At 35.6% G+C, this 144,179-nt stretch overlaps 1 protein-coding gene across 1 annotated transcript; it reads right to left on the bottom strand.

Annotated features, from left to right (window-relative positions):
- Nucleotides 1-67,257: 67,257 nt before the first annotated feature.
- On the bottom strand, nt 67,258-135,153 carry LOC121495133 (leukocyte-specific transcript 1 protein-like). The gene is made up of 2 exons (XM_041762416.1): nt 135,048-135,153; nt 67,258-67,543 (listed from the first exon to the last, which is right to left on the bottom strand). Exons 1-2 carry the CDS (start codon nt 135,151-135,153, stop codon nt 67,272-67,274), a joined length of 378 nt encoding a protein of 125 aa, XP_041618350.1. The 3' UTR covers nt 67,258-67,271.
- Between the last annotated feature and the right edge of the window lie 9,026 nt (nt 135,154-144,179).

The raw sequence follows: 144,179 nt of genomic DNA, 5'->3' as shown, positions 1-144,179 counted from the left end.
CACATGCTTAGTCTAAAGGGTACATCACTTAATTAGAACCAGTTAATTACCATGAGAAAATATGGATCTAGTGTTGATAGGCAATATTTTCAGGAAAATCTAGGAACATCACCACCATTACGCTAATTTGCCTTCTGTCTTGATATTGAGTAGCCAGGATGCATTTAAATACTATTTAATACTACTTGACATAATAATCAAGTTACTCCACCTGTTAAACCTCCTTGCCCAAACTGATCCTAAGTTCTTTGAGATCACAGCCATTGTGTGTGTGTGTGTGTGTGTGTTTGTGTGTGTTTAATCTCCTTCAATGTATGGCATGGTGCTAGGCCTATAAAAATAAAAATGACACTGCTCTCTATCAGCTGTTTATTATCTTTGATCCAAAATATCATGTTGAATGAAATCATAATCTTTCTACATCTGTTTCATATCAATTGTAAGACGAATACATATGAATGGCACATTACACATGCTTAATAAACGTTATTGAATAAATGAATGATATTCACCACATAAAACAGATTTATGAGTTATTATGAGACAAAAGTGTTACAGAATTTTTTTAAACTTCAAAAAGTAGTGTCATAATGTTAATAGGATTCTAAAGTCACTGCCTAGTTAATTTTGGGGGCTAGCCAAATGATTAGAATCTGGTAATTAGAATCAGAACTATATCATATCGGCTATAACTAAAATGATCTGTCACATGTATAGATCTCAAGTAATTATAACTACAGCAAAAATATGTAGATTTCAAGTGAAAGATAAAACCAGGAGAAACTGAGCCCAAAGCATTTAAGATGCTGAAAAGAGAAGGCATGTATAATATGCCTATATATAGCCTCTATTTTATATACTTTCTGTAGTACTCATAGGTATCCTTCTTAAAACTATTCTAAATAACCAGAAAATTAATAATATAAAAGGGAGCCTCAGAAAATCTTTTGATCTTTTTAAGGTTTTCCTTGCCAAGTCTATAAAAAATTAACCTTGTAGTATCTGGAATAAATCCTTAATTATGACAGGCTTAGGTAACACTGGGAAAAAAAAGTATGTACCTTAATTATTGTCATTTTATACTTTAGAATATATTGACAATTATAAAAATGGGTTGCTATCTACTAAATAGCAAAAACAGTACAATTCTAACTGGGCTCAACTTGACCCTTAACATTGCCAAAAATTTATCTATCATGAAAATACCTAATTACATTAGGTAGTGTTCCGTAGGTTAATGGATGCTGGCTATTTCATTATGCCCATCCCTTCCTGGGACTCTTTGTATGTGTTAATGTTTGATGTATTTCAAAATGATGACTAGTTTTATTTCCATTACCTACAAGAAAATTTTCTGAGATGCCTGATTTCCCACAAGACTTATGTTCAACTAAAATTAAATATATTCCACACACTCTAAGCGAAGCTTTCTTATTGTTGAAGCATTTTTTTAATGTCAGAAACTCAAATATGGGCTATGAATATCACAGATGTAGATTTATTATTTTAAATGCATATTGGACATAACTATTTATACCACTACAAGTGGCAAATTTTACTTCCTTGATATTTCTAGAAATCCTGTCTCTTTTCATTATTAATAACCCTGTTTCAATCCAGTACTCACTTATCAAAACATAATAATAAACCCCTAAATATGGTTCCCTACTTCAATCATGTCTGTATTCCTTCTACTATGCCTGAATTCACTACAATTGGCCAATCTGTCATCCATCCATCCATCCATCCATCCACATACCTATCTATTTACCTATCATCTATCTCTCTCTCTACCCAAATATAGCAAACATTTGGCCTCAGTCTTTCTTTATTATTTCTATTATTCTCTGACTTCCATTTCTAATTTCTAATTTCTAAACTCATTGTAGTCACCCCACAAGCACCATGTTATTTCACATATCCATGATTTGTTTATCCCTGTTTCTCTGCCTTAAATTCCATTCCATGTCTTCTTCACCCAGCTATTTCTTAACATTCAAAATTTATTATTGGTCAAAATCTACCCCAGGTAGTCTGCCTTGTCCTTCACCTTATACTCCACCTTCAGACTAAAGATTTATCTTTATGACTCTATAATACCATGAGCTTATCCTTCTCACTCTATGTACACCACTCTATGGCATAAACTCTATGAGGGCAGCAACTATATCTGCATCATTCAAGGTTATAATTCTGTTTGTGGGGCTATACTTGCCATCTACTAGGAATTCACAAATGTTTATTGAGTGAGAGAATGGCAGGCATCATGATATATCTATCACTTATGTGAATGAGATGAATAAGACCTATAAGATATTGATTTTGTCACATGCCCTGTGTATAATACCTCATTCTGCTCCTTTTTTGGTATCAATCTCCAGTCCCTAACATAGAAACTGGTATACAGTATGCTTACTAAATGCATATTGAACTTATTTGTCCTTTTATTTCTCTCCTTTTATGTCTTCATGTTGAGTTCGGATCTCTTCAACTGTTTACCACCCCCATGTCTTTATTTCTCTCCATGAAATAAAGTGAGAGAAGCCTAATTAATTTAGAACTTGACACCCCTAACCTCCCCAAAAAGAGAAGTGGGTATAGAGGGCAGGAAGCCAAGCCCATTTACCTGAGAATACAACACAAGGAAAAGTGACCTGGGCATTCCTCCAGAACAAATGGGCAGGATGAAACAATCTGTTTGGTACCAGCTATGTAGAAATTCTAGAGAGTTTACTTGAAAACTTGTTTGCCTCATTACTACATCATGGTGCTAGGTCAAGAATTCCAACATCAGAAAATATTTTCTTGGGACCAATTATTTCTCTAGGCTACCATCTCTCTCTCAGGAAGGAGGACAATGGAATAGCCTATGAAAGAAATATACTAAAACAAAGGGAATAAACAGAGTCACAGAAACCCCCACTAATATGACATTTTGTTTCATCTTACAAACTTCTGGCTCTTTAGCTAGTTCTGGTAATCATGGAAATCCATAAAATGAAAGAATTATGGATTCCTAGTGGTGTTGTGAGGCCAAAATGATATAATTGCTGCCTGTAACATAGCAAAACCTAACTGTGAACATATCATTATTGTTGTTCAGGTAATGAGAAAAGATCTAATACTCAAGTCAAGAATCATCCAACTCCTCAGGTAGCTTCCACTTGAACATTTTCAGGATCTAAGTGTAGGCCCTGTACTAGCATTTCTCAAAAGCAGAACTATCAATATTGGGTTTTCCTGTGCATGGGAGGATGTTTAGCAGCATCCCGGGCCTCTACGCACCAGATATTTGTAACCACATCTCCCACAGAGTAGTGGCAATCAAAATGTCTCCAGACACTGTCAAATGTCTGCTAGAGGCAAAATGTCTTCTAGTTGAGAACACTAGCCCCGGGTACCTTTTCTCCACTATCAGAGTCTTCTATTATTTAAAACATTCTTTTTTTTTTCTTACAACATTCTTTTCCTTACTGAATTAAAATATTCTTCCTTGTAATCATGGGCCATTGATACACAGCACATACATGTCTCCCACAAGTCAGACACGAGACTAATGCTTTACACACCATATCGATTAGTACCTTGTGAAATAGGGATGGCCTGTTGATAGCTTCTCTTCCCAAATATGCCTCTAAATGTGCAATAATCATTCACTTTCATATCCAGATCTTTCTGGAGTGCTACAATGTACTAACAGTGATAAATTAAGAAGTAATTTAAATAAACACTGGAAAGTATTATAAATATGTATTAATCATAATACTCAACTCTGTGATAATTTTAAAGTTATTTTGTACTTTAAAATGGGAGAACTTATATTAAGTTTATACAGTTGAAGATGAAGCAAATAATATTAAGCTCCAATTAGACTACATTTTCTTTGTACAGTGAACAGATAGTTTTAACCCTGATTTATTGTACGATGATATTAAAATAGTTCATGTATATCAATTAAGAAAATACTTTTTCTTTTTTTAAGGAAATACATTTTGAAATTTATTGTTGTGTCATACCTATAGGAAACTAGAGAGAAAAAGTATCTATAGAGGATTGGGTGAAGAAAAGGCTATGTATCCATTATTCTTGACTATGCTGAGACCTTACCTAAAACCAAAGAAATCAGAAGTTTGAGGGGTAGGCTTAGGCATCTCTGTGTTTTTTTTTTTTAATTTAAATTCAATTAAATTAACATATAGTGTATTACTAGTTTCAGGAGTAGAATTTAGTGATTTATCACTTGCATATAACACTCAGTGCTCATTATATCAAATGCCCTCCTTGATGCCTATCATGCAGTTATCCCTTCTCCTCACTTATCCTTCCCCCTCCAGCAACCTTAAGTTTGTTCCCTACAATTAGGAGTCTGTAATGGTTTGCCTCTTCCTCTGTTTTGTGTTATTTTATCTTTTTCTTTCCTCTCTCTACGTTCATCTGTTTTTTTTTCCTCTTAAATTCCACCTATGAGTGAAATCAAATGGTATTTTTCATTCTCTGACTTATTTTGCTTAGCATGACACTCTCTAGTTCCATCCATGTTATTGTAAGTGGCCAGATTTCATTCTTTTCCATAGCTGAATAATATTACATTATATATATATATATATATATATATATATATATATATGCCATATCTTCTTTATCCATTCATCTGTTGATGGACATATAGGCTCTTTCCATAGTTTGACTATTGTGGACATTGTTGTGATAAACATTGGGGTGCCTGTGCTCCTTTGAATCACTATTTTTGTATCATTTGGATAGATGCCTAGTAATGCAATTGTTGGGTGGTAGGGTAGTTCTAAAGAAAATAATTTTTCAAAGAAACCTTTACATCCTATCTCCCAAGGAATTTTATGGAGGAGTTGGTTTTGTTATCTGTTAAAGCAGTAATTGTATGTTACTATTGGATATTTTAGATGTGTCAGGCATTGTGCTTAGAGGTTTATTTATATTATCACACAACTTTATGAGGAGAGTACTATAAATTTCTCTACCAATCAGTATAGGTTAGGAATTACAATAATAACAATTTCAAAATTTCAATGTCCATTGTGAGTTGGAATGGAGCTCCAGGTGTATCTTTTGACATTAGGACACAGGATGACAGATTTTCTACATCTTGAACACTGTTTTTGTAAAGGAAAGAAACATCTTGAATTTCATAAGCACTTTTTAAAGTAGGCTCCATACCCAGCATGGGGCTTGAACTCACGACCCTGAGATAAAGACCTGAGTTTAGAATAAGAGTTAGACGCCTAACCAACTGAGCCACTCAGGCACTCCCACAAACATTTTTTTTTTTATTGGAGTTCAATTTGCCAACATATAGCACAACACCCAGTGCTCATCTCATCAAGTGCCCCCCTTAGTGCCCGTCACCCAGTCACCCCAACCCCCCACCCACCTCCCTTTCCACTACCCCTTGTTCGTTTCCCAGAGTTAGGAGTCTCTCATGCTCTGTCTCCCTTTCTGATGTTTCCCACTCATTTTTTCTCCATTCCCCTTTATTCTCTTTCACTATTTCTTATATTCCCCAAATGAATGAGACCATATGATGTTTGTCCTTCTCCGATTGACTTATTTCACTCAGCATAATACCCTCCAGTTTCATCCACGTCGAAGCAAATGGTGGGTATTTGTCGTTTCTAATTGCTGAGTAATATTCCATTGTATACATAAACCACATCTTCTTTATCCATTCATCTTTCGATGGACACTGAGACTCCTTCCACAGTTTGGCTATTTTTAATTTTTAATTTTTAAAGACTTCCACCCACATTTCTTTTTCTTAAGATTTTATTTATTTATTTGACAGAGAATGAATGAGAGACAGAGAGAGAGAGAGAGAGAAAAAAAACAAGCAGGCAGAGTGGCAGGCAGAGGGAGAAGGAGAAGCAGGCTCCCCGCTGAGCAGAGAGCCCAATGGGGGCTCAATACTAAGACCCTGGGATCATGACCTGAGCCCAAGACAGATGCTTAACCGACTGGGCCACCCAGGTGCCCCTTCCACCCACATTTCACTGGGCAAAGCACTCACACACCATACCTAACTTCAAGGGGCTGGAGAAATGGTGGAATTCTGCTAGATGTTTAGAGGAAGAGGACTATAAATATCCGGAAACAGCATTAATCAGTACCATATTATAACCATTTACAGATGAGAAATCTGTCACTGGAAGACTAATTAAACCTGCTCATAGTCACACAGGTAGTAAGTTTTGGAATTGGGATTTGAACCCAGATGTATCCGTTTTGCTAAGTAACAACTATTTCCCCTCCACCTCCCTCCTCCATACAAAACTTAACGGTTTAAAATAATGACCATTTATTTGGTTCATGGTTTTATCAGTTGGTCATTTGGGTTACACTCATATGAATGATTCTTTCAGGTCTGGCTAATTTTGGCCAGGCCCAATCATGGGCCTATGGTCAGCTGCCATATCTAATGGGGGCTCTCTGGTCTAAGATGGTTCAGTTAGGATGCCTCATCTCTATTGCACATGGTCTCCCATCCTTCAGCAGGCTAGCCCAGCCTTATTCTCATGGCTCAGTGGCAGAGTACTGAAAGAAGGGGAGGATGAATGCAAGACCAGAGTGCCACATCTTTGCTTCCACCACATTCTGTTGGCCAAAGCCAATCACAAAGGCCAGCCAGTTTCAATGGATGAAGAAACAGACTCCCACCTGTGACGGAAGAAGCTGTGAAAAATTACCTTGCAAAAAGCACTGATAGAGAGGCAGTCTGGTTTAAGAGTTTATATTCTTAACAATATGCTAGACTATAATGATTATTTCCTCTAATTCAGGGATGGAGTTCAATGGCACTCCCATGATTTTTTATTTGTAAAAACTTATGATCTCTTCTGTGTTTTTTTTAATGGTGCATTTTCATTTAATTCTTTTATAAGACCTATGGAGCAAGATCAAAGACAAATAAAACAAGCAAGTGGTACACTGCATCTAATTATTTCTCTTCAAAACAGTTGCAAAAATAGCACATCTAGTAATTATCCATATGGTGATGTTATTTCAACATTTCAAAACTCTCAATTGGAGCTCAAATATGATAAAAAGTAAGTCAATATCATGTCAAGCAGTGATATTAAGTGGGAACTGTTAACAAGATATTGAATTGGTACTTTTAAATTTCCTGGTGGTTCTTAGAAGGAAATGTTGCTAGCCAGAGTTCCTCTTCATTTTGAAAAATCAATTCTTCATAAAATCCCACTTCCTATGTCTCTTGGAAGGAGAGAGAGCACAAGGCACAAAGCCTTGTACACAGTAATTGCTCGATAAACATTTAGTCTGATTGGAGTAGTCTTCTTTCAAATAAGAATGGTAATCAGGACACATTTAGAAATTTAAGGTAAAAGAGAAAAAGGGATGTTTAAACCATAAAACTACATTCCAGTCCCAAAGCAGCTTTGAAAAGAAATGATTTTTAACAGTCATGAAACTATTTTAGATTAACCATCTTTCACATAATTTCTCCTTCCTCTCCAAGTTATGTAGATAATAAGAAATCTCCTCTATCCCTTGCCCCCATTTTGTCCACTTAACTCAATGAGAGGATTTTCCTTTTATCATTCCCTTTACTCTGGATAGAATACACCTGCTCAAAGGACCAATTATCTATTAGCTTTCAGTACCTGACCTTTTCAAGGCAGGAACATCTGAAAGATTTACTCCAAGGATGTAAGGCAACAATAGAGGACAAGGCAATTAAGAGAGGTCCATGGAAGTCAGACAGAAACATAGGGAAGCCACACCCAAAACAATTAAAATAATATCAGTGGCAGCAACAAACCTAAGAAACACAGAACCAGAGATGATATACCATATATTTCAGCCTTAGTTTCATACAGTGAATTGGCCCCACTGTACAAATGAAGGTGAGTTGCTCAACTAACTGTTGCCTACGTTGCCAGCAGCATAAAGTGGTCCTAAGTTGGGGCAATTTCCTAACTCAGGGAAGGGAAGCACAGGATGAATCAATTTTGCATTATCTCATCCCTCTTATTGTCTTATTGCCACTTTCCATTTCCTCCTTGCTGTATCTCTTAAACACACACACACACACACACACACACACACACACACACACACATAGGGTACCAATCAGCTCTCCTTTATTAGCTATATTCTTCAACAAAGATATTGCTAACCTACTGTAATCTACAAGTCTGTAATAACAATAACTAATAGATGTTAGTGCTTATTATGTGCCAGGCCTTTTTCTTTTTAATTAATAAACTGTTTTTAGAGAAATTATAGGTTCATAGCAAAATTAAGTGGAAACGCAGAGTTCCCCTATACCCCATGTCCCCACCCACTTACAACCTCCAGACTATAAACATCCCTGCCAGAGTGGTACATTTGTTACAATTGATAAACCTACACACTGATACATCGTTATCACCCAAAGTCCACAGTTTATATGTGGGTTCACTCCTGGTGTTGTGCAGTCTATGAGTGGTGACAAATGTATAACAGCACATATCTGCCATTAAGACATAAGGAATAGTTTTACTGCCCTAAAAATCCTCTGTGTTCCACCTATTCATCTCTCTCTCCCCACTCACCGATTGTGGCCACTAATCCTCTTATGGTCTCCATGGTTTTGCCTTTTCCAAAGTCTCGTCCAGTTAGAATTACACGGAATGTAGCCTTTTCAAATTGGCTTCTTTCACTCAGAGATATGCATTTGAGTTTCCTCCATGTATTTTTCATGAAATGGTAGCTCTTTTCTTCTTAGTGCTGAATAATATTCCATTGTCTGGATGTAGCTTGTTTATCTACTTCCTAAGCATTTTTATTCACGTAAATAGAGAGAGAGAGACAAATAGCCCCATATTAGGTAAGTGAATCATCTTGATGACCATGTTAACCTTATGGAACAAATGAGATAGTTAAAGAGAAATTAAGTGACATAGCCAAGATCACCTGGATTTAAAAACGGTCAGTGTAAGATCTGAACTTAGATCTTTAATGTCTCCAAAACCTGTCTTCCCAGCTATCAATACAGGACAGAACGGTTTACATGTTTCCTAAAACTACATTAACCAAAGTGTTCTTTATGTACCACTCCTGTTTTTCCTTCAGGGAGTAAGTTTTGATGGAAACAAAAAGCACTATATCAGGACTACTGTATTTTGGTTTTAAAAAGGAAGAAGAATGAAATAATAGTACAAACAAACCAACAGTTATGATTTATCTTCTGAGCACATTCATGAAATAAAGCTCTGGATATTCCAAACCACGAACTAACCCTATTTTGCACCATGTGTTGTGAAGAGATGCGTGTTTGTTAAACTGTCTTAAGACTTCAGACTAGAAATTCCTCCATCCTTTTTACTCACAGTGAAGATAAAACTCAATTCTGAGTATTTCACCAGACTTCAGATGTCTAGGTTCTCACCTAGGAGGCTTAAGTGTCTACAGACCAAATTGGAGGTAAAGAAAACAGAAAAGCAATCTGGAAGGCCTGTTTAAAATTTAACAGTAGGCTCTGACACAATGTTTCACTCTTTTCTGATGCCTGTCCTTTCAAAGCAACTGCCAACTGGTCTTTTTATATCCACTTGAAAATATATCATCTATACTTCCTGCTTCAGCTTTACTTGAACAATCATCTGCCTTTCCAGGAGAATAATCCCATAGGAGTTTTTAAATCCATGTAATATAGAATGTTATGGTAGCTCAGACCATGGGTTAAAGCCACAGAGATTTCCTTTTAAAACTTCTTATTCTCATATAACTATGATTTTTACAATAAAATCTAATTTGCTTTTCAGAGGGTTGAGAAACAAACAAACAAACAAAATTAAATGGAAAATAAATATCCAATTAGATTTTCCTTTAGACCGTCAGGAATAAAGAAATGTATAAATGACAGCAAAGAGCTCAGCCATGATTCAATTCAGCAAGCATGTTCTTTCTAATTTTTGAAACACAAAGTCCTTAGTTGATAAAAGCAAAATTTGTTTTGGATTAGAAAATCAGTTACATGGTGAGGATTCTGAAAAGTGAGGAAAGGAAAGAAGATAAATCTTACGTTGATACTGTTGTATACATGGCTGTGAATAAGCAGAGAAAGCAGGTGGATAAGGAACAGGAAAAGTGGAAAGGAAAAAGGCACTGCATTTCTTTCTTTATAGCTCCCTAGAAAAGATTATTTAATTGGATCCTTAATTTTAGGATGTAGAGAGTAACTAGAATTTGGAGTAATGGAGATGCCTGGTATGGATCTCTCAGTATTTATGGGCTTTTTTCCCCATAACATACCCGTCATGGGCTCCATTTTCTTCTAGATTATACAACAGGTTCCCAAGGGACTTTAGCAAGATGACAAGGCTCTAGAAGATCTGCCCGGCCTCATCTTACCCATTTACCTCACTTACTGTACTGTACTAGCCAGGGACGGAGGTGAGGAATGTCTTACTTTTACCTCCTTTCTATGCATATAAAGTTTCCTAAGAAAAATCGCAAGGTACTGATTCAAAAGATATTTTAAAAAAAGAAAGAAGGATGGAAGGATTGTTTGTTACATGTGTCAATACTTCTTGAGAGAAAGTATATTGTGCACTTTCCTTGTTCGGGTTTTCCAGTAATGCTGAGGCTATTTTCAGGTTTTTATTCCTCCTGAATTTTGAATTCTTATTTCTGCCTTCAGATTTTTCTAGGATCAGAGGTTGATGGATTTCAACGAGAATTTGTTGTTGTTTATTTGGATAAGACCTCAACCTGTTTAAGACTACATTTTGAATTAGTGTCTGCTATGGCCATTCTAAGCCTAGATATCATCTTCTTTCACCTGGATCCATGTAACTGACTCCTAGGAGCCATTCATCTACCACTCAATCTTACTCTAATCCAATCTCAACAGATTCTTCAGATCTTTAACAATGTCAATCAGAGTATAACTGGAGTGCACATGGAAAAATCAATGGTTCTCTTCTGTGCTTTGGGTAAATCCAAAACTTTGATGAGGCCTTGATGGTTCTATAAGATCTGCCCACCCTCATTTTGTGCAACCCATTTTTCACTCACTTACACAATATAGCTACAAAAGACAGATGGTTGGAGAAAGTGGGGGATGTCCTGGGAAGGATGAAGCATGGGGCTATTCCAACTTCAAACAATGCCTTAATGAAAATTAAAAAGATAGTGCTAGCCTCTGAGCTGATGAATTTAAATGGAGATGCACCTTCTGAGAAGATGAATTAGAAAAAGTTCCATGTAACACAGCCTAGGTGCATATGTGCCCTTAGTAGTCTATCTTACACAAGATATCCAGTAGGGTACAGCCCTTGGGCTGGAGGCCCTGGAGTAGGGCACTCCTACATAACCATCTCGGCTGTCCCTTCCCCTGTGTTAATGTCCTCCATCATCTCTATCAACTTCCTCGCTCATTCTCATTTTTCAACAGGTATACAGTAAGATTTCCTGAAACTTAAGTGTTTCCCAGTTTTTCTTATTTCTTAGTACTTACAATAATATGAAGTCATTAAGTATTACTATGTTTGCTTTTTTGGTGTTTAATAACTTTGGTCTCATTAGACTGTAAGTTCCCTTAGGCCAAGAGTTCTTTCTTTTTCACGACAGCATCCCTCTTAGGCACAAATCTGGCACATAATAAATTATAATAAATATTTAACAAATAAAGTCATTTGTTTAGGAGTGGCGATTGTCAGCACTGGCTGCACAATGGAATCACCTAGTAAGCTTTTTGAAAAATCTGATGCCCAGAACCCACCTCAGAAAATTTGATTTAAATGGTCAAAAACAAAGCACAGACATAAGTTATTAAAAATTTCCCAGGTGACTATAATTTATAGCTGGTCCTGAGACTCATTGCTGTTCCAGTGTAGTGCTTTTTAAACTTTAAAGTGCATAACAATAACCTGGAGGTCTTATTAAACTAGGGATTTTTAATTTAGTCCCTTTGGGGCACAATCCAAGCTACTATATTTCCATAAGCTCTGCAGGTCTGTGGACCACACTTTGAGTAGGGCAACAAGACTGCTATACACTACTCTTCTCACTTCCTCTCAACCAAGTCACACAAAAAGCAAATATCTATGGGACCCTAGGCTGTACTAATACCAACATAATTGGATTAGTCAGGAAAAAAGAGACTGAAAATGTCAACAGTTGTGCCCTGGTTTACCAAATAATATTACTGAACATTTCATACACATAGAGAGATGTTCTAGAATTTTGCTATTATAAAGACTGTGATCATGATCACAGCTTATTATGTGAACTGGGGAAGCTGTGGTTGTCAGTAACGTGATTAAGGTCTGGTGGAATCAATTATAGTCTTTCCATAAACTAAGCAGTGATATGTTGGTTGGCTGATTCTATTTGACATTTAGCTTCTCGGAATACTTTCATGAGCCTCTGGCTTTGAAATCTCTTTTCCAGACTCTCCCTATCTCCAGCACTGGGGTGAGGGGAGGGGAAGAGAAAAAGAAAAGCATGCTTTCAGCTTCATACAATGCGATTAACCTCCATCTGGGTTTGAATCTTCTGAGCTTCTGTAACTAACTAGAAAGTATAGTAGAGCATGAATTCCATGAAAGAATGGACACACTCTATCCTAGCAGTAACAGATTCTGAGGGGGACACAAATGGAACACCAAGGTGACTCTATAAAAGATTAACCTGATGCAAAGTTGTCTTTCATGGTCTTCAAGCTTATGCAAAAGTTGGGATTTTTTTTAATGTAACAGACTATTCACCAAGGTTTAAAATGTGACTGCAACACAGTAAGCTATTTTATTATATGGAATTTATTTGGAATTCCATTATATGGAATTTATTATATGGAATATGTACTGCACATAACAACTAATCTAAGATTTATTTTTCCCTGGGACTTGTTAAATTTTTTATTAAAAACACAGAAATCTAGTGATGCTTATATATAAATGAAATCTTCATTTATTTCACTTTCTAGAAGATTAGCCTCAGTATCATATCTAATGTGTTAAAAACTTACAAAGAAGCACATATAAGAACTAATAAAATATTGAAAAGAAAGCAAAGGGAAAAACAGCTAAATTTGAGACAAACGTGGTGCAATCGTAATTGCTATTGTTCACTTCAAAATGAGATACGAAGTATACTATATAATCCTATGTCTCATTTCATTAGAGAAAATGTAGACTAAAAGATTATTTTGACAGAATAGATCTGTAAGTTATTTAATCATCCATTGATTGAACAAGTATTTGAGCTCTCTAGAATAGAAAGTTTTATTTATAAATTAGTAGGTCTGATGGATAGTGTTGGTAATACATAACTATTCAACAATTAAATCCCATTTCCATTCTTAGAACAAGTTTACACATTTATTCACTTTTTAACTTCTACCTTGTTCCTAAGAAAATATCAATCCTTTTTTTTAAGATTTATTTATTTATTCATGAAAGAGAGAGAGGCAGAGATATAGGTAGAGGGAGAAGCAGGCTCCTTGCAGGGAGCCAGATGTGGGCTTCAATCCTGGATCCCAGGATCACGCCCTGATCCGAAGGCAGGTGCTCAACCACTGAGCCACCCAGGCATCCCAAAAATATCAATCTTTTAAATAAATATTAACTATTTATTATCTCTTGGTGACTTAGAAAAATTCCAACACAATGCATTTGGAATACTCTCTGAGGATGTAAAAAGTTGGAAGGGTCTCTAATAATTTCCACAAATTCATTTAAATTATTTTTAATAAACTTCATATTAAAAGTTAAATTTCATTGCATGTATGGAAATGTTTACTAAGAGTCTAGACATCAAATTCAAGGAAAAAGGGTTAAAAAAAGTGGCAAGATATTTGCAAATAACTTCGCTAGTAAAATAGCCATTGGTCTACACTGTCTTTTTTCTATCTAAAATGTTTATATGATGATCTGTAATCTATCCTCAAACATCAGACATATTTTAATATTCCTACTATCTTTGAAACATGTCTGGGAAGACATTAAAGGTGAAGTAATTAAAAGGTCATTAGGAGAGAGGATTTTTACTCTGTTGTGGCTATTCATGGCTCCAAACTTCTTTGCTTAGATTGTCTTATTTCTCTGCCTTTTTTCCCCCTCTTAAATTGTTGAATTCTATCATCCCTACTGTTATGACATTTTCCCCACTACTTTTCAACATTCTGACATTTCATATTTCAAGAATGTGATTCTTCCCCTGGAGGATCAATCTTCCCACTGATTGGCAGTGTTGTGTTGGCTTGCTTGGTTGTCTCAGTGCTGGTTACCACCCTCCCCAGCCTTTGCTGGAAAGATACCCTCAGTCAAAATAAGATGGAGAGTCATGATAAGTTAATGTCTAGATAGATAGTTTTTGTTGGACATTATAAAATGGATTATTTTACCTGCTAAAATTAAAAATGGTCATGTTGGAAGATAGTTTAAAACCTAAATATCACCAATTACTTAGGGAAGAGCATACTGGAAACACAGATGGGTTGAAATCTAGATTTCATTTTTGGGGGTGAGGGGCACTCTGAAAGGCACTGTATCTAATGGTTGACAATGTAGACTCTGGTGTGTGAACAGCACAGATTCCAGCGCTAACTCTCTGAGCTTCCTGGGCAAATTATTTTACCTTTGTGAGCTTAGTTTCCTAACTTGTAAAATAGACATGATAATCCTTACCTTACCATATTGTTATAAAGAGAAAAAAATAAGATAAAGAATGGGATCTTTCATAAGTACCTAAAAAATAACAGCTATTTTTTAAAAAATCATTATAGCAGTTGAATGAAGGTTGACCTTGATATTAAAAAGATTTGGGATATAAATAGAAGGAATTAGTGACAATGCTTTTGCAATACAGAGTTTATAAATATTTGGGTAGATATTCATGCCTCTGAAGTCCCATGGAACAAAGGAAAGAACTAGATTTCTAAATTCCGTGGATATATATTAAAAATTATATGCATTGATCAATAAAGTGTGAAGGGGCTGATGAAACAGACTGTATTTTTCTGGGACAGTAATTTTGTTCTATGAATTATTTATGAGAAGAATGAAGTAGAAACAAAAGAAATATGAAAGCATAAGGCTTACCTTATCAGTCATAATCTTTCAAACATCAGCGATGAAGTTATAATCATTTGCCACATGCTGGGACATCCACGAACAATGTAACATTGTGTCATGTAAAAAATGTATCATAATATGTAAAAGAAATTAATCCCTGGTGAGTTGCTAAGTGTCTGCTCTCAGTTTTGTCTAACTGTGGATTTTTCTTCTCATAGCAAGGTAAAATTTGAAAATTGGCAAAAATAGACTTTTGGGGAGGGGGATCTGTCACACAAGAATACCTTCAGCAGGGGGTCTTTTTAGCAACTATTACATCATGGGCAATAAGTGCCACCACAGAACCATAGACATCTAAACATTATTTTGCCTACAAGAGGACTGAGGCCCAGACAGCTTAAACAAGCCACACAAGGTAACAAAGCTGGCTACACAGGAATCTCAAAATGACAACCAAGGCTTTGCGATGCTCAGGTCTTCATTCTCTCCACTTCATGCCCTGCCAAATTTAAAAAGGAATTGTTTCAAGAAGTAACAACAGGAAAAACAAAGTCAGACTTCATTTTATGCTGAATTTCATATTACATTAAGCAAGTTTTAGTGTAGCTGTGAATGCATACCAATTACATGACAATTGGATAGTATCATATCATCTTCTAAATGCTTTATGTGTATTAACTTATTTCACTCCTGATGAAGGCATTGTGATCACCATTAATTATTACTCTTAGCTTACAGAGGAGGACACTGAGTCATGGCAAGGTTAAGTCAAAGACACAATCACACCACTTAATGATATCTCCCCGCCCCCCCCTTTTTAAGATTTTATTTATTTATTCATGAGAGTCACAGAAAGAGAGAGGCAGAGACACAGGCAGAGGGAGAAGCAGGCTCCCTGCAGGACCCTTTGGCTCAGGGATCACATTCTGAGCACCCAGGCATCCCAGGTTTATCCGATTCTTGAGATGAACTGAGAAAATATATATGTGCAGGGTAAACACATCGAATAGTTACCTATATATGAATGCATTACAAATTCATAGTAAAAATAGAGAAAAGATTCAGTCTCACAACAAATAACATGAATTGGATCATGCACTAAAATCTCTTTACCAGTTTTTAAGGTCTTTTGATTTGAGACTAGCTCATAACTTCTTGTTTTCTCACCCTACTTCTTCACACTGAGACCGAAGGCCTATTAACTTCCGATTATCTTGAGTTTTGGGTCTATTGATCCAGGCTTGGTGCCAGTGAAGCACTGAAGCCCCAAAATAGCAGAATTTATACTGAGTTAATAGAGCAAAGTCCACTTCCTCTTAACATCTTTTCCTTAAGGGTTCTTCCCCCTTCCCATTTAAGGTAACTTGAGAGATTTCTTCTTTCTCTGAGAGAGGCACCTTTGATTTGCGCTTAGAGCTTTTGGGGCTGGTTGTGTGCCTCTTCGTAAGAGGAAAATATCACTTTATAAGAATGTATTCTGGCAGTGGAACCCTGAATTGCTAGAGTAAGCATTTGTTAGTGGAGAGAGGGTAGATACTTTTTAAATTATTAAAGTAAAATTGGTACATCACATCTCTAACATTTCCAGGGAAGGGCTACTGAAGAATTCATCATTTGCGGATTTATTTCCTTGCAAAACTTGTCTCCTTCTTAACTTATCTTCATGAAAATTTTAGCAGTTCAGTTCCCATAAAAAGACCATTTACGTTAGTTCTGATGACAGCAAGGAAGGGTTAGAAGGTCCCACTGTGGGCAACGCCTGGGTGGCTCAGTAGTTGAGTGGCTGCCTTCGGCCTAGGGCTGATCCTGAATCCCGGGAGAGTCCTACATCGGGTTCCCTGCATAGAGCCTGCTTCTCCCTCTGCCTGTGTCTCTGCCTCTCTCTCTAGGTCTCTCATGAAAAAATAACTAAAATCTTAAAAAATAAAAAAGTCCCACCATGGTACGGTGAGTCCTATGGAAAACCCTGGGAGACACTGTGTCGAGACACTTTGTTCTCTGGGTTGTGCCCGGGCTTTAGATGCTTAGAGGGGAGGCACCACTTTTTGTCAGTACGTATTCAAAAATTGTTGGGATGATTCCACCCATAACCACACTGCACTGAATTTGCAGAAAAACATTTAAGGATTTCAAATGCTTTGGAGTTTTCTGGGCCCGGATCTCCATCAACTCTAAGGAAGCTATTTCCCTGAACACTGACCATATTCGGCTTGAATTTGATTTGAGGAGCTATTTCATTTGAGGATAAATTTTATAATTATTTTAACGCTACCAGGAGCATTAAATCTGGGAAGGGGCTGGTGAAAGATCTACAAGGATCCTTCTGTTTTCGATACAAAAATAACGATGGCTTTAATACTAGAACACCTAGCAAGAGGACTGGTAGTTCTTGTATGTGGGAATGCATGGGTGAATGACTGACAAAGGTCCAAGGTAAACACATCAGACCAGCAAATGCAGGAAATTTTATGAGCGAGAGCTGTAGGATATGTTCTTTTTTGAAAATTTTTTACATATTTTTTAAAATTGGAGTTCAATTTGCCAACATATAGCATAACACCCAGTGCTCATCCCATCAATGTAGGATATATTCTTCCCTCATTTATTATCTCACAGAAAGTTTTTAACACTGAATTCAAACTTAAAATGGAGAAAATGACAAAGGAAATGTAAGTTCTGTCTAAAGAATATAAAAAAAAAACCCCAGAAATTAACAGTTTGGTTGCTAGTGAGTCATGCAAAGCCCTCCAGGAAGGCAGGAGTAGGGACTAAAGATTACCAAAACAAAACCATTACTACCTGTGTGCCATAGAAAATGAGACCATGTCCAAGAAATTCCTTTGATCCAAGCTCTTTCCTCCAATGTCACTGAAATTCTTTTGTCATAAAGCAAAATATTCTATGTGAATTTACATTGGAAAAACATAAGTACCTCTGCAAATGCCAGGGGAAATTTCTCATAGGAATCATCATACTGTGCATAGCTATGAAACTGTCCTGACTACCCTCCCCTCTCACCCCAAACAAATTCAAAGACGTGTCAAGGTTTTGTGGGGTCGCAGCATGGGGTCCTCACTGCAAGAGCCCTTCCACTGCTCCCCACTGTTTTTAGGGTCACTTAGTTCTCAGTTTGCTTCTATGATTTTGGCTCTTGCCACTCTGAGCATATTCCTAAAATCTATTTGTTTTTGTATTGGCCTTTGGGCTTCTGCAAGTTTTCTTTGTTTCATGAACATGCCTTCCCATTTTCTCTTTTCCTAATCTTGCTCAGATTTTCACAAAGGCATCATTTCCTCTGCCTCAACTTCTCTGAGCCATGTCCACTTATACACTGCCATAGCATCCTGTCAAACCCCATCATATACTTGCTAGATTTGCCATTTTCTTATTTGTCTTTGTTATAGACAGAACTTAGTGTCCCCCCAAGATTCCTAATTTGAAATCTATTCTTCCAATGTGATGGTATTTGGAGGTAGGGTCTTTATACAGTAAGTAAGTCACGAGGGTGAAACCCTCATGAATGAATTCAGTGCCTTCATAAAAGCCATAGAGAGCTCCTTGACCCTTTATGTCAGGTGAAGACACAGCAATAAGACAGCTGGCAATGAACCAGGAAGCAGGTTCTCACCAGACTGAATCTACCATCAACTTGATTTTGGACCTCCCAGCCTCCAGAACTGGGAAAGATAAATTTTTGTTGTTTATAAACCACCCGCTCCATCGTATTTTTGCTACAGCAGCCTGAACCTTCTGGCTATGAATCCTAGGCACGTAGTGGTCTTCCTCACCATCGTATTCACAGTACCTAGCCAAGTATCTGCTTCATAGTAGTGCTCAATAAATACTTACTAAATGAAAAGATTGGTAACCTATTGCACAGAATCCTAGAAAGTGATTTTCTTCCTATTAATGTCTGAAAACCTATGGCTAAGGAGGGGAGATTTTTTTTTTTTTTTTTTTGGTCTGGTTGAACATGGTGGTAGAGGTGGAAAATGAAGAACTGTCCATGGTGTAATTAGTCCCCCGCTGTAGCTAACTGGAAGCTCTCAGCTGATAAATAATTGTGAATTATTGAATAACGTAAAGTGACCTTAATGGATTTTTCTGCCTATTTGTCTAACCCACTCCATCCTGGAGGTTTAGTTCATATGACACTTCACTAGGAGGCCTGCCTCAACTCCTCTAACAGCTTGAGTATCCACTTCTCTCTCCCGTCGTCTTACTATATTTGCTACTAGAGGTGTTTAAAATAAAGATCCACAAAGAGTAATCAGAGTGAATCTGCCAAATGTCAGTGGCTTGAGGATGGCTTTGCAGGGAAGCACTTAACGTGCTAAGTTCATATGGTTCCATCACATTATGGTCCACAGCTGTGGGTATCGTAACTTGGTCTGCTCAGGATTCTGAAATTGATCAATATTGTGAAATTGTCTTACTGATAAGGGACTGAAGTTTACGAATCAGAAAGTTTGCACATTAATTTATAATGAGAAAGACAAGCATGGAGTGGGCCTGACTTTGATGTTAGTTCCAGCAGCATTTTCTTCTGTAGACATGCAAATTGTAAAATTTGTTTGGTGAGCCCTGGCATCAGAACAAGGCAATCACACAAATATCGAATGGCATCAGGCTTTGATATTCTTTTTCTATAGTAGGGCTGTAAATATGTTGGTGATAAAAGACTGAAACATCCTTGAGATACTGAAAAGGACACTGATAAAATTAAACCCAGACAACAGGTACCAGGGTTGTCCAAGGCAAAACAGAACATATGGTCACCAGGGATATTAAATGCCAGGTAGAAGGTGGGCTCCACTCTTCCCTGAAGAATGTCTGAATGGCTATATGGCTAATACTAATTGTTTTCCTTTTTTTTTTTTATGCTTCCATGGCTCACCAACCCATTTCCCTGCTCAGGAGGTGTAGTGCTTAGAAGGCAGACTTCTAAGATAACCTAAAGATTTGGTGCACATACCCCGGGTATATACTTTCAAATGACTATGATAGGGAAGTCACTCCCTTGATTAGGTTATGTTTATGGGATAGTTACTCCTGTTATTCTATTCCTTTATATAAGACTCCTTTATAGTGAACTGGAGATAGTTGCCCCTCCTGACCTTGAAGAAGTAAGCTGCTACATTATGGATGGGGCAGGGAAGGAAGGCTTCTGGGAACTAAGGGGCTCAGTTGCTATTGGAACTCTGGGAACTGAATTCTGCTGACAACTAGCAACCTGAGGACCCCAAGCCTGAAACACTATTATGGCCCTGGCTAACACCCCAAGTGTAGCCCGTGAGACCCTGAGAAGATGATCTAGCTAAGCTGTGCCCAGACTCCAGACCCCAATGCCCTTCATTGCAATAATAAGCTTTATTTTTCCCAGTAGGGAGAGTAATATTATTCATGTACTAAACTTTTTGTGAGAAATGAAATGACATCATACATTAAAAGAAATTAGGGCAACACCTAACATTTAGAAGGAAACCATAAATGCTAGATTTTAATAATGGTACTAAGGCCTTTGCACATGCTGTTCCTTCCATCTGTAGTGCTTCTGCAATGCAAGTTTCTTGCTGTCCTCCCTCTTTGCCGAGCTAAGCAGCTGACTTGACCTTCAAGTCTCAGTTGAAATATTAATTATTTTGGAAGTCTCTCCTGACACCAGTCACTGCTGTCCTTAGATTAGGCCTCCATGTTATATAATGTCACAGTTCACTAGATTTTTCTTTCATAGCATTTGTTATAATGCCAAATAAAAAGTCATTTATATGATTAGTTGTATAATGTATGCTTCTTTGACTAGACCACAGGCTCTACAAGGGCAAAGACCCTATCTGTCTTGTATTGTTTCCTCACTCTGGTACAGGGCCTGGCACATTAGACTGTTCAAAAATATTTGTGAAATGATAAAGGAATTAATGAATAAAGGAATGATTACAGATAAATAACTCTTAGAGACAAGAAGTTAGCATCAGTGGAATGGCTCTTTAATTTTCTTGCTACAACCCTAAAGTGAACTAAAAATGAAGAGAACCAGCCAATGAATTAAAAGAAAACATATACTTTTAAATTAGGTGAAACCAATTTTGTCAAAAGCATCAAATTAAAACCTTCACAATATCACATTACAGAAGAATTGAAAGCCTTTCTAGTTGAACTATACCCATTATTTCAGATATGGCTGAAAAAAGACCCAAGCTGGCAATTTCTCTATCTATCCCTTATGTGTTATTAGGACAAAGTTAGCTTCTGCAATAAACAAACTCCCAAATTTCAGAGGTACAATGAATGTTTACTTTGTGTTGTAATAATCTAATATGGGTGTTTCAGTTAAATGTTCTATTGTAGGCAGGGACCCCAGTGTACTCTCATTTGGTGGCTTTGGCATCTTCCTCCAGAAGGGGAAAGTAGAAGGGGGACCATAAATGAGAGGTTTTTATGAAGCAAGCTAGAAATAGCGTACCTCAATCCTGCTACCATTCTATCACAGTGGCAACTTCAACATGGCTCTACCTCATTGGACAGTAGGCTGGAAATGTCTAGCAGCATGCATCCCCAGGAAGAAGAGGAAGCTGTCATGGGTGAGAGCTAGGCACTCCGCCATGCCACATAAAATTAAAAGTATTCCCTTGTTCCTATATCACACCAAAGTAAAGGAGGTCTATAACACCACAAGTGGACAGGACTTTTTGATTTTGTTTTTTAAATTCAAGACTTGTCTGTGACCTTCAAGCATGTAAAAAGAATAGCGTTATGTTATGTCAAAATGACCCCAAATGCTACAAATTAAGCATAACAGCAACCTTGAGTAAGTCAAGTATCAACCTTTCTAGTACATAAAAACATTACTAAATTAGGCTTCTCCTCTCTCTATTTTTAACAGAATATTTGGGAATTTGATTATTACAGCCCAGTTATTTCTAAAAATGAGTAACACTTCCACAGGGCCCTGCTAAAATGCACAGAGGCATTTTAATTGCCTATGAATATTCAAAACCTCATTATTGTTGCAGTTTATAATTATCAAATTCCCTTGACAAAAATGTGCAGCACACAATAAAAAAAGGCAATCCATTTAAAAGTGTTGACATCCGTGTTCAACTACTTCCCTTTAGTTCTTGGCTAGTGCGTCTGTATCATTGCAATTCACGTTGGGGAGATACTAAGATTGCGTGCATTCTTTCCCCCTCAAAGTGCAGCCTGTTGATTCTGTGCACTCCTTGCTTAGAGCACAGGCTATTTTACAGAAGACATGACATGCACAGAACTGACATAAAATTCAAACTGAAGCTTGGAATGGAGATAAAGATTTGTGTGCAACAGAAAGCAACACCAGAAGCTGAGAATATCTTTTCTGGTTTTGGAAGAGCCATTATGATAACATGGCAATGGAAACAAATGTGTAATCCCAAGCCTTGGGATATCAAGAAGAATTCCACTGAAAATTACCATTTTTCAAATAAGTAGACATATGTCTTTATTTAAATCATCAAAACAGACCTGGAAGAAAGTAAAAAAAGTTCTCCAAGTCATTCCCCAGTATGAGGTAGGTTTTATTTAGATATCTGTAAACCAATTTTTCCCTCTATAAATATTTATGGAATTCCTCCATGTGCCAGGAATCCTGCCAGTAGGAAACACATTGATTAATAAAGTAAAAGTGTCATCTTCAAGTTGCTCAGAACCCATCCATCCTTATTTTCATATCCATGTCTTAGCAATATCCATGTGCTTTCTTTCACCTTCTTACTTTCCTTTTTTTCTTCTGAAAAAGCATAATCATTAAGCAAACATCACCTGCATATTCACTATGTGCCAGGGAATGTACCAGATGATGGTATCGTCTGTTCAGGCAGATACTTATAACACAATGTGGGTAGTTTAGTCATAGAGCAGAAGTAAAGATGTTCTAGTTCATGACCTTACCCAACCTAGAGCATCAGGAAAGCCATTTCTGGGAATCTGACACCTGATTTAAAAATAATCAATTTAAGTTAGTCAGCTAAGCAGTAGTAGGTCTGGGAGACCTGGTTCATAATTCTATGCAAAGGTAAAGCAGGAAAAAGGCAAGGTGAAGAGAAAGAGCAGTCATTGGGAATGGAGCTACAAGTTTAGGTTTCCTGTTGCAACGTGAAGGCTGAAGGTGAAACACAATCCAGGCCACTCAGACAAAGCAGAGAAGAATTAGATCTTTTAATGAAAAAAAAAAAAAGGGAAGGATATTTGGAAGACAAATGGTCCGTGTCTTTGTAAGCAATTACCATGAAGTCTTAAGCTCAGCACTCCTGACAGATCAAGTAGACCAAAATAAAGAGGGTTCTAATGCCATGCTTCTCCAGAGAAGCAGGTAAAGATCTGGAAATATCAGTAAGCTTTATCTGAAGGTTTTTCCAAAATACCCAACAGTGTATCCTCACTTCTCTCTTAACACCACAGATCTGGAGATTTTGATCAATACTTGAATTGAGAATGGGAAGTAGATGGAGCTTAGCCATATTCATTTTGTTATTTTGGTTTCCTTCCTCCGCTCCATCACCATTCAAAGCCAATGTCATAGAGAATCTGAATAAATATGCATGATTGAGTTCATAAATATGCAATAGAATAAATACTTTGAAGGAGATAATAATATTTTCATATGTCCAAGGAACATTTAGAAACTCTTAACATAGTCTAAGCCACAAAGGAAATCTCAGTAATTTCCCCCAAAATATAAATCATACTAAAGTTTAAATTGTGGTGATTACAATGCAGTTGCATAAAAATTAATAACAAAGTTGTAAGCACTTGCCAACTACTTAGAAATTGGGGGAAAGTCCAATGATTTTTTAGGACTTACTTTGATTAAAAGAAAAGCTGAGGCAACTAGAAGCTATTTGGAAAGTTAAAAATAGAAGGGATGACATGACATGTTAAGAGACATGGGATACTTTCATCTGTTTTCTCAGAAGCAAATTCACTGCATTTGTAAGTATACACTATGGGAAATAGTGGTAAAGATTTTCAGAACTGCTCATGGATTTCTGCTGAATAACAGCATTGATTCCTGTCCACATTCTCAGGATAAAGTTGAAATGCCCTGACATTCAGTGGAGAAAGTTGACAGGATGTTGAATTTGGTTAATGAGTTAAAAAATGACAGGAAAATATTCATTATCTTTAATATATAATGAGTTCTTATAAGTGTATAGAAAAGGGTAAATTACAATGGAAATAAAGGCAAATGATCTTAATGGGTGATTTAAGAAATAAAAAATACACATAGCTGTAAACCTGTAAAAAAAAAAAAACCCTCAAGTTCAGGAATACCTGGGTGGTTCAGTTGGTTAAAGTGTCCACCTTTGGCTCAAGTCATGATCAAGCCCCACATCAGGCTCTCTGCTCAGCAGGGAGTATGCTTCTCCCTCTTCCTCTGTGCTTTCTTTCTCATTCTCTCTCAAATAAATAAATAAATTCTTAAAAAAACAACAACTCAAGTTGTTGAGCTCAGTCTGCTCAGCATCTGATTCTTGATTTCAGCTTGAGTTGTGATCGCAGGTCATGGGATTTAGCTCCATGTCTAGATCCACACTCAGCCAGGAGCCTGCTTGGTATTCTCTCCCTCTGTTTCCATCTCCCCTCACTTGGTCTCTCTCTCTTTTTCTCTCTCTAAAATGAATGAATGAATGAATGAATGAATGAATAAATAATTAAATAAGTAAAATCTTTACTCCCTCAAGTTTATCAGCAAACAGAAAGGATGAAAGTTATAAGATGCATTTATTGCCCATAAGAATTTGAGCTATTCCTTATTTAATCTGTGGGAAGGTATATTTCAAAAGTCTTCATATGAATTAACACAATTAATACAACAATCTTCAATATTCAATAACAATATTCGAGAGTCAATATTATCATTATCAATGTTTTATAAATGATAAAATTGGAATGTGAATATGCATTTATTGTTGGCAGTAGATTTTGAATCAGATTAACAAAATACTTAACAGAGTAGAACTCAGTGCTGGAGTTGCTAGAGCAGAATGGCATTCTTGTAGATATCTCCAGTTCAAATTGGTACAACTTTATTGGAATGCAATTTGAGTGCATAGGGGAAAAGTTTTTTTTTTTTTTTAAAGATTTATTTATTTTAGAAAGACAGAGTCTGATTTGGGCTCAATCCCACAACCATGAGATCATGACCTCAGCTGAAATCAAGAGTAAGATCCTTAATCTACTTGGCTACCCAAGTGCATGGTGGATAAAAGGAAAGTTCTAAAATCTACAAAATCTTCAAAGTGTTCTATCTCTATGTGCTCTGCTTAGAGCACATGAATTTGTCCTAAAATGTTTCACCTTAATGAATTTGTGCTGAAGGAAAAAAAAAATCAGAGATTAGTGATTCTCAAGTTTGCTTGCCAGAAAGCTATGTATCAGAGCTCAATTTCATAACCAAATATTCAGTGAAAGTGGTTTGGTTACATACAGTATGGAACAGTCAGAAAGGAAAATTCTGGAAAGCAACTTAAGATATTCCTCATGAAGAATATATAATAAGATAGAGAGTTGGCCATGATATAATGAAGTAAATAAAAATAGGATTCAAAACTTTAAATACTATAAGCCTAAGTTTTTTATTTCAGACATTTTAAAAAAGATTTTATTTATTTATTTGAGAGAGAGAGCACAAGTGAGGTGAGGGGCAGAGGAAGAAGCAAACTCCCTGCTGAGCAGGGAGCCTGATATGGGATTCCATCCAGGGACTTTGGGGGTATGTCCAAGCTGAAGGCAGATGCTTAATTGACTGAGTCACCCAGGAGCCCCAATTTTAGAAATTTTGTAACTAGATATATACATTAACACACACCCACAGACACACAATAAACGTAAAGGAAAATAAATCAAAATCTTAACAGACAATTCCTCAGCCATTAGAAAATATATTCTAATTTTCTCCTTTTCTGTATAACTTCCAATGAGAGTATTAACTTTTAAATTACAAACAGGGAGAGTGATTTTTAATGTGTGCATTTCCTGAGTCTTAGATTTTGAAGCAGGTAGAGTCAGGTAGAGTCAACAGTGGCACAAACTGACAGATGTTATCGAACATAGGGTCCCACTTCAGTTAATGAGTAAATATCCTTCATAGCAGATGTGTAAACAGGACCTTGATTAATGAATACACTAACAGTTATTCTCTGCTACACATATTAACCTCTGTTTGGTTTTTAATTGTGACATATCCTAATGAGAAAAGACTATTAAATTTATCAGTTCTGATCAAATCCTGAAGTTGCAATTTCAAAACTTTTCTAACCCTGTTTTCCTGCCATCAAGAACTGTCTGGGATAAGGATGATGTGGAGTCTCTTGTCACCATCCACATCTCTTATTTGTTTGCCATTAGCTCTCCTGGACAGCCCCCAGGCAGTTCTGCTTAGAGCACATTTCCTATCCTGGTAAGATGGGGATAAAGAAGTTCATAGGGCAGGAAACTGTTTAGCCAGGTTTTTGTTTTGTTTTGTTTTGTTTCATTTTGTTTGTTAGCCCTGACTTCATGTGTCTCTGTCCTGTTCTCTTTATAGCTGCCTGCTTAATTCTTTCACTAGATCTCTGAACTCTACCACAGTACTCTCATCCAGACTCCTAGGGCAACAGCACAAATAGCTCCCCCAACAACTGCATACTGCAGAAACTGCAAACTTTGTTTATCCTTGCTTGATACCACACTGCATTGTAATATTCAAGTCTGACTCTGAAATCAAGCTTCCTAGGATTATCACTAGTTTCATGTCTAAGTCAGTGACTCTCAACCTTGGCTGTACACTGTTATAACCCAGGGAGTGCTAAAAACTCCCAGCACCCAGCATGCACCAAACAATTAAATCAGAATCTTTGAAGGTATGTCCCAAGCATTGCATTTTGTAAAGCTCCCCAGGTAATGCCAATGTGAAGCCAAGGTTGAGAACCACTGCTCTAAGTTTGAACTTCTCAAAATGAAGACAATCTTAATACTTTCTTTTGAGACCTTTATTTCCCATTCCATTTCCTCAGGGCCAGTCTGAGCCTCCACAGCAGTATCAGGAACACACATCAAATGAAATTAAAATTTGATGCAATTGCAGGCAACTCAAGGGCAATTCATGTAAGTTAGGGAGATAATGAATCACTTCCCATTCTAGTCTTCTTTCCGGGTAGCATAAATGGTGATAAGCAAAGGATTTGGGAGAAGCAGCATCCATGAGTTGTTGACTTCCTCTCACAGGTTTCCATGGTAGCATCAGGAGAAAGGACAGATATGCTCAACATCCTGTGGGCACATGGTTTTGTTTAAAGTTCCTTTACTCCCCTCATACCAAGCCCTTATACAGTGGGTCTTGCTCAAGTCACCTACTCTGGGCCATCTAATTCTAACTCCTTTTAAATGTGCGTTAAGTGGGGGCATCTGGGTGGTTCAGTCAGTTAAGTGTCTGACTTTTGATTTCAGTTTGGGTCCTGATCTCAGGATGGTGAAAATGAGCCTCTTGTTGGGCTCCATGCTGGGCATGGAGTCTTGTTGAAAATCTCTCTGCTCTTCTCCTATACTCATGCACTCTCTCTCTCTCTCTCTCTCTCTCTCTCTCTCTCTCCACCTCCCTTCCTCCCTCCCACCCAAATAAATAAATAGATAAATAAATAAACAAACAAACAAACAAAATTTAAATGTGTTCCAAGTAAAGCTCACAGGAATGTTGCTTCACCCAACACTGGCATTAATTTTCTTTGTGGCTTTTTCCACCTTTCTGAATGTTCCATGACTTCATGTCACTGATTTAACCCATGTTGTTTATATTAAATAAATATAAACTCAAAATATCTTCATATATATGTATGTGTATCTACATAGATTCACCTTTGATTTAAAAAATCTTTTATCATTTATATACTATTCATGTAGTGAAGTTAGAAATCCTCATTTCTAATAAGACCCACTGTCCTCCTAAGCAATATCATCTATTGTGTAGTTCAGTTGGTCATGCAGACTCAAAGAGAGGATCTGAAAGCTTGTAGAACAGTGTCTGGCAAAGGTAAATGCTCTAAAAGATATGAGCAATCACTAAAGGAGTGAACCAGATTGGGCACTGACTCTCGGCTAAACCTGCTTTTTTTTTTTAAACTATGATTCTATACACTCAGCAAATGGATAGTTACTTTATATAGCAATTCTCAAAAATTTAAATGCTATGCAATTTCTCAAAAATAAAATGCCTTTGAATTGGAATAGTATTCCTTTCATAACCTGAACCCTTGCATTAGTTATTTTCCAACAATACTCTTTTATTTCTTCATTTATATTAAGCAGTTATTTTGAGAATCAAATGAAAGGAAAGTAATTATGACTATACTTCTGTTTGTATTTATAAAAATGGATGTATTTTGAAAATAAGCATTGGCAAATGTATGCAGAACCTAAATTAACTTGGGGAAAGTTGAATAAAATAAATTAGGCTGAAATCTTAAAAAGAAATTATTACACTATGCTTTTTCTACCTCATTCCTCACTGTTTGGTTTTCATGGGGATTGAATGGTAGGGAGACTTTAGAATACATTAGTTGTAACATAAAGAGCAGCCAATGTGAAGAGAACTAAAGAGAGAAGAAATGGAGAAGAGGTACAGGAGAGACTGAAAGGACTGGCAATGCACAATTTTCAGGACTCCATTTGCCTTCTTCCTTAGTCATAGCCCCTAGGACTCTGGACACTATAAATTACAAAGCAGACAGCTGAGATGACATGAGATTTTATGGATGTGTATAATCATCACAGCCTGAGACTCTGGAAAAGCTCATTACATAGTAACTCGGAGAGAAGGGCTTCTGTGAAGGTTTTAGAAGTTCTAATATGATAGTAATTCCCAACTCCTTGCCTAGGAATCCTTCACCTTCAAATCTTAAGGCATGGTTACTAGCCTCATATTGGGGATGATGTTGGAGGTGATGTGACCCTGAGGAAGAGAGACAATTGGAGAGGCTGCTTGATTCTTCTTTCCTGGACAGTCCTATTTTGCCCTTTGATATTCAAAATGATTCATAAACACCCACCCTGACAAACACTTTTTCTTTTCTTTTTCTTCTCCTCTTCCTCCTTCTTCTTTTTTAATGGTGGAGAGTGGGGAGAGGGGGACAGTGGGAGAAGTAGGGAGAGGGGCAGAATACATTAGTTGTATTCTAAATTCCATGCTGAGCATGGAGCCCAATGCAGGTCTTGATCCCAGGACCCTGGGATCATGACCTGAGCGAAAATAAGAATCAGATGTTTAACCAACAGAGCCACCCAGGCACCCCCAAACACTCACATTTCTAAAGTTTAGTTATATGTCAGAAAGCATGAAGCACAAATTATTCTCTTTTACCAAGACAGTTGCTTATGGAGAAACTTAATCAAGACCAATGGATTCCAAGCTACTAAAATCAAATCAAGTGGTGCTATTTATTATTATTATTCATTATTTCAATACATTTTTAAGAACCTAATGTGTGAAAAAACAAAAATGAAAAAGGCTACCATTACTCCCTGGGAACTTAGAAATAGCTATAACTCAGCCCAACATTTAAAGATGTTTGATTAACAGAGCTGCTCTAAATCAATTAGCTGAGAACAAAAGAAAATCAGTAAGGCCATTTTGCAAATGTGAGTCGCTTAGACTCACTCTTTGAAAAGCTCTGGCAGAGACTGGAAAAAAGGGTGGTGGTAGTTTAAAGGGGGCAGATGTAAAAATAAGCATTTGATTAAAATTATAATGTGTGATAAAACAGAGAAGTACTGGGTCCTACAAGGGCTTATTGCAGGAGACCTAGTGTAGTGGGGATGAGCAATAACCAGAAAAATCTTCCCTAAAGATGAGACTTGGGGAGAAGAACTGCATGATGGGGAGAAGTTAATATGAAGGGTGTGGAGTGTGTGTGTGTGTGTGTGTGTGTGTGTGTGTGTGTGTGTGTGGAGAGTTGGGGGCGGGTAGGGAAGAAGGGAGAGAGAAAGGGGCAGGAGAGGTAGGGTATTGGAGAGGCAGTGGGGAGGAGAGAGGGAAAGAGAGAGGGAGAGAGAGGGAGGGAGAATGAGAGAGAGAGAGAGAGAGAGAGAGGGAGAGAGAGAGTTTTTCAGGCAGGCAGTGGTGAGAACACCAAATGAAAAGGAAGCCAGTTAGGCAGATCCTATCACTTTAAAGACTGAAACAGCCTCAGACAGGTTCAGTGAGTAAATAGGGTCCTGATTTTATATTCCCAGTACACTTTGAGAACTATTTTGAATGATATACCTAAAACAGGAGATGATGGTGCACAGCTTGGACTAGGGCGACTGGGCATGGACATGGAAAGATGTGAATGAATTTGAGACGTTTTAGTAGCTTGGAATCCATTTAGTGATTTGATTGACAGTTTAAAGTGAATATGTTGGGGCCTGGGTGGCTCAGTTGGTTGTGCATCTGACCCTTGATGTTGGCTCAGGTCATGATCTCAGGGTGGTGAGATTGAGCCTCGTGTCTGGCTCCACCTGGATATAGAGCCTGCTTAAGATTCTCTCTCTCCTTTTGCCCCCCACCTCACCAACCATACTTGTGTGTGCTCACTTTCTCTCTCAAATAAGGACACAAATAAATGAATAAATAAAGTGAACACATTAATACTAAACAGGTCAAATGGTTGTATTTCTTATAAGATGCTATTTAGGAATATGTCCAGACATTTCCAAGGGGGTTTTCAATTTACAAAGAGCTTTCATAACAACAGCAATAAGCAATTAAAACCTCTGAATTGAGTTCTCACTCTGTGCTAGAACTGGGGATTCTCAGGCTTGAAGAGGTCAAGTGGTAAGAATTTTAGAGGTATGTGTGCTCTAATTTAATTCCCATAACTATCTCCTCAAGGAAGCATGGATATTATTGTCTCTTATTTTACAGTTGGGGAATCTTGGGGGTAAGGAAGCTAAGTGATTTCCAAAGGTCATATAATTTGGTGGTTAATGAGCATCTCCTAATTTTAGGTCAGTTTTCCCTTAACAATGCAATTGCCTCTAGCCAGGTGTGAAATCTGTTCTGAAAAAGTTGAGCTAGCTCTCTAAAACCTTTTTTTTTTTTTTGACAGATAATCAAGATAGCACTTTATTAAACTTCCTTATATCAAATTGATTAGTCACTGGCACAGGACTTAGATCAGTTTGGGTGCACAGCCTGAGACACCCAGTGCCCACTGTCACAGGACAAAGGGACACTTTAAGTGGCAGGCCTAAAACTGGCTTGAGCTCTTGGAAGGTGAGGCTCCTTCTGGAACCCAGCCCCATGGCAGCACACATGGCCCTTTGACCCACTCATCAGAGGCTTTTTACTGAGAGACCAGAATCAGACCCCAGGCCATGCAGCTGTCACAAAGGTAGACGCTCAGACAATTCTGACATTTTCCACCTTGACTTCTGATGTATCAGATAGGTCAGAAATATTACCTTAAGCTGTTATAAGAAGATTAATTTGACGTTTTAATAAAAACACCATTTCTTAAAAAAGAATGTTTATACATGGCCCAGCCTGCAGGCTTGCAGGAACTCTTCAGGATCAACCCTGAAAGATGCTTGAAGATAGAGCTGGCTGCCATACAGATGGTACATTCCTGCTGGCCCTAGGACTCTACTGTGAACTCCTTCTTCACTCAAGTGGCCTGAAAAAAAAATTGTCTGCATTTGTAGTCAAGGTCTCAGTCCAGGATTTCTAGTTTCCACACTTAATCCCTAAATTTTTAAGGAGACTAACACTTTTACTAAGTTGTGTAAAACACATGTACACACACACACATGTATATGGAAATGTATAGGAATAGGAAATGCACTCATGTTGAATATATAACAAACTATACATATGAGTATGAAATATATATTTGAGCATAAAAAAACATATATGCATGCATGTTTCCCCTAAGCATCTTTCACCAAAAGAATGCTTTATTTCTGAATGAGATCATTCCCTCCAAGTCCGCAACTCATGACACTATCAAAAACTTGAAATAGAGCGCAGGACTTGATTCCTTGTGTAAATTATGAATACAGAGACCTACTTTCTACATGCTGAGACATAAACCTTGAAAAAAAAAGCTTTGGAAACTATTACAGCAGCTTTCAAAAACACAGTGTATCTCACAGCTGCCAACATGCAAACATGTAAAACCAGAGAACTGAATACATATAGCCACTTGTCTTTGTCTAGTGATTGAGCAGCAAATCTTTACCAGGAGATGGGTGCTAGTTTTGAAGACTGAAGAGTAACCACTTTTTTTCTCTTCTTAACAAAATGTATTTTTAAAATGCTCTAGGTGACCATTCCAGACATCACCTAGTTTAAATTGTTCTGTGTTAGAGTGTCAAATATTCACACTAACCGTCATCAGAAATCCAGGAGGCCTGTCAGGGCAAATTGAAAGATTCCTCTGTAAGATATGTAATCAATAACAATGAGCTTGAGATTTTATTTCTAGTAATAATTCAGAAAATGAGGAGAGTGATTCATTCATCTTTTTTGGTAATTTTTTACAGTTTGTGTGTTATGTGCCAGGTTCAGCTCTAAGAAGTAGAGAGGATGAACAAGAAACACACTGCCCCTGGCCTAGTCAGAATTCTAAGATAACCCCAGATGTCTCATGCTCTCCTCACTGGATGAGTGGGTCAGACCTGGAAATATGATGAAATATCATTCCTGTGAGTAGATCACTCACGAGTTGACTTTGAATTAATCAAAAGGGAGATGATATGGTTGGACCTGACCTAAACAGGTGAGCCCATAAAAGAAGGTGAAGCTATACAGTCACCTGTTTGCCTTGAAGAAAGCAAATAGCTCCAACGTGAACTGCCTAAGGAGAGGACAGTCTTTAAGTGCTAAGGACCTTAGTCCTACAACCACAAGGAATTGATTTCTGCCAATATGCTAAATGAGATGGAAAGAAGATCCTCAAAGTCTCAGCTGAGAGTGACCTCTCCTACCCCACACTTTGATCTTTGATTGCAGACTTGTGAGACCCTGAGTAGAGGATCAGTTAAGCCATAGTTAGACTCTTTACCCACAGAAACTGCATAATAATAAACAAATGTTGATTTAAACCATTAGGTTTGTAGCAATTTGTTACACGGCAATAGAAAATGAACACAGTTTTTTTGCTGGAACAAATAATGAAACTCTCCAGCTTCCAAAATTTCCCTTTCTTTTGTAATCCCCTCCCCTTTCACGCCTGAAGATTCTATTTCTCTGCCTCTGTAAGAAAGGTATCAGGAAGGTGAACAACAACAACAAAAAAGAACCATTAAAGAAAGGGGAAGAAATATATGAGCTCATCAAAGAATATGCTAGACAAAATGAAATGGAGTCAGTAACCTCATTTTCCACATGATGATGAGCTATGCCACCCCAGTGATCAGTAACATTAGGTCCAAAGCCACCAAGTGAAGAAACACAAAACCAAGGAGTAACAGATAAGGCTGTCAGAAACACCAGTCCCCGAAAGGAATAGGTTCCACATAAATGAAATGACCAACTTCCAAGACAATTTATAGCATGAGGCAGACCACAGCAGGTAGATTCCCCTAGGCAAAAGGAAATTCAGGCGGAGGAATGCGCACTTCATCTCCCTCTAGAAAGTAGTTTGGCAATGATGTATATTATAACATAGGAAACTAATTGGCACTAAATGTAAGAACTGATTTTTACTTTGAGTGTTAAAGTTTCTTTTCTCATTGAAATTGCACTTTTATCTTGGAAACTCACACAATGCAGACTTCAGCTGCCTCTGAGTCTAGATTTTCATTAAAACACACATGCCGTATGCAGTATTTTGATCTTGGAAGTGCTTGATATGTTAATGGTCTTGGTTTCTATTTGTGAACTTGGCATCACTCTTATTTGGTGGGCGTGATGAACAAAAAAAGGCTGGGTGGTGGGAGGACAGGATGCCCTTCACTGAACAAAGGCAAACGATTCTAAATAGGCTATTATCTGTTCAGTCAGCCATGGCCAGAGAACCTATATATATGAGAATTATAGCCGACTTCTAGAAGAGTAATCCTATATTAAAAAACTCGCTTGGCCCTTTTTTCATTGCTTCCAAAAATTCACTTGAATAGCAAACCCTTTAGGAGGAGATCATGAACTCCTTTCTACTTAAAATCTCTATGACAGAAACCCACAACACCTAAATAAAAAGGGAATTGAAGCTCTGCCATGATGATCATTCAATAGCTAATCTCCAATCCCCAGGCTCCTGTAAAATAAACCTCCCCCTTTTTTTGTAGTTATCTCCTTAAGAGTCCCTTTGAACACTGATAAGAAAACTCCCAAAGACAATCCAGTTCATAAAAACATTAGCCACTGTACAATAGTTCTTATATAAGTACAATTAAGAAATATGTCTAGAGGCACCTGGGTGGCTCAGTTGGTTAAATGTCTGCCCCTGGCTCAAGTCATGATTCCAGGAATCGAGCCCGGCATCAGGCTCCCCACTCAGAGGGGAGTCTGCTTCTCTCTCTGCCCCTCCCTCTGCTCATGCTCTCTCTCTCACTCTCTCTCAAATAAATGAATAAAGTCTTTTAAAAAAGGAAATGTCTAATATCTTGCTTTGATAATCATTATAATCATGAACAAAATATGTTCACTCAGATAATCATATCTTAACATTTTTCTTAAAGTCTCACATGGCAAAAGACCTGTGCTGATATGAAAAAAAATATTAAAAATCCAAATGGATGAATGAATGAGACAAAATAAGATATCCCTTGTTTCCAGGGGCTCATAATCTATTGAGACAGAGTCATAAATGAAGAATTCTGGTAGTTGTCTGTGATGAGTGCAACAGTAAGTGTTTTTGAAAGGGAACACTTCAGAAACTCAAACTGATTCTGACTGGGGAAACCAGAAACACTTCTTGGAGATTATAAGTTTGTGTTTTTAAGGAAAGATTTTCATTACTTTAGAATTCAGATAATGGTTATAACCACTCCCCTTCATGTCAACTTTGTTGATTCTGTGCTTGGCACCTTTTTTTCCCCAAGTTTTTATTTTGAGACAATTGTAAATTCACATGCAATTATAAGAAATAATATATAAAGATTGTATACCCTTCATCCACTTCCCTTAATGGCAGCATCTTGTGTAACAATGGTACAATAGTACAAAGCAGAAAATGATATTGATCTTTTTAAGATCTTATTTCACCAGTTACACATGCTGACATGTTTGTGTGTGTGTATTTAGTTCTGTATATTATCACATATATAAATTCATGTGACCATCACTATAGTCAAGATACAGAATACTCAGTGCTTTTTTTGTGCATGTTCATATTAATATTTACAGATGATATTTAAAGAGTTCTTACTATATGTCATCCTCAGCACTAGACATTTACATTCAGTAGCTCATTTTACTGTTCTTAATGGGGTAGATGGTAGAGGTATCCACCATTTGACAATTTTCCTTTTTCAGGTAACAGTATTCTGATATTCCTCTGGGTAGCTGCTCTGTCTTCCACCATTATCTGCTCTGCCTCTAGGAATTGGCTCCAAATCTCATGTCCAAGGTTGAGGATATGACTTATATCTGGATATTCAAAATTTTGTTTCTCCTGTCCATGTGATAGGCACCAACTTAACCAGATCTAGTAGGTCTCTTGTAGGTATATCTGAAGAGCTTTCCTTTTTCAGTGGACTTGACCTGAAATGTAGATGTAAAGGTACTGGCAGCCATTTCAATACTTCTGGAGGCTGACAATGGCAGCGACATGAAGGAGAGTTATGGATACATGGGGAGAGACAACATATTAATGATGTTTAAACTCCTGAAAGCAAAAGTACCTGACAACAGGCTATCCTTTGATTTTTCAATTAACTAAGTGATATTCCTATTTTCCTTAAGCTAATTTAAATCAGGTTTTCTGTCACTTGCAGCAAAATACTCCTGATACACCAGTACTGTTATTACGTACATTTTTTACAAGAAAAATGAGGCACAAAGATGTTAAAATAATCTGTTATGTTCAACAAACAGGAAAAAGGAAATCTGAGTACATGATGGAGCCAAGGTTGAAATCAGACAATGTGTCTAGATGCTACAATCCAAGGGCTTGGACTACACTATCTCATTTGGACCAATCCAGAGGGGATTTGATTTTTCACTTTATAGATGAGGAGACAGGTCTGAGAGGTTAGTCAGATAACTCTAACAACTACCTACTGCCAGATTAAAAGAAATACTTAGAAATTTAGCAATTTAAACAAGTACCATTTTATTTGCTCACAATTTCATGCATGAGCAACTTAGAGCAGTTCAGCAGGAAAGGTCTTGTGTCTGTTTCTCCCGGGGTCACTTATATGTCAACAGCTAGGTGGCTGATAGTCTGGAGTGGGGAGGGGGCTGATGTGGGAGGCATCAGCTGGGGTGGCCTATCCTTGATCCATGTGGTCACTCATCTTTGCAGATGAGCAGAAAGAGTGGCAGTGGAAGAGTTTCCAGCAGCAGGTGAGGAGCAACGGGCAAGTGCTTTTCAAGCTTCTGCTTGTGTCACATTTGCTAATATGTTGTTGGCCAAACAAGTCATGTGGCCACAGCTTTTGCACCATATCATTTTGCACCTCTCTCAGATAAGAAAGGAACAGGTTACCGGCAGAAGGAATAGGAAAAAGAACGTATTAGGTAAGATAAAATGTGGTGAAAGATCAGAAGGCAATGGAAGAGGAGACAAAGATGGGGAAGGTTTCATGGAGAAAGTGATATTGATGGGTCTCAGTGACAGCTGGTAGGGGGTGGGGGGACAGCGAGGAAGAAGGAGGACATGTGGGAAAGGGAAAGCCTTCAATTAAGTGATGGAGCTGCTTATATTCTTGGAGCCATGCAGACTGGAATGAAACAGACAAATAGGAGTGGCCTGAGAACAGCTTATAAAACATTCAGAAGACAAGTTGTACGGGTTAGAAACCTTTTACCTACAGGTGGGGGAAGTATAGATTACTTGTGCAACATGGCATTTTAAACTCTCTGGATTTATTTTAAAATTAATTGCCCTTTAATTCCTCTGCCCTATTGCTATTATGAAGGACTTATAGTTTTAGTTAATAGATTTTAAAAATACCTTTCAAATTAAAAAATAAATACAGGTGTTTTGAAGTTATTAATATGTTTTTAAGTCACATGTTAAAGCTATCCATTTCTATATAAAATGTAAAAAGTTATAAATATTTTCTGTCTTTGGTCATCTCCAGAATTACCACAAATGTAATTATTGCAACTGCTAATAATTATAATCTCAGTTAGTTAGCTGAGAGCCATATAAATTTTATAAGGTAATAAATCTTATTAAATGTTCCCTGGAGAATCAATTGATTCATTAACTTATAATAAATGCTTTTAAAATGCAAATTAAATAATAACTGGAAACACCTCAGTTAAATGCCACCAGGATAACTATTGTATACTTTTAAGAGATATCAGTATTTTCTTTTCCTTTTAAAGTAGTGTTTTCATAAATATATAGTCAATAAGATGTTTAGTGGAGAAGGTTGTGAGTATGTATGGGGATGAAGAGGAGAGCTTGGTAAAGTAAACTCTAGCTTAAAATTATCAATCCCAAATCATTCAAATCAGAGTCTCTTTTGAGGGGTAATACTTTAGCCACTCTGAAAAGCTACTTGGCAGTATATCAAAGGTGTCTTGCCCTTCCACTCAAGCATTTCATTCCCAGGAAACTATCTGAGGGAATAATCAGAAAGCCATTCAAAGTGACAGGTATAAAGACAGACATTGCAGCAATTTCCAAATGTGCAATAACGTCTAAATTAGTTTGGTATTTTTGTTTTCTGAAATATTCAGAAATTTACAATGATATTTTTAGAAGATATTTAATTACATGAGGGAAATGCATATAATGTATCATAAATGATTCTTATTGTAATATTGACTTTTTGAAGAGGAGGAAAATCATATTTTCGGCTTCATACCAATATTATAAAAATATGCATTATGGAAGACAGACCAAGGGAAGTTTATTAAATATTAAGTATGATTATATCTGTATGGGAGTAAAATGAATAATGCTTTTTATTTTATCTGCTTTTGGGAGTTCTATAAAGATTGTTACATTTTTAAAAATTCTCTAAAATCTAGTAGATTTTGAATTTGTGGAAATAAACATGTTAATTAAAGAAGAGAGAAAGAGAAGCAACCTTATTAACTGAACATGCTAATGACTTCAGATTTTAATAAGGAGTATTCCAATTGATGATTTAAAACTATAATAACTGAATCCAAGAGAAACCAACACAGTCCTATAATAAGACTATAACTTTGTAGAGTTGTACCCATGCAGAGCAAAATAAAGAAAAAAAACACAAGGACAAAACATTATGAAATTTAAAAATAAGTCCCATAGTTTAGACTTTGATATGGTAATTAATTTGCGAGATTGAAAGAAGACTATAGTATTTTAAAAGTTTAAGTTTTATTGCCATTGGATCCTTAGATAAAAGCACCAAATTAATACATTTGAACATAATTTTTACTCCAATTTCAGTACTTTATTAACGATTTATTTTCAACCTTTTATAGCCAAGAGGTTTTATTTATTCCAGTAGAAGAAATATTTCTTCCAAAACTAATGTAAGAACTAGATTTCAACAGGTATCTACCAAAAGTCCCTGTAAATTGATTTTCTAAGGCATAAATAAATGTTGATAACTCCCATAAGTCTAAAGAGGGAGCTATTGACTAAGAATGTCTGGGATATGTCAAATTGAACAAAGATATTTCTCAGTTCACAAAGGAACTCCTGTACACATTGCTAACTGAATTTGATACTATTGATACTTGATTGAAAAAAAGTAAATCACTTTATGAATCAACTTCAGCACTATGATTTTGAAATATTGTTTTTCCATTGATATCATTTTCCTTGATTCACCTGTATCATCCTTACGTACTATATCCTATTTCACTATTAATTGGTACAAAAACACCATACACTTTTGATAAATTTTGTGCTTTTATGGGTTGTTATAAAGTATCATTTATTTGTCACATCTCCATTATACATCTTCACAATGTTCATAATTGATTATGTTGTTAATATGCCTAACCATCAAAAGTAGAGCTAGATATGTGCCTTTGTGGAATCATGATTTTTTTTTACAAAATAAATTTCATCCCTTTGAGTTGCAATAGATTGTAATACTAAAATGTTTGTGTGACAATAATTCCTGAAATGTCATTTATCCACAGAATATGTACATACCTCTTGAAATACAGAAGGCCTACTTCAGGTACTTCAGGTGCTTATTCCAACCTACTAATTTGTAAGATTCAGTAACATCTCTGATATATGCTCATTATGGAATATAATCAAGATAATTTCTGCCACATACATCCCTGAATGCTAAAAAGCATTTGGAGAGCAAAGCCAAGAACAACACAATTTGTATTTTCAATACTCTGTTCAATACTGTGTTAAATTTGCAGGTGATGTTCTATTGAAGAAACTCCTTCATGAGTTGACTAGCATCTTCCTCTTTTCAGAGACAAAACTAAATAATTTTGATGGATATTCCCAGGTAAAATGTTAATCGTTTTTCGACGAGGACATTTTCATAAAATGATTATGAATGATATGTGATATGGACCACATTTCTGTTTCCCTCCTTTATGCTTTGAGAGATCTATGGAATATGGGCTTATGGAAACTGACAAAAGAGTTCCACCCAAAATATTTTTTTAAGTTTGATTTTGACAACTCTTCAAAATCCTTTTAGGGAATCTGCTAGGATTTCAAGTTGCTGTCATACAATTCCTCATATACTACTTGAGAATAATTAATGAAAATATAATACAAGTATACTGACAATAAAACTTGAGCAAGTAAACAAACACCCAAATAACAAAGAATTATTTGCATTTGTTAAAAGAGACATATAAATTTAGCATATACCTAAATATAAAAAGTAACAAGTAAATAGATTCTAAGTTAAATTTAAATATAGATTTTAAATTTTATATATTCAAAAGAAAAAAAATTACTGAAAACATATTTTTACAATGCGTAACAGATGATCTTTAATTTTGACATTTTCAATGTAGGGGATACATACTGATTTAGGTCTTCTCTGAACAATTTATAAAAATTTTTAGAAAAATAATTTTCTTATTGGATATAGAATAAACATGACAATTATTCTTTTATTTATACTGAAGTATAGATAATTAGTTCAAAGTCATTTGGCTATCAGGAAAGAAAGTTAAAGAAGATTAATTGTCCTACATTTGAGATCAAACTGTGTTGAGGGAGATAGGTATCCAAGGTTTAGTAGCACATATCTAGATTAATTTCCTATGGATAGATATATTCAATATGAAAGACTGCATTAACTTTATTTTAGAACCTAGACCATCTGTGATTTAGAACTTGTAATCATTTAAACTATATATAACTTTAAAAATGTCTATCAAATATGAAGGAAATATTTTCCTGACCCAAAACTAAAGTTCTATGTATCATTATCTTTTTATATTTATGATTGTGAATTTGCATTAAGCCAGTTAAGCTCCTTAACTTAATCATCCCTCTGAATAGCCGCCTTGGTCTTTGAGTTAGTGGTTTAGGATTTGATTTACAAACTGGTTAGGAGATTTTCTCCATGTAATGCCAACTGCCCCCATGAGAATTATTTTATAGCCTTGACCTCCTGTGACCAAGCTAACAGGTGTAGATATTTTCAATAAACAATTTATAGAAAAATACGAACTTTTTCCTTAAAGTTAATTACTAACATCTTTTAAAAATATCTTTTGAAGACTTTTGTATGTACCACCGGTCAACAAAATGAGTATGGCAAATTTTATGGTTTGGATTTAAGAACATTTTAAAGCACAATATAAATAGGAAATTCATTAGACAATTGAAAGGAAGGTAAAAGATAAAATATGACTTACATACTAAAAATTTAACTGAGATTATGAGTTTCCCAGTGTAGCATGAGTTTTCTCACTGCAAACAATTGGAAGTAGAGGTTAAAAAATAACATTACAATAGATCATAATCATCAAACCTCATGGTTCAAAACTTTATTCATAATATTGACTGATGCAAACAAACTACAATTGTCTCCTTTAAAACAAAGATAATAACCAACATAAGAAATCAATATGAGCAATGTCTCATTTTTAGAATTGCCAATTTGATTCCAAATCACTGATTAGTTCTGCTGGGAAGCCAGGATCATTATGAACTATTAGAGAGCTCAGTTGTTTGTAACAGATATTTTCAGGGTCAGAGTTAGTGAGAAAGAGCAATATTCTTGTACTATATAAAACAGCTGTTGCAGCTTGGAAATCTATAGGGAAATTAAAATCCAAAGAGGTACATTTTTTCATTTATATTTCATTTGGAAAGCAGTAATCTTATTTTTTAAAAGGTAAGACTTCTATTCAGATTATACATTTATTTAACAAACATTTATTAAGTGTCCAGCACTAAACTGCGGGCTCAAACATGAGTAAAACTTATCTCCTTTCAAAAGGCTAAACCAATTTTCTTCTCAACTCATTCCTCTTTTTGATGGAGTGGAATTTCTATGCCATCATTTAAAAGTATTTGAAATTTTAAAACAAATGTAACAATGTGACTGAAAACAAAATAGTATTATATGTGAATTACCCACATGCCTCCCAACCAACAGAAAATTCCAAGAACCGCTAGAAGCTCCCTTTTCACCTCTTCCCTTCATAGACACTTTTAATTAACATTTCTTAACATGTGCCTAGGAGTCTATATTTTTCAGATGTTACAAAATATAAAGTTCAAGAGCCTCTAATAAAGTAAATAATAATTTCTTAGGGACAGGAAACATAAATAAGAAGGATTGTTTTAATTTCAGCCTTTACTATCAAAGATACTTTTAATAAGTTATACAAATCAAGAAAGAGGTAGGGAAGATGATGGAGTAGGAGGATCCTAAGCTCACTTTATCCCATGGATCCCACTAGAAAAATTCACATCAGTGTAAATGATCCAGAAAACAAGCTGAAGTCTGGTAGAGAAAATTCCACAACTAAATATGGAGAAGAGGTCGCATGGAAGATATGGTTTGGGAGCGAATGGATGGTGGGCATCCAATGTTGACAGGGAGCTGTGACACAGAAAAGGGCAAGAAACGGAGCCCTCATGGGGAAGATGAATTCCCATATATTTGACATTGAAAGTGAGAGGGGATGAATTTTGTGAGTTCTTACAACCAGTGGGACTTAAAGCTAGGAATTTAAAAAATCAGTGACCTGGATTTGGAGAGAGCCCTGAGGGTATAAGGAAGGTGAATCCCTCCCCCCCTTAAAGAAATGGTAAGACAAACAGCCAGTGGAGATACAGTATAAAACAGTAGTTTTAAAAATGGGGCATGTGGGAGGGAGACTCATTTACTCATCTCAGAACATGGACTAGAAAGGCAGGCACAGACCCCCCCAGAAACAAAATGACATCTGGCAGGTGTCATTTTCTTACACTCCCAGAATAGACACATGGTTACTTACAGGGCCCTAACTTGACTGCACCATGCCCTGCACCCCATGCTTTAGAGGACTGTCCTTCTCAGTCACACTTGCCTAAGTGCTGGCACTGCAGGTCCCCTCCTCCAGAAGATCAATACAAACCTCACCAACACCTATATCTCTGACTTGTGATTTACAGAGACTTGGTTCTGGTGACAGTGGGTCTCATTCTGCAAGCAGAATATTGTGCACCTTGTTAAAATGCTTGACCCTGGCCAGTTCCAATCACTGCCCACAAAGATAGCCTCTGCAGACCACTGGAGTGAAGGACAAAAACAGGACACGATAGCATGGCAAAGGCAACAGACATAGGAGACATCCCTGAAGCATGAGGTCCTGGAGAACAGAGGACACTACACTGAAGGGCATTATAGGACCTCTTGTTCATGTAGCCATCACATTCAAGAGGAGACATACCTGACTTTCCTAACACATGGAAACAGACAGAGAAAATTAGACAAAATAAGGAGATAGAGGAATATGTCCCAAATGAAAGAACAGAGTAAAACTAGAGCAAAAGACCTAAGTGAAAAGAATATAATATGCCTGATAATTTTTAAAGGATTCATTACACACACACACACACACACACACACAGAGGGAGCACATGCATAAGGGAGGGAAGAGGGTGAGAAGAGAGAGAATCTCAAGCAGATCCCCTGCTGAGCATGGAGCCTAATGTGAGGCTTGATCTCACAACCCTGAGATCATGACCTGAACTGAAATCAAGAGTCAAACACTTAAGTGACTGAGCCACCCAGGCACCCCATCTGATAGAGAATTTAAGTAATACTCATACAGAAAGAGACCCTTATCATGGAGATAAGAAAGAACCAATCAGAGATAAGGACCACAATAAATGAAATTAAAAATACATCTGATGGATTAAATAGCAGGGAAGCAGAGGAATGAATTAATGACCTGGAAGACAATAACAGAAACCAATCAAACTGAGCAACTGAGAAAAAAAGTTACACAAATTGAGAAGAAATGTAGAGAACTTGGTGACTCCATCAAACATAAAAACATTCTCAATATAGGTATCCCAGAAGAAGAGAGAGAAGGGGGGCAGGAAATATATTTGAAGAAATAATAGCAAAGAACTTCCCAAATCTGGGGAAGGAAACAGATATTCAAATCCAGGAGACACAGAGATCTACCAACAAAACTAACCCAAAGAGGTACACACCAAGACACACAGTAATTAAAATGGTGAAAAGTAATGATGAAAAAAATTAAAGGCAGCAAGAAAAAAGAAGACAGTTACATACAAGGGGAAACCCCATATGGCTATCAGCTGATTTTTCAGCAGAAATTTTTCGGGCCAGAAGAGAGTTGCATGATATATTACAGCATAAAGTGCTGTTATATTTCAGCCCAAAGTGCTAAAATAGAAACTACGCAGCCAAGATTTTTTATTCAGCTAGGCTAGCATTCAGCATGGAAGGAGAGAGAAAGGGTTTCTCAGACAAACAAAAACTAAAGGAATTCATGACTATTAAACCAGCCCTTCAATAAATATTAAAAGGTACTCTACTCTTTGGGTGGAAAGGAAAGACCATAAGTGAGAGTATGAGAAGTAGGAATCACAAAAGTAGGAAAAATAAATATTATCTGTAAAAATCAGTCAGGGGATTCACAAAATGAATGAATGTAAAAATATGACACCATATGCATAAAATGAACAGGGGAGAGGAGTAAAGAATGGCTTCAAACTTAATGACCATCAGCTTCAAACAGCAATATGTGGAAGATGTTATATATAAACCTAATGTTAACTACAAATCAAAAACCAGTAAAAAGATATGCAAAGAATAAAAGGAAAAGAATATAAGCATTTGACTACAGAAAGCTAACAAACCATGAAAGAGAAGTAGAGAAGAAAGGATCCAAGAAAAACTACAAAAATAACCATAAAACTCATAACAAAATGGTAATAAATTAGTATCAATCAAACATTACTTTGACTGAAATGGACTAAATGCTCTAATCAAAAAACACAGGTTCACAGAGTGGATTAAAAAACACAAGAACCATCTACATGCTGCCTATAAGAGATTCCTTTCAGATTAAAGATACCTTCAGATTGAAAGTGAGGGGATAGAGATACACTTAGCATGCAAATAGATGTCAAAAGAAAGCCAGGCTAGCCATACTGACATTGGACAAAATAGACTGACATTGGACAAAATAGACATATTGACATTGGACAAAATAGACAAAAACAAAGAGACAAAGATAGTAAAGAGGACAATCCAAAAAGAAGATATACCAATTGTAAAAATTTTTGCATCCAATATGGTAGTATTCAAATATGTAAAACAGTTAATAAAAAACATAAAGAGACTAATCCATACTAATACAATAATAGTAGAGGACTTTAACACTCCACTTACATCGATGGACAGATAAACTGAACAGAAAATTAATAAGGAAGCAGTGGCTTTGAATGACACACACCAGATGGATTTAACAGATAGACTCAAACATTCTTTTCAAGGGCACATGAAACATTCTCCAGAATAATAACATATTAGGCTTCAAAACAAGTCTCAACAAATTAAAAAAGATCAAAGTCATACCATGCATATTTTCCAACCATAACACTATGAAACTAGAAATTAATCACAAGAAAAACTCTGGAAAGACCACAAATACACAGAGATTAAATAGCATGTCACCAAGCAATTAATATGTCAAATAAGAAATCAAAAAGAAATAAAAATTACATGCAAACAAATGAAAATAAAAACACAGTGGTCCAAAATCTATGGGATGCAGCAAACATGGTTTTAAGAGAGAAGGCTATAGCAATATAGGCCTACCTCAAGAAGCAAGAAAAGTCTCAAATAACCTATCCTTACACCTAAAGGAGCTACAAAAAGAAGAACAAATAAAATCCATAACCAGCAGAAGGAAGGATATAATAAAGATTAGAGCAGAAATAAAAACAGTAAAACAGATCAATGAAACCAAGGAGCTGGTTCTTTGAAAAGAAAAGAAAAAGATAAACCTCTCAGCCAAACTCATTTGAAAAAAAAGAAGAAGAAAGAAAAGACTCAAATAAATGAAATCACAAATGAATGGGAGAAATTACAAACAATACCACAGAAATAAAGACAACTTTAAGGGAATATTATTAAAACTATATGCCAACATATTAAACAACCTAGATGAAATAGATAAATTCCTAGAAACATATAACCTACCAAAACTGAAATAGCAAGAAACAGAAAATTTGAACAGACTTATTACCAGCAAGGAGATTGAATCAATAATCAAAAAAGTCTTAACAAACAAAAGTTCAGGATGAGACAGCTTCACAGGTGAATTGTACCAAATATTTAAAGAAGAGTTAATACCTACTCTTCTCAAACTATTCCAAGAAATATAACATGAAGAAATACTTCCAAATTCATTCTATGAGGCCAATATTACTCTGATACCAAAACCAGATAAATACATCAACAAAAAAGAGAACTACAGCCCAATAATGTTGATGAACATAGATGGCAAAAATCAATCAAGTACTAGCAAAATGAATCGAACAATACATCAAAAAGATCATTCACCATGATTAAGTGGAATTTATTTTTTATTTATCTTTCCCCTAAGGTTAGGAACAAGACAAGGATGTCCACTCTCACCACCTTTATTCAATAGAGCATTGGAAGTTCTAGCCACAGCAATCAGACAACTAAAGAAATGAAAGGCATCCGAATGGATAAGTAAGGACGAAAACTTTCACTATTTGCATATATTGCGATACTATATAGAAAACCCTAAAGACTACATCAAAAAACTGCTAGAACTGATAAATGAATTCAGTAAGGTATCAGGATACAAAATCAATGTGCAAAAATATGTTGCACTTCTATACAGTAATAATGAAGCAGCATAAAGAGAAATTAAGAAAACATTCCCATTTACAATTTCACCAAAAAGAAGAAAATACCTAGGAATAAACTTAACCAAAAAGGTGAAATACCTGTACTCTGAAAACCGTAAAATACTTATGAAAGAAATTGAAGATAACACAAAAGAAATGGAAAGACATTCCATGTTTATGTATTGGAAGAACAAATATTGTTAAAATGTCTATACCACTCAAAGCAATCTATACATGTAATGCAATCCCTACCAAAATATCACTAGCAGTTTTCACAGAACTAGAACAAACAATTCTAAAATTTGTATGGAACCACAAAAGACCTCAAATACACCCAAGTAATCTTGTAAAAGAAAATGAAAGAAAAAAAAAAAAAGAAAATGAAAGAAACTGGAGGTGTCACATTTCCAGACTTCGAGTTATATTACAAAGCTGTAGTAATCAAAATGGTATGGTTCTGGCACAATAACAGACACACAGGTCAATAGAGCAGAACAGAAAACCCAGAAATAAACCCACAATTATATGGTCAGTTAAGCTTCGACAAAGGAGGTAAGAATATGCAATGGGAACAAGATAGTCTCTTCAACAAAGGTGTTGGAAAAACTGGAGAGCTACATGCAAAACTGGCCCACTTATACTACACACAGAAATACACTCAAAATGGATCAAGGACTTAATTGTGAGCCATGAAACCATAAAAATACTAGAAAAGAGCACAGGCAGAAATTTATAACAAAAGTTATAGCAACATTTTTCTAGCTAGGTCTTCTGAGACAATAAAACAAATGCAAATATAAGCTATTGGGACTACATCAAAATAAAGTGCCCAGTGAAGGAAACAATTGACAAAACAATTGACAAAACTAAAAGACAACCTATGAAATGGGAGAAGATATTTGCAAATGACATATCTGATAAGGGGTTAATATCCAAAATGCATAAAGAACTTACACAATTCAATACCAAAAAAACCCAAAATAATCCAACTAAAAATGAGCAGAAGGCATAAATAGACATTTCTCCAAAGAAGTCCTAGAGAAGGCCAGCAGACACATTAAAAGATGCTCAACATCACCTATCATCAGGGAAATGCAAATCAAAATCACAATGACATATCCCTTCACACCTGTCAGAATGGCTAAAATCAAAAACAACAGAAACAAGAAGTGTTGGTGAGGATATAGAGAAAAAGGAAGTCTCTTGCACTTTTGACGGGAACGCAAACTGGTGCAGCCACTGTGAAAATGGTATGGAGGTTCCCAAAAAGTTAAAAGTAGGGGATCCCTGGGTGGCTCAGCAGTTTAGCACCTGCCTTTGGCCCAGGGCATGATCCTGGAGTCCCGGGATGGAGTCCCACATCAGTCTCCCTGCATGGAGCCTGCTTCTCCCTCTGCCTGCGTCTCTGCCTCTCTATAGAGAAGAGACATAGAAATAGAAATACCCTATGATCCAATAGTTGCAACATGAGGTATTTTCCCTCAAAATACAAAAATACTAAATCAAAGTGACACATGCATGCCTATCTTTATAATATTAATTATAATAACCAAATTTTGGAAGCAGCCCAAGGGTCCACCAATAGATGAATGGATAAAAAGAATGGTACACACACACACACACACACACACACACACACACACACAGGGATATTATTCAGCCATAAAAAAGAATGAAATATTACCATTTCAATGACATGGATGGAGCTAGGGCGTATACAATGCTAAGTGAAATATGTCAGAGAAAGACAAATACCATGTGATTTTACTCATGTGAAATTTTGACAAAGCAAATAAGCAAGGAATAAAAGAGAGAGAAAGAGAAACACAAACCAAGAAACAGACTCTTAACTATAGAGAACAAACTGATGGTTACTGGAGAGGAGGTGGGTGAGGGGATGGGTGAAACAGGTGATAGGAATTAAGAGTACACTTACCATGATGAACGCTGAGCAACGTATAGAATTGCTGACTCATTGTATTCTATGCCTGAAACTAATATAACACTGTATGTTAACTCTAGGGAAGTAAAATAAAAAACTTCATAATTAAAAAAAGATTTCTGTAGGCTAACAGCTATTTAAGTTGTGTGATGGTTACTTGGGGGTTTGTTATACTGTTTACTCTTGTATATGTTTAAACTTTCCCCCCATAAAACTTTTATATGTCATAAAAAAGTCATACAAATTAAAGGGGAATATATTTTTTCTCAGTAGAAAAAAATCACTTTAAAAATGAAATTATCATGGGTACTCACCCCAATTTTTTTTACACAAACTCTTATTTTTTTTTCCTTAAGAGAAACCACAGAAGCGGTAGATGACATTTTATGCCCAATTGCTTATGCTAGAATATTATTTTTAATATATTATAAAAAATCTTTACTATTTTGTGTAAATATTACATATTTAAAATCTTAGGGTTTTTTTATTCTTCACCTACATCAGTGGATTTTTTTCTCACCTCCTCCTACTCTCCTCATTAGAACTCATTTTTAATGATCACAGTGTTCTTAGTATTTCTAAGTCTTATAAAGTTATTTGGACAAAAGCAATGAAGTTCTGACTTAAAAATCATAACAAATAAGTTTGAGAGACGTGTATGTGTGTATATGTATTTCTGTTTGTTTGTTCCCTTAAATAAGAGTCCAGATACTACTGATAACAGGGGTGGAAAGGGTCCTATTTGGGAGTAAAATCTTTGACCTTTGAGATTGAAATAGTATCATTTATCTTTCTAGGAAAAATATGGAATCTGATATTTATCGAAAACCTCACATACGTCAAGCATTTCATTTTTCTTTACGTCCCTTGGGTCCATTTTTTTTAATTATCCTCTATTTTGAAAGATAAGTAGAGAATTTTCAGTCCTAGAAAAGATGCTACCTTCTTTATTCCTTGTTGATTTTAGGCAACTGATTGGCTAGTTTCTCTAGACAACTCATTGATGAATAGCAGCTACCTAGGACATAATGATGAAAAAGCTACTGAGGTTGAAGCAGGGGTCTACAGGAGGGAGCTGATTGCTGATGTATCTGCTCCTTAGAGGGGCAGACCACATGTGTATTTATTGTTTCTGACTTAGATCCTGCAAACAAAGCAGAGTATCTGTTTCTTATGCTTCTTAATTCCATACTGTAAGTCCAATGAGCAGATGACATATACTTTGTGAACAATATAAGGTTTTCACAAACATACAATTTCATGTTACTGTTTCTCCACATGCCCACTCTTATCTATGTATTTAGTACTTTACTGTGGCATTTCGAAGATGTGTTTTTAAAAATATAGAAATAAATAGGAAAAAGGCAAATGCAAAAATTATTCAATAAGGAATGAGAGACCTAAAAATTAAAAATCAATATTTAATCAACTTAATACATTACCGACAGGTAAGGCCGGGTTTACTATTTCTGAGGGCTTTCCATAGGACAAAAAGAGGCTCATAATGGACTCAGATTCATGATTTATCGTAGATTACAAGAACTCATAACTTGTTTCAGCCTCTATATTCCTACTAACATGAGCACTTGTAAAATACCAGACAACTTCTGGCCATTATGGTCACTTAAATTATACGGATATGAGAACTTAGGGAGCTCACATCCTAAACTCTAAATTTTTGTTGGAAATTACATACAACCAAAGAAAAATAGATCTCTAACATAAAACTGTTACTTCCACTGACTCTCATTCTGAAGTAACCGAGAATAAACCCAAACACCTTATCATAGCATTCAAGGCCTTACTGGAGCCAGTCTTGCCCGCCACCCTGATGTCTGCACCCACCATTCTGCCCTTTCTCCCTCTATGCTCTACAAGCTTTGAAGTCACCTCATGTGTCTTGGCTCCTGGCAGCTTTTTCCAGGTGTAAGGCCTGTGAACTTCTTACTTCAGCTGCCTGGATGGCTCTTCACCCAAATTTCCATGAGACACCATATCTTGTCATCTAGTGTTCAGCTCAAGTCACACAACCTTTGAGATCTAAACTGACTTCCTCTTGTCTGCAATCACTCTCGATCTTATTCTCTTGTTAACTTTAACCACAGTTTAAGCCTCTTCATTTTTTGGGATGGCTGGGTGGCTCAGCAGTTGAGCACCTGCCTTCAGCCCAGGGCGTGATCCTGGAGTCTCAGGACCGAGCCCCACATTGGGCTCCCTGCAAGGAACCTGCTTCTCTCTCTGCCTCTGTCTCTGCCTCTCTCTGTGTGTCTCTCATGATAAATAAAATCTTTAAAAAAATAAACCTCCTCATTTTTCAATTATTTTGGTTATCATTTGCCCTCTTTCCTAAGAGAAGAAGTTCCAGGAGGGCATGATTTTCATCAACTTTGCTTATTCCTGTACCATCAGAAGAGGAGAGACTCCTGCCTGGACCAGGGGCTTGGAAAATATTTATCCAAGGATAGAATTAGCAAATAAGAGAAAGAACCACTCAACTGGAATATGTTTTTCCATCTCGGTTTACAACACGGTTTTCATTTATTCTGAGAAAGTGATGCAGCAGACAACATTTCCAAGACAAAAGGAACACTGGGTTGTACAGGTTCGGTTTTTAAATAACTTTATGATGCATTTTCTTCTCTTGTTTGGCATTTTAGCTCTGTATCACTGATACCTTTTGTTGGAAGGCAATTGTAGACAGGCTTCCCTCTTGATTTGGTTTGTACTAACTTTCAGAAGATTCCCTTTGTAATGCTGTGTCACAATAACCTCAATTAATTGAACAGGAGTGTGCGTGACTGTTAGAATCTGGATTTGTATAGTAATTGCTGACATGTTCTTTTACTATAATAATACCAGTTAGGGTTTCTGTAATAAGAGATGACATTAATTCAGGAAGGAGACCTTTCTTTAAGGAAGCTTTTTCTTTTCTGTCAGCATTGGGACTGTGCCCAGCAATGTATGTATAAAATAGCATCTTAAATCAACTCTACTATGTGTTAACATGGAAGAAGTGACTAAAGTGGCCACAAAATAAACCTTGGCCTGATAAACTATCCATCTGAGGCTTTCAAGTATACTACAGTTTTGGATTTATGTATAATAGATGTAGAGTGATCTTCATGATTTTGGGCCTGGGAACATATTTGGAAATCTATAATCACCATGAAACAATCTGATGTTTGTTAAGTACTTTTTAAATGTTTGGAGTACTTATACTTACGAAGACTCTCTGCCCACCAAAAGTATATAAGGTAGGATTACATTGGATTTAAGAGAATAAATGTCCAAAATAACAAAAATATGAATACAATAGAAATTTATTTCTCTGAAGTAAAATAAGCCTGCAAAGAGCTGGTTTAGGGCTATTGAGTGAAGCACAGTGTCAAGGAGCCAGGGTCCTTTTCACTGCTTTTCTACTATCCTTAGCATGTGGCTTCCATATCATATTCTGAGATGACTGGTTCAGAGCCAGTCCCTGGACACCAAACTCTCTGGGAGAGTAAAGGATCATGGATGACATACTCTTCTCCTTTTTTAAAGAGAATTTTCATCAGCAATTCATTAGACAGGCTTAATCAGACAGATGCATGGGAAATTTAGGATATAGGATTCTTATTCTTGACAGCCATGTGCCTAGCCAAACTTTACAGATTCTAATTCTGAGGACAAAAGAAAGAAAATATAACCGGGGGAAAGAACTCTCAACTACAAAGACAAAACACAGAAAAGTTCAAAGTTAAAAATCTAATATTTCAATGGTAATATTGGGTAGCAAAGCATAGGTATTAAGTAATTATAGTGTTGGAGTTAGGCTGCATGAATTTAAAATCTGGGTCTATCTTTTATTTGCAGTATGAACTTAGGTAAGTTTTTAAACTTTCCAAGCCTCAGTTTCTCATCTACAAATAGAGGATAATAGCATGTATCTTACAGAGGTCTATTGAGATGATCACTCACAGAGCGTAGAGCTTGCTCACTTTCAGCGCTCAGTAAATATTGATGATGAAGAAGATGATAATATTGATGTTAATGGCTAATAGTAAAAATAATGGTATTAGTAGTAATATAGGAACTACCAAAACATTATGGTTACTATGATTAGTGTCAGAGAATTCTTGGAAGGCCCACAGAGCAGGGAGTGCTAGAGACAGACCAGGTGAATAGGCTGGATTTACAGAGTTAGAAAGAAAAAAACCTTTCCAGATGAGCATATTAGTACATCATGACCAAGTAAAACAGCAACCTCTGCACTCTTCAAACCTCTATAACTTCATTGTGAATAGATTTAAAGCAGTTGGGAATTGGAACTTTACTGAACTTTGGTATAACCAATATACTATATTGGTATAGTACTTTACTATACTTTGGTATAACCAATATGTAATTATTTAGCTATTAATACAATATGTGGTATATGTGGTATAACCAATATACTATATTGGTATAGTACTTTACTATACTTTGGTATAACCAATATGTAATTATTTAGCTATTAATACAATATGTGGTATATGTGGTATAACCAATATACTATATTGGTATAGTACTTTACTATACTTTGGTATAACCAATATGTAATTATTTAGCTATTAATACAATATTCTATTAGAGACCAGTATATGAGTTGCTTCTTAGGAAAATATGAATTATTAAGTGTATTTGCTAGAATCCAGCTAAGTGAAATACTTAGATAGCACCTTTGAATGAAAAAATTATTACCCTGATAGTAGACATCTCAATGTTACAAAAAAGAAAGAAAAAAACAGAGAAATCTTAAATATCATACTGATGGTAAACCACTGAGCAAAAGTAAAATCATCGTATCTATTTTCTACCCAGAAGTTGGGAATACACACACACACACACACAATTTTTTAATATGAGGAGATGTGGGTATACCTTCAATTACTATAATTAATTTATTCTTGCCTGAAACACTCAAACATTCACCTGAGCATAAATGCTTCATTTTTCACCATTGGAAATCACATGAAAAGTTCTACCCCCATTAGAAAGCCTAATTTAAAATTAATATGTATGCATTTTCTTTCATCTTTTAAATATGCAAAAATAAGCTGCATCTCAGTGATGAAGAACTAAACAGTGGTTTGAAATGCCACTTACTTGAATTTCATAAGTCAATCTTCCCCTATATCTTTTTTTCTTCCTTTAGCTGTCACTCAGAAAACTGTAGGCAAACAGTTGAGAACTAAGCAATGTTCTCTACAGGGTATGAATCTCAGAAAGCTAATTCTTTTACCACTTTTTATCGGTTTACTCAACTTATGTTATTTAACTATTATTTTTTTTAGCCTTTACTATGTGCCAAGCACTCTTCTAAGATCCTTTTTTTCTTCATTTAATCCTCACCAGAACTAGATTAGGTGAACACTATTATTGTACCCATTTCAGAGCCCGAACAACTGAGACACAGAGGGGTTAAGTACTTTGGCTGAGGTTGTACAGGTGATAAACAGTGGAGACAGGGTTAGAACTCTAGTCTGCCTCTACACAGAAACACTTAATTCCCTGTATTATTTTTTCTCTTATGTAGATAGGTCCCCTTTTAAGCTATTGGGTAAATAGAAATATTCCTGTCTTTAGTTGGAAATTATAACACTTTATTTCTACAAAGATAATTGTTTTGTATGGCATCTATGGCTTCACTTCTCAGTTCTACAAATGACTGGCTGAAAGCATTATATATATAGTCTTGCTATAGAAAACATGATGGTGAACCCACATTTATACTATAGAATTCAGTTGTATTCAGAAAAATGACACAGTAACGTGTTTGATTCTCCCACAAAAGAATCTACCTTAATGTCTACACACCTGTCTGAGACATAGTGAACTCTTTTAAAGCAGAAGAGGGAAAAAACACTGCGCATGGGAAACTGGCTGCTTTATGTGGTTATAAAGCTAGCTGGATCTTTACAAGATAAATGCCCCATCTGATAAAAAGCTATGAGAGCTACACAAGCACCTAGCAGAGTGCATGCATAGCTTCTTAATAATTCCTTGTTGTTTTAACAAAAACACATCAACACAGCCCATTCTGACAGCCACATAATGCTACCACCAACTTGTTGTGATAAAAAATAAACCTGACTGAATGCAAATGAGGAAACCCATTTAAAATATGTTATTGGAATAAATACATACCAGTCTAATCAAGACAGTAAGGGGGTTTTCAGTTAGCTCAAATTCTTTATGAACAGAGGACATGAACATAGATTAAAGGAACAGATTTGGGATCCCTGGGTGGCGCAGCGGTTTGGCGCCTGCCTTTGGCCCAGGGCGCGCGATCCTGGAGACCCGGGATCGAATCCCACATCAGGCTCCCGGTGCATGGAGCCTGCTTCTCCCTCTGCCTGTGTCTCTGCCTCTCTCTCTGTGAGTATCATAAATAAATAAAAATTAAAAAAAAATAAAGTGGAATTTCCTTTAAAAAAAATAAAGGAACAGATTTTTTTCATCATAGGAAAGAAAAGGTTACACACACTCACATACAAGCAAGCACACTGTTTAGATAAAGGACATACTAACTTTATCATCCAGCTCCCAACCCTAAATGATTCTGCATTTTTTTCCAGGTGAGTTGCAATGAGATTTATTACAAAGGAGGGGTTACAGGTAGTTCCAAAGGATGGAGTACTGGAGACGGAATAGAGTCACCTTGTATTTGCTTCATTAATGACAAACTCTCCTGTTACTAAAGAGGAGGCAGGCTTCCTCAGAGAGCAATGAATTTAGAAAAGCCTGTAAAGTTTGCTTTCAGGAAGATCTTCTCCAAATAGATATTCAAAGTAATTTCTGAAATATAATCTGATTGTGTTATCCTCCCCACCCCCACCCCCGACTCTTTCAATGGCTTCACAATGCTTTTGTGATAAAAACAACACTTACAAGGCTCTATATACCCCTTCTTCCACCCACTACTAGGTTCCAACTCTTATCTCCTTCACCCCATGCTCCAGGATCACCAATCTTTTGGTTGTTAAAAAAATCGATGTACCTTCAACTTCAAGGCCATTTTCCAAGTCTCACTGTGGCTGTTTTCCCAGTACCTAGGACAGCAACTGGGATTTATTTCATCAGCATTCATACAAGTATTGAACACATGAATGACTGAATACATGTCACTTCCTTTTCTTGTTGTCTCTCATTCCATCCTTAACTTAGGGAAGCCTTCCCTTAGCTTGACATCAAATGGCACCAAGTCCCTCTCTTCACAGCACTGGTCAAAGTTGCAATACTGCATTTATTCCTGTGATAGTTTAATTAGAATCCACTCTTCTTCTAAACTTCTAACTCCATAAAAATAGGAGCCAAGTCTTTATGGGTTTTGTTTATTTGTTTGTTCTTGGTTTTCCTCACTATTCTTTCCCCAGTGACTGATGTAGTAGCTCACACATTTGGCAGCCCAACATAGGCTTGTTGCATATATGAATGAGGGACTGAGTGAAAGATCCTAGGAAGAGTCAAGTCCTTCAACATTTTTATAAAGTAACCCAGGTATCACATTCTCTTTGGCAAACAAAGTAGGTGGGAAGAATTATAATCCACTGGCTAATGATAAAGAACTCTGGAAATATGGAACTTAAAATCTGCAATGAAATTTCAATATTGTAAAATATTTCTCTACCAATAGTTTAAAGTAAAATATTTGGTTGCCACATATTAATGGTTGTATTTCTGATACTTCAACTTTGGGCTAAGGAAAAAAAATTGCATCTATTTCCATAAGGAGCATTATAGACTCTGGGTCAAATGGGATTAGTTTAAAACTTATATGGATTCTACAAAAACATATTAAAAAATGGTCCACTTCATTTCATTCAAATATACAGGTGAATCAGTGAAGTGATGACTAATTTAACCATTGTTTTTAAAATAAGGTCTTCGTGCAAACATACTGGTGATGCTTGCAGTAGTAGTAGCGAGAATAATTTCTTTATAAATTAATGAAGTCAATGAATCAGAGACTTTAGAATTGTAAATGAATTTCAAAAAATCTACATGAGATAAAATCTCATATGAATTCTATAAGAACATCTTTGTTTTCCTTCTTTATTTTGCATACTTCTGTGTTTATCTGTCTAGGAGAAATACAAATATTTGAAAAGGGAAGCCTTTATTTTATTGTCTTTTTGGCAGCCAAATTGCAGAGTTACTGATAACAACAATATAGATGTTAGAAGATAATTTTTTTTAAAAAAGGATTGTTTGCCATATGTTGTCAAATGAATTGTTTGTATTTGTTTTGTAGGGTTTCTATGACAGTTATTAATTAAAGTTAGCGTGAGCTCGTTATAAGGGTTTATATTCCAGAGCAGTGTTTTCATCTGAAGTGGGAATCTGACCTTTACAGAGTTCTTAATGACTCCACTCAAACAAAAACATGTTGATATCAAGAATGGATGTTTGCTGATGCTCTCAGATGTGTCAGTGATACCATTTATCATGAAGTAGGACATATTTCTTATATTTAAAAGATTGTGGGGTTCATAGCCAATTGGGGGAAAACAGAAGATAATTCAGAATTCTACAAGTTTTAAAATGAAGGAGTATCAGGAGCATACTATTGACTGCCTCCATTTGTCATTTTTTTTTTTATTTAGTTTAAACTTTTATTTCCACCTCCTATTTCCAACAGTCTTTTGAAAATTCAACTCATTTCAACTTTGAACTCCTAAGTTTTTTGTCAAATTTTCTATAAAGATACACTACCTTGAGAGTTCTCCCAGAGGTAAGAGAAAGGGTTTTTTAAAGAAAAAATTCGGAACTTAATGACCTTCCAACCAGTGAGATTTTATTTTTATTTACTTATTTTATTTATGTATTTATTTTTGGTAGTGCAGATATTCATTTAGTGGCTCAAAGAAAAGAATAATATTAGTGTATGTCTGAAGAGCATCCCTCCTAATCTAATTTTTAAATGGAAAGTAGGCCAAAAGTCGTCATATTATAGCTGCCTCAAATAATGTCTACATGCAATATAGGAATGAGCATTAATCTGGCATGATTTTTCCACTTGAGGCTTTAGTATTTTGTCTGGAATAAATGTTAAGCAATAAGGGCAGCCTCTGATAATCAGTAATTTCTGTGTTGTCTTGCGGGGTCAGGAAATGGATTATTCTTGTTGTACAAGCATTCAGTTTAATTAAGCAATCAATTATTCATTCAATCTCTATTTAGGCTCAGCACTGTGCTAGGTGATTTGGGGGAAAAAAAAAACAAGTATAAAATAGTGCCTGTGATTAAGTCTCAAACTTAGGACCCAAGGACCCATATTAAATAAGGGGAGAAAAGTAGGGACACAGAGGCTCAAGTAAGAATGAGGACTATGGTGATTATGAAGGGCCCCCAAGAGCAGTTTGCATATGATGTGGGTAGGTGGGAGTGAACTAGAAGGAATTTTGATGGAAATGTATTTCAAGGAAGGAGAATATGAGAGTAATTGTAAACCTAGGTTCCACAATCATACAATAAGAATACAATGAATTTATGCTTACTGTTGAAATATGGGGACAACATCACAACTTGTTAGATAAATTAATAGGCTCCTATGTCTTTTCGTATGCAAATGAAAGTCATCAGCTTCAAAGTATTTTAAAACTCTTCATATCCATTGGAAGAATTATTTTCTTCTTTATAATTTTAATATCTTTTTAAGATTAGATTTGTCTAAAGCCTACTGTTGTCAAATCTTTCGAGATATGTATATACTTTTAAAAATACACATTGGTATTTCCTGGACGGGCTTTATATCTGTTCATAACTTTATTTAAAAAAGTAAAATATTAATGCTTTAGCCAAAAGTAGTTACTCAGAATGTTAGCATTTTTGAATGATCCTGAATTAAAGTCTAGGCCATATCCATTTTGTGAAGAGCTAAAGCTCTTCTTAATGTTATAACCTACCCAATTTTTGTCATGATGTTACTCACTTGTCATTATGTAATTTAAAATAAACATTTAGAAAAATAAATAAAATAAAATAAACATTTAATTGTTTGTAGATGTGAAATTTTAAAAACTGTTTATTTTGAAATAGTTGTATACTTACAGAAATGTTGAGAAATAGTATAGAGAGTTCCTATATACCATTCACCCAGCATCTCCCACTGTTAAGGTTATTATCATGTACACTTATCACAAATAAGAAACTAAGACTGGCACAATTCTGTTAACAAAACTACAGACATCATTTGGATTTCCTTACTTTTCCCACGAGCATCTTTTTTTTTTTTTTTGCTTCAGGACCCAATCTAGGCTACCCCACTCCATTTAGTCATTAGTCGTATCCCCTTGTTCTCCTCCAATCTGTGAATATTCTTCAGTCTTTTCCTGTTTTTCGTGAATTTGACACTTTAAAAGAAGACTGGTTACATATTTTGTACACTACTCTTAACTGGGTTTATCTGATACTTTCTCATAATTAAGCTGAAATTATGTAATTTTGGTAAGAGTACCATAATGCATCCTTCTAATGGCATTATATTAAAGGATATATAATATCAATAAACTTTATTACTGGTTATATTAAGCTTGATCACTTGGCTCAGGCTCTTTCTGCTAGAGTTCAACCACAAAGTTACTATTTTCCCCTTTCCATAGCCTCCTCTTTAGAAGTAATTTATTAACTCTATCTAGGTAACCAAGTTCTGGAGGTAAGAATTTCAAAGAATTTGTGGACATTATCACAGTGATTAATCAATACATCTAGTGTGATACTTTAAGACTATACATACACTCATCCTGATGATCCTTAAAATTTCACCCACTAATTTTAGTATTCACCAGTGGGCTTTGCTTGCAATTATTAATATTGTAGTCTAATTGTAATTTCCTATTTCCTTCATTCTGTCTATATTTACCAATTATAATTCTTACATAAGGAAGTGTTGTCTTTTCTACTCCACTTACTTATTTAGCCAATCCCTTATTTATATCATTGTGAGTTCGTAAATATTCATTTTATTTGTTAGGTTATAATCCAATACTATAATTATGTAATTGGATGCTCAAATTGCTCCAGGCTTGGCTATGGGGGAATTTTAAAGTTGGCTGCTATGCCCATTTGATATCCTCCCATACTCCATCTTCTCCTCCTCCTCCTTTTTTTTAGCACCTCCTTTTCTGGCATCTTAAGATATATCAAGCACATTTAATATTTTTCCTGCTCAGGCCCTGAAATCAACCATCTCTGCAAAGATCCTGGTTCCTTTTATTGGAGGATAATTTTTAGAGTCCACGATCTGGTGCCTGGGTGTGTTCATTGCTATGTCGTGTCAGTGCTGTGGAAATCAATGAAGACCACAGAAATGAGAAGAAGCAAAGGTTATTTATTCACAGTTCGCTATAGCAATGGAATCATCCCTTTCACTTGCATTTGACAGAGACTCAAAGGCAGGCAGAAGACAAGGAAAGCTTTTTAGTGGAAGGAAGAGAAAGCTTCAGATGTGCTCTGATGGAAGGCTGTTGGCATTGGGAAGCTATAGGTCAGTGAGCTAACAAGAAGGGCATCCTGTGTAATTGGTTAGGGATAAATACTTATCTATCTCTGGTTGGTCCTAAATTAGAGGCACAAAAATTAGGAACAAAAATTAGGAAAATAGGTAACAAAAATTAGGAAAGCTGCCTGTCTTTATTCAAATCCTAGGCATTTTGAGCCAATTGTTACAAGGGTTATTGTTTGGCTTCCTACATCAGTTGTAAGGGATACCAACCAGACTTCCTACTAGTCTGACTTACAGGTAGTAAGCTGGCTTCCTTACAGTGGTTACTATAGATAATGGGGTGGTTTTCTGGGCTGGTTGCTGCAGATTATGAGTCGGAGTTCTATTTCCACATGTTTGTTCTGGCCATTGTACATTTGTGTTTGCAGTCCCTCACTGTTTCTGAGCTGTCTAAAAGGAAGGTAGGAAATGCACATACTTATGGATGCAGGTACATACACGATCTCTATTCATTTCTGTATCAATCTATCTTTTTGTAGATAAATATGAACTCACATTCAGGCCTTCAACTCTAATATAATCCAACACCAAAAAGTTTATTCTAGCATCCCCTCTTAGCTTATTTGTAACCATTTTTATCCAACAGTGAAACACCTGGCTCTCATCTATGCTGTACTTACTTGTTTGATGGACCCTGGTACAGAAGTAAAGTTGTTTTTTTTTTTTTATTTTATTTCCTACAATTCCTAACCCATACCCTTGGGAGAAACAAATTTACCAACCAGAGCACATTACATACTGCTGCTTCCAAAAGTTACTTAGTCACCTCCTTCCTTCTCTACCTCCTTTGGTGTAACTAAGTTATAGATTTATTAGATTGATTTGTCATAGTCTGCATTCCATCCGGGTTCATCAGATATCTGGCTGATTTTTTAAAAAATTAGCATACAATAAAATTAGCTATTTGTGGTTTATGGTTCTTCAGATCTGACACAGTTGTATCACTTCCAAATTCTGTTGTACTATCTCTGCGGAGCCAACGCCTACTTAGACTTCAAGTTAAAAAAAAAAAAACAGAAATGGAATCTTTTGGGGTCAGGACCAAGATGGTGACATAGTAGGTTCCCAAGCTTATTTCCTCCTACAAATATGCAGAATGCACAGCTACCCAGGGAACAATTCCTTCCGAAAGAAATCCGAAAACTACCTGAGTGACCACTACACATCAAACACATGAGAAAATACAATGAAACAGGTAGGAAAGACTAGGACATACCCTCACCATAAACCCCACAAAACTCTGACACAGCTCCATACAATGTGGAGGAAACCCCTAAGCTGTAGCTACTCCCTGAGGAGAGAAGCATTGGGACCCTATACCTGATACCTCAACTTTTAAGACCACGCCCGGAGGGATGGGCTCTCAAGATATGTAGCTCTGAAAGCCAGCAGGGCTGTGTCTCTGAGACCCATGAGACCTTAGCAGTTCGCAACAGGCACACAGCCCTCACTCTGGCTATCCCCCCAGCACAGAGGGAGCAGCCAAAATCCAAAATCTCCTGTCTCCCAGCTTTCCCTGAATGAGCTTTATCTGCATGGCTTAAAAGCTGCTGCCTACTTGTGATGAGCACCAGGTGCTGTATGCTAAGTGGTGAATCACTAAATTGTACACCTGAAACTCATATTACACTGTATGAAAACTAACTGGAATTTAAATAAAAACTTGAAAGAAAAATAAAATAAAAGCACTGCCTTAGGGCCAGGCTTCTGATCTAGAAGGCACTAGGAGTAGGCTGTGAACCTTTCAGAAATGAGGGAAAATAGAGGACTAATCTCCTGCCTTTTTTTTTTTTTGGTATATATTTTTTTATTGGAGTTGATTTGCCAACATAAAGCATAACACCAGTGTTCATCCTGTCAAGTGCCCCCCTCAGTGCCTGTTACCCAGTCACCCCAAACCCCCCGCCCCGCCTCCCTTCTACTACCCATTATTTGTTTCCTAGAGTTAGGAGTCTTTCATGTTCTGTCTCCCTCTCTGATATTTCCCACTCATTTTCTCCTGCCTTCTTTTAATCTTCCCTGTAACCAGCGTCGCCCTGAAAGGAGCTTGTGCACGTCTGTGCCTCAGCTTTTATAAGCTGCTGCCCAAGAGATGGCCCCAGGATCAGCTGGTTAAGATGGCTAAAAGGGCTTCTATTTATGAATCCCATAGGACTATAGCAAATAAAGAAGCAATTCTTAACTGGCTATCCCTAGAAGGCTCAGCACAGAGGGAGCGGACAAAATGATTCATCTCCTAGACTTTACCTTAAAGAGGTTTACCTGCATACTTGGGGCACCTGGGTGGCTCAGTCAGTTAAGCATCTGACTCTTGGTTTCAGCTCTGCTCATGATCTTGGGATTGTGATATTGAGCCCACTGCACTGGACTCTCCACTCAGTGGGAATCAGCTTGAAATTCTCTCCCTCTGTCCACCCCTCCCCCAGCACTCACTGGTTTGCTCTCTCTCTCTCTCACATGTGCATGCACACCTCCTTTCTAAAATAAATAATTTTTTTTTTAAAAAAGAGGTTTATCTAAATACTTTATTTTAAAAAATATTTTATTTATTTATTCATGAGAGACAGAAAGAGAAAGGCAAAGGCAGAGGGAGAAACAGGGAGCCTGATGCAGGACTCAATCACAACCTGAGCCAAAGGCAGATACATAGCTGCTTAGCCACCCAGGCACCCCTATCTGAATATTTTTAAAAGCCATTGTCTGAGGTACGTAAGTTCCCCATAAGAGAACTTTCATAGGGCCACAAACAGATTTTTCAGCAGAAATCTTGCAGGCCAGAGGGAATGGAATGACATATTCAAATGTTAAAAGAAAAATGAAACAGGGACACCTGTGTGGCCCAGCGGTTGGGCGCCTGCCTTTGGCTCAGGTCGTGATCCCAAGGTCCTGGGATGGAGTCCTGCATTGGGCTCCCTGCGAGGAGCCTGCTTCTCTGTCTGCCTATGTCTCTTCCTCTCTCTCTCTCTCTCTCAGTCTGTGTCTTTCATGAATAAATAAATAAATCTTTCAAAAAAAAAAAAAAAAGAAAAAGAAAAATGAAACAAACCTAACAAGAAAGCTCTACCCAGCAAAGCTTTCCTTCAGAAGTAAGGGAGAAATAGTTTTCCAGATAAACAAACAAACAAAAAATGAAAAGAATTCATCAATACTAGACCAAATTTACAATAAATGTTGAAGGCAGTTCTTCATATTGAAACAAAAGGAAGGTAATTAGGAATAAAAACATATGCAAGTATAAATCTCATTGGTAAAGGTAACTATTTGGTTAAATCCAGACTATGTTAGTGATGTAACGGCGGTAGTTAAATCACTTATAACCCTAATAGAAAGGTCAAAAGAGAAAGTATTAAAAGTAACTATAATAATTTGTTAATGGACACATAATGTAAACATGTAAATGGTGATATTAAAACACAAAATATGGGGTTGACAGAGTTTTGGTATGCATCAAAGTTTAAGTTATTATCAGCTCAAAATAGAATGTTATAAATGGGTTTTATTTAAGACTCACGGTACCTATAAACAACAACAACAAAACCCGTAGTATATACACAAAAGATAAATAAATCAATATATAATAGTACATAAGAAAAATCAAATCAGCAAAAGGAGAGAATAAGGAAGGATAAAAAGAACAAGGGAATTAGAAAACAAACATAAAACAAGCAACAAAATAGCAATAGTTAAGTCCATACATACCAATAAATACTTTAAGTATAATGGACTAAATTCTCCAACCAAAAGACATGCAATGCCTAAGAAAAACAAAAACAAAAGAGAGGACCCAACTATATACTGCATATAAGAAGTTCACCTCAGCTTTAAGGACACATAGACTGAAAGTGAGAGGATGAAAAAAGATAAACCAGGCAAATGGAAACCAAAAGGAAGTTTGAGTAGCGACACTTATATCACACAAAATAAATTTTAAGGCAAAGACTGTAGAAGACATAGAAAGCCATTACATAATGATGAAGGGGTCAATCCAACATAAGGATATAACATTTATAAATATTTATATACCTGACATAAGAGCACTGAAATATATAAGCTAAACATTAAAAAGATCTAAAGGGAGAAGTTGATAGCAATGTAATAATAGCAATTTCAATACTCTAATTCCAACATTATATAGATAATCTAGACATAGAATTAATAAAAAAAATATTGGATGAAACTACTTATTAAGCCTAACAGATATATACTGAACATTCCATCAACTGCAGCAGAATGCACACTCCTCCATAGTGCACATGGAACACACTCTGGAATAGATCTTGTGTGAGGCCACAAAACAAGTCTTAATAAATTTAAGAATATTGAAATATTTGAAAATATCGAACACCTTTTCCAGCCAAAATGATATGAAACTAGAAACCAATTATAAGAATACTAAAAATTAACAGATATGTGGAGATTAAACATGTTGCTGAGAGGGAATCAAGAGAAACCAAAACTATATTGAAACAAATGAAAATGGAAACAAAACATCCTAATGCCTATGAGAATCAACAAAAGCAGTTCTAAGAGGGAAGTTCTTATAGTAATAAAAGCCTATAGTAAGAAAAATAAAATACATCAAATAAACTAACTTAGGCATCAAGGAACTAGAAAAACAAGAATAAACTAAGTGCAAAGTTAGCAAAAGGAAAGAAATAACAAAGATAGCATGGAAGTAAATGAAATAAACTATCAATGCTGAAATAGGAAGAAATAGAAAATTTGAACAAACCCACAACCAGCAAAAAAATTGAATCAGTAATAAGAAATCTCCCAAAAAATAAAAGTCAAGGGCCAGATGGTTTCCCAGAGGAGTTCTACCTAACATTTAAAGAAGAGTTAATACCTGTTCTTCTCAAATAGTTCCAAAAAAATAGAAATGGAAGAAAAACTCCTCAACTCCTTCTACAAGGCTAGCATTACCTTGACTGCAAAACCAGATAGAGACCTTACTACAAAGGAAAATTACAAGCCAATATTCCTGATGAACACGGATGCAAAATTTCTCAACAAGATACTCGCCAATAGTATCCAATAGTACATTAAAAGAATTATTCACCACAGTCAAGTGGTATCTGTACCTGGGCTGAAGAGATGGTTCAATATTTGCAAATCAATCAACATGATAAACCATATTAATGAAAGAAAGAATAAGAATCATATGGTTCTCTCAATAGATGCAGAAAAAGCAATTGACGAGATACAGAATCCATTCTTGATAAAAACCTTCAACAAAGTAGGGATAGATGAAGCATACCTCAACATCATAAAGGTCATATACGAAAGACCCACAGCTAATAGCATCCTCAATGGGGAAAAAATGAGAGCTTTTCCTCCACAGTCAGGAACAAGACAGTGATGTCCACTCTCACCATTACTATTTAACATAGTACTAAAAGTCTTAGCCTCAGCAATCAGACACCAAAAAGAAATAAAAGGCATCCAAATCATCATGAAAGAAGGCAAACTTTCACTATTTGCAGATGACATAATACTCTATGTAGAAAACCCAAAAGACTCCACCAAAAAATTGCTAGAACTAATACATGAATTCAGCAAAGTTGCGGGATATAAAATCAACATACAGAAATCCGTTACATTTCTATTCACCAATAGTGAAGCAGCAGCAAAAGAAATCAAGGAATCAATTCCATTTACAATTGCACCAAAAACCAGAATCCTAGGAATAAACCTAACTACAGAGGTAAAAGATCTGTACTCTGAAAACTACAGAACACTTATGAAAGAAATTGAAGAGGATACAAAGAAATGGAAGAACATTCTGCGCTCATGGATTGGGAAAAAAAATTGTTAAAATGTCTATACAACCCAAAGAAATATACACATTTAAAGCAATTCCAGTCAAAATACCAACAGTGTTTTTCAGAGCTAGAACAAAAATCCTAAAATTTGTGTCGTATCACAAAAGACCCCAAATAGCCAAAGCAACCCTGAAAAAGGAAAGCAATGTTGGAGGCATCATGATTCCAGAATTCAAGCTACATTACAAAGCTGTAGTCATCAAGACAGTATGGTACTGGCACAAAAACAGACACATAGGTCAATGTAACAGAATAGAAAACTAGAATGGACCCACAACTATAGGGTCAACTAATCTTCGATGAAGCAGAAAAGAATATCCAATTAAAAAAGAAAAAAGATAGTCTCTTCAACAAATGGTATTAGAAAACTGGACAGCCACATGCAGAAGAATGATACTGGACCACTTTCTTACACTATACACAAAAATAAACCCAAAATGGATGAAAGACCTAAAATGTGAGATAGGAATCCATCAAAATCCTGAAGGACAATGCAGGCAGCAACCTCTTCGATCTAGGCCACAAGAATTTCTTGCTAGGCATGCTTCCAAAGGCAAGAGAAACAAAAAGCAAAAAGTTAACTACTGGGATTTCATCAAATAAAAAGCTTCCACGCAGCAAAGATAATAATCAAAACTAAAAGGCAGCCTATGAAATGGGAAAAGATATTTGCAAATACATATCTGACAAAGGGCTAGTATCCAAAAATCTATAAGGAACTTATCATTGTTAACATCCAAAATCAAATAATCTGGCTGAGAAATGGGCAGCAGACATGAACAATCATTTTTCCCAAAAAGATATCCAGATGGCTAACAGACACGTGAAAAGATGCTCAACATTGACTCCTCATACAGAAATACAAATCAAAACCACAATGAGATACTAAACTCACACCTATCAGAATGGCTAAAATGAACAACTCAGATAAACAACAGGTGTTGGTGATGATGAGGAAAAAGGGGAAATCCTCTTGCACTGTTGGTGAGATTGCAAATTGGTGCAGCCTCTCTGGAAAATAGTATGGAGGTTCCTCAAAAAGTTCAAAATAGAACTACCCTACAACCCAGCAGTTGCACGACTAGATATTTACCCAAAGGATACAAAAATACTGATTTGAAAGGGTACAATGACTATGGAAAGAGCCCAAATGTCCAATGTCCAATGGATAAAGAAGAGCTGATATATGTATATGTATATCAACAGCGTTTTTCAGAGCTAGGACAAAAATCCTAAAATTTGCGTGCAATATATATATATATATATATATACATACATATATATATAATTGTTAAATTTTTATATAATTTATATATATTTTTATATTTATATTAATTTTTATATAATTTTTAAATTTTATATATAAATTGTTATTTTTTTTTTTTTTTTGGCAAGATCATGGTTTTTACTGCATGGACCACAGGGTCCTCCTGGGTTCAGGGAGGCGGCTGGGGGAGCTCGGGGGGGGGCTTAGTTTTTGGCGATGCAGGCATATTCAGTGCCGGGGTCCTCCTTGGAGCCTTCCCTGTGGCTGAGGTCGGGTCCCTCATGGCAGGGCACGGGCAGCAGAGATGCGTAGTGGAGCTCTTGCTCTGAGAGCTGGGCCCAGCTCCTCTCCAGCCTCCTCACTTTCTGATGAAGCCGACACAGACAGGCGGACAGAATGAGCACAGCCAGGAGCAGGAGCACCCCCAGCCCCAAGCTCCCGCCATATAGGTAAGGGCATAAACCTCTCTCGATGCCTGGGGGTCTCTTGTGTCATCCTGCTCAGTTGGCTTGGCTGTGCCTGGTGGGGATGCCTTGTCTGTCTCTTATACCCAAAAGCAATCTACACATTTAAAGCAATCCCAATCAAAATACCAACAGCATTATATATATATATATATATATATATATATATATATATATATAATATACAAATATATAGATATATACACATTTTATATACACACACACATATATATATACATGTTTTTTATACACACAAATATACGCACACACAATGGAATATTAATCAGAAGAATGAAATCTTGCCACTTGCAACAACGTGGATGGAGCTAGTGTGTATTATGCTAAATGAAGTAAGTCAGTCAGAGAAAGACAAACACCATATGATTCCACTCATACATGGTATTTAAGAAACAAAACAGATGAACATAACGGGGGGGGGGGAGAGAGAGAAAGAGAGAGAGAGAAAGAAACCAACCATAGGAGACTTTTAACAATAGAGAACAAACTGAGGGATGATGGAAAGAGGTGGGTGCGGGATGAGCTACATTAGTGATGGGTATTAAAAAAAAGCACTTGTTAAGATGAGCACTGGATGTTGTAAGTGATGAACCACTGAATTCTACTCCTGAAACCCATATTGCACTGTATGTTCACTAACTAGAAATAAAAAGGAACTCTTTTGCACTGTTGGTGCAAATGTAACCTGGTGCAATTACTGTGGAAATCACATGGAGGTTCTTCAGAAAGTTAGAAATAGAATTACCTATGATCCAACAATTGCACTACTATGTATTTATCTCCAAATACAAAAACACTCAAAGGGATACACATAACCCTATATTTATAGCAGCATTATTTACAATAGCTAAATTATAGAAACAGCCCAAATGTCCATTGATTAATGAGTGGATAAATAAGAAAATAAGATGTGGCATGTATGTGTGTATATATATTCATTTAGCCATAGAAAGAATGAACTCTTGTCATTTGCCACAACATGGATAGAACTAGAGAGTATAATGCTAAGGAAAATAAGACAAAAACAAAAACCATATGATTTCCCTCATGTGGAATGTAAGAAACACAACATACAAACAAACAAACAAAGGAAATAAAATGAGAGAGAGACACACACACACAAACCATGAAACAGACTCTCTATACAAAGTATAGAGAACAAACTGATGATTATCAGAGGGGAGGTCAGTGGGTAGATGCTTGAAACAGGTGATGGAGATTAAGGACTGAACTTGTTCTGATGAGCAGCAGGTGCTGTATGGAGTTGCTAAATCACTGTATTGTACACCTGCAACAAATATAACACTGTATATTAACTATACTGGAATTAAAATGAAAGATTTCATTAATTAATAAAATAAATTTAAAAATAAATGGTGTTGGAAATTGGACCACCACATGCAAAGGAGAAGAATGAAAATGGATCCCTATGTACACCAGACACAAAAATCAACTCAAATGGATTAAAGACTTGAATATAAGACCTGGAACTGTATATATCCTAGAAGAAAATACAGGGGGTAAGCTCCTTGACAATGGTCTTGGCAATGATTTCTTTTGGGTTTGACATCCAAAGCAAAGCCAACAAAAGCAAATATAAACAAGTGGAACCACATCAAACTTAAAAGCTTCTAGACAGCAAAGGAACCCATTAACAAAATGAAAAGGCAACCTATCAGATGGGAGAAAGTATTTGCAAACCACATATCCAATTAAGGGTTAATATCCAAAATATACAAGGAACTCACAACTTACTAGAAAAAAAACAAATATCCCAATTTTTAAAATGGGCAAAATCCTAAATAGATGTTTTTCCAAAGAAGATATACAAATGGCTAGCAGGTACATAAAAATGTGCTCAATGACATTCATCATCGGGGAAATGAAAAATTGAAACCACAATGAGATACCACCTCACATCTGTTAGGATGACCATTATCAAAAAGACAAGAGATAAATGCTGGAAAGGATGTGGAAGGATGTGGGGTGGGGGGGAAGGGCAAGCTTTGTGCACTCTGGTGGAATTTACACTGGTATACTCACAATGGAAAACAGTATGAAGCTTTCTCAAAAATTTAAAAATAAAGTACAATATGATTCAGTAATTCTACTTATAGGTATATACCCAAAGGAAATGAAAGCATTATCCCGAAGAGATATCTGTATTCCCATGTTCAATGCAGCATTATTCACAATTGTCAAGGTATGGAAACAACCTAAGTGTCCATTGACAGATGAATTGATAAAATATATACATATACATGGAATATAATACTACTGAGCCTTAAAAAAGAAAGAAATCCTGTCATTTGCAACAACATGGTTCAGCCTGGAAGGCATTATGCTCAGTGAGATAAGTCAGACCAAGAAATATCACATATCAGTCAAACTCAGAAACAGAGCAGAAAAGCAGTTATCAGGAGCTGGACAGTGGGGGAACCAGAGAGGTTGGTAAAAGGGTACAAACTTTCAGTAACAAGTGAATAGGTTCTGAGGGTTTAATATATAACATTGTGACTATAGTGACAGGGGTCTATTGTATAAATGAAATTTGCTAAGAGAGCTTAAACTTTCTCCTCCTCTCCTTAAAAAAAATAAGGTGATTATGTGAGATGATAGATGTGTGAATAAACTGGATGAGGGGAATCCTTTCACAATGTATAACTATATTGAAACATCACATTGTACATTTCAAGCAGCTCACGAATTTATAAATTATGTATCAATAAATTGGAAAAAAATAAATATGAAATACTTTATTGTAATAATTATAAGTTAACATTCCAAAAGATTGGGGGATTTCAGGGTTAATATATGGGTTTTAAGTGAAACCAATATTTTGTGTCCCCAGAGCAATCTCTAGATGTGACTCTTTGTTCTTATCATCCTTAGCCTTTTGAGCACCAAGCTCATGACTATTAGAGAAGAAAGATCCTTTTTCCTTTTTATAATTCTTATGTGTGATTTTCTCCTTTAGTGAGCCCCTTTTGAAATGTCCCTGTAAATTCTTATTGAAGGAGTTAGAGTGGTCTTTTCTTAAAAAAAAAAGAAAAAAAATAGAGTGGTCTTTTCTTGCAAATAAGGATACAGTTGTAAAATCTGAATTAAAATTTTTGGATTTCCTCCTCCCTAAGTTTAAATACACAACAAATTTACCGTTTTCCAGGCCCATATGCCTAGTAGAGATTTCTATTACCCCTTTTTCTTCAAATATTGATTTGAGTCTTATAAATATAGTCTTCTCAGAAACTGAAATATTAATTTAATTTCACCAGGATATACTTCATTATTTCCTCTCTAGTTTATTATGTTTCTCAATTTTGTTTGTAAATGAAAGTTTAGATAATTTCAGATTGAATATGTACTATTTTACTATCCACTTTAGTTTGGCTTTAACACAGAAAGAGATCTCAGAGCTTTTGTTTTTTTTTATTTTTTATATAATTTACTTTATTCTTTTCTATTTTCTGAGTACAGTTGATACACAATGTTACATCACTTTCAGATGCAGAGATCTCAGAGTTTTTTTTTTTTCTTGTCCAGACCACTAAATTTTAAAGACCAGAATACAAAGTAAAAGTCCAATTATGTCAAGGGAAAAATAGAAGTTTAAAGAAAAGAACTGAATCCGGACTTTTTAAAGAAAATCTGTAATTAAATGTAAGTTTTAATGATCTATTTGCTTATCCTTTTATATCATTATTAGTTGAAAATCAACTGTATTGATGAATCAAAACCTGTGTAAAAATTTAGTCTCATTTTATCCCTAATATTGCCCATTAAGGGTAATAAAGATTTGTAACTCCAGCAAGTTTTTTTTTTAAGATTTTTACTTATTTATTCATGAAAGATATATAGAGAGAGGCAGAGACATAGGCAGAGGGAAGAAGCAGGCTCCCTGTGGGGGGCCCAATTTGGGACTCTATCCTGACCCCCAGACTCTGGGATCACGCCCTGAGCTGAAGGCAAACGCTCAACCGCTGAGCCACCCAGGTGGCTCTAGCAAGGTTTAAGGAAGTATTTCTAAAAAGCTTTATTTCTTGAAATAATGCTTAGCACATAGTAGGTATTTAACAACTTTGTGTTTGATTAAGTTGAAATAATGAAGAGAATTTATAACTTTTGCTATTTCAGCTAAATTATGTACATATTAAATGACTATTCATGAATACATTTAAAAATGAATACCCACAAATTGCACTCCAAATTATTATTAATATTTACCACGCTATTGTGAACAAATATATTAAATGGTAGCCTTATAATTCAATTGGAGTATCAAGAAAAAGACTATTTTAGAAAACCAAAGTAATGAGGTCACAAAAATATTTTTTATATTTGCACATTATCCACTTAACATGTTAATATGGAAATGGAAAATTAGTTTATATCATGAATTTATTATTTAGTTTTAGTAAAATTTAGTAAAATTTACATAAATGAATTAAAACTACTTAAACAGATTTGCTGTGAAATTAACATTCTTTACTAAAGTAATTATATGAAGATGATACTCATGTTACATGTTCTTTCTTTACCCCTCATTCACCTCTAGCCACCCATTCAAATAATTACAAATCTCCTATGTTTCAATTGACAGGTAGAATTTTATCATCCTCATTCTTGAAGACAGACATTAATTATTTTTGATTTGTCTAAACGACAAGGTTACTTGAGAAAAATTGAAATCTTTATTTAAGAATAGGTTCAAATCTTTATTCCAGCTTTTTCTAGCTATCTTCCCTTAACTGAATTATGTAATATCTCTGAACCTTCGTTTTTCTTCTCTTTATAAATAAGGCTCCTAATATCTACCTTATAGCTCTGTTGGAGTGTATAATTATCAGAATCATCATTATTTTAATGCTGAAAATGTTTGATTCTGGTTTTCATTCTCAAACTCCCGTGGCAGCTACAAACATCAGGAACAGTAACTGATTAATGAAAAATATTTTAAATGTTATAATTCTGCCCGATAAGTTAATTGTTTTTAATAATGATGGTACAAAACTTAAATTTAAAATCATGATGAAGGGGATCCCTGGGTGGCTCAGCGGTTTAGTGTCTGCCTTTGGCTCAGGGCATGATCCTGTCCTGGGATCGAGTCCCACATCAGGCTCGCTGCAAGGAGCCTGCTTCTCCCTCTGCCTGTGTCTCTGCCTCTCTCTCTGTGTGTCTCTCATGAATAAATAAATAAAATCTTTAAAAAAAGAAAAAGAAATCATGATGAAGGGGCACCTGGGTGGCTCAGTTGGTTAAGCATCTGCCTTTGGCTCAGGTCATGATCCCCAGGTCCTGGGATCAAGCTCCCTATTGTGTGTGTGTGGGGGGGAGTCTCCGTTCAACAGGGAGCCTGCTTCTCCTCTCTGCCCCCTACCCCCTGTCCACTGCCCTCTGCCCCCAACTGATGCTTCCTCTGTCTCTCTAGTGTCTCTCAAACAAATAAATAAAATCTTTAAATATTTTTTTTAAATCACGCTTAATTGGGATCCAACTTGATAGGTTATCAATATTGTCCAAAGTAACAGATTGCCTCTTTGAAAGCTTACTGAAATATGGCAAATCAAGGTGGATGGTAAAGTTCTTTTCTTAAGAGAATGACAGAATTATGTGATATCCTGGTTCTGAGACTATATTTCCACTTATTAAAGTATAAATGTTTCTTGTTATTATGAGGGGTAATTATCAATAAGAATGCTAATGAAATAATACTGAGAGAAAATTTTCTGTTTTATTATAAGGGGAAGCAGCTTGATATAGGAAAATACATAGGTTTTGAAATCAGAAGGAAGTATATTCAAGTCCAAATCTCCACCGATTAATATGAAATAGCTACACCTCTGACTCTTAGTTTCCTCATCATTGATAAAAGATTAATAAAGTTTCTCTGTCAGAGTTGTTATGATGGTAAGACATAATACTTATGAAGATATTAGTGTGCTATTTGGTACCTAACAGGCCCTCATTCCTTGATTATGGTTCCAATAATGAGAATGTGTTCTGTTTCTATAAGCATCCCTATCTAAAATGTGGGCAGACACTTTGACAAGTATCCATTATACATTCATTAGATGTATTCATTCATTCATGCATTCATCCATCTGTCCATCCATTCATCATAATTTCAAGGCAAGATCAAGGCAGTGAGGACAACTAAGTGAAATAAATCAACAGAACTAACTACAATGCAAAGCAAAGAGATCGATTATTGAAGTAGAAACAGTCACGAGAATTGAGAAAAGGAATCTATTTCAGGAAAGTACCACAGAGAAGCTAGAACTTAAGATTGGTCATGGAAGAGATGAATACCGTTCCTAAAATTTGAGAAGTTGTAGAGAGGATATACACTTTGAAAACAAGAGTGAGTTCCACATATAACCTGAATATAGTTCTGAGCCTCATGTGACCCATTCTTCAGCAAACAGACCCCAGTAACAAGAAGAAAGTAAGTCCAATCTTATAATTTTATCTCTCCAAGAACATCAAAGGCTATGCAATTTAAAACCTACTTCTGCCGTTCTTTTCATTCTGTATTTTTTTTTTACCCCCTTCTGCTTCCCCTGAAGCATCTCTTCCCATTTCTCCTTCTCTATACAGCATCAAAATATACTTCATCCCAAGAGGTCTTTTCTTTTCCATTTCTTTTGCTGTATTTCTCTTTATTCTTATTTCTTATAGGAGTTACTCTTGACACAATTCAAATTCCCTATTCTGATTTTCTCTCCACTGATTAGCATGATCTGCATAAAAAGGAGCAAGAACTAGGGCAGGGGTTCTTTTCCAAGGGATTCGAGGAGAGGACTGTATTTCAACATAATTGGTTTCTCTGATAATGTTATGCATTTTATTTCATGCATTTAGAAACACCATTTTGAGAAATAATCCATAGGTTTCTCTAGATTGCCAAAGTCAGGGCAAAAACACGTTTAGGAACCCTTGAAGTGAGGCTAACGTAGAGCAATTGAAAATGGCAGTGAATATTTACTCATTCAAATTTTTGTCCACATTTCACTTGAAAGCCCCTGCAGTTTTGTGGAAAGCAGTAGGCAGTCACTGTGGCCAAAACTTATCATGAGGATAGGAAGTGAAGGGAGATGAGACATTGATTTCTATGTGAACAAAAACAGAAATGACACACAAAACAGCCACTATGCTGTGCATAAACAGTAGCAGTCTCTTCATAAAAACAGAAAGGACTCATTTTCTGTATTTTTCTTTCCATGCTCTTTTAGATTATCCTGCCACTTCTCTCATTAGCTTTCCTAAAATTATCCATAGTCCAAATCTAGCAAAGAGATAGTCAAACTTACTAAAACTTCTAATTTCAAAGGAAATTAGTTGCTACCTCAAATTAAACGGAAATCAGCTGTCATCGTTCAAATATTTCACAGCAGTTACCCAGCCATCTAATTCCCGTCCTGTCTCCCGTTATACCCTCCACACCTCTTCTAATACCTTAACTAGAAATTTTCAAGGGAGTAGATTTCTGAAAGACATTCCTGTCAGCTTTTAGTGTTGCTAAAAAATCAACCCACCTGCCACCAGCTGTGTGACAGTTTATATAGTGTTGCCAGGCCCATAATGGTTCAGAGTATTTGTGAATATATTATTTTTGACAGGTTCCTCTCCCAATTAAGGACCACACAGAACTCTCCATTCTCAGTCAAAATTCCTAGAAGTGTTATCCCTTGGGCAGCTAAGCAATTTTACAGGTAGGAAAAAAATAAAGTCTGTAGGTTTTCAGGAGGATATGGGAAGGGGCACAAATCAGTGGGCAGTTCATTCTTTTACATCAGTGGGCAAGTCTTCAGGGGCAGCGCTGACTGCCAATTTGCAGGATGTTAAGTCACCTTCTGCCATCAGCTCTGTGGCAATGGCAAAACTATCCCATAATACCCAAACTTTCACTTTTGTGAAGGCAGCAGAATGCCAATTATTCTCACAAGTACAAGACTCAGAACAGACCAGACCACATTTTAAGTTTTTCTCCTGAGGACAGATTGAATATGGTGGCACTTTTCAAGTAATGGCCACTTAAAAGATGAAGCTATTGTATAAAAATATAGGGATGTCATAAATAAGTTTAAATCGGCTCTCCTGGTTTACAGTCACCAATCAATGGGAAGTGATTTTCTTTTGCAATTTAACACACCTGACAACTTCAAATGTATTAAATAATATAGCTGACCAATGATTATACTAGCTAACATGTATTCTACTGCCAGCAACAAAATGTATTGAGTGCTTGGTATGCATCAAGTACTTTATACATATGTGGATGAATCTATCTAATTTCCACCCCACAAATCATCTCATTTAGACACTAAGACTATCATTTTAAGGAGAATAAAACTAAGAAAATAAGGTATTTGCTGAAGCTAGTATTAGGGAGAGCCTGGATTTGAGTCCAGACAGTCTGAATCCAGAGCCCACTTGCAATTTTTGCTGTTGTGCAGGACCCCACATGTGAAAGGGCCCCCTATTTGCATTAATGCTACCTTGTCATTGTCTTGAATAATAACAGTAATTTTGTTGTCTCATTATACTAGATTGTAAAGACCAAATACATGGAGTTGCTATTCTTGGATATTTAGAACTAAGACCCTCAGAAAATTCAACCTGCCTATCCCACCACAAGTTGCCACAACATAATCTGTGTATTATCTATCAGATGCAGTTATGATCCAGGCCCTCCACCAGACTAAGTCTATAGCAATAGCATAGTGCCAAGGAAAAAGTACTGGATTCACACAATACATGCATCACTTTAAACATAACTGGAAGCATAGAGCTTCTTGATAATGGAAGGTAGTAGGATACTAATAATTTGAAATAATTTGGTCCCTCAAGAACCCAGATGGGCAATTCATAGTCACTGAGATTTGGAAGGCAACTTAAAGACAATCTGTTTAAACCTCTCAGTGGCATCTGGTCTACTCAGAAGACTTTATTACTAATTTTTTTCTTTCCTATGAAGACTCTCAATATTAAGTTTATTACTATTATTTTTAAGGTTAAGATTAGAAATTGAGAGCAGATGTATTTAGTATTTTCTGGCTGGTTTAGATTTAAGCTGGATTAAAGGTTTATTTCATCAGATATCCTGTTTGACAAATGATCCAAAATATCCTTAGTCATCATCAGAATGTAGGTTGAGCCTTCATGTGTGCAAGGATATTTTTCTCAATTTATTATAATTTCTGTGACTTACGCACAACAGTGATGGAAACAGCCTGGTATAGATTTCCAAGGCGCAGTGTGGGAGGCACTGTGTGTGCACAAATCCCGTTATTTGTTAATAGGATTTGTCCACATACCTTCTGCCCAGTCCGTTCAATGCTTTGAAATATTGCAGCTGCTTTTCATTTTCTGTTAAATCCGATTGGCAGCAATGTCAATGCTACAGCTCAACCCACAAACAGAAGCACAACTACAAGCAAGAATACACTGGTGGCAAAATAGCCATAAATGCCACCATGAAGCAAAAATATTCATGGCAGGATGCCATCTGGGGAATTTAGTTACCCTACTAGGCCCAATCCTAAGTAAGATATTTTATCTTTAACTGGTTATTGTTCTATAACATTGATGACTCCAACATAGTGCATTCTTAACTGGAGGCAATTTTGCTTCCCACAGGATATCTGGCAATGTCTGGAGACACTTTTGATTGTCATGACTGAGAGGTACTATCCATCAAGTGGGTAGAAGACCAGGGATGCTTCTAAATATCCTATAATGCATATGAAAACCCAGCATGGCAAAGAATTATCTAATACTCAATTTCAGTACTTCAAAGGTTAAGGGCTCAGGCCCCAAATATTTCAAACCAACCTAGTAATCATAAATGATGGTTTTCCTTTTTTTTTTTTTACCACCATTTAGAATATAAATAGTAGCGTCAATTGGGGAACAAATTCAAGTACCATATTTTTGTGTTGGCGACATTTAAGGATACATCTCTTCCTAAGTATTTTGAACAAGATAAGAAGAAGTACTAACGATGAAAAGAGCAAAAGTATATTCTTAGAAGTATGACAGCCAGAAGGGACTTCTAGTCTAGCATTTGCAAACTCTACTCCCTACACACCAGTTGAGTAAGACATATGGGTATCCCATGAGTAGGTATCCAGGTCAAATGACACAGTGAAGTGTTGGGCTCAAACAGAGTGAAATATATTTTGATTCTGAAGAACCATTCTAAGAGCTTGGAAGTGCTAACAAGCACCAGGTGGCTCTCCAAAGGTGACTAGAGTAACATAGAAAAAAGTTTTCAAACTCACTGAACCATCAAATATTTTACACCTGTAACATCTGTTAATATTGCCTTCAACAAAAGCTCTAGCCCACCTAGCATGCTCATAAGTATTGTACAAAGCTCAAGTTACTTGCTCAAAATTCTTCCAATAAGGACCAAGCAAGGACAATATCAAAGCCTATATTACCCAGTCCACTCTTCCTTCCACCATGCAAAGTTTGTCTTTTTTAAATATCTATAGTTACTATTTTTAAAAAGATGGGTTAATTATATTATTACATCATAGCATATAGTGCTTGGAATACATTTATTTATTTATTTATTTATTTATTTATTTATTTATTTATTTATTTATTTTAGAGGTGGGGAGGGGCAGAGGGAGAGAGAGAATCTCAAGCAGACCACCCGCTCACCCCACCTTAGGCACAGAGTCCTGAGATCATGACCTGAGCTGAAATTAGGAGCTGAAAGCTTAACTGACTGAGCCATTGAGGTGCCCCAGAATACACATTATTTTAGACAGGGCATTTCCAAATCCATTATCATGTTTAACCCTCATAACTCACATCAAGTTTTTTTTTTTTTTTCTTCTTCTCCTCTTTTTCAACATCATGATTTTTCCTTTCATCATCACTCCCACCATATCTTCAATATGAACTCAGCTACTAGAACTTGCTTTGAGGTTAGGGCCTTTGCTATCCCATGTTGAAAACAACTGATGGCACAGTGGAGCCAATGTCTGTTGAATTAATGAATGCTCCATTTTATAGATAAAGTGTAAGAAATATAGAGAAATTAAACTGAAGGTACATGTACATGTTTTTAAGCACCTGTTATCCTGAAGGCAATGTGTTGGTTATTTTTTTTTTTGTATTATCTCACTGAATGAGTGAAATTTAATAGCAGCATCAAAAGACAAAGCAAAACCAGCAAAGGGAAGAAAAAAATAATACTTTCTTTAGGAAAATAATAGAAACTACAGAATAAGTGATGGAAAAATGAAGTAATGTATTTTTTCCCTTGCTTTTGTGTTCCAAGATAGATAAAACCAGCCTGGACTTTATACTTCAGCATACTGACTCACACTCATTTGGTCTTATGCAAAAGGCCAGCAATTTTACGGAGTAAAATTTCTCAGTGGAGCTTCCAGAAGAGACACAGTGATGAGCAATGAACTTTTCATGACTATCTAGTTAAACTAGCTGGAATTAAACACTTGAGTAGTTCCACTTAAATTTTATTTTTATTTCTTATGGTCATGGAATCTAGTCAACTTAATGTTTAACACATAATTCTCAAAAAACAAAACTAAAAGGAGCTCACTTGGAAGACAAAGAGATGAAAGATCTCCTTTAATAACTAATTCTCAAACACATGCAATTATCTAGTAGATTAGCTTACTGAGGACACTTGTCAATTTTTCTCTACCAATGTAGAATCCAGTAATACTAATAGTCAACTCAGAATACACCCCAGAGAATTATTTTAATGAAAGAACTTTTTACTAGTGTGAAAATGCTTAATACTGAGATGTGTGCTCAACTTAAAGATGTGCAAACCTAAAAGGGCATTGCAACTCTAAACAGATAAAACTAGCTTTGATTTATTTCATTTCTGATCCAGAATTAATTATTTTAATTTCCAGCAACAGTCATATTCTTCCAAAAATCTTAGATAATCACGAAACACATGGCAAGCCAACGGAAGATCTCCACAAGTTATTTGTTCATTGACAAATCCATTTTTCTATCACCCATTCAAACATCAGTGTGTGCCAACTGTATAGAAAGTGCCAGTCTCAGTGATGTGAAGAGTTAAATATAAACACCCTGTACTTAAACCAGTCATGTCTCAATAAAGAGAATCAGATACAAAAAAGGATAACACATGCACAGAAAAAATTGGGTAGTAATGATGACCAATGTACCATTGTTTATATAAAAACTATACGGAATATAAATGTTCATCAAGAAGTGGCTAAAATAGTGAATTATTCACAATATGTAATAGCATAGCAGCAGTAAGTAGCTCAAAGAAAAATCACCCCAATGCCCAGAGTTTGAGTGAATAACGCAAGTTGCTGAATAAATACGGCTACATAAATATTATATATTTATGGGTATGTAAGATATATAGAAATGCTTAGGGAAAAGGCCTGGAAAGACATAAATGAAATGAGAACAGTGGTTCTCTCTGGGTAAAATACTGGAACTGGGGAGATAGCCATAAAAAATTAGTTTTACCCGTAATGCTCAGATCTTAAAATCAGAAACAATTCATGTATTATTTATCAAATGTATGTACATAGACAGAAAGATGTAGATACAGGTATATATTAACACAATCAATACCATAGGGAGGAGCACATAAAGTGATACAGAGTTTTGAATGAGTAAAACAGTTCCCTACAGGAGAAATTATGCAATATTTTATGTAGAAGAAGCCATACTTTATTAGTTATAAAAAGAATTTGGAGGTGGATAGAAAGTAAAATTAACTATAAAAATACTATAATGCATAAACATTAACTAAAATGGCTGGTGGGGTTTTTTGGGGGAAGGATGATGGGATGAATAGCTGAAGCACAGAGTTTTTCCTTGAAACTATTTGGTGTAAAGTAGAATGGTGGCTACGTGACATTAACCATTGGAAAAAGTCTAAAGAACTATACAACATAAAGCATGAATCCTAAAGTAACCTATGGGCTTAGTAATAATGTATCAATATTGGTTCTTCAAGTGCAACAAACTTACCATATTAATGGAAGTTATTCATAATAGAGGAAACTGTTGGGAGGAGGGTAGAAAATGCCCTGTACTTTTTGTTCTATTTTTCTATAAGCCTAAAACTGCTAAAAATAGTCTTTTAATTTTAAATTGTTGTAATAGAATGCATAAACAAGAAGAACATAAGTAAAAGAATAATTAATGCTTTTGGTGGGAGACTGGGCCACTGGCTGTATTGTACCAATGATGCTGAGTTAATACAGAACACAGAAAGCTCTGTGGTGGGCTAGTACACAGAATATTTAATGTTATTGCTGTTATTTATTTGTATGTTTGTTTTCTGTGTAGTTTTTGATGTCTTAAAAAAGAACAATGGTTATTCCAGGACATATAAAAGTGGAAGAATATTACAAGGAGAGAGAGAACAGCTAAATGGATGACATACAGATGTGAGAAGCAGCCCTTGCTGGAACTGGAACAGAATTTGGTGCAGCTCGAGTGCAGACTCACATCAAATAGCCTGGAGGTGAAATCAAAATGTGAAGGTGAGATTAGACTGTGAAGTGTACTGGATGCCTACCCAAGGGATTTGGATATGAGTATGCGAATCCATTTTTTTTTTTTTTTAAGAGCATGACCTACTCACTTCTGAGCTTCTGTGAGACGGATGGCAATGAGGAGAGAGGCAGGGGGACAGGAAAGGATCGGTGAATGTGTAATGAGGGTGATGGTTTGGGCATTAAAATGAGTGAGTTCAAATTCTGGGTCTCAACCTTCCCAGATGTATATGTAATAAACCCAAGGCCTACATCTTAAATGCTTTTAATCTCAATTTGCTCATGAATAATAACAAATATAACACTCTAACAGGTATGTTGGTGGTATTAAATAAGAGAATAGATGCTAATAGAATAACGGTAAGTAATATTTTGGAGCAAAAGGCCAAGCAACTCTATGTGAAACTGAGGCATTCTTAAGTGATTCTGAGGCAACTGGACATTTCGGTAAAGGGGGAACAGTCAGGATAATGCCTGTGATGAAGGCAGAAGGTAGCAGAGGGACAAATGAGAAACAGTGGGAAACCAGTGGGAAATGAGTAGCAAGATAACAGCAGATTCCACTATGAAACTATGAAACTATGAAGAATTCTATCTGAAAACCAGTATGCTTCTACTGGTCTATCTATTGTTTTCCAATTCCTCTCCTACAGGCCTCCACACAGAAGCCTTCAAGGCATATCTTCGTCAGATTAGGCTGCTTTAACAAAATACAATAGACTGAGTGGCTAAAACATTTCTCAGAGGGGCACCTGAGTGGCTCAATGGTAGAGCCATCTGCCTTCGGCTCAGGGTGTGATCCTGGGGTCCTGGGATCGAGTCCCGCATCGGGCTCCCCATGGGAAGCCTGCCTCTTCCTCTGCCTATGTCTCTGCCTCTCTGTGTCTGTCATGAATAAGTAAATACAATCTTTAAATAAAATACAATAAAATAAAAAATAAAACATTTCTCAGGATCATGGAGGTTGGATATGCAAGATCAAGATGTTAGCAAGGCAGGTTTTATTCTGAGGCCTTTTCTCTTTCCCGTGGACAACCACCACATTGCTGTGTGCTCACTGAATCTCTTTGTGTGACTTTGGAGAGAGAGAGTACTTTCTCTGATGTCTCTTAAGGGAACTAATCCCGTCATAAGAGCTCCTCCCTCAGGGCCTAATTACCCCACAGAGGCTCCATCTCCAAAAACCACACATGAGGGGTTATGACTTTCACATACAAATTTTGAGGGGGACACAAATCAGTCTATACAGCAAGGCACCACATGCAATTTCTTAAGTATAATCAGGACTCATAATTTTCTGATTAATAATTTTCTAACTATCCTTTAAATGTTTGCATTCTCTGTTACTAAGAATAAGAGAAAATGAAATATTGAGAAATATTTGAACTACTCTACTAAAACCATTATATTGATATTTGCAAACACATACCCAGGGACACACATAACCACACTTTTTAAAAAATTGTTCTAAAAACAATTTGTAGTGGAAATTTACCTTGTTTAAGATGTACTGTTGTTACGACTTTAAAATTTTGTACTTGATATCTTTAAAAGAACATTAACCCCCAGAGTCAATACATCTGTTAGGAAATATCTTGTTTTACAGGCAGGAATTATTTCATATTATGAATAAAAAATACTTATTTTAATATGCTGCATTAAAAAGATTTTGAAGAGTTATATCAAGAATGGAATAACATTGAGGGGAAAATAAGAGTGATGTTAAAAATGAATATTTCTTTATTTTGATTTTCTTCTTTCTTATAAAATTTGACCTCTGTTATATTAATTAATATTGTTTTCATTATATTCTTTCAATTACTAAGTCAATGGACAATTACCTGAAATTGTTTTGTTTTCTAATCATTCTAAAACAATCAAACAAAACAAAACAATCACCTTTACATGAATTTTGCTCACTGGCATATTGTGTCACTAATTATTTAATTCAATGCATAATATTTTACCACCACTATAGAAGGAACAAATTGAATTACAGTCATAGAAACTCAGTCTTGCTATTGTTCAACTATCAAATATTTTATTATTCTACTAATTATAACACCTACCATGTTCTGGGTAGAGGTGAGGTTACCGAGGCATTAATACTGGTTTCTAGGAACTTTAAAGTTAAGTGATTCACTCTTTTCCTCAAAACAATCTCATTGTTTCTCCATTAGACTCAAATTGTGTCTTACAGTTTTATTCAGTGACTAATTATGCTATTTACTACAATAAATCTCTGACAGTGGTGAAAATAAAAGCCTAATTTAGAGTACAAAAACAATGGACATTGTGGTCATGACCACTGACTTTTACTCAAAAGTCGATTCCAGCTAATTACAATGCTTGGAAAGTTGCACAAGGGACCAATGACAACTTAATTCTCTTCAGGCTCTTCCCATTAATAACCCAAATGTCCACCAGTACAACTGTCATCCTCCTAAGAAAAGACTTTAGAATGCAGCAAACAAGATGAAAGCAATAATAACTATAAAGTGCTTAGCACAGTGTCGGGTAGAAAATCAATGTTCAAAAATTGCTAGCTAATGATAATAAGAGTATTATACTACCAGCTTTTATGAGGACCCTGGTTCAAGATCAGAGAATACACAATACTAAAAATTAAAGAGATTCTAACATGTAATATATCTGAAAATGGTACCTGTCTAGTAAATAACCATTTATTGAATGAGCACATGAGTAAATGCTTTCAGAATATAGAACTGTGTATCTGAGCAAAAGAGGAGGCACAGAAAATGAATGTTTTGTATAATGGCCATTTTGAAAGGCTGCCCTAACTTGGGTGAGCTAAGTCCAGATAACATCACAGGGACCGTACAAAATCTGCACCATGCCAGGACTGCAAGTCCAATAGAATCAGGACAGCTCCTTAGCAGTAAAAAAATAAAAATAACTTATCAAATAAAAATCTGGATAAAAAATGTGACTAATTTTTATTATGTTTTTTTTTCCCTATAGAATATACTAAGCCAAATTGAGGGAGGGAGAGTGTAAATCCTGAGATCCTGCATTAAATGCCTCTGATATAATAAATATTATTTATTATATTTCTATATTAGCTAAATTCTATAGAATATATATATATACATATATATGTGTATATATATATATATATATATATATATATATATATATATATATATATAATTTTAGAACCAAGCTTGGCAGCATTATAATTAGAGAGAAAACAAGATTTTCTAAATTACATCTCTAAAAAGATTATGTTCTTTGTCATCCCTTCACTAGATTTGCACTGGCTATTTAAAGTTTTATCCTTCTGTATATATAACTATTTTAACTTTATGTTTTCCAAGCATCCTTACAAGTGTACTTCTGCAATGTCCTCAGGGAAATTTTGTTCTAATTGCATTTTTAAATTATTATATATGTATGCTGAGTAGGACTTTCAGCTACTGTCTCTGCCTATTAGGTAATTTTACCTTGAAGTTTGAAATAATTTGTTATTATACACTGTTTTAAAAATCCCATGACAACAATACAGCCATTAATATGTCTAGCTATGATTATTTATTCATATATAATGTCTATCACAGATGAGTTAATGATAGAATAAGCTAGTCACTAACTCAATGTTAAACCAAAGATCCAAGTCTGCTGCTGCAGTCAACTTCCCTTTACAATGTCTTTTCTTTCTTTCTTTCTTTCTTTCTTTCTTTCTTTCTTTCTTTCTTTCTTTCTTTCTTTCTTCTTTCTTTCTTTTTCTTTTTTTCTTTCCTTCCTTCCTTCCTTCCTTCCTTCCTTCCTTCCTTCCTTCTTCCTTTTCTTTTTCTTAATATTTTATTTATTTATTCATGAGAAAACACAGAGAGGCAGAGGCCTAGGCAGAGGGAGAAGCAGGCTCCATGCAGGGAGCCCAATGTGGGACTCCATCGTAGGACCCGGGGATCACGCTCTGAGCCAAAGGCAGATGCTCAACCGCTGAGCCACCCAGGTGCCCCTACAATGTCTTTCTGAGGAGTGCCTGTGTAGCTTAGTCAGCTGAGAATCTGACTCTTGGTTTCAGCTCAGGTTGTGATCTCATGGGTCATGGGATCAAGCTCCAAATTGGTGTTGTGTTCGGCATGGAGTCTGCTTGGGATTCTCTCTCCCTCTTCCTCTACCCCTCCTGCCTGTGTTCTCAATCTCTCTCTCAAATAAATAATCTTTTTAAAAAATAAAATGTCTTTCTGAAAGTGTTATTTCAGCATTATGTAAGTAAAAATAAGCTGAGTTTACAGAATTATATACAAAATTATGTTAACTCTAATGGGAGGCTTCAGTCTTTTTTTTTTTTTTTTTTTGAGGCTTCAGTCTTGATATAAGTTATTAAGCTGTATATATAAAACTTCATGGCTACCAAGGCCTATAATTTTCTGGATTTGTTAGCCACAGAGCCTTCTCAGTCCCTCTATTTTAAAAATAGAATGTAACATAATATCTTACACAGAATTTAAAGACATAAAACAGATAAGACTCTTTGGATGAAGCAAATGAATAGATCCTCTTCTATCCATCCCTGCTGAGCCATATGTGGGACATTCCTATACCCCTTTCTGTGAAACCCAGGGCTTCATAGAAAACTGCAGAGAACATGTCTTTTCTAGAATCTAATGTGGTAAACTAATGACAATGTTGGAGAATCTCTGGTACAATATTCATTGTGTTCAATAGGTAGATCTGGATAGAAAACTGGATAGAAAACTCCAAAATGTTCTTTAATAATCTTTATTGGAAATGGTAACAAAAGTGCAATGTCACAAGAGTTCATGTATCAGGCCCTCTCTGTTCCTGGACACAAATGCATTAATAGGAGATTCCAATAAATTGTACAGAATATAACATAGCTGTGTGATACCAATTTTGATCAATTTGGCTCATCATTCAAATACCTCCTCATTGTAGATCTATGCCACTTTTGAAGACTTTTTAAAAAACAAATGTAATATATATATATATATATATATATATATATATATATATATATTCTATTTCTTAGTATCCTGCTGCTTTTAAAAAATAATGTGACATTTGTCCTGGGAGGAAACAAAGGCAGGGACTTGTTTTATTTGTGACCAGTTTCTCTGTCAGGATTTATTTTTCTCTCTCTTCCTTCCCGCCCACTCATCTTTTCTGTTTCTGTCTCTTTCCCTCTACCTTATTCCGAAAGAAGTAGTGAAGTTTATAGGAAATGTGCATCTGTCTATAAACTACCACCACCTCAGACGTTTTTAGTTCCCTTAGATACCTGTGCAATGAAACACACCAGTCTAAATCCTTCCCCACTTCTGTACATACAGCCTTCTATGTATCCTGGAACTTTATAAGTAATCCTATTTTAAGATTCTGGACATTTTCAATGGAAGCTCTTATCACACATATTAATATTTATTTTTTCCTAAGAAGATTCAACTTGCATAAGTTCTTTATCCTTCTATTTCAAATTAACAAAAACAAAAGCTTTTTTAATATCCTAGATCCAGGTCAATGATTCTAAAACTAAAACTGCCTGGATTTAAGATCAATCTAGCATAGTTTAAAGTATTTTTCAGTTTATTTAACATGTTTTGCTAAAATATCCTTATTTTTTTCCCAGCAGATTGTACCTTTGTCAAAAACCAAATGGCCATATTTGCACAGATTTATTTCTGGGTCTCTATTCAATTCCACTGATTTAGGTGTCTGTTCTTTTAGCAATACCACAAAACTGTGATTCTTGTAGCTTTATGAATTCTGAAATGGACTATTGCAACATGCATCATAACTGAATGCCTATGAAAACCCATTAGAGTTAAAATAATTTTATGTGTAACTGAGAAAATAGGCTAGACTTGGTTTTACATAATTTTTGACATCGTTTTGCTTGTAAATATCCATCAACAACAATTTTTTTTTTAAAAAAAGCCTGCTAAAATTCTGAGATTGTAGAACCTATACACCACATTAGGCAGAAAAGATATCTTGATTATACTAAGTCCTCCAATTCATGAACATGGTATATCTTTGCATTTATTTAGGTCTTATTTTATTTCTTTCATTCATGTTTTGTGGTCTTAGCATACAAAATCTGTTCCTATTCCATTAGATGTATATTAATTGCACCATAGTCTGCTGCTTTTAAAAAAAAATACTGTTTCTAAATTTGGCAGTGCATTGCTAGTATATAGAAACAAATTATTTCTTACCTGCAAACTTGTAAAATTCACTTATTAGTTGTGGGTATTTTTGTAGATCTGTATTCATTAAAATAGAAAATCATATCCTCTGAGGAGAGATTATTTTAGTTCTTTCCCAAACTGTATGTATATGCCTTTTATTTATTTTGTAACACTTAGAACTTTACTTAAAAAATGATTTTGAATAGGAATGATGAAATAAGACGCCTTTGCCTTTTGTCTTATCTTAGAGGGGAAAAACTTCAATCCTTCACTGCTAAGTTAGATGTTAGCGTAGGCTTTCTGATGTCCTGATAAGTCTAACTGAAACAGTATATGGAATATTCTTCTATTCTTAGTTGCTGAGATTTTTTTTTTTGTTAAAATGAATTTATTTACTTATTATGATGAATCACATTGATTGATTTTCCAAAGTCGAGCCAGGCTTACATACCTGGAATAAAACCCACTTGGGCAGGTTGCATTATCCTTTTTTATGTACACAAATTTGATTTGCTAATGTTAGGTGGATAATATTTTTTTGCAGCTATTCATGAGGGATGTTGATCTGTAGTTTTCTTTTTCAGCAATGTGGTTGTCTGGTTTGGAGATTACAGATTTCATCCTGGTCTCATGAAAATAAATTGGGTAGTTTTCATTCTCTTCTGTTTTCGGGGGAAAAATTGTGTAGTACTGATATTGTACATATCTGAATTATTTGGTAGAATTTGTTATTTAAAACATCTAGGTCTTAAATTTCTTTTTTGGGGAGAAGAATCCAATTTAATTTGTAGAAATAAGATTATTCACATAATCTATTCTTCTTAAGTGAGTTTTGATAATCTTTCAAAAATGTGTTCATTTCATCTAAGTTTTCAAATTTATGGGCATAGGCTTTTTCATACTATTCCTTACTATCCTTTTGATGTTTGTGGAGTCTTACAATGACATATCCTTCTTTGGTGACATTGGTAATGTATTTGATTTTTCTTGGTCATTCTGACAAGATATTTATCAATATTATTCATATTTTAAAAATATCAATCTTTAGTCTCATTTTCATTGATTTTTTCTATTATTTTTGAGCTTCCTTTCATTGACTTTTGCTCTATTTCCTGCCTTTTAGCTTCTTTGCATTTAGTTTTATCTTCCTTTCTAATTTCTTTTTTTTTTAAGATTTTATTTATTTATTCATGAGAGATACAGAGAGAGGCAAAGACACAGGCAGAGGGAGAAGCAGGCTCCATGCAGGGAGCCCGACGTGGGACTCGATCCTAGGTCTCCAGGATCAGGCCCTGGGCTGAAGGTGACGCTAAACTGCTGGGCCACCCGGGCTGCCCCACTTTTCTAACTTCTTATGGTAGAAGCATAGATTTCTCTTCATGTCTTTTGCCCATTTCATGATTGGATTGTTTGTTTCTTTGGTGTATACAATGGAATATTACTCAGCAATTAGAAACGACAAATACCCACTATTTGCTTCAACGTGGATGGAACTGGAGGGTATTATGCTGAGTGAAATAAGTCAATCGGAGAAGGACAAACAGTGTATGTTCTCATTCATTTGGGGAATATGAATAATAGTGAAAGGGAATATAAAGGAAGGGAAAAGAAATGTTGGGAAATATCAGGAAGGGAGACAGAACATAAAGACTCCTAACTCGGGGAAACGAACTAGGGGTGGTGGAAGGGGAGGAGGGCGGGTGTTGGAGGGGAATGGGTGACGGGCACTGAGGTGGACACTTGACGGGATGAGCACTGGGTGTTTTTCTGTATGTTGGTAAATTAAACACCAATAAAAGTTAATTAAAAAAAAAAAAAGAAGCATAGATTATTGGTTTTAGATCTTATTTTCTAAATTAAGCTTTCAATGATAGAATTTTTTTTCTCTAAGTACTGCTTTAGTTACATCCCATACATTTTGATATACTTTTAAAATTCTTTCATATAAAATATTTGAAACTTGTCTTCAAACTTTCTCTTCAAAGTTCATTTAATTTCACTTGGTTGTGTCTTTTCCAGATGTCTTTCTGTTATCAGTTTCTAGTTTTATTCCATTATGGTTCAAGAATATACTTGCTATGATCCCTATTATTTTAAATTTGTGGTAATCTGTTTTATGGTCCAGAATATGGCCCAGTATGGTGAATCTTTCATGTGGACTTGGAAATATAGTGTATTCTGTATATAGTGTATTCTCTCATCCCCCCTCCACAGTGGAGTCTGTGAGCTCTTTCCAATCTTTTGTGTATAAGCCTGGTGGGGTTTATGAGGAAAGATACAGATTGCAAAGAAGTTACTGATTCTGCCCTGATCTGTAGTCCATAAGGGCTCCCTTTGTCCTTATTTTCCATAGTTGGTCTTCATTAGTTTGTCAGCTATACTTTGTGACAACTCTGTGTCCCACGACAGAAAGTCTTGTGATTTATTTACCTTCATTGTCTAAAACAGGCACTTGTAAGATTTATTTTAAAAGTAAATTCAGGGGATCCCTGGGTGGTTCAGTGGTTTGGCACCTGCCTTAGACCCGGGGTGTGATCCTGGAGACCTGGGATCGAGTCCCACATCGGGCTCCCTGCATGGAGCCTGCTTCTCCCTCTGCCTGTGTCTCTGCTTCTTTCTCTCTCTCTCTGTCTCTCATGAATAAATAAAATAAAATCTTAAAAAAAATTATAAAAGTATATTCACTGCCTATCCTATAATAGAACGAACAAATGTCATTTACAACACAAAATCCACATGATGTCCAATGATTATGAAGACACAAAATACTATCAATTTGTGTATAGCTGGAAACTTTGTATTTGTTTATAGTTTCTATAAAATAAGATTAAATTATAATCCCAAGATAAACAATAAGAAAATTAAAGTCAATTTATGCTTTGTTATATTTTTGCTTAACTGCATAACAAAAAATCCATAAACACGTGAAGGAAGCAATAAAATAAATGAATATACCCTTAATGAAATGTACAATCATGAGGAAATAAAGCAATGGATGCTAAACCTAAATAGAAAACAGAAAAGGAATTGCCTGCTTTCATCTACCATTCCACATCTGGGAGCAAAAGCCTCATGGAGAATCTCATGCCACAGTTTAACAACAGTGACCTTTGCAATCGGGCTTCATATTTCAGATATTTAACATGACATTATAACATGACTATCAGAAGAGAACAGATTTTGGAGTCAGATAGATTTGGCTCCAATTCTGACATTTAACTCCATCAGTTAACCGAAAGTTGCTTTGAGGATAATGAAAGAGTTAGACTTTCTAAGAAAAGAAACATATTAAAATATTTCATGATTGTTTCTAGATAGCATGGAAATTAATGGCCTAATTAGCTCAAACTGTTAATAGATACTCAGAACAAAAAAAAAAAAAATCCACTGTGATCATGTGTTTGCAATTATTTTGGTTAAATCTGGAAAGTAAGCAACATATTCTTTGGCATGAAATCCTAATTTAGTGAAAAAGAATTTCTTTTTTTTTTTTCTTTTCTTTCTTTCTTTCTTTCTTTCTTTCTTTCTTTCTTTCTTTCTTTCTTTCCTCCTTTCTTTCTCTTTCTTAAATTTTCAGCCAGATACAATTGGGATCTAATTCTAGCCACATACTTACAAGAAAAAGAAATATTGTAAATCTCTAACCTGATATAAGCTACATATTCTTCACCCACAAAAGGTAATTAAAAATATCTTTCAGAACTATCACAAATAACGCATGCAAAATGCCTAAATCTCTATTATTATTTCTATCATCATCACCTCCACTTTTGATATTATTTTTGTTTTCTTTTTTGTTTTTGTTGTTTTTTTTAAATTAATTTATTTATTTATGATAGACAGAGAGAGAGAGAGAGAGAGAGAGAGAAGCAGGCTCCATGCGTGGAGCCCGATGCGGGACTCGATCCCCCAACTCTAGGCCAAAGGCAGGGGCCAAACCGCTGAGCCACCCAGGGATCCCTGTTGTTGTTTCTTAAGTGACTTCTAAATTCAATTTAGTTTTCAATTTCAGCTTTCCAAAATAATTGACAGGAATAAATTGGATTTCAGGTACTCTGACATTGCTATTATCAAATATTAAACAGCTATATAGCTGACTGGAGGTCATATGATAGTCCATATTTAGCTTTTATGCTGCCAACATAAGCACTGATATTCCATGTTCAGAGATGTTCTTATATCTTTAGACTATTTGAAACTTTTGCTACTTCTGTTAATTATTTAGTGCTCATTTATTGATTTGCCTTTCCATAATAAGAACTAGAAAAAAGTCACCCAGGTTTAAGTTCATTCTATTTAACTTTATTTTCTTTAACAGCTTGATTGAGGTATAATTGATATACAAACGCTGCACATATTTAATATATACAATGTGGGGATCACTGGGTGGCGCAGCGGTTTGGTGCCTGCCTTTGGCCCGGGTCGCGATCCTGGAGACCCGGGATCGAATCCCACGACAGGCTCCCGGTGCATGGAGCCTGCTTCTCCCTCTGCCTGTGTCTCTGCCTCTCTCTCTGTGTGACTATCATAAATAAATAAAAATAAATCTTTAAAAAAATATATATACAATGTGATGAATCTGGACATATGCATACACCCATGATAGCATCACCACAGTCAAATTAATACATATTTTCATCACCTCCAAAAGGTGTGTTAATTCTAATTAACACTCTGACTTTCATAAACAATATAATGAAGGTAAGGAATATTTATTGGAAAGATATTTTACTTGAAATGATATGTCAGTTTCTGCCATGATGCTTTCTAATATAAAATCAAATGATGGAATTTATTTTCAGGTATTTTTTTTTTAATCTGTTAATAGTGAGGGGGAAAAAATCAGTGCTCATGTTTTCTAGTTCTCTGTTGCCAAATGAGAATTTTTTGTTAAATACAAGATCTTTAAGTACAAATATAGTAACCTTTAGAGAAACAACACAGACCTAATGTGTTTCCAAGTATAGTTAAAATAAGTCGTCAACAAATATCTTCAATAGCTATTTATTTGCCTTTGGTTTTCAATCTAAACTTGACTCAATCCAACTGTTAATTTCCCATTCTGTTTTGTGATAATAACAAAATGCCCATCTTTCTCATTCTGCCTGCCACTGGTCACCGATTGGCTTCCTTTTGGCTCCCGTGGACAGGCTCTTTGTGTTAATCCATGGTTTACATATCAGTGAATTGTGGGGAAATATGAGGAAAAACTTGTTCAACTACATGTTAATTCTTGGTCTTTAGTCTTCCTAAAATCAGCCTCATTCTCCTGAGCATCTCATCTTTCACATTTAAAGCATTTCAGCTTTTCTATATTTGATGAGGTTTGTTTTCTCCATGCAGGATGCTGCCATACTTGGTACACAACATAAACTCAGTGCATTGTGAGTCTCTTTGCTTTCCAGAGGACTTTAAAAAAAAACAATAAACAGAAATATTTTCCGTATTGTCACTGTAAGTTTAGTCTATGGGGAGCATTTCACATTGTTTTTAAAGTTATTTCAAAATATTGAAACAAATAACCATGAGGAATAATCATTTAGGGAAAAATATTCTTATTACTATAAGCCAAAGCATAGTTCTGATTCTAGTTCTAATAAATTTTATTTCACCCAAGAAACTAGTCATCCACATATTATGGTACATGAGTTTCATCAGAAGAAGGAATTCCTTTGCTATATTTCACTATTAGAACAATGACAATTTAGCTATTTTTCAAGTAAGCACAGTTTTCACAAAGATATATAAAAATTAACTGGAGGGTATTATGCTGAGTGAAGTAAGTCAATCGGAGAAGGACAAACATTCTATGGTCTCTGATGTATATTCATACAGGGAATATAAAAAATACTGAAAGGGATTATAAGGGAAAGGAGAGAAAATTAGTGGGAAAAATCAGAGAGGGAGACAGAACATGAGAGACTCCTAACTCTGAGAAACGAACAAGGGGTAGTGGAAGGGAGGTGGGTGGGTGGTTGGGGTGACTGGGTGACGGGCACTGAGGGGGGCACTTGACAAGATGAGCACTGGGTGTTATGCTATATGTTGGCAGATTGAGCTCCAATAAAAATACACAAAAAAATAAAAAATAAAAATAAGTATTTCAAGGAACATTTATTTAATAAAAAAAAAAAAAAAAAGAAGTATCACCCGATCCTTGGCTGAACTACAAGATCAAGAAAAACATCACAAAGCAGGAAGAACAAAGAGCTATGTGCAACACAGAATGATGGGCCACATTGTTAAACTCTTTTATATTCCCAATAAAATACTTCTTTATCCATCATTTTTAGAAAGTGTCACTCTGCCTTTTGTTTCTTAACCAGCTAAATAAATCACTGACCATTTCATCCAGACAACTATCTATTCATCCCTTCATCCTCCTATTTATAAATCTATCTATTCACATTTAACTGATTATTTTCCATAAGTCCTCATGCTAAACCTGAGGGAGAGTCAAAGATGGTTAATATAGAATTGATTGGTTTACCATCCAGTTGAGTAAAGGGATCTATTTTTCTGTGTAAGAAAGTAAACAGAGTCACAATGATCTTAATTCAAACCTCATCTCTGCTAGCTACTAGCTAGGAGTGATTTGTACTTTCCTTAAGCTCCCTTGCTTAAATGTACTCATTTGTAAAATGAAGATAATAAAATCTACACTCTATGGTTGTAGGATGTTTAAAAGTGATTATCACACAATCTGCTTTTTTTCCCTCAGAAATGGCCACTATCATGATTCAGGGGATAAGAAAAACAGTTACACAAATGAGAGTTAAGAAATTATCACACAGTATTGATGAATACTGTGGACATCTGCATACAAGGACAACAGCAGAGTACAGTGATGTAAAAAGAAAGCATGGAATGAATTTAAAAAACATTTTAAGGTAATATTGAATGCTAGGGGAAGAAAATGAATGATCTGAGTATTTCTGTCCATTGGCCCTTCCCAGAAACCTGTGAGAAAGTATGACTGGGTTAAGTTATTTTTTATTTAATGCTGTTCATGCCTGGGAGCAATGGCATGATATAAATAAGTGAAAGAAATGGGATATACAGACAGATTCAGAGATAGATTCGGAACTAGAGATAGAGAGATATAGGGATATAGGCATATATTTGAGCATAATTCAAAGATACTGAGGGTTTGGCTCCAGACCTCTGCAATAAAGTGAATGACAATAAAATGATCTAAATGAATGTTTTGGCTTCTTAGTGCATATAAAAGTTTGTTTATACTATATTATAATCTGTTAAATATGCAATAGCATTATGTCTAAAAAAACGTATACACCGTAACTTAAAAAAAGACTTTATTGCTGAAGAAGCTGCTAACCATCACCTAAGCCTTCAGCAAGTTGTAATCTTTTAGGCTGTGGAAGGTCGTGCCTCAATGTTAATGGCTGTTGACTGATTAAGGTTGTGGTGTTCAAGGTTGGGGTGGCTTATGGCAATTTCCTAAAATAAGACAATAATGAAGTTTGCTGCATCAATTGACTTTCCTTTCACAAATGATTTCTCTGTAGCACACGATGCTGTTTGATAGCATTTTCCCTATAGTAGAACTTCTTTTTTTTTTTACTTGCCCATTTATTTTTTATTTTTTTTAAATTAATTTTTATTGGTGTTCAATTTACCAACATACAGAAAAACACCCAGTGCTCATCCCGTCAAGTGTCCGCCTCAGTGCCCGTCACCCATTCCCCTCCAACACCCGCCCTCCTCCCCTTCCACCACCCCTAGTTCGTTTCCCAGAGTTAGGAGTCTTTATGTTCTGTCTCCCTTCCTGATATTTCCCTTCTATTTCAAATTGGGAGTCACTCCTTTCAAACCCCACTGCTGCTTTATCAACTAAGTTTATGTAATCTAAATCCTTTGTGTCATTTCAACAATCTTCACAGTCTTCATCAGAGATATATTCCTGCTCAAGAAACTTTCTTTGCTTATTGAAGCTTCTCATCATTTAAAATTTGAACATGAGATTGAAACAATTCAGTCACATCTTCAGGTTCCACTTCTAATTCTAGTTCTCCCGCTATTTCTCCCACACCTACTGTTACTTCCTCCAAGGCAGTCTTGAACCAAGGCAGTCAAAGTCACTCCTGAAGTTTGGAATCAACTTCTTCCAAACTCCTGTTCATGTTGGTATTTTGATGACTTCCCAAATGTTCTTCATGGTATCTAGAATTGTGAGTTCTTTTCAGAAGGTTTCCATATGACCTTGCTCAGGTCCATCAGAGAAATCATGGACTATGACTTGAAAGTCAAAATTTAGAAAGTCAAAATGACTCCTTGAGCCATAGGCTGTAGAATGGATTGTGGTAGCAGGCATGAAAACAACATTAATCTCATTGTACATCTCCGTCAGAGCTCTTGGGTAACCAGGTGCATTGTCAATGAGGAGTAATATTTTGAAAGGATTTTTTTCCTGAATAGTTCCCAACCATAGGCTTAAAATATGTAAACCATTTTGTAAGCAAGTATGCTGTCATCCAGGCTTTGTGGTTCTATTTCCAGAGCATGGACAGAATAGATTGAACATAAGTTTTAAGGACCCGGGGATTTTCAGAATGGTAAATGAACACTTGTTTCATCTTAAAGTTCCCTTCTGCATTGGCCTCTAAGAAGTCAGCCTGTCCTTTGAAATTTGGAAGCTAGGTAGGCATTAACTTCTCCTTGCTAATTATAAAAATCCTAGATGGCATCTTCTTCCCATATATGGCTGTTTTGTCTACACTGAAAATTTGTTGTTTTGTGCAGCCACCTTCATTATCTTAACTAGATCTCCTGGATAATTTACTGTACTTTCTATGTCAGCACTTGTGGCTTCACCTTGCACTTTTATGTTATACAGATGGCTTCTTTCCTTCAACCTCATGAACCACCTCTGCTAGTTTCACACTTTCTATTGCAGCTTGCTCACCTCTCAGCCTTCCTAGAACTAAAGAGAGTTAGGGCTTTGCTCTGTACTAGGCTTTGGTCTAAGGGAATGTAGCTGGTTTCATCTATCCAGACACCACTAAAATTTTCTCCTTATCAGTAATAAAGCTATTTCCCTTTCTTCTCATTCATGTGTTCACTGGAGTAGCACTTTTAATTTTCTTCAAGAACTTTTCCTTGGGATGCCTGGGTGGCTCAGTCAGTTAAATTTCTGCCTTTGGCTCAGGTCATGGTCCCAAGGTCCAGGGATCAAGCCCCATGTTGGGCTCCCTGCTCAGTGGAGAGCCTGCTTCTCCCTCTCCCTCTGCCCCTGCTTGTGTTCATTCTCTCTCTCTCTCTCTCTCTCTCTCTCTCTCTCTCTCTCTCTCTCTCAAATTAATGGATAAAATCTTGGGGGAAAAAAACCAGAACTTGTCCTTTACATCCACAAGTTGGCTAACTGTTTTGTGCAAGAGGCCTAGCTTTTTGCCCATCTTAGCCTTTGACCTGTCTCCCTCACTAAGCTTAATCATTTCTAGCTTTTGATTTAAAGTGAGAGATATGTGGGGCACCTGACTGGCTCAGTCAGTAGAGTATGCGACTCTTGATCTTGAGGTTGTGAGTTCCAGCCCTGTGTTGGGTGTAGAGATTACTTAAAAAAAAAATAAAATATTTAAAAAATAAATAAAATGAGAGGCATGCTACTTTCCCTTTTCCTTTCACTTGAACAGCTAGAGGTTGGTTCAGGGTTATTAAGTGGCCTAATTTTAATATTGTTGTTTCAAGGAGGAGGGAGACCTGAGGAGAAGGAAAGAGACAGGAATGGCTGTTTGGTGGAACAATCAGAACAGACACATTTATCAGTTAAGTTCACCATCTTATATGGATACAACTAGTGATGCCCCAACACAATTACAATAGTAGCATCAAAGATCACTGATCACCTATCACCATAACAAATATAGTAATAGTGAGAAAGTTTAAAATATTGCAATGACCAAAATGTAACACAGAGACCTGAAGTGAACAAATACTGTTGGAAGAATGGCACCAATGGAGTTGCTTAATTGAGGTTGGCTACAAATCTTCAATTTGTAAAAAAAAAAAACATAGTATCTGTGAAGTACAATAAAGCAAAGTACAATAGAGCAAGGTATGACTGTATGCTTGCATACACACACCTACATACATGTTCATGTACTGTGCCCATCCCATACATGCTACTTTGACTTAGACAACTGTGATACACTGAATATTCACTTAGAAAAGTCTGAATACTGAGAATCTTCAAATGAAGAAGTGTTGTAAACCTTTGCTGGTATTGTTTCTGATGAGCATAAAATGTACAATTCTTTATTTTTCAAGTAGTAAATGATGGTAATTATTTCTCTAGGATTCTCATGTTACATATGAAAGAACAAGAAAATAAGCACAAAAATATAAAGAAAGCAGAGACGTCAATTGGGAAGAGATCTATATGATATCATTTTTATGTAGAACCTTATAAAAAACAAATCGCAAAACAACAAACCACTGACCTCATGGACACAGAGAACTGATTGATAATTGCCAGAATTTGGGATGAGTGAAATGAGGGAAGGAGGTAAAAAAAGAACAAACTTCCATTTATAAAATTAATACTTCCTAGAAATGTAATATACAGCAAGGTGACTAAAATAATATTGTATTCTATATTTGAAAGTTGTTAAGAAATATTTAAAAAAACACAAGGTCAACCATTAAACATCTCTTACCATAATGCACTTAAAGCTACCTGTTATAACCTATCAGCTTCAGTGAAAATATTTAAAGTTTATTATATAATTTACTTGAGCTGTTATTTAAAAATGGAAAATCCAAAAACAGAAAAATATTTAGTTCCAGGGGGACGTCTCCAAATTGAATGGAAAATGTGTAGAATGTAAAGTTAGAGAAATCTGGAAATCCAAATTACAGCTTGCCTGAGTCACTGTGCATAAGTTAGTTACCTTATCACTTTCAGTTTATAAGGAGAAAGATAGTGGTTCTGAGAAAAGCACAGGTTTTTGGATTCATATCTGGCTCTTCTATTTATTAGAAGAATGGCCTTGGACATGTAACTTAATCTTTCTAGAGTGAATTTCTAAGTAAAATGTGAATAGCATCACACTAATGATTAGTGTGAGGCCAAACTCACTAAACTCATTAGTGTGATGCTAGGAACTGTAACAAACCTCAACATTTCAACATCTTAATGCATTAGAAGTTTATTTTTCTCTTAAGTAACAATTTAGCCAGGTGCTCCTGGAGGGCAGGCAGTTTCCCTACATGCAGTCCATGCACCCAGGCTCCTTCAGTCTTGTGGTTCCACTAGCATCCATGGTTTTGGCAGCCAGTCAGTGGGAGGGAAAAGAAATCCTGAAGAAAGTACATTCCATTTTCAAAAGATTTGGCCCAGAGCAGAACCTGTCATTTCCACTAAGACTCTGTTTATGACAAAATGCCACATGGTCACACCCAGCAGCAAGGAAGCTGGGAACGACAGGCCTGGCCTGGGCACTCACTGTCACCATGGTTTTCTATTATGGAATTTGGTATATAAATTGTGGCAAACAGCTAGTTGCTTTCCAATCTTGATCTTTAATGGCTGGTAGAAGGTTCAGAGATCACATATGTAAGGCAGCAGCCCTATACATGCCACACCATGAGCAACAAATAAATGACATCTGCTAATTACTAATTCCGCCAAGTTTGCTTGAGATTTTCCTGGCTGTAGCACTGAAGATCTGTGCTCCAGGAAGCCATAGAGCTCTAGGCAACCTGGCACATTTGTCTAGGACTATCTCAGTTTTAAAACTAAAGTCTCACATTCTGGGAGCCCCTCCAATGACAGACAAAATAGAACCGATTATCCTACTACTAATGCTAAAATAATTGTCATTATAGCATTGATTAAATGCTTTTTATTTACATTTGCCCAGTATGTGTGTGTGTGTGTGTGTGTGTGTGTGTGTGTGTATACACACATAAAGTAAAAGTGGTTTTGCTGCTATGAATAAAATGGAATATGGAAAAATACTGTACAAAAAATTCCTATTTTGAAAATGATTTGCTGCAGATGACCTAAGGATATGTTTGAGATGTTTGCAAAAGTGATAATTGTCTTCAAATGCATAAAGACAGGCATGTGCACATGTTAGATATACTTTGATGGGTTCCAGAGAGCTGAACTGAGACCTACAGGTAGAAGATTTGAGACATAAATGACAGCTTAATATAAAGAATTTTTTAAAAACAGATCTGTTCAATCAGAAAACAGACTAATGTAGCAGTCCAGTCCCAAGGCAGTTTTGAAAAGCAAAATACACATGGTAACCACAACCCAGAAGGCTTACATTATCATTTAACATACTTTAAATGCAACATTATCCTGACTCCTTTGAATGGAAAAGTCAGCCTTTTAAAACTGATCCTGGTTCTCAGGCAAAATAGATTTTGAGGCCATTTTAGCAATAGAATAGGGGTACTATACACTATGATGACAGGTAAAGAGGAGGTTTTCTCTAAGGCCCCCAGACGTGCTGCAACTAGAACTTTCTCTTTCTTTGACAGAAATGGCATGCCAATTAACAAATACTATTTTTTTATTAAGTAACCAAAGGTTGGAATTGTTACTTTTGCTTTTGGCAAATCCAAAGATAAAGAGATAATCCCAAGATCTGGAAAGGGGAGAATGAATCAAATAGTGAAAACCAATATATTAGTAATCCTGCATAACTGGGATGTAAGGGCCTGTGATTTTGAAATGAGGCTCCCTTTTAGGGGCCAACAAGGAATACCCTGGCCTTGTGAAATGGTAAATTTCAATCATTTGTTCATCAAATATATATGGTGTGTCGACAATGTGACAGGTAATGTATTTTTATACTAGGCTTACTCAAGCAGAAATCACGGAAGAATATCAGAAGATAGTTCAGGAGTTTCTTTCATGGGACAAGACACTTTCGAAATCTAAGGTCTTATGATTCTCAATATACTCATGGGATTTTCTTCTCATTATAATGTATTGCATTATAGTGAATAATATTCCAATAACATACTATATACCTTCCCATGATTCCCAAGAAGACAGTACTCAACACACTTTTTGATAAGTTAATGAGTGCTGTTTGGATGAATGATATGACCTCTAGAGAAGCAAGATAAAGAATTAACAACCAAATAGATTAAATTTTAGTAATTGTGCAAATAACTTTAAAAAATAAGGTATCTATTAAATTCTATTTGGCTCACAAAATATTAATTTATCCTAGGACACCAGGGTTTTCACTTTCTAATTGGTTCATCCTCCCTACTTTCCCATATGACTAAAGATGGTACAAGAAGAAATAGAAAACCTGAAAAGGCCAATAACCAGGGAGGAAAATGAAGCAGTTATCAGAAACCTCCCAAGACACAAAAGTCCAGGGCCAGATGGCTTCCCAGGGAAATTCTATCAAACGTTTAAAGAAACAATACCTATTTTACTAAAGCTCTTCCGAAAGATAGAAAGGGATGGAATACGTCCAAGATCATTCTATGAGGCCAGCATCACCTTAATTCCAAAACCAGACAAAGACCCCACCAAAAAGGAGAATTATTGACCAATACTCCTGATGAACACAGATGCAAAAATTCTCAAAAAGATACTAGCCAATAGGATCCAACAGTACATTAAGAAGATTATTCACCATGACCAAGTGGGATTTATCCCTGGGATGCAAGGCTGGTTCAACACCTGTAAAGCAATCAATGTGAAAGATCATATCAACAAGAGAAAAAAACAAGAACCATATGATCCTTTCCATAGTTGCAGAGAAAGCATTTGACAAAGTACAGCATGCATTCCTGATTAAAACTCTTCAGAGTGTAGGGATAGAGGGATCATTCCTCAGCATCCAAAAGTCATCTACGAAAAGCCCACAGCAAATATCATTCTCAATGGGGAAACACTGGGAGCCTTTCCCCTAAGATCAGGAAGACGACAAGGATGTCCACCCTCACCACTACTATTCAACATAGTACTAGAAGTCCTAGCCTCAGCAATCAGGCAACAAAAAGAAATAAAAGGCGTTCAAATTGGCAAAGAAGAAGTCAAACTCCCTCTTTGCAGATGACATAATACTGTACATAGAAAAACCAAAAGTCTTCCACCCCAAGATTGCTAGAACTCATACAGCAATTCGGCAGTGTGGAGGATACCAAATCAGTGCCCAGAAGTCAGTGGCATTTTTATACACTAAAAATGAGACTGAAGAAAGAGAAATTAAGGAGTCCATCCCATTTACAATGCACCCAAAAGCATAAGATACCTAGGAATAAACCTAACCAAAGAGGTAAAGGATTTATACCCTAAAAACTACAGAACACTTCTGAAATAAATTAAGGAAGACACAAAGAGATGGAAAAATATTCCATGCTCATGGATTGGAAGAATTAACATTGTGAAAATGTTAATGCTACCCAGGGAAATTTACATATTCAATGCAATCCCTATCAAATTACCATGGACTTTCTTCAGAGAATTGGAACAAATCATCTTAAGATTTGTGTGGAATCAGAAAAGACCCCGAGTAGCCAGGGGAATATTGAAAAAGAAAACCAGAGCCGGGGGCATCACAATGCCAGATTTCAGGTTGTACTACAAAGCTGCGATCATCAAGACAGTGTGGTACTGGCACAAAAACAAACACATAGATCAATGGAACAGAATAGAGAACCCAGAAATGGCCCCTCAACTCTGTAGTCAACTAATATTTGACAAAGCAGGAATGACTATCCACTGGAAAAAGGACAGTCTCTTCAATAAATGGTGCTGGGAAAATTGGACATCCACGTGCAGCAGAATAAAACTAGACCATTCTCTTACACCATACCCAAAGATAAACTCAAAATGGATGAAAGATCTAAATGTGAGAAAAGAATCCATCAAAATTCTAAAGGAGAACACAGGAAACACCCTTTTTGAACTCGGCCATAGCAACTTCTTGCAAGATACATCTATGAAAGCAAGGGAAACAAAAGCAAAAATGAACTATTGGGACTTCATCAAGATAAAAAGCTTCTGCACAGCAAAAGAACCAGTCAACAAAACTAAAAGACAACCTACAGAATGGGAGAAGATATTTGCAAATTACATATCAGATAAAAGGCTAGTATCCAAGGTCTCTAAAGAACTTATTAAACTCAACAGCAAAGAAACAAACAATCCAATCATGAAATGGGCAAAAGACCTGAACAGAAATCTCACAGAGGAAGACATAGACATGGCCAACAAGCACATGAGACAATGCTCCACATCACTTGCCATCAGGGAAATACAAATCAAAACTACAATGAGATCCCACCTCACACCGGTGAGAATGGGGAAAATTAACAAGGCAGGAAACCACAAATGTTGGAGAGGATGTGGAGAAATGGGAACCCTCTTGCACTATTGGTGGGAATGTGAACTGGTACAGCGACTCTGGAAAACTGTGTAGAGGTTCCTCAAAGAGTTAAAAATAGACCTGCCCTACGACCCAGCAATTGCACTGTTGGGGATTTACCCCAAAGATACAGATGCAGTGAAATGCCGAGACACCTGCACCCCAATGTTTATAGCAGCAATGTCCACAATAACCAAACTGTGGAAGGAGCCTTGGTGTCCATCGAAAGATGAATGGATAAAGAAGATGTGGTTTATGTATACACTGGAATATTACTCAGCCATTAGAAATGACAAATACCCACCTTTTGCTTTGATGTGGATGGAACTGGAAGGTATTATGATGAGTGAAATAAGTCAATCGGAGAAGGACAAACATTATATGGTTTCATCCATTTGGGGAATATAAAAAATAGTGAAAGGGAATAAAGGGGAAAGGAGAGAAAATGAGTGGGAAATATCAGTGAGGGAGACAAAACATGAGAGACTCCTAACTCTAGGAAACGAATAAGGGTGAGTGGAAGGGGAGGTGGGGGGGTTGGGGTGACTGGGTGATGGGCACTGAGGGGGGCACTTGATGGGATGAGCACTGGGTGTTATGCTATATGTTGGCAAATTGAACTCCAAAAAGATATATGTACAAAAATATAAAGATGGTACAGTATTATTCCTCTAGTCTTCAACTACGATATTGGTGAAAATTGGAAGAGATGGGACTAAACACTTTAGAAGGACAAAAATTATGACTTTTTTTTTTCCAATAAGATAAATGTCATTTTCCTGGGGAAATAGGCTAGACTCATGAGAGAATGTGAAAGTTCTAGCACTTATAAGCATGGCACTTTAAAGTCCCTGAGCCTAAAAATTTGTAATGATAGAATGGTGTAAATATTATGTCCAAGTTATTTTTAATAAAGATTTTATTTTTAAGCAATCTCTACACTCACCATGGGGTTTGAACTTCCAACCCCAAGATAGAGAGTTGCACGCTCTATTGACTGAGCCAGGCAGGCACCCTACCAAGTTTTTTATATCCTTTAGTATTATAGTCCTTTATTTGTATGTTTTCTCTTATCAGACTCTGAGTTTCAGGCAAGTTCAGTAATGTCTTATTCATTTATTCATATTCATATTGTCAGAAGTAAAAAGGGAATTTAGTGGTGTAGAACGCAAAGTCTAGAGAATCACCAACATCACTCATAGCTGTTTCCAGGAACTCAAGCAATGTCCCAAGACTCAAGCTATTTCTCTTGGTTCAATTTTTTACTTTATTTTTTGGCTGTCTTTCTCCACATGTTGACCCCTGACAGCTTTAGGCTCATTTTCTCTATCAGTCACTAACTTTACTGAACAGACCACTTTCCTTTAACTAGTAGCATCCAGATGAATTTCATTACCTTGATTTGGGGCACCTGCACCTATCATAACCAGTTCCTGTGGCTCATGAAGTCAAATATGCTGACTGGCCAGATACGGTTTATTTACACACTCTGGGGACTGAAAGTATGGGCAGGGTAGATTAAGCCCCATCTAAATTGGCCAGAATCACTTGGATTAAGAGTGACAGAGGATTATTTCCCTAAAAAGGAATAGAGAAAAAGTAATGTACCCTAGGTAGGTATTCACTACACTCTCTCTCTCTCTCTCTCTCTCACACACACACACACGTATGTGATATAATAATCTGACTTGCATGTTGGAGAGTAACTGTATTTTTTTTGAGTAACTGTATTTTAAAAGCAGCTTTCAAAATAACGTCAGATAATCCCTTTGGGTTATTATGTATCCACAGAATTTGGTTTTTAAACTATTGTTATTAGCAGCATAATGGTAAGGGTATTTGTCAGAAAATATTTAGTTTACACAAAATGTAATCTAAGATAACTAGGTGAGTTTAAAAAATGAAAGCAATGATAGCCAACATCCTGTGTAATTATGTTTCTCTTGTGAATTTCACATTCTATTGAATTTTTCCTCTTGAAGATCTTTATGCTTCAAATATTACATTAACACAGGCTTCGTGCAATTCATTTTTAGCCCAAGAGTCTTTGCATTTTCTTTCAAATGAGAACTCTTTTAAAAACTAGTTTTCTGCTAAATTATAAATTCTACTAAATTATAACTTTAAAACTAAACAGGTTTTACAAGTGTAAATATGCATACATACTTTCAATCTTGAAAATTATGGTGGAAATATGAATATTGAAGAAATGCAATAAAGATAAAGAGTACAAAATAATGAAACACTCCAAAAAAATTAAAATAAAGTCTGAAGTGTTCTACTAGTCTCTATCTGGGGTCTCCCTACTTACTACATTCCCCTTGCAATTAAATAAATCTGAATAAAAAAGAATATGGTTACAACTTACAATATTTAAAAATAGGTTATTTCAATAATAATTATTTTTAAGAGACCCATATATGAGTTTGAACTACATAAAAATTCCATCAAGTGAAAAACCAACAAATAGCAGACATTTCATATAAAATTATAGTTTGTCAAAACAATCACTACATATATATTCATATCATTGTCAGAGGATAATTCTACACATTAAATTCACTCTTCATTACAAAGATACTTTGTTTCATCCTAAACATCACTGTGAAAGTATATTTTCTGGTACATCTTTTCTTAGGCGTTTATCATAAATCAGGAGTACTAATAGAACACTTAATGATTTTCTTTTTTTCTTTTTTAGAGTATTCAAACAGGGCAAGGATGAGGAGTTGGCATCAAATTATGCCTATTTTACTTAATTTTCATTTCACCCCTAAATTGTCCCTATCTTAATGGAAGAACTGAGACAAATCCCCATTTTTAATTCCAGGTACCCATTCATAATTCAATAAAAATGCCCTACCACTTATTTTTCTTATTCCATTCTCTTTGTGCCTTATGACAAAATCCAGGTATCTCTGAGAATATAGTACTTTGAATAGTTTTAAGTACCTCTTTGGTATATTGACATCAGAATGTGCCTGTATATCCTAGAGAAAAAGAATGGCCTTATTTTTATCCTATGCACAGTGCCTAAAACATGAGCATGTTAAATTGAATTACATGCCTTAAAGCAAACCCCCTAAGACAACACAAAATATTAAGTATTTTAAAACATATTAAGTTTAGTCACAAATGGAAATTTTTGGATGCCTATGTCCCTACTAGCAGTACATTATTTATAAGAATTCAGCTATATTTACCTACATAAAGGAAAACTTCATAAAATATCATTTGCTAAAATTAGTTTGTAGTGAAACACCTTTAGGATATACTCACTAAGGATTTAAATTTCCTTGGTGTAAAACATATGAAAAAAGGTTTGGTTTTGTGCTGGTATTTTTTGTTATTTCTAACAAAGGTATGAATGCATATGATTAAAAATATCCAACACTGCAGAAGGGCTTATAATGAAACACTCTCTTGCCATAGTTGTACCACCTACAAACTTCTCCACTAAAATCAAAGAAACTTTTCTGACTCTTTGGCTTGAGATTCTTCCTCTGGTTGCCTACAAAAGTGTAAATTGTATGCTTATGCAGCTGTACAAGACGTACAAGCTATACCAATATATAAGATATCATCCACTGTCTTTCTGCTATGATTGTTGAAATTTAGCTCAAATATTCCAATACCATCTCTACTCACAAGATTCTGACGGATCACTCTAGTTCCTGCCCGAAACTTGAAACATACTTAAAACTCAATTTTCCATTTCATTAACCTAGACAGAGCATCCTTTGGTTCTGCCATTTTGTAACATGAGGACACAAGCACTCATCCTAACCTCACTCCCCTCCTCTGCCCACCATCTTCCGCCTCTTAGCTTTTATCTGTGTATCTTTAGTCGTACGAGATTCAAATTTCATATGCTTTACTGTACTCACATGTTCTGTGTTTAGTCATAGCTATTGATTCTGGAAGATAAAAACCATTAGAACTGCTTATATTACTATGATTAGGGAAATAATATATACCATTGAGTCAATTAGTATGCTAGAAATACATTGTCTTCTCTCTTATAATGTTCTATTTAATTTTTTTTATTTGCGTGCAGTTGACACAATATTACATTGGTTTCAAGTATACAACATAGTGATTCAACATCTCTATACATTATGCTAGGCTCACTACAAGTGTAGCTACCATCTGTCACCATGTAATACTATTATAACAGGGCTGAATACATTCTCTATGCTGCATCTTTTATCCCTGAGACTTATTCACTCTGTAACTGGAAGCCTGAACCCTCTCACCCATTTTTGCTCAGGCATCCCCCCCACCCACCCCGAACCCTTCCCGTTGGCAACCATCTATTTATTCTCGGTTTTCAGATCTGATTCTGCTTTATATCTATTTATTTTGGTTCTTTTAGATTCCATATATAAGTGAAATCATATATTTCTTTCTCAGTCTGACTTACTTCATTCAGCATAATACCTTCTAGGTCCATCCTTATTGTCAGAAATGGTAAGACCTCATCCTTTTTTTTTTTTTATGGCTGTGTGATATAATGTCCTAATCTTTGATTCACTTAAGTTCAAATTTATTCAACATTATTATAATTCATAAATTACTGGTTATCTCCTCAAGGTTTTCCAGGTTCTCTATCATACTATCAATCTCTTTGATTCTCATGAGGTTTCTGTCTTTGAGGTCTTTGTGCTTCTACTCTACTCTTGACTGTTCCTACACAGTGATTATTGTTTTCTTCACAAAAATTCCCCCTTGCTGCTTTTCTATGGTTTCTAGATTCCAAAGTTTTCCAGCTCTTGAGTTAATTGTCTATTTTGATGAAACACATCTACAAAAACTTCCAAAGAAAGAATTTGTAAGGTAGCTTCTGAATCTTTGCATATCTGATATCTGGTTTCTTTTGTACTCCTATATGAATGACAGTTTACCTAGATAACAAAATCAAGATTGAAAATACTTCCTCAATGTTTTCAAAAGGTGGCTCTGTTGACTTCCAGAATATAGTGTGTTGGAATGAATTTCATGCTCTTTGCCATTTTTTAAAACTGTGCTTTCTTTTTACTCTCTGAAAACTTATTATTTTTTTTAAGATTTCACTTATTTATTTGAGAGAGAGCGAGAGCACAAGTGGGGTAGGAGGGCAGAGGGAGAGGAAGAAGTAGATTCCCCACTGAGCAGGGAGCCCCATGTAAAGCTCCACCCCAGGACCCTGAGATCACAACCTGAGCCGAAGGCAGACACTTAATCGACTGAGCCACCCAGGTACCCCTCTCTGAAAGCTTTTAATCTCTGACTCTGTCTGTCCCCCTTCCTTTTTGGTTTCTGAAAGTATGCAATTACTTGTCAAGTAAAGAAAGGTCTTTATTCAGTGTGACTAGGTACATGGTGGTACATTTTAGTATCTGTTCTTCAATGTTTCTATTATTCTTTATTTCATCAGCCCCTATTTATTCTGTTCTCCCTCTGAAAATTCAAGGAATCAGACGTGGCATTTTATTTTCTGGTTCCACTCTATTTTTAATTTTTATTTTTATTTGTCCTTTTGTTCTAATTCTTAGGGATTTATTTAATTTTATATTCCAATACATATTAATTTCTTTGAAATCATATTTTTAAATTTCAAGGGCTATTTTTTGTTTACTAATTACTTCTATCTCAATCTACTTAGCTTTTTGTTTATTTGTTTACTTGTTTAACGAAATATATCCCCTAACCATTTTGGCAATAAAAACTGGGAGTGGTCTTGGATTTTTTTGTTTTGTTTTGTAATTGTTTTTGGTTCATTTTATATTTGTTGCGTGTCTTTAATTTTCCCTGCTTAATCCTTATTTAGGTTTTCTGTTTGATTTCTTGGATCTATTGCTACTGTATTTGTTGATGCTTATTTGTTTGTTGTTTGGACATATGTAAGAATAAAGCAAAAATGTGGAAAAAAAAAAGACAAAGTCGAAAGAATTAGTATTTAGTTAATGACCCTACAGGCAAAAGAGAACCCATATTGGGAAGTTATATGGCCTAGTAATTGAGGGTATAGGGTATAGAATCAGCCTACAGTTCATATAGGAGCTATGTGATTGTAGACAATTTGTTTTCCCTTCCTAAGTCTTGGTTTCCTAATCTCTAAAGCATAGGTAATGATTATAATACTTACTTATAGGACTACTGTGAACATTAATATATAAGATATACAAATGACACAGTACGATATGTAACTGCCATGAAACAGTGTCTGCACTGTGAGAAAATATTCTGAATAAAATCCAAAGCTGTCCACAGTCTCCTATACAACTAAAACAATTAATTACTACCACAAAAAGTGACAATGATTTTCTGAGGTAAGATTTTTCTAATCAACTACCTCTGTATAAAGTATTAAATATGAAGAAATACATGTTACATGAATTTATTTTGTGCTACTGGTTTTCTTTCAAGTAGACTTTAATATTCTGTCTTTTAAATATACCTAGAAACTCCTTTTTTATTTCCATTGTTTTTTTTGTTTTAGTATGAATTTCCAAATGAGATTTTACCTTCAAAATACCTGGAGAATTTATGCCTTCCAAAAATGTAAGTCAGAAATAAACAGCATTAAGATTACTTGGGGAGAGCACACAGGGACAAAATAAATAGGTAAATAAATAAAGCCCTGGGAATATATGGGAGGTATGGTGCAAAGAAGCAAGGACTGCATGCTCAGAGAATCTGGACCCCATTCATCTCTCTCACTCTTGCTCTTACATACACACTTACAAACTGAGCTTCACCTCCTCATTTGCAAATCATGTTCAGATGCCCCAACAACTTGAAGATTCTAGAATCATTTATCTATAAGTTAAACGTTTCTTTTTGTAGGATCTTGGATAAAATATGCATATAGGAAGTCTATTTTTATATCTTAAAAAACTTCATCCGGTACTAAGTGAGATTTCTTAATATAACTGCATATATATATATATATATATATATATATATATATATATATATGACTTTTTTCTTCATCAAATTCTCTAAGATGATCTTTTAAAACCAACTTTATAGAGGAATGATAAATTCTTCCTTACATGTGCCTCTATGAAAGGTTGTGAACTTACACCTATAATTTTTCTACAAAGTTTAGAAATGGTTTTATTAGTCAAACAAACTGATGGTAACACACTGAGACTATACTTGTATCATCTCCACAAAAAAGTGACTTCCAGAGTTCTATTCAATTCAGCTTCATGGGAGTTAAATCTGCTTTAAGGTATATTAACTATGATGATATTCAAGTTAATCATGAATAACTAAATAGATTTATCTTGCTGTCAGTCTCAGCCCAATTGAATACATTGAGCATGTAAAATTTAAGGAGTTTAAAAATGGTAAGCTATGCTAATTAAAAAAGTCATTTTAGGTGTCAGACACCTTCCAGTCCTGTGGATGTTTATATGGATAGAAACTTTTCCATTTGACTTGAGATTATTGAAAAAAGTAGTAGTGCCGAGTGATTGACAATCGAAGTACCAGTAAATAAAGTTTTGAAGTTTAGTCAGAGGACAGCTAGTTTAATGGGTTGGAACTTTCTACAATAGGATATTGACTTTGTGGTTTCGTGTTTCTGGAAAAGTCTCTTGTTCTGGTTCCTCCGTTGGCTTCTATTTTCCATCTCACTATCACTTTCTCTAGTATTGTAATAACTTTGTAAGGTGACAGATAGTAAGGACTTCTGGTGAGCACTGCATACTGTATAGAATTCTCAAACAATAATATTGTACACCTGAAGCAAATATAACCTTGTAGGTCAACTAGAGTTCTAAAAGAAGAAGAAGAAAAAAAAGGTGCACCTGGGTGGCTCAGTCAGTTAATGTCCAACTCTTGATTTCAGTTCAGGTTGTGATCTCAGGATTGTGAAACCCAACCCTGTGTCAGGCTCCATGCTGAGCAAGGAGTCTGCTTAAGAGTTTCTTTCTCTCTCTCCTTCTGCCCCTCCTCCTTCCCTCTCCATATTTCTCTAAATAAATTTTAAAAAAAATTTTAAAAAGCCTTCCTTGATTGCTCAGTCATTTCCCATTATCTTGGTCCTTTAGTTTCCTTCAAAGTAGTAATAATACATAATACATAATCAATGATTATGTCACTTATTCCCATACTTCTTAACTGCCTCCCTCCCACAACAGACTACAAGTTCTATGAGTTAGGGTATTTTATTTGTATAATTCTCTAGCTTATCCCTAGAGTTTTGCACAATGCCTAGCACACAGTATGAGCTTAATACATATTTTAAATGAATAAAGGAAAACCTGGTCACACATTTAATCTATTTGGGAGTTATTTTCATATTCTTCCCTGACCTAAGAAGGAGTGCAAAAAATTCTATCAACTTCTGTACATGACTTCCATTATAGTCAAGATTATAGTAGTTAAGTGAATGTTATTCCAGAAGCTCAGTATCTTAACACATAGAAGTTTATTCCTTGTTCATATAAAGTCCATAATGGATCCCTTGATTGGTGGATGACATAGTTTTTGGGACTCAGGCTTCTTCCTAAGACTCTGACATGTTTAATACTTGGCATCGTCTCTGGAAGAGGAAAGAGCAAGAATGGTACATAGCAGGTTCTCAGCACGGCCAGTGGTATTCCACTGGCCAGAATTCAGTCACATACCTGCCAGGTAGAATTCATACCTACCTGCCTGTAACTACAGGGAAGCTGGGAAATGTATTCTAGTTGTGTGTCCAGGATAAAGAGGAAATGGATTGTGTAGATATATAGCCAGTCTCTGCCACAGGGATTAAATAAATTTTATATATAGTTACATATATAAATATCATATAAATCATCATTTTATAAAAGCTTTGGCTTTATTCATATGTCTAGCACCATGACTGATATAATTGGTCTGCAACCACAATTTATTGAATACATTTTGTTGAGATAGATAACTTAGATTTAAATTTTAAGGATGTCTTAAAAACTCATAATTGTATGTCAAGTCTACAGTGTTTAAGTTTTTTTGTCTGATAGCAGCAACAAGTATAAATGTGATTTTTATAAATTTCAACTTAGTTGACAGTCCTTAGTACTGATAATTCAACTCCACACATAGTACAAACCCTTTTGAGTCCTGTCTGCTTACAAATTTTGACAAAATTAGATCTTCATAGATGCTCTACTTTTCCATGCTTGCTTAGATGTTGTAAATTAGTAATTTCACAAAATTATTATTCACATTTGATAGATAAGAAAGTTGACTCAATATTAAAATGACATGATAAGTAAAAGATCTTTCTAGGTGTTCTGAACTCTTGCCATTTATTTATTTTTACTATTCCACTGTGCTAATTTTCAAAGCTGGTTTTATAACATCAAGTGAACAAGTGAATATACAAAAACATCTTCAGACCTCGGAATTAGAAAGTTAGCACTTAAATCTCACTGTGTGACACTGAAAATTACACAAACTGCATTCAGTTTTCTCCAACTGCAAAGCAGGGATCATAAAACATACTTAAATAAGTCAAGTTGTATGAAAACACTGTGGAAACATGAATTGTTATTCCAGAGCTCAATATTATTATTCTTGGTGTACTTATTCATACTTCACCCCTGTTTTTCATCCTCATATCTGTACCTTTAAAAAAAAAAAGATTTTATTTGCTTATTACTGAGAGACAGAGAGAGAGAGAGATGGAGAGAGAGAGGCAGAGACACAGGCAGAGGGAGAAGCAGGCTCCCTGTTTGGAGCCTGACATGGGACTCGATCCCGGGACTCCAGAATCACACCCTGGGCTGAAGGCAGGCACTAAACGGCTGAGCTACCCGGGCTGTCCATATCTGTATCTTCTCAATAAAGTTGTAGAATAGAGCTTTAATTAGCTAAATATTGTGTGTGTGTGTTATATATACACAAACACATACATACATATACACTATAGATTGTCAAAAGATCATATTTCTCAATTAAAAAAATGTTCATTGGGCTTATTTGTGCAATCTCAAAATCTTAACCAAAGAAAGGAAACATTTAAGATTGAAAATGTAAAAATAAAAAATAATAGGAATATAAAGAAATCATAGCTATAAAAAGGTCTTATGCTAAGAATTTTAAGGGGCAATAAGGGAATTAGAATCATATTGATGTGAAGATTAATTTAATCCACTATTATTAAAAAAAAAAAAAACTCGACCAAGTAAATTTTAAAAATCTGACTGGCTTTCTTCAACCATTAATGAGTCAAGCAGCATCCTATCTTGCATAAAGTAAAAGGAGCTCTGAAGAGCTGTACAAAACGGAAAACTTTTTCAGGAAGAAGGGAGCCTGACAGGGAAGTTATGCTTGCAAAAAGTGGATTTTGTTGTGAAAAGGTCACTTTCCTTTAGGGGACAGGAGGAATTTGTCAGGCAGATTACGTAACTAGTGCTGACCAGGTGATTCCTGACTGACAGGTTTCAGATTCCTCTTCTAGGAGAGGCCAAAACTGTAATCAGATTAAGTCTTGGTTTGGTGTCAAGTGGCTTAGCATAATTGATTCCATTTTGGGCCTGTTATCTTGTCTTTGACACTATAAAAATCAGATAAAGTGACTTTTATGTTTATCGAGATATTTCTAACATGAGAGAAATGGTGGGGATTTCTAAATAGGACAGATTTTGAGGTCACATTATACGGAGTTTGAATCCTTGCTCTGCCACTTGTTAGCTCTGAATATACACCAGTCTGTTTCGACTTAAACTTTCTTATTCACCAAAATTAATGAATAACTTTATCATATACAGCTCAACAGTTGGGAACGATGAGGTGCTTAAAGTGCCTAGCACAGAGCCCTGATGTATGATAGATCACAAAACTAGGATCCTGACATATGGCATCACCAACATAAGTCCCCCAATCTCTAGCCAACAACACCACATATAAGTCTTATCATTTTCTCTTGTGACTTTTTTAGCCTCTCTATTCAGTCTGGACTTCATGTGATCAGGCCTTTCTTAGAAGAATTTAGCATTTGAATTTAACATTATCACTATCTTGCCAATTTTAAACTCTGGATAATCACTGTTGTTGAATTTATCCAATCTCATTATGGAAACTTGCCTAAGAATATCACATCCATTCTCAAACCTACTAAAATCACAGTGCTGTCACTAATACAAGAATGCCTCCTTACCCTCAACATCCAACATGCACTGCTGTCAGTATTGGTTTTATGTAAACATTTGTGATTTCTCAACAATGTTTTTTTTTTTTTCTCCCCCAAACATAAACTCTACTCTTCCTATCTCCAAATACAACTACTGGACTGTAACAGTGTAACACAAAGGTAGTTCCTCAGCTTTCCCTGATCCCCTAGAGAAAAATGATCTGGAACTCCCTTTCCCTTCTGGTTTGTTTTGCATTGTATGTGTGCACAAGTACATGTACATATTTGATGTGGATATTCTTATGAATTTGTCTGTATATGCTAGTGGGCATACACTTGTCTGTAAGGTTGTGTGGTTCTGTTTCTGTGTGTTCACTTCATATGGGTGCATGCTTGTGTGTGTGTGTGTGTGTGTGTGTGTCCTTTTATCTACTCTACCATCCAACAGCCCTTAAATAGAGTATTTACTTATTTTGCTACAAAACCCCATTGTGATACAAATTTTATAAATGCTCAGTAAATATTTGAATAAGTAATGGTATTTTTTATTCATTAACTATGTATTTTTCCTTATCACATAAATCCCAATGCCTAAACACAATAGCAGAAAGCATGATCACCCTGGATTAAATATTTTAATATGCCTTTTTTTAGTTGGAACTAGTATAACTGAGTCTGGAATTCAACATGTCATTTACATTTTTTGAACCTCATTAATCCAAGCTAGAAAAAAACAAGGCTACATTTTTTTTTCCAACTCGTGAATTGGAGCATGAATACAAGATCAAAATGTATTTTTCAAAATAATGAAAAAGATTCATGATACACACTGCTGGTTTTTCAAATACAGCAACACTTTATTCTTTATATATAAATGCACTAAAGCATAATTTCAAAAATAAAAGAAGCTTTTCTAAAGCAATATCACTTTCTAATAGCACGATTAAACATACAGGGTTGATCATCAAAAGTATTTAGTGAAAATAGAATATTTACAAAGTAATTAAATCATAATTACTTGAATTCTGTTTCTTAGAGGCTGTTGATATTTTTTTAAATTATATTTAAAATCTGCTTTTAATAAAATAACAGCTTTATAGAGATATAAATCATATATCATATAATTTTCCCATTTAAAGTATACAATTCAGGGGCACCTAGATGGCTCAGTGGTTGAGCATCTGCCTTTGGCTCAGGTCCTGAACCCAGGGTCCTGGGATCGGGTTCTGCATCGGGGTCCCCACAGGGGACCCCTGCTTTTCCCTCTGCCTATGTCTCTGCCTGTCTCTGTGTCTCTCATTAATAATCAAAATCTTTAAAAATAAAGTATACAATTCATTGGTTTTTAGCATATTCATAGTGTTTTACAACCACAAAGTCTAATTTTAAATATTTTCATTACTCCTGAAGAAACTCTGTATCCATTTCTTCCCACTTCTACCCCCTAACCCTACAAAACCACATATTCTACTTTCCGTCTTTGTAGACTTGTCTATTTTGGAATTATATATGAATAGAACAGTATAATATGTGATTTTTTTTATAACTAGCTTCTTTTACTTAACATACTATTTTCAGGGTTTATACATGTTCAATCAGGATTTCATTCTTTTTTTTGGAATAATAATATTCCATTGTGCAGATATACCACCTTTTATTATCCATGGATCAATTGGTGGATATCTGAATTGTTTTTACTTTTGCTTTCTATGAATCATTCTTCTATGAACACTCACATACATTTCTGTGCATGTGTAAACACATTTTTAAAATTTTCTTAGGTACATACCTCAGAATGGAATTGCAGAATCATGTATAAAATCTGCTTTAATGATGCCTCTTCCCAGTAATTATAAGTAGAATATTTTTGTAATATAATTTTTAATTGGGTGTTTTTGAGGTCATTTTATTTAGAACATCAAAATGTGTTTCATATTTATTTCAACATAATAAAGGTAGTTAATTCCGAAGAGTTAGCTAAAAATTTGATTAGAAGAGAAATTTTGCTCATAGTAAAATTCACGTTTCTGCTAATATTTAAAATTTGATTTAAAAATCATGTCTAAGTTATAAATTACACAATCAAGAAATCTAAAGATGCTCTGCAATATAAATCATACCAAATACTAATTTCCACAGACATATATTAGAGGATGTTGTGATGTCCAAATTGAATTACTTGTCATGGACAAGTGCCAAATAGTTCCCACTTCAAGCATAAAAATTGTTATCTTCGCCAGCATAGTGCAATTAGTGTTCTGACCTCTGAGCAATCTACCAACCACTGTGGTAGTATAGTCTCATCTCCTACATAGCCTATCCAAGAGACCCCATAATGAAGACAAAGGTTAAGAGAAGGGTAAGAGTACATGTGCTTCATTTCCCTCTGGAATTTAAGAAATTGAGGAAATATGTAATTCCCAGGTACAACCATGAAATAACACAGGAAATAGAAATGAAAATACCTCTGATAGTTAGAAACTGTACACAGATTCCAGGAAATACCCGAAAAGCTGAGGCAAGTTAAAAAGTTTTAGTACAACAGCATTACTTTTCTCCTTTTCTAAATATTCACAGCAGAATGGCCTCATTTCATCAGCTTCTAGAGCTGTTATTTTTAGTCTACTCTGAATTATACTGGCTGTTCACTGGATAGAGGAATAGATGGCATTCAAGGACAAATGGGGGGCATAGTAAGAGGACAGATTCAAAACCAGCAAGCTAATCTATATCCAAGGAGGGTAGTATAGCACAAGATACTTCTTATTCAGTCATCTTATACCATGACATTTTACATTTGAATTGGGCTTATTTGTAACAAGGGAGCTATTCAAATTTCATACTTGAGTAGAAGATAAGAAAGAAAACACCAAGAAGAAATAGATAAAATATCTAATAAAAGGGAGGAGGGTATGCTTTACTGCTTTCATATGAAAGACCCATGCCATTCCCTTATTGAGAAGGGCAGATGATAGTTATAAGAATCTGATAATAGCTTCATTTATGCCTCTGATGTTTAATTGAAGAGAAAACACAGACCAGAAGTTAGCTCATGATCAATGTGAACAACCAACCTACATAGAGAATAACACTTCTGACATCAGCCTAGGACTTCAATGCGAGCTCAGAGGATCCCGGGCTGAGGCAGGTCACCCTGAGGATGAATGGTAATGTGGATTTAAACTGCAAAATGGAGGGTAAGTGCAGTTTACCTAACTCTAGCACAGGAGAGTCTTCCTAGTGGTCATAAAGAATATATGGGGAGGTATACAGGGATATACTGAAATATCAAAGAAGTTTTTACAATTTCCTTATGGTTTTGTTTTAAATTGGTATCTTACCTACACTAATATTTTTAAAGAAAATACAGATTCATTTATTGTTCTGGTGATTTTAAGGGAGCTTATTGAAAACTGGTTCCTTGCAAAGAGTTAAAACACACACACACACACACACACACACACACACACACACGGTTGATTATCAATAGCACTAGAACAAATTAGTATAATTACACCAGCTGAAAACTTTCATTTACTAGAGAAGTATTCAATGCATACTTTGGTCAAATTACTTAGCGGCAAATGTTTAACTTGATATTTGGATAAAAGAAAGGCCAAAATTAAATACTATTATAAACTTCTAGAATAAATATGATTTTTTAAAAATCAGTTACTACTATTACCATTTTGTTATTTAACTTTATTTAAATTTTAAAACATTTGGCCATATTTGAGAGGCCCTTTCTTGTCATTATTTATTCTAAATAGCTCCTATAGTTAGGGTGCCAGGGCTTCATCAGTGAAGCTTCTGCCTTCAGCTCAGGTCATGATCTCATGGTCTTGGGATGAAGCCCCACCTGGGAGGATTTGGGGGTGGGGGGGGTCCCTGCTCAGTGGGGAGCCTGCTTCTCCCTCTTTCTCTGACCTTCCCCCCTGCTGGTGCTCTGCTCTCACTCTCTCTCAAATGAATAAATAAAAAATATTTAAAAAGATAAAATAAATTGCTCCTTTAGTTACTATAATGGACAACTGCAAGGCTAAGAATTTTCCTGTTTGCAACCTAGGACCATGCAGGAATGAGATACATGTGACCAGCTCTGCCAGTATTGATCATGCAGAGATCATTGTTTTTCCTTGCTCAATAATAATAACTGACTAAGGTAGTGATCTTCACACCATCTTCTGTACTATGAGATCCTTGGGAAAGATGTCATTCTATTCAAGCAAGTCATAAATGTAAGTTTCAAATGCTTCCTCAAGAAGATGCTTCATAAAGCAGATTAAGATTTTTGTTCTCAGACTTATTTTTTTTTAATTTCTAATATTTTGGGGAAAACTTGCTGCTGTATACAATTACACAATTACAAAAATCACACTTGAATCCTGAATTTAGAAAAATGTCACTATGTCAATTCAAGGTAAACAAATTCTAAGTTTTCATTGTCATATAAAATTTCATGTCATGTGTACTAATTTCAGCATCTTCCCTGGAGGAGATTGTTAGAATGCTTTTAGAATGCTTTACTAACAAACACTAACCAAAAAAAAAAAAAATAGCTGTATTCTCAAAGCACATGAGTTAATTCTAACAAATAAACTAATGCTTTTCTACTTGAAAATGTGGTTGTTAATAAGTCTTTTATCTTGCCCAGGGCCAAATTTGGCCCATCTCTGTAATGTTTATAATATTTAATTCTTTAAAACATGTGTTCTAGAAGTCTTCCTGGGTTTGATAGTTCTTTTTCAATATGAAAACAATTTACAAAACCCCACTTATTTGTTTAAGAAGAACATACATGCAGATTGAGAACCAATTTTTCTCACCAAAGGTTCACTGGGAGATCCAGTTTCCTGCCTGTAGTCGAGTAACTACCACGTGGCTGGTACTATTCTAGGTGCTGAGGATATCCAAGGAAAGAAAACAGATCTCTGCTTTCTAGAGCTTGCATTGTAGCAAGGAGAAAAAAATGAAAGATACCACTGATAAGTACCTCAGGGAAATAAAAGGGTGAAGATGGATAGGGACTGCCAACAAGAAAACTCTTTCCAGTAAATCAAATTAATCATCAGCATTTCTGTGCATTTCTTTAGGAAATAGATTCCTTCCAAACTGTGATTTTGTTTTGACTACTACTCAAAGTGCCAAACATATCTGTTTTGGTCATTTTCCTTCCATAAAAACTGTGCAGAACAAATCAAATACTATCATGTCTCTAATGCTTGAGACAGTATTTTCTTTTGAAAACATTATAACCTGTAACATAGGACTATATGTTTTAACATCAGATAGTATGCTAAGAATATTCAGGATGTAATTATATGAGATATCTTTGAGAACATCCATTCAAATCTGTCCTAATTTAATAACTATAGTAATGTTAATAATTCCCTAAGAATGTTATACTCTTCAAAAATATTTTACATGTAACTTAAAATTACAGTATTATAACCTAATTAAAAATTACTATTTGATGTCACCAACTTAATTTAATATGTGACAATATATGTCTAAAATCAAGAATCAAGAATAAGAAACATCTGGAATTTTACCAAAGTACAAATGTCAATAATAACACAATTCTAAACAAACAAAACCTTGATATAATTTTTTTGTCAGTTTGTATCAAGGTCGAAACATCATTCTAACCTAAGGTAATATATTATTGTAAACTTCCCCACAGAGTCCACTGTTTTCTATATATTAAAAAGCTTCATTTAATTCAATTTTAGTCAATAAAGACCTTCATTTGTTTTTTTTTTAAATAGCTACTATTTCTTTCAAATTCTTTTAAAACCACAGATCAAAATATTTCCCTTTGCTTTTATATGGAATTTCCATTTCTTCCACTATAGTCTTTCATTTTTTTTTCAGTTTTAAGTTTGAAAATATGCTAATCATAATGATAGTGTTTAGCATTTAAATGTTATCTTGGCTTCCTCTATTTTGAATCAGCACTATTATTTTTAAATACTTTTAGGGACATTAGAAATGAATTGTGAATTGACATATTTTAAAGTGGCCCTGAAAAGAAAGAATCTCAAATGAAATTGTCATTCTAAGATTGTATCTAAAAGCAAAAAGTCTAGAATATGACTTTTCTCTTTCTTAAATCCCATTGTTAAATTCTTTTTACTTTGCCATTTCTTTTTTTCTTTTCTTTCTTTCTTTCTTTTTTTTTTTTTTTTTTTTTTACAGGAAGAAAGAGAGTTAAGGGGGAAGGGAAGAGGGAGAGAGAATCTTAAGTAGGCTCCACACCCAGCAAGAAGCCTGACCTGTGGCTCGATCTTTCTGAGATCATGACCTGATCTGAAATCAAATGTGGGACGCTTAAATGACTGAGCCCCCCAGGGTGCCCTACTTTGCCAATTTTTGAAGAAGGAGAATCTCAAAATACAATGAGAAATATGAACAGTAGTCACACATCACTATCATTTAGAGCAATTTCAAATGAAATTCTCATCACATATAATATGAAAGGCAACATAAATACTCAGGCTTTTACTACAAAGGCTTGTTTACAAGCATCATTATAACTGCTGAATAGCTTGCTATTTTCTTCATCCACTATGTGTCTGGGTTACAAATATATGAATGAAAACTAATATATTACTTCTGAATATGCTGAAAGCATAATGACCTTTAGAGCAAGAATTGGGCTGGTCATGAATGAATTATTGTGCAAACCAAGATCTAATTGATTGGGCTTATTACAATGATTATAATAATAATTACCATAAAAAGAGCAGTTTCTATTCACTGAGTGCTAACTCGGTGAGTCAAGCACTTTCCTATGCACTTTGTTTGCATTTTCTTATGGTCTAAAACTCAAATAATAATATGCCATTTGGCAGTAATTCAATTAATTCTCACAAACAATTTTATGAAGTATGTACTACTATCTCCATTTCTCAGATGAAGAAATTGAGGCTTAGAAATGTTTAGTAACTTGTAGAAGTCATGAACTTTGGATTTAATAAATGGCAAAACTGGGGATCAAATCCAAGTTTTTTTGTAACTAAAAGTTTGCACTCTCATCTACTGTATATACTGCTTCCCACTGATTATTTTCCTCTATGCCGTTGAGTGACTTCTATCTGAAATTTCTGTTACTTTAGATCTTGACTTCCACCCTATATCTGAAACATAATTATAGGTTACTTTCTGTGCTTGCCAATTTGATTTTGCTATTTGATCCTGCACTATATTCTAGCTTTGATGTGCCATAGCCTAACAGTTTAATAAGATGGTTGGGCATCCCTCCATGATATTTAAGGCATGAAACTGAGGTTCAAGACTGTGTAATCATTTAACTTTTCAAAGGGATGTACTATATCAGCTTCAGCTCATACTGGGTTTTGGACATTTTTATGTATTTTAAGTGGTTGGATAGAAATTTAATCATCATCTTCATATTCATTTTTAACGTGAAAAATAATATGAGCCATGAAATGACCTCCATTTTTCATTTCTACTTACCCAAATAGATTCTGAAATCTGAAGATTAACGTTTTAAATAGGGCTATATAAATCAATTAATATATATTGAGATTCATGTTCTCCTTCAAGCTTACGTAGGCAAAAGCCATCTTCCATTTAGGTATTTCCTTTTCATTTAGGATTGTATTGCTTTTCTACTTGGAAAAGAAAATCCAATGATTATTTTCCAAGACAGGTTTCTTGCCAAGATAAAGAAGTTGGATTCATTCCCCTGGTATGTAATCACACTTCTTCCCCAGGAGCTGAGTATGCTGGTCAGGAGTTTTGGTTATAAGTGATGAAAACCCAAATTAGGTTGATTTAAGCACAAAAAGGAGATTTAGCTTCTATCATTAAGAAATTCTAATTTTGTTCTAGGCACTGCTGGATTCAGAGGCTCAAATAATGGCATCACACCCCAGTTTCTCTCTTCTCCTTTCTTTGCTCTGCTTATTTTCCCTTAGTTTAATCTTAGATTCTACATGGCAGGTGAAAGCATGTACAAATTTATTTTTTCATACTAATAACAAATGGTACTACTTTTTAAAAAGAGGTTTTTTTTCCCAGATGTTTCCCCAAATTCTCCGGATTGGGGCATATGTACATGGTTTATGTTACCTGACAATGCCTAAACTAATCATGTGGAAAAAGGAGGGAATACATATGTAACCCAAGCATAGATCACATGGGGCTGCCTGCTCTGGACTAGTGTCTTCTCCAGGGGCACCTGGTGGCTCAGTTGGTTAAGAATCTGCCTTCTGCTCAGGTCATGGTCTCAGAGTCCTGAGATGGAGCCCCACATCAAGCTCCTTGCTCATCAGGGGGTCTGCTTTGTCCTCTCCCTGTGTCCCTCCCCACCCTTGCTTGTGCTCTCTCTCTCCTCAAATAAATAAATAAAATCTTTTAAAACAATATTGTCACCTCCAAATTCATATATTGAAACCCTAGCCAACAGGATTATATTTGGAGACAAAGTCTTTAGACAGTGATTAACATTAAATAAAGACATAAGGCTATGGCGCTGATCTGAAAGGATTTGCACAGGTATGAGAAAAGATGGCAGGCAGCTCTCCATCTCCTTCTCTGTCATGTGAGGACACAGCAAGAAGGGAGCCATTTACAAGCCAGAAAAAGAGCCCTCACCAGGAATAAAATCTTCCAGCACCATAATCTTGGACTTTCCAGTCTCCAGAACTGAGAGAAATAAATTTCTGTTATTTAAGTCACGAAGTCTGTGGCATTTTGTTATTATAGCCCAAGGATACCAATATACTATTCATACAGAGCAAGGGATTGGATCAGCCCCTCCTGAAGTTTAAGGACTGAAAAGCAAAAAAGTGGTCATTTTGCAGAAAATATCGGAAAACTATTTCCAAAAAGGTAGATACTTGGTAAGCATAGTTATCAACAGTTTTGGCTAACCCAGAGGCAGGGAACTCCATAACTAGACCTCTGGTTCAAGGGCAATACATGCAAATTGTATGTTGTATGCAAAGTTTGTGTTGTAGGCATCAGAACATATACTTGGGGAGATGATTCATAGAGTTCATTAGATCCTCATCTGGTATATCAGTCCCTAAGTATCTCTGCATCCAGGGCACCTGGGTGGTTTGCTTGGTTAAGCGTCCGACTCTTGATTTTGGCTCAGGTCGTGATCTTGAGGTCCTAAGATCAAGCCCCATGTCGAGCTCTGCACTCCACGTGTAGTCTGCTTGGAATTCTATCTCCCTCTATCTTCCCCTCCCTTTGCCTTTCTCAAATAAATAAATAAAGTCTTAAAAATAAAAAGGCTGGAACCACTTTAGGTAGGGCCCATACAATTGGAGGTAGGGCTGAGGAGAAGGAGAATGGATGGATTCTAGAAATGTTTAAGAAAATTATTTCATTTGATTTCACATGATCCCTCCTGAGAGACAAAAGGATTCACTGGAAAGATACAGCACCAAGTGCCAAGTGACACTTTAAGTGACCTCCCCTTTACTTCACTTTACGTCTTTTAGGGAAGAACGGAGAGTCTAGTTCCTGTATTTTTAATGTGTTACTCTATTATTAAAAAGCACTCAGCCACCTTAAAAATGTGGCAGTGTTAGGAACTTTGAAAAGTTAGTTAATACAAATCTCTCCAGGAGTTTGCATGCAAAACAGACGTTCCTTCACCCACAGTGGCTGCTACAAAGAAAAAGAAAACAACAACAACAAAAAAGTCCAGAACTACATGCTCATAAATGAATAGGGTTGTCAGAACTGTTGCTTTGTAATTCAAGTGCTGATTGGGAGAGTTTGTTGGGGTGAGGCGGAAATGTTGCCTTTCACCTAGTTATTTGTGTTAGTCTGAATAATCTTAATCATTATCTGTTCATATTCGCATGAAAGGAAGAAAAAAATGAAGAAGAAAATAACTTTAGAATAACAATCACGGGGTCACATTGTTATTTTATGACCATATGTCGCCTAAAATTAGCAAAGATTATTAAAGCTATAGAATTTGCAATCTGGATAAAATAATGTATTTCAGTATATAATTTCCAATCATTAAAATATGTTAAATATGCCATTGTGTGCATAAATCAGATTCATCTAAGATACAATCAACACTTATGTCACCTGAATGAAAGTTGATTAGAAACATAACAGCCTATGAACCTTTTTATTCTGACACCTTATTTGGCATCAAAACAATATTTCATTTCCATTAAAAAAGTGAAATCCTTATCAGTTTATTTCTTAAACGATGCTAATATTTCTAGAATATCACAATCTCATATTCAGGCTGATAAAAGTATATACAGATTAATCAATTTGCAGCCTAAACATTACAGCTTATGAGGATAATGACACCATTTGCTTAGGGTACAAGGCAAAAGCAATATCAAAGAAATGAGCTGCTCAAGAAGCAAGAAAATTCCAAACATATTAAATTTACCATATTCTCAAATGCCCATGACATCAATAAAAAGAGCCTCTTAAAAGTTTTTGGTTTTTTTGTTGTTGTTGTTCTTTTTCTAATAAAACACTTGCCACCAATATCAAACATTATGGATAGACTTTAAAATAGCAAGAAGTTCTAGAAACCTTCTGTAATACCGAATACCATTTCTTTCCCTGCACCGACTTTATTTGATAGCAACATAGCTCACAAGTTGATGAGAGAACTTGCTCGCCTGGAGTCAGAAATGCTGAGGAAACTTGTCAGACATCTGAGATAGAGCCAGGATCGCAAGGATGAAGGCCATGGGCAACCACATTTGGTGTCTATGTTGGAGTCTAAAGATGGGGATAAGCACACAATCCAAACATAGATGTTTGGGAAAAAAATCAATGCAGTGGATGAGACTCTCAACAATAATTTTAAATGGGGAGTAAAACTGGAACTATCTATGCTCATGGTTATTCAAGTAAAACTGGAACTATCTATGCTCATGGTTATTCAAGTAAAACTGGAACTATCTATGCTCATGGTTATTCAAGTCACCAAGAAGTAAGTAGAGACAACTAAGGGATGTTTGTGTCTATACTGTTTCTAATGAAGAAGAATTTGTTTTTAGTTATAGTGATATTCAGATGTATAGCAAAAAAATAAAAAAAATAATCCACATGATTGATAGCTTACCACATTAAAACAACTACTACAAGCTCAGGTGTCTTTTCTCATATATACATAGTTTTTCTTTAGCTCTTATGATAATATAGAAACAATTTTATAAATATTTCCTATTTATCAAAAATAAGGATTTTGTATGTTCAGAAAATATCTTGATGTCTTTGTCCATAAGAAGAACATAGCTAATTATGCTTAAGAAGGGGCATCACTCCGTGTTAATACATTATTAGATTTGGGGATGAAGGCACAATGAGAGAGGCAGAGTAGATATGCATTGCTTCTAGAGAGGAGAAGATACTAGGGATGAATTTTAGGAATTCCTCTTAACTGTTGAGAGATGCACAACTTTAGAGCTTCGGCTTTAAGAATACTTCTGTAAAGACATGCATTTTTGGGAGTGCCTGGTGGCTCAGTTGGTTAAGCATCTGCCTTCCACTCAGGTCATGATCCCATGGTTCTGGGATGGAGCCCAGCATTGGGCTCCCTGCTCCGTGGGGAGTCTGATTTTCCCTCTGCCCTTCTCCCTGCTTGTGTACTCTTTCTCTCTCTCTCAAATAAATATGTAAAATATTTTTTTAAAAAGACATGCATTTTCTTTATCTTTAAATTAAACTTTATTTTTAAAAACATTTTTTAGATTATTTTTAGGTTTCCAGGAAAATTGAAAGGAAGGTATACCTTCACATATACATAGCCTCCCAACTTTCAAAAGCTCATACTGGAATGATACATCTGTTAACAATCAACAAATCAGTACTGACACATCATTATCACCCACAGTCCATATTTTACATTAGGATTTACTCGGTGTTATATATTCTATGGATTTTGACAAATGTACAATGACATGTATCCACCATTCAAGTAGTTTCAGTGCCATAAAACCCCTCTGTGCTCTGCCTACTTATCCCTCCTTCCCCCCTTAACCTCTGGAAGACCACTGATCCTTCTACTGTCTCCATAGTTTTGCCTTTTCCAGAATGTCACAAAGTTGGAATCATACAGTATGTAGCATTTTTAGACTGACCTTTTTCACTTACTAATATGCATTTACAATTTCTCCACGTCTTCTCATGGCTTGATAGTTCATTTCTTTCTATCACTAGATAAAATTCCATTATCTGGATGTACCACAGTTTATTTATCCATTTACTTACCGAAGAATATCTCGGTTGCTTTCAAGTTTTGGCAATTATGACAAAAGCTTCCATAAACATCCTTGTGCAAATTTTTATGGGGACATAAAGTTTCAACTCATTTGGATGAAAAGCAAGAACCATAATTATTGGATAATACAGTAAGAATACATTTAGTTTTGTAAGAAACTGCTAAACTGTATTCCCAAGTGGCTGTACCACTTTTGCATTCCAGCCAGCAATGCATGCTAGTTCCTGTGGCTTCACATTCTTGCTAGCATTTTTTGTTAGAATTTTGCATTTTAGTCAGTCTAACAGGAGTATAGTGGTATCTCTCAATATTGTTTTGATTTACATTTCCCTGATGACCTATGAACATCTTTTCATTTATTTACTTGTCATCTGTGTAACATCTTTCATGAGGTGTCTGTTATGGCTCTTTTGCCATTTTTTAATTGAATTGCTTGTCTTTTTATTGTTGAGTTTTATGAGTTTTTTGTATATTTTGAATAAAAGTCTTTTTATCAGATATGTCTTTTCCAATTTTTTTTCTCCCAGTCTGTGGTCTGTCTTCTCATTCTCTTGACATATAATAGGAATTTTTACTTTTTTTCCAGGAATTTTTAATTTTAATGAAGTTGAGTCTATCATTTTTTTTTTCATGGATTATATCTTTATATCTTTGGTGTTGTATCTAAAATGCCATTAGAATATCCAAGTTATCTTCTAGGAATTTCATACGTGGCATTTTTAATTTAGGTCTATGATACATTTTGAGTTAGTTCTTGTGACGGGTGTAAGGTCTGTGTTTAGATTTTTTTTTAATGTAAATGTCCTGTATTCTAGTACCTTTGTTGAAATTAAATTGTTTTTACTAAATAAATGTATGTCAACCATTTAAACATAAAGAATGATTCATTTCTTTCATTTGTTCATTCTGAAATTTATCTCTTGTCAATATACTTAATATAATACTGCCAATCAGTGATTTAACAATATTTTATATTATTTATTGATAATAATTATTATTTCTTATTCAATTCTATTACAAATTTACATTACTATTACTAGTAAATAGTTCCTGCAGAGCCAGTGTACTTTAATAAAGTTTTCTCTTAAAAAAAAAATAAATAAAGTTTTCTCTTATTTATTGAATTTAGTAGTTCCTAAGGTTACTAATTTTCTTTTCTTTTCTTTTCTTTTTAAGATTTTATTTATTCATCATAGACACACACAAAATGAGAGAGAGAGAGAGAGAGAGAGAGGCAGAGACACAGGCAGAGGGAGAAGCAGGCTTCACGCTGGGAGCCCGACGCGGGACTCGATCCTGAGACTCTAGGATACGGCCCTGGGCCAAAGGCAGGTGCCAAACCACTGAGCCACCCAGGGATCCCCAGGTTACTAATTTTCTATCAGAACTACCAAATGCTTATCAATAATATTTTTCTTTCTTTTTGAAATAAAGAACTTGTAAAACGTATCATTTCAATTTTTTTCTCTCTCTGCAGGTCCTTCATTCCTCTGCTTCAATCTGTACATTCCCTACTAAAATCTATTTTTTCTAGGAAAAAATAAAAATATAATTGGAAATCCATATGCAATTGAATTTTGACTGAACTTAATTATTGTTTTTAAAGATTTATTTATTTTTTAAAAGATTTTATTTATTTATTCATGAGAGACACAAAGAGAGAGAGGCAGAGACACAGGCCGAGGGAGAAGCAGGCTCCATGCAGGGAGCCTGATGTGGGACTCGATCTCGGGTCTCCAGGATCACACCCCGGACCGAAAGCAGGCGCTAAACCACTGCGCCACCCAGGGATCCCTAAAGATTTATTTATTTTAGAGAGAAAGTGGGGAGGAGCAGAGGGAGAAGGAGAGAGATAATCCTAAATAGACTCCCCACTGAGGCCACATGGTGCTCTGTCTCATGACCCATGACATTCTGACCTGAACCAAAATCACAAGCTAGATGCTTAACTGACTGAGCCACCCAGCTGCCCTTTAGCTGAACTTAATACTACGTTATAATCTCCCTCAATCCTGTACACCTACCAACTACATCAATAAACACATATACAGTATCATATTCATAGATAAAATTGCCATGAGGAGAGGGGGATGGGCTAAATGGGTGAAGGGGATCAAGAGGTATGCACTTCCAGTTATAAAACAAATAAATCATGAGGATAGAAAGGACAGCATAGGAAAGATAGTCAATATTGTAATAACTCTGAATAGTGACAGATGGCAACTAGGCTTACTATGGAAATCACTCCTAAGGTACATAAATGTTGCATTACTATGTTGCACACCAGAAACTAACAGGATATTGTATGTCAACTATACTTCAATAAAAATAGCTGAAATAAAATACTAAAAATGTCATGGTTTATAGCTTCTTCACATTTGCCTGTGAGTCATGTTTAATTAAAATATAGTTTATAACATATTTTCTCTGATAATATCCTATCATGCCTTCAAACTACTTACTGACTTTCCATTACATGTTTATTCGTTTAGGGTTAATGTCTATTCTCAGCCTCCTCCTTCTCTCTTTTTTAATCATGGGAACACAGTACAGTGGTTCATGATAGATTTTCACTTAAGATATGCAGATCTTAGGGCATCTGGCTGGGAGATGGCAGAGCATGTGACTATTAATCTTAAGGTTGTGAGTTCGAGCCCCATGTTGGCTGCAGAGATTACCTAACTTAAAAAAATGCAGTTTTTATGTATAGATTTTAATGACTTTTACCAATACATATATGATACATACATTTACATATCATTCTCCCAATCAAGATGTAGGACATCTCCTACACTCAATAAAGTTCCCTTCACTCTCTGTGGTCAATTCTCATGAGGAAAATAGGGAGTGATCTATTTAACAATATTTATGTATCATTTTAATTTTATATGAACAGAAAGACACTCAACACAACATTACTGAATGCCTTCTGCAAAATTTCAGTGAAAGCTAATTTAAAGTTATCATTCTTTTCTGAATCCACATTTTCAAAAGAAAAAATATATAATTATCATCGGAAATCCATATGCAATTGAGCACATTTTGGTAGAACTTAATATAAAACGAGCTGGTTTCAAAAAACTTTCCCTTTTTTTGTTGGGAGGGAGAGTAGGTGAGAGGACAGTGGGAGCTCAGAAAACATTCATTATTGTTCAATATGCACAGCAGCATGGGAGGGGAATTAAAGCAGAGGAGGGGAAGAAAACAGTGGCAATATCTTTCAAATCAGCAATCCTCCTTGTGGGAGTGGAAGCACCCAAGGGGAATAGAATCTTAGACAGTCCCTTCTTCTTGATCTTCAGGCACTCTGTGAGTAAATATAAAATGGCAAAGCAAATATGCTGCTAGAAACTGGAGGAAAAATAGGTAAATAACGGACTGAAATAGAACCACCCTGCTGCATTGATAAAGAGGACTGTTCTCAGCTTTACTGTGGCTTTAAACCTACTTTATGTATTAGTGTCCTCACATGTCATGATAAATATTTTTAGTCAAAAGACAATGCAATTTCCCAAAGAGTGTCAAATAGTTAAATAAGCAAAAAAAGAACAAAAATTGAAGGAAATTAGTAGCAACTACTTGTCAGCTAATGCTAGGTAGGCACTGTGCAAAATCCTACTTCCTCAGCTATGAATATTTAAAATTGGCAACCACGTTACAGGAAAACAATGAAGCAATCTGACAATTTGGCAAGCTCCCCCACATAAAGATTTATAAATACACCGAGTAAGTAGAATATGACATTTGGCAACCGCAGTTTCTGAACTGAACTGTTATTATTTCAAAGCGGTAATTTCTCAGAAAGCAAAGCAAAGCAAGGAAACAATCAAAAAACCATAGTGATAAACCTGTAAACATAAGCTGGCTTTTGAACTGAAATATAGGGGCCACCCTGAGTGATGGAAGACAAATCTGGACTGAATAATACAAGAACTGACTTGAGCTGTAATTCCAAGTCAATCTGAAGCAAAGGAAACTTAAAAATTCATCATTCATTTCTGAACAAACATGAAGTTCTTAGTTCCAGCTGGGACCAGAAGTTGAATAGCCAAATCAGAGAACCAGAAAACAGGAGGATTTTGTGACATACATACCTCACTTGGCAGTGTAAAACAGGAATATTTTATGGAAGTATAATTAGTAATCATTTCAGTCTAGCCTAGTCAGACTTAAGAAATTTAAAATCAATAATTAGAAAATGAAAAATACTACCTTATAGTGTTTTTTTTGGGGGGGGGGACTGGGTTGTTTGGGATTTTTTTGTTGTTTTGATTTTTTTATTGTTTTTTGTTTGTTTTTGGTTTTTACAGAGGGGAAAGCAAAACAGGTGGGGGAGGGGCAGAGGGAGGAGAGAGAGAATCTTAAACAGGCTCCACACCCAGCATGGAGCCCGCCCATGGGGCTCTAGCTCAGGACCCTGAGATCATAACCTGAGCTGAAATCGAAATCAAGAGTCACACACTTAATGACTGAACCACCGAGGTGGCCCTACTATCTTACAGTTTTTAATAAACCAAAGCCACACCCAGTATGAATCACATATATTACTCCATACAAGTGCAACTCCAAGAAGTAACACAACTCTTCTGTTCATTTGAACAGGGTAGTTTTCTCTGATCATTGTGTACTCAATGTCTAGTAGAGTCCGGTACATAGCAGTTGATCAATAAGCTCTTCCTGAATACATTATTATCATATAAATACACTTAACCTTGCTATATTCCAACCAAGTTTTAATGATTTAAAGGAAGGAGAAAGAAAAGCATGCTCTTATTAGAAAAAGTCTGTTGTAAAAACAGAAGTAGGAAAGAGATAGGAAACATGTTCTGGAAATTGTAAGTCATATGATATGCATGGCTTCAATTAACTAAAAAGACAAAGCATGAATTCTGACACTGTTTTCACTAATAATTGAGCATCTAATTTATGGTATGATGATCACTTTATTAAATTCTACTATATAAAGCTCTATAATACATGGCCCCGATCTTGAAAAACCTCTAGTCTAGCAGGAAAGAAAGATAAATGCATAATTATAATTTAATTCAAAAATTTTCCATTAGAAGCACCTAAAATGTTATGATAACATAGAAAAGTGAGAATCTAAAAAGAAAAAAAAAAAAGAAAAGTGAGAATCTTAGAAAATACATTCAAGTAAACATTCTGTCAGAGAGATTGATCAATTGATCTAACTGATAGTTCTTGGTTGAAACTATAAGAAAAGGAACAGAAATTAAATAAAATTTTTGAGTGTCAAAAGTCCAAAAATAGGTTTATTTTTTATGGAGTCTTAGAAATACATCTCGAGCAGCAAGATACTCCATCCAAATCAGCTACTATGAAACCATTAACTGTCAAATAGATATAATCAAGTTTTGTATACCAAAGCAACATCTGAAATGGTCCAAAGTTATGAATACATCCAGTACAAAGAGAAACAGAGCATAAGCTAAGAATTAAGTATTTATTACTCCTTTGTCTTTGTAGGGAAGCCACTAATCTATGCTTAGGTATTCAGATTTTTTTCATCGTATTCCAAATCAAATATTATTTTAGGTTTAATATGTAAATATAATATTTGCCAATATTTATATACATATGTGCTAAATCTTGTTCTGATTATGTTATTAAGACATATGCCTAAAGTTTTAAAAACATGGGGAAGTTTTTCTAACTTTAAAAATAAATTCAAGCATATAATAATTCTTACCTGTCTATATTTTTCAGACCAGAGTTGTATTCACCACTATACCATTGTTTTTGAATTGGTTCCTCACCATCATGTTCAATTTAAAAAATATATGTATATATATATATTGTGACAGTACCAGGAAACTTTATTAGGAAAAAAATCTCTTTAACAAGTCTCTTAAACTGTTAGAATCTATGTCACAATCTTTATGTAAACAATAAATTTCAAAAATCTATTTCAAAACAGATGCCACTGAAAATGCAATTGGTGTTCTTTGAAAGCACTTTGAAGAATAAATAGGAATCTCACTTCCAAAGCAGTAACAGGAAGAATGTAGTATAGGAGAATCTGCTCTACACTACCATCACCAATATTAATTCCAAAACTAGAATCCTTAGAAAATAATATATTATTCTTAAATTTAAAATGCCAAATATTTGGACCAAATCTGCAAATAAATCTAAAAACAAGAAAAATGAAGATTCATAGTGAATTCATAGTGAAATTAGGAAATATTCCAAATTATGAAATGCATATAGCATTTAAAAGAAATTTTGCTATAATTGCTCCAGTCAGCTTCTTTAAGGAATAAAACAAAACATTGCATAATTAGTTGAAATTTAGGATAATCTAATTGTGATAGTTAATTTTGCGTGTCCATTTGACTGACCCTGGATGCCCAGATTAAATATTGTTTCTGTGTGTGAGTCTGAGAGTGCTTCCAGGTGAGGTTAGGATTTAAATCAGTGGACTCAGTACAGTGTATTGCTCCCCCAGTGTGGTGGGTCTCACCCAATCTGTAGAGGACCTGAAGAGAAGCAAAGGCAGAGGAAAGTGAGTTCTGTGCCTTTTCCTTCGTGCCTGCATCCTTTAGCTGGGGTATCTCATCTCTTTTTGCGTAGGACCACAGGCTGTGATTAACACAATAGGTATCTCAGGTTCTCAGGCCTTCAGACTCCACCTGGAATTACACTACTGGCTTTCCTGGGTCTCTGCTTGCAGACGGGAGATCATGAACTTCTCAGCCACCAAGGAATCATGTGAGGCAATTCCTCTTAGCAATAACAATAATATCTATATATGAAGATATAAATATATAAGATATACATTTGTTTCTCCTACTGGTGCTGTCTCTCTGGAGAATCCTGACAAATCTATTAATTCAACAAAACTGACCACTGTTCTGAATGTGGTATGTACACATCCTGAATGCACATTGTTATTATATATATTGCAATTCATGAAAATAAGTTGGTATTTTATGATTCAGGACTTTAAATAAATAAAATCAAGTTGTACATATCATTTTACAACTTTTAAAAATTCAGTATTAGGCTCTGAGATTTATTCATGCTGTCATGAATTGATTTAATTCACTTATTTTAACTGCACTATAGCACTTTCTTATATGAATATGCATAATCTATTAGCTCATTCCCTTACTGAGCGATACTTAGGTTGTTTTCTGGTTTTTAAATTATTATTATTATTACAAGCATGCTGTAATGAATATCTTTGAAAATAACTTTATGCCAAGAGTAATATTCAAAAGATTTAACATTCAGAATAATTTGGGTTCTGCCTAATAAGAAAAGAAGCCCTACCATCTTACCATTCTGAACTCACTATATATATATATATATATATATATATATATATATATATATATACATAATTGAGAATCACTTATGTAAAAACATTTTTTCTTTAAACTTTGTCAAAGTGTCTTTTATTCTACAGAGATTATATTATCTTGTACCTTTTACCAAAATGAAATTTTTCTTTTACTGTTTGTTTTTTTAATATTCTTTCACTATATAGATTTTCTTCTAGGATACACAATCAACACATTTATGTAAACAAATGTTTGTCTTTAAAAAAATTCATTATAAACTGCTCTTAAATCTATTCATTTAAATGCTTACAAAGTCATACTTTTAATTCATACATTCAAATATTTTTCCTTTTCATAACTATCAACCTATATTCCGTTTAGCACTTGCCAATTTAGTTTAGTCTTATCTAATTTCTTTCCCTAACAAATTAATTTCTTTCTTTCTTTCTTTCTTTCTTTCTTTCTTTCTTTCTTTCTTTCTTTCTTTCTTTTTCTTTCTTTCTTTTTCTTTTTCTTTCTTTCTTTCTTTCTTTCTTTCTTTCTTTCTTTCTTTCTTTCTCTTTCTTTCTTTCTTCTTTCTTTCTTTCTTTCTTTTTCTCTTTCTCTTTTTTCTTTCTTTCCTTTCCTTTTCTTTTCTTTTCCTTTCTTTTCTTTTTTCTTTTTCCCTTCCAGAATTATTATGGACATGTTCTATTTCCCTTGAACTAAAAAAATTTTGGCTAGGGTTAAGTAACTCTGTGCCCAGTAAACTATCTTCATCTAGTCTCAATTTTCCAAAAATATTTTTGAATTTAAAAATGCTAACTGCCAAAAATATCAACTATCCACACCTGAGAGTTAACTGAATAAGAATTAAGAAATGCAATTTTATTCAACTAGGTTCTCCAAGAGGTATATATCAAGATGGGATTAAACATGAAAAGATTAAGGACAATTCTCAGTGGAGAAAGGGAAGACAGTGGGGGAAAAGGCTCAAGGAAAAAGCAAACCCCAATGAATAAAGGAGAAAGAGAAGAAAAGTTGTACAGAAGCATCCTCAATTATGTGCAATTAAAAAAAAACACTTGGCAAGGCTTTTGGGGGGTTTTTGAACCAAAGTCAGCCTTCAGAGGATTCCTGTATCTCCCAAGAATGGATCTCGCCTTGCCGTGCTCTCTCACTGCTGTACTCCCTTGCTGACTGGGAGAAGCCCTCTATGATGAGAACCTCAGCATGAGCATGAGGCTGGATCTGTGAGGTGCTTCAAAGATTTTATCTTTGAATGTGGAAGTCTGAGAGGCACATTCTCATAGCCACTGAGGTGATATGTGAGTTTTCCCTATTTCCCTGAGAACTATGATTATTGAACTTTATAAAGTTGCATTCAGTATGTTTTCACTTATTTAGTATATAACCTTCAAAATGGCAGGCATTGTATTCAATATATTTTGAGCATTACCTCTGGGATCTTGGTCATTCATCTTATTTTACAAAACACTAATTATCATTTCAAGCAGCAGCGATTCTACTCCTGGCATCTTATTCAATTGGAATGTTGATAGTAGAAAACCACTGATTTTATTTATTTTGTAAGTACTAAGAGAACAAAAGGGCATTTTTAATTCTCTTCATTAACATGCTGAATGAATATCATCTTTTCACCCCATTCAGTTTAATACATGTAGGTTAAAGATCAACTGATAAATAAATATGAATGGAAAACAGCATATTGTCCAATAATACTCATGACTAGTAGGTTTTCTGAAACTTCCAAACTCTACCTTTGTAATTGTCATCATAGACTCTTCTGCAAACATTTCCATCAGAATTTTCTGTATTCATTTTTTTCTGTTTCACCGTTTGTAGTTCTTTTTCATATGACCCCATTACTAATTTATTCATGCATACTTAATTTGTTTTTAATTTTCAGTTAAAGCTTCATTTCCTCTTAGGTTTTTCTGTTCTCTTTTAAAACTGCTATAATTTCAGGGTTTTGGTGTTGTGCTTCTCTGAAGTAAATATAGTATTCCAGGTACAGTCTGCTCAACAGTGGAGAGAAGCAGGCAATTGCCTCTCGTCTTGGTTCATGACATGATGCCTTTTCAACCCCAATAACACCACAATTTTTAACTGGCAGCACAGACTGCAGATCCACATCTAATTTGCTATCCACAGGTACTTTTCTCTTCACTTCTGTCTTCCTTGGAGGGCTAGATAATGTAGAAAAAAATAACACTTTTATTATTTCTCATGAAGCTTATTCCACTTAACAAATGTCACTGTTCATGCTGTTGGTCACATGTGTGTAGAATCCATATCTCCTTTCCCTACTTTAACTGATGCTTGTAATTTAAAACAATATTAATTTATTTATGAAAATATTATGGCTGAGTGCATAGTAGACTTTGCTATTATTCAATAAATACACACTGAATTGATAATATTAGCATGGGATTTCTTTTCATCTTGATCTTTAATAAAATGCTGAATTACATTTTATGTGGCATAAACTATGCTGATAAATATATTTTATACTATGTAGCATCTCTTTTTTCTTTTTAAAAAGCTTTTATTTATTTAAGAATAGGTAATCTGTTAGTATCTCTGAATTTTGAAAGTAATTTATACACATGTTCATACTACCCAAAGCAATCCACTGATATAACACAATCCCTATCAAAACACCAACAACATTTTTCACAGAACCAGAACAAATAATCCTAAAACTTGCACAGCACCACAAAAGACCCCATATAGCCACAGCAATCTTGAAAAATAACAAAACTAGAGATATTACAATCCCAGATTTCAAGATATTTTACAAAGCTGTAGTAATCAAAACAGTATGATACTGGCACAAAAACAGACACATCAATGGAACAGAATCGAAAGACCAGAAATAAACCCACAACTATATAGTCAGTTAATCTCTGACAAAGCAGGCAATAATATCCAATGGGATAAGGATAGTCTTTTCAACAAATGATGTTGGGAAAATTAGATGCCTTTAAAGTAAAGAATGAAACTGGGCCACTTTCTTATACCATGTATGACAATAAATTCAAAATAGGTTAAGGACCTAGATGTGAGATCTGAAACCATAAAAATGCTAGAAGACAGCAGAGGTAGTACTATTCCTGATATCAGCCATAGCAACATTTTTCTAGATACATCTCCTGAGGCAAAAGAAATAAAAGCAAAAATAAACTACTGGTACTACAACAAAATTAAAAGTTTCTGTACAGTGAAGGAAACAATAAAAATACAAGACAACTTAATGAATGGGAGAAGATATTTGCAAATGACATACCCAATAAAGAGTTAGTATCCAAAATATATGAAGAATATATACAACTCAACACCAAAAAAATCCAAAAAATCCAAAAATGGGCAGAAGACATCCAGATGGTCAACAGACACATGAAAAGTGATGCTTAACATCACTCATCATCAGGGAAATGCAAATCAAAACCACAATGAGATATCACCTCACACCTGTCAAAATGGCTAAAATCAAAAACACAAAAGACAACATGTGTTAGAGAGGATGTGGAGAAAAAGGAACTTTCCTGTAGTGTTGGTGGGAATGCAAACTGACACAGCCACTGTAGAAAACTATATGAAGATTCCCCCCAAAAAATCAAAAATAAAATACCATGTGACCCATTAACTCTACTACTTTACCCAAGGAGTGCAAAAGCACTAATTTAAAAAGTTATCTGCAACCCTATGTTTACTGCAGCATTATTTACAATAGCAAAATTATGAAAGCAGCCCAAGTATATATCAATAGATAAATGGATAAAGAAGAAGTGGTGTGTGTATGTGTGTGTGTGTGTGTATGTAAATATATATAGAAAATAAGAAAATCTTGACATTTGCAACAACGTGGATGGATCTAGAGAGTATGATGCTAAGTGAAATAAGTCATCCGAAAAAGACAAATACCATATGAACTCACATATGGAATTTAATAAACAAAATGGAGGCAAAAAGACAAACAAAACAAGAGCCTCTTAACTATGGAGAACAAACTGATTGTTACATGCAGAGAAATAGATGATGATGATTAAGATTTACTGGGGCAACTGAGTCACGGGATCCAGTCCCGTGCTAGGCTCTGCACTAAGCTCAGAGTTTTCTAGAGATTCTCTCTCTCTCCCTCTCCTTCTGCCCCTTACTGCATGCTCACATTCTCTCTAAACAAATAAATAAGTAAATATTTTTTAAAAAATGAGTACACTTATCATGATGAGCACTGAATATTGAATTGTTGAATCAGTATATTATACACCAGAAGCAAATAAAACACTGTATGTTAACTATACTGGAACTAAAATAAAAAATAAATTAAAAATAAAAGTGATGGGGATGCCTGGGTGGCTCAGTGGTTGAGTGTCTGCCTTTGGCTCAGAATGTGATCCAAGGGTCCTGGAATTGAGTCCTGCATCTAGCTCCCACAGGGAGCCTGTTCTCTCTCTGCTTATGTCTCTGCCTCTTTCTCTGTGTCTCTCATAAATAAATAAATAAATAAATAAATAAATAAATAAATAAATAAATAAAATCCTTAAAAAATAATAATAAATTAAAATAAAAGTGATATATAGTCATTAAACAAATGAGTATAGAGAAAATATAAAAACCACACACATAGGTGTTAAGTGAAAATAACTAGATCTTAAATGCACTAAATACATATGTCATATGTGTATACATGTGTGTCACATATAAGCTGTACTCATGTTTAAATGTTTTATATATATACATACAGCAATTATCTATACTTACAGCCATATGTTTAGGTATTTTATATATGTATATTGTATATATTTATATATTTAAACATTTAATATATGCATAATGGCAATCCTACTATCATTCCTATAAAGTTTATGAATCTCTGAGCAGATAAGAATGAATATAGCTTGAGTATTCATGTTTACCTCCTAAGTGGCTTTCTGATGTGCTTACTAACATCCCATTATACTATTCTCTTCTCTTAGACTGTAAACCTCAGAAAGCCAACTTGAGAGAATTAAGGCTGTACATTTCTTATCCAGAAGTGTGAATATTTCTGCATGATGTTCAAAAAGAGTTATCTTGTGCAGAACAACTGCAAAATGGCATGGTCTCAATTTTGTCCTGGAATAATTAAGATGATGATCTTCTCACCAAGCCAAGGGGAAACTTGAAAGAAACACTAAGATATTTCTTAAAATGTGGGGCAAAAATCTGAAAGAGATCATCATGTTTTTAGAAAGCCTCAATTAAGAATATTAAGTATCTCAGAGTCACCATATTCAAGTAGGAGAAGAGACCTTAGATATCAATGAGTTAAACCATTCATTCAATCATGGAGGAACGAGTGATGAATGACTGTTAAGGTCTTTATTAAAATCACATAACTGGTATGGAATGGATAACAGAAGCCAAGCTTCTCATTGAGAGCTCTCTCCTCTGTCACTAGAGGTCATACACTGGAGCTTGTATTCCACATGCAGACAAGTTTATTTGGCTGCTGGTGTTTTCTTTTACCAATGAACTGATTTGATAAGATTTAGATATTTCAAGACAAAAACCTGGAAAAAATGAGAAGATCTTGCAACTATGGACCCAAAATTCTAAAAAATTATTTGAATTAAGTAGTGGCAACTAAATTTAGAAGAGATATGCCCTCTTGACTATGTCACTGTCCCTGCCAGGCCCATTTGATTCAGCTGTGTTACATGTCCACCCATTGCAGTTGTTTGAGTTTGTGACCTGTGTACCAGTCCAACTGGCTTCCCTGCCATATTATATTAAAATGGAGATTAACATAAAAATGTTTTCTATGACATAACTCAGAGCTGCCTCATGATACTAATAAGACCACTAACTCATTTCCAAAATGTGTTCATTTTGGTAGGATTCTTTAAGTGTCTTACTTCTGAACTGTTCTGGGATTTAAATCATTATAGTATACTTTGTTTCTGTGTTCCCTTAATACAACATATCTTTAATGGGTGAAGTCTAAACTCCTTATCTAAAGTACCTTTTTATGCTATACTAAATGATGTTCAAAATCACAGTTACCCCAAAACAGTAATGGAGGCACTTTTCTGCTCTTGCCCAATGGAATTTAATCTCTCCTCTCTGATTCCTAGTTTTTTCTCTTTTTTTTCCCACTTCATTTGATTATGAGTAAAATTCTAGCATATTTGTACATAATTCTTTGTCAACACTTAATGCTTATAAATACTTCATGTTTAAACCATCAGTTTCTCCATTTGTAGCAGAGATCACTCTCTTGCCAGGAGTGAGCAAGGAGAAGAAAAATGAATTCTAGTACTTAATAGCATCTTTCTTTAATATTCATATGGTGACCCTATGGTCTATTTCTCAAAACCTTCCCTCTTGAGAGTCTCTGAGGATTAGCTATGTAGAAGTTATCCACATGCTCCTCAATTTTTCCTCATAACTGAGCAAAAATATTTTCATCCTTTGTAACTAGGATTGATTTTATGACAGCATTCCAGCCAGTGATTAGTAAGCAGAATTTTCTGGATGAGACTTCTAAGAGATCGATCTTACAACTGCTGTAATGTGTAAAACAAGAAAGATTGATCATATAAAGTGTTGGCAAGGATGTGGGGCAGGGGAACTCTCAGACACTCTCACTGGGAGTATAAATTGGTAAAATTTTTTTCAGAAAACCGGCAGCATCTGCTAATGCTTAACAGGCCTGTGAATGAGGCATTACACTGCCAGGTATATTCCCAGATGAAGTGCCTATGTATGATTACCAAAACCACAAACTAAACACACAAGACTATTTGTAGAACAATTTACAGTAGTCCAATACAGGAAATAACAAATATTTATCAACAGCAAAATGGATAAATTATGAATAACTATAAAATATGTTACTAGACTACAATGAGAATTCAACAAGCTTAACAGCTTGTTAACTCTACCTAACAAAAAGGATGACCATCACAACTGTAATATTTAGTAAAATAAGTCAGCCACAAAAGAGTAATTGTACATTTACATAAAGTTCAAAACTAGGAAAAACTATCTATGGAGTTAGAAGTCAAGACAATGGTTATCCTTGCCTGGAATGCAACAGGGGATCTTTGGGGCTGATACTCTTTTAATTCTTAATCTGAGAAACTAATGGTTTCTTAATTGGTTACATAGGTGCCTTCAATCTATGAACATTCAATTCTCAGGGCACTAACAATTAGAAGGCATGTTATACTTCAAGTAAAAGTTTACTGAAAGAGAAAGAGGAAGAAAAAGGATAGATGAGAGACACAGGAAAGGAGGGAGGGAAAATTTGGTTAGTAGGGTCTTCTCTTTTCCCTTTGGTCCTACCACCCCATTTCCAGCTGAAACATAAATGTGAATCATTGATATACGATGGTCAGATTGAGACTGTGAAGATAAAACCTGGAAACCAAATAAATAAATGTACAAACAAAGCACTGGGGGGCTCTGATCTCTGAGGACATCACTGAAGAGTTGCGCCAACTCTGAACGTTTATTTTGAGGCTTCTTGTTGCCTGAAACAAATGAACTCTTTACATATTTTTGATGCTATTTGTCAGATTGTTTCTCAGCTGCTATCTATCATGTGTGATTCCTAACTAATACACAATTTTAGTCTGATTTTTAGCAATTTTCTTTCATGTTAATGAAATTTAATCCAAATTTAATCCAAACTACTAAAACTGGTCATTTGGGGGGTGGGGGGCAGGATCCAAGGGAAAATGCAATGGTGGGAAATTTTTACACTAAGTTTAAACTGTAGTTAGTTTAAAACAAATAGCTGGTTCTGGTTCAAGATGATGATATAGGAGGTTCCTGGGCTCACCTCCTCTCACAAACACACCTAATACGTAGCTACAAACTGGACAACTTCCTCTGAGAAAACAAACAAAAACAAACTAACAACCAAAAGTCTAAGAACTCTGAGCAACTCCTGAGCATTTTGGCAAACGAGGCTCACACTGAAATGCACAGGAAAGGCTGGGATCTGATCTCACCATAAATCCCCAGGGCAGTGCCCCACAGTTCAGTGGGAACTTAAAACTTGAAGCTTCTCCCTGAGAAATGAAGGATTTGAACCCCACATCAGGCACCTCAACTTTCCACATGCACCTACGAGACGAATGTCCAAAATCTGCTTTGAAAACCAGCAGAGCTCAGGAGCAGGAGACCCACAAGGCTAGAACAGTCTGAGTAATGCTCTTAAAAACAGACCTGAAAGGAAACAAAACTCACCTGCTCCAGGGCTCAGCAGAGAGGCAGCCAAGGTGAGCCACCAGGACTGAATGGGCTTGAGGCTCATTTGCTAATCTTAAAGTGGTGGCCTGAGCAGCAGCATTTACTGCAGCAGCACACAGCCTGGGGCCGGTGGGCACCTCATTCAGCTCTTCCTTTGTCTTGCTCCAGCCAAGGATGCCCAATCTCTCTGTCTCTGTCTCTGTCTCTCTCTTTTCCCTGCAGGTGCCAACTCCATGCTCCCCCCCCCCCCCGCTTGGTTCCAGCCAGCAGGTGCCATCTTCTTTCCCTGGCAAGCAAGCATCACCTACATACACACTGGCCCTCTGCCCCATTCCAGCTGCTGGATGCTATCTTCAAGTTCTCCCTCTGCGTGCTCCGGAGGGCCACTATCTCGGGAGGGGAGCTCTCACATGACTGGTGCCCCCGTCCCTGCAGCTGCCACGGGGGGACATCTAGGCCTGGTGGCAGTAGGGGCAGGGTCACCTGCCAGTCCCCGAGGCTGGGACAGTCGAAGAGATGGTTCTCGGCTGACTGCCAGCCCCAGCGCAGTGCACAGGCAGCGGAGCAAACATATCCAAGGTCTTTCTGCGAAAAAGGCCTATTTGCATGTCCTGCAGCCTGAGGAGCAGGCATGCTCTCAGGGAGCCGAGCCCAGAAGGCATCTTCTTTGCCTTCTCCTTCTGCCTTGCTCCAGCTAGCTCATAGTGCCCATCAAAGAGCTGATTGACTTGTTTGGGGCCCCGATTTTTACTACTGCCGCCTAGAGGACACCTCCAGATGACCGGCCTGGGATGGGCAGGGCAGCTTCCACCTGCAGCCCTCACCTAACTATAGAGATATTTGCACTCCTCAGAAGCTGCTGCCTGAGGGTCTGGCTTCTCATCAGTCTGAACCTCCCTGCTGAGGGTGATCCTCCCCTCTGGGACACTGGCTTTAGCACATCCTCAACTACTGGGAGCCACTGAAAATAAAACAGTCACAAAGGTTTGACAGACAACCGAAAGCTGAGGCAAGGTTAAACCATAAGGTTCATCTCCTACACAACGTCACTTCTTCAAGACTGGGAGAGATGGCTGTTTTTTGTTTTTGTTTTGTTTTGTTTAGTTTTCATAATGCAAAGAAACCAATACAGATAGTGATTCAAAATGAAAAAACAGAAATATGTTCCAAACAAAATAAAAGATTAGGATAAAAACCTTAATGTAGAAGTAGAGTGTAAAAAATATTATTTACACTTTAATAATTGGCCAAGATGTCTGATATATTCGGTAAAAATACAATGTGTTCATGTTTTCTGAAATATATTGTGTTTTACACTCTCGTGTCTTTGATGTGCCCTTTTGACTGTTCTTTACTTACCTCTAATATCATTCACTATAATCAGTTGTTTCAATCTGTTCTTCACACTAGTTTGTGAAGTCTTTAAATTCAAGGATGTGATTTTAATTTCAGCATTAAGCACGGTTTTGCAAAGAAAAAACACATTACATCTGTATTTGTTAAATGTTGCATGAATGAATTAGAAGCAGATCTTAAAATCATGGAGTATTTTAGAGTAGGTAGTGGATATATGTCATTTTTGCTACCATTTATCCATTTATCCCTTTTTTTTTTCTTTTGCAGGAGTCTGCAAAATTTTTCCTTAGAACTTTGGATGGTAAATCTTTTCAGCTTTGTAGGCCAGACAGCCTCAGCCACAACTATCAACTTTACCACTGGAGCAGAAAAGCAGCCATAAACAACATATATATGAATAGATGTTGTTGCATCCCCAGAGAATTTATTTATAAAAATGGGCAATGATCTGGATTTGGCCATGGGCCACAGTTTGCCAACCCTTGTATTTGAGGTTGCTATAAATCAAATTCCAAGTACTGACACCTAGTAATGAAGCTAAAGGTCTCCGAACCTTCTACTCCATTCTTTATGATAAACAGAAGGGATGGAGGTTACAGAATGTTGCCGAATGTTTGTCTGGACTTTGAAGATGGAGTAAATAACATATGGAAGAAAGAATGTGGGAAGCCATTTTTTCTAACAATGGGAAGATGCTGACCACATTTTTTTTGCCTTAACACCATTATGTTACTCTTGGCTTCTCACATTTCTGGAGCTCTGATTTTTTTTTTTAATGACTTTGCTAACTTTAAAATGCAATTTTTTAAATGAATTTTCAGATTGTCTTGGAATGTTGGGAAAATCATATGGACCTTAATACTGGCTGATCCATTTTTTATTTTATTTTATTTTATTTTATTTTATTTTATTTTATTTTATTTATTCATGAGAGACACAGAGAGTAGAGAGAGAGAGAGAGAGAGAGAGAGACAGGCAGAGGGAGAAGCAGGCTCCATGCAGGGAGCCCGACATGGGACTCGATGCTGGGTCTCCAAGGGAGACCCAGGGCCCTGGGCTGAAGGCAGGTGCCAAACCACTGAGCCACCCAGGCTGCCCTGGCTGACCCATTTAGACTGAACATCAGTTTGCCATTACCCACATCCCTATTTGCCTCACATATATGCTGGTGTTTTTCTTAACTTGGCTTTCCTCACTCAATTATATTCCTTGCCTAGTATATGCATAGATCTAAAAGTTCAACTACCAATATAGACCAATATAAGATACCTTTATTTTTATGATGGTCC

Source organism: Vulpes lagopus, chromosome 7 (assembly GCF_018345385.1).
Source record: "Vulpes lagopus strain Blue_001 chromosome 7, ASM1834538v1, whole genome shotgun sequence".
NCBI lineage: Eukaryota > Metazoa > Chordata > Mammalia > Carnivora > Canidae > Vulpes > Vulpes lagopus.
This window is presented reverse-complemented; position numbering and strand designations above follow the sequence as displayed.

What these genes read in the sequence shown, in the direction of transcription:
- LOC121495133 (XM_041762416.1), bottom strand. Translation starts at nt 135,153, where the DNA reads ATGGGGTCATATGAAAAAGAACTACAAACGGTGAAACAGAAAAAAATG. An exon ending in CTATGATGACAATTACAAAG is followed by an intron (nt 67,544 to 135,047) that starts GTAGAGTTTGGA and finishes AGAGACCCCCAG; the next exon opens with GCATCGAGAGAGGTTTATGC.